Source organism: Cinclus cinclus, chromosome 9 (genome assembly GCF_963662255.1).
Source record: "Cinclus cinclus chromosome 9, bCinCin1.1, whole genome shotgun sequence".
Taxonomy (NCBI): domain Eukaryota; kingdom Metazoa; phylum Chordata; class Aves; order Passeriformes; family Cinclidae; genus Cinclus; species Cinclus cinclus.
In genome coordinates this window covers 4575077-4696972 of record NC_085054.1, presented here as the reverse complement: position 1 = coordinate 4696972, position 121896 = coordinate 4575077, and the positions used below count along the sequence as shown (strand labels likewise).

The following is a 121896-nucleotide window of genomic DNA, read 5'->3' as shown; positions in this document are numbered from 1 at the left end:
CATTACTGCCCGTGGTTGTAGCAGGAAGCCTCCTCTGCTACACTGCCAGAGGTATTACTGCTTCTTCTGTTTGTAGCAGGAAGCACATCTTCCTGGGTGCCTGAAATTCAGCCCCTACATTTTATGATTTAATAAATATTATGGTGCAATTATGAGATGACTGCACATGGGGGCAATAACTTACTTGCAAAATAAGGTGTAAACATTTACTGTCACAAAACCAGTAACTACTGGAAAAGCAAACCTGAAAAGGCAACCAGGTTGTCTGAACTGGTTGTCTGAACTGGACTCTAGCCAGATTTCCATGCTCAGTTGAGAGAAAGCAAGCAGCAGCCACTCACTGGATCACTACTGCCTCAGGAAGGAAACTGTAACTAGAAGAAATACAGGGTGCCACCTTTGCTGACATTCATTCTTTTCGCTGCAGACTTAGGAGCTACACAGCTGTCTCCCAGCAGTAGTAAGCATGGATTAATTGCCTGGGGAGAGATACTGGGGAAGTGAATGTGGGCACAGGAAAATGAGAACAAAGCTCAAATGCCTCTGAAGAAATTGCACTCAAAACATTGCTGTGCCGAGTCCAAAGCCCAGAGGTACCCGCACTGAATGAACTGAAGTAGAAGGGCTGGAACTGACACACACCAGTGAGGCTGTCTTGGGGAAGGGAAAAGCAGGTGGGGCAAGCAGAGTTCCCAGAGTGCTCTCACCTGGGAGCACACTCTGCATCAGCCCAGGTGCATCTTGCCAGGAGTAGGAGAATGTGCCCACTTACCTGTCATGGCCAAGGGCCCAGCAGTTAGGGCTGCAGCGAGCACCTTCTGCCCACTGGTGTGTCTGAGCCCCAGGAGCTGCACACAGGACAAAGCAGCAAGAGGGCCAATGGTGAAAATTACGGCACCCGTGAACTGCAGTATAGCTTAGCAACCCTCCTGTGAAGTTAGCCACCAGCTACACTGAGCATGCTTAAAATCAACAATGCAAATGCTTTTAAGGACACTTTGTAAGCACAAAAATAGTAAAAACAAAACTTGGTGAACAGTTGAAAGATACAAAAAAGTGCCTTTCCATAGCAGTGCTTTAAAAATGCACACAATGGTATATACTCTTATTGCTCAAAAAATCTAGTCTGAAATATTAAAACAATTTCCAGAGGTGCTGAAACAGATTTTTAAAAAAATCATATGAAACAGGTCGGCAGAGACAGCACCACTATTTTTTCTCTTTTTATGATGCACCTATTTAAAACTATATAGTTTGAGATGTGTAATTTTCCACCTCAAATTAGCAAAACTTTTTTCCTATTCATAAAATATTCACAAATACATTTATTTCATTATTTGGATTTAAAAAAAAAAAAACTTTACAAAAAAAGGAATGGGGGACACTGTCGCAATATTTCTTAAATCTATAATCCTGAATTACTCTAATGAGTGATTAATCTATATTGTTTTTACACATGTGAGGATACTGCCAGGTCAAGCTGCTGTCTTTGTTTCATTCTTTTGGAAAAAGAAAGCATCTAAAGATTGCTTCTGGAGAAAAAGTATGCAAACAGTGAAATTATTTGCCCTGTGAGCCTATTGACAGTATCCCCATGGTGACAAGGAAAGCTGTAACAGCTGAAGATGGGGAAGTTACAGTCCAAGTATTTGAGTTGTTTTACAAAGGTGGTGGTGGTGGTGTGTCCCACCACCCTGCAAGGAACGTGCAATGATACGCAAGACCACTTACACTACCTTATCAAAAGTCTGAATAGGTGGGTAAGACTGTACAATCAAGCTACTGAAGTAGCTGCTGAAGAAAAAGGACTGTCATACTTGATGTGGTGACCAATTGTAAATCAGTGACTAACAAAAAAACCCAAGGAAATCAATATTTACTACTCGTATGGGCCCTTAGATGAAATTTCTAGCAAATGTTATTGCCTCCTTAAGGTTGTTTTATTTCCAGTCTTCTTCCTTGACTGCTAGAAGTGCAGTAATAAACAGGTTAATGCACTGGTCACAGTCTCTGGCAGGTCAAGGAAAAGAAGAGAGAATTCCTACTCTGCTTGTCCTGAAATTGCTGCTCCCTTCTCTCTTTCCAGAAGGGAATGTTTCCTGACAATTTCTAATGAATTACAAACAACACTTTCCTTACACATTTCCAGAGGCTTGTGTCTGTGAAGATGCTACATCTTAGCAGCTCAGACCAGGTGAGACTGGACGCTGTGCACACCTGTGTGAGCACACAGTGCTTTCTGCAGAAACCTACCTGCTCCTTCAGGGTAAGAGTTACACGGACAGCTCATGGTCAGCGTGGGTCAGCCTTGGGGGTTGGCATGATTTTCGACTTCAGGAGTCCTGGCAGCTTTCAGAAGGGGTTAACACAAATATATTCATCTTGAGCCACAGAAACAAATGATTGAGCCTACTATCAGTTAGAATGCATAATGGTTTGGAATACTATATATTTATCCTACTTAACTGCATGGACAAATAAGTTTGAAATAATTTGAATCAGTGTATATTTTTAAACTATTTGAAAGGAGGGGGAGGCTCTTTATAGTATAAATATATTTCACTCCAGCCCACTATATATAAAATCTATTTCTTTCCTCTGAACATACTCATTTTCAGTAGTATTATGACCAGAATGTTTTGGTATGTTGTATCTGTACTTTTCAATCAATGGACAATGTACAGTTACCAGCCGAACACCTCAGCTTTGCAGAATTTACCCACCACAAACTGCTGAGAAGTTTGTGGGTTTGGGTTTTTTATTTCCTTTCTTTAAAGTGCCCCCTACATCTCCATCTTTATGGTAAGATTCGACCAGTTAGAGTCTGATTCCAGATAATATACTTACTGAAACAATAAATACGGTTCTACAAAAACATTCTGGTTATCTTCTATAATTGCGATGAAATATATCACAATATATTATATACCTACACTTATAATACATGCACAAACATGTCTCACGTGGACAGACACTACGAAAAAATTATCTCCCTCCCCCTCCCCTAAATGCAGAAAAAGTAAGAAAATGGGGGTTTGGTCCAATCCATAAGAAGGGTAAAAGAAACTGAAAGAATGAAGCCAACACCTCTCTACCCACTTTTCCCAATAAAGTATCAACACCCCTAAGCCCCCAACATTTTTAACCTAGCCATGAAAGGGGGATGTCTTTACGTTTAGCCACAGCTGCAGTTTGAGATCACCTCTTAACGGGGCTATCATCCACATCCCCACATCCTCTCCACGTGCACAAGATCGCGGGCTGGCCGATCACAGAGCAGCCCACAAGTCACGGAGAGCGCTGGCCCCGGAGACCGACTACCAGTCCCGTGACAGCTTGGTGTTCTGATCCCTTTTGGGGGGCGCGGGGGGCGGCCCCCTCCGTAACGTTGCATAGCCAGATATGTGACTGCCCCCAAAGCTGCTGGTCTTCTGCTGGTCAGCCAGCAGCTCCGGCGGGGGCGGAGGCAGGGCCATGTCGTCCATGGTGGCCGTGGGCTCCGTTCTGGACATCCGCGCGGAGGACAGGGAGCCGTGCCGCGTGATGGATTTCCGCTGCAGCGTCCGGTTGAGGTCTGCCAGGAATCCCGGCTGAACGCTAAGGCTGGACTTGGGTGACGTGGGCACTTGCGGGCCAGCTGACCCTGGGGGCTCTGCGACCTCCGCCTGTGTCAGTCGGGTGCTGTCGTTCCGCTTCGGGCGAGTGGGCGGTGGCGCTTTTTTCACAGGCGGTTTTGACCACGTCTGTGGCTGGGGATTTACGACAGCAACTTTTGGGGATGTGCTGCCTGAAAACACAGATGGAATTTCTACTGGAGGGGGAGGAAGATCTATTTCAGGTGGCGGTGGTGGGAAGTCTGAATCGGATGGCGGTGAAGGGAATTCAACCACGGGTTCCTTTCCTGACACACTCGGAACAGAAGCCTTGGCTGGGATCCCACCTTGTGGAAGGACAATGGGCAGGCTCACACCAGAAAGGTTGAGCTTTCCCGGCTTTGGAGGGGCTGGAGGAGGTGACGACTCCTTGGAAGGAGATCCTGACGGCTCTGGTGAGTGTGCAAATTTGCTGACAAGGCGGTCCACCGAAGGCCTCTTGGACTCATGGTACTCAGCGGAGCTCGTGGACTTGATGCTGGAGTTGCGCTGAGGCGTCGGAGGCGGTTTCTTCCCTCCGGGGCTTGAAGTCTTGCCGGCCTTTTTGACTGGAGACCCTGATTTGTCAGGCGGGGGAGAACCTGCAGAGGAAGCTGGGGAAGGAGGTGGAGGAGGAAACACTAAACTGCTCTCTGGTGGAGGAGGGGGGAAATCTGGTGAAGGAACAGCAGCAGGCTGCCATTTGGGCTTTGCTTTCACTGCTGGAGGTGACTGTGGAGCCACACTCAGTGGAAGGGGTTTCAGAGGCTGGGGCTCAGCGGCAGGTGGCGTGGGAGGAGGGGGGAACTGGCTGACTATCTGCTTCACCACCGAGGGCACTGGGGACTGAGGGGATGGAGGAGGCTTTGCCGAGAAACTCTGCTGCTTTGGGAACGTTGCAGGGGGAGCGGGGCCGGGAGGGGCTGAGGGTAGAGGAGGCACCAGGGGAGAAGTGACGCTTGGTTGTTTCTTTATTGCGGGAGGCAAGGGTGCAGTGACAGGGGGAGCGACGTGCGTGACCCCCGGGGACGCCGCCTTCCCACTAGGCTGAGGGGGCAGAGCCGCCACGACAGGCTTCGGGGGCGCCTGGGGTGGCGGCGGGGCGGGCACGGGAGGAGGCGGTGGCGGCAACGAGGAGGCAGCAGCGGCCTGGCTTATATTCGGTTGAACCTGATGTATCTTGGGGGGCGGCGGGGGCGGCGTGAACTGCGGCACCGAGGGGGCACAAGGTGCCGGCTTCAGCTGCGCCATGGCCGAGCCCGGCGTGGGGGGCGGCGGCGGGGGCGGGGGAGGCGGCATGACCCCGTTGGGGGGCACCGGCATCTGAGGCTTGGCCGAGGGCGGCGGCGGCGGCGGCGGCGTCGCCTGCTGTGCGGCGGGGGCTTTGGAGAAAGGGCCGCCGTGCTGCGCCGCGTTCTGCAGCCGGGTGATGGTGCTGTACTTGACGAACATGGCGGGCGAGCCCGCGGACGGGGCGGCCTGGCTGGGCAGGGGCGGCGGCGGCGGGGGCGGCGGCGGCGGGGGCGGAGGGGGCGGCGGCGGGGGCGGCGGCAGCGGCGGGGACGGCTGCGATGCTGCGTAGGGGGTGACCGCTTTCGTCTGCGGGGACACGGGAGCTGCCGCGGACGCGAAGGGCCGACCTGCAGGCTCCGCTCGGGCCTATGGGGAAGGGATTTTTAGTGCGAGTGGAAAGGGAGAGAAAGAAGAGAGAGGGAAAGAGAAAAAGAGGTTATAAAGTCAAGGTCTAAATGTGCCCAACAATAAAAACTAAGTGACAGATCACAGCATGCTTGAATTATTAGCAAAACACTGGAGAGAGAGAGAGAGAGAGAGAGAGAGAGAGAGACCATTCCGCAGGCTGGCGAGCCCGGACCATGCAAGGGGATGGGGCAGGCCGGGAGGAGAGCCGGCCGAAGTTCTGCTCCGAGAGGGGCTGCCCGGCACAGGAAAACACGGTAGCCTTTCACTTCTCTGGGCACCCAGCGGCAATTGCTGGCCTCCTGTGGGCAAGCACAGTGACCCAAACAGAGCCGCCCCGAGCACCCAGGCCGTGACAGAGGACGGAGACAGACCCTGTGAACACCTCAGCTCAGTGTGACTGGAATCGCACCACACGCGGCCTCCCAGACCGTGTCAAATCCTTACGTCTGCTAGTTCAGGCCTCACACTGTTCGGTGTTACAAAATGTAGAAACTCTGAACTGCTCTAAACCACGCCGAGAGCAAGCTCTGCACAGAAATAGTGCTCAGATATTTTTCCTTCTTCACATGCTCTGCTATCCACGACTGGCAAGGAAAAAACAGGGGGAAAGAAGGGGAACTAAGTTTTCCTAGCAAAACTTTCCCAGAAGGCAATGTTTAGACATCTGCAAAACGAAGTAAACTCGGGAAAGGAAAGTTACACATGCAACGCGTATGTTAAGCAGAAAAAATAAGAAAAACCAGAGAAAAGCCGACTAATGGAAAGATCAATGGGAAAGGAGCAGGCAGTATTTTAGTTCTACTCATTGGGTTGCGCTCAAGTTAAGTGGTTTCTCAAAAACTGTAAGGCTATATTTCTCTTAAAAATTAAAACAGTAATTGCATTACTCAAATTTATAAACATCCTCCTAATACAAAGTGTTTTGGCTAGAAGCCAAGTTGTGAATTTCACGGTGCACAGCATAGAAACATGCATTAGAAATACACCACCACCATGGCAAATGACCACTCTGGGTACCTATACCTTATTAGTAGACACTTTACAGTAGGTTAGCCCAGTTATGCTCATCTGCTCATGGGAAGAGCACGTTTGCATATTGCTTTGTTCTAAACACAGGTGCACAGTGTCTGTATGTGCAGAACTCCACCCAAAAAGATTAGAGTCAGAAGCAATAAACAGTGATTTTACAACAAACATGGGGTGTGCCTCTACCTGTCATATTAGGTCTGGAAGACAAGAATATTAACAGGTCTGGAACTAAATCGAGGTGTTCACATTACAAAACAGAAATCTTGATCTCTTGCAAGTGTTAGTCTGTAAATTACCATTCTCCCAATCACCCAGGTTAATGAATTTTCAGTTAGCACCACCTGACCTTAATTGTGCCCTGTATAAGGCACCATGGGTGTGCTGCCCTTAGTTGTGCTGAGCTTCACTTTTGACACCTGAGACAGCAAAAGGTAACAGGAAAAATAAAGGCAGCATAGAACAGACAGAGAGGGAGATGAAGGCATATCAGAATAGCTATCCCTGAATGGCGAGACCTTGGGGAATCTTGAATTCTAAAAAATGCTCTGAAAACAATAGTATCTCTACAGTTAATGACATCAAGGCTGTTCAGGAACCTGGAGATTCCTTCAAACCTGACAACAAACCAGCTTCAGCTGAATTTCTCCTGTGCATGGAAATCTTCCCCAGGAACTACAACCGTTTACCACATGTGGAAAGAACAGAAAACTAAGCAAACCCTTAAAGCAGATACAGTGAGCATGCACTTGGGTATTTGTTGCAACATACCGTTTGAAATAATGTGCTCAAAATCTAACAAGCAAAACGAGACTTAATGAGCTCTTCACTGCCCAACTGGGAACAAATGAATACAGTATTCTTTGGGCAAAGAGCAATCTTTCAAGATAAGAAGCAGATAGATTATCTGCATTTTGAGAAAAGTTTTTCTTAATATATTCTTACATATATTATTCTTAAATATTCTTAATTTTCTTTTCTTAAGATATATTTGAAACAGGGAGGTGTTTTCCTTATACCCACTGAAGACAGTCATCTTCACAAATTAACAAGTGAACAAATTAAACACTCAGCACAGACAAAAGAGCATTGGGCATCTCAGGAGGGGGTGCCCCTCCCATCTCCACATAATCAAATCAAATTTCAACATCTAGAAACATATTCTGTGATATTTTGTTTACAGAAGAACCTTGAGAGATTCATTTGTCCTTTCTTTGCCCTTATAATTATGTGGTGTCCTTCTGTGTACCTTGAGAAATTACTTATTGCATACTAGCAATTCCTATTTGTAACATGCATCTTCATGACTATCTGGAATTCTAAAAAATGCTGTGAAAACAATAGTATCTCTTTTTATATTAACTGTGCCTTTTTAAAAGCTGTTTTTTTCCTAAGAAAACAAACTTTTGCAACTGAACTGTTTGCCATCTCTTCTCCCCTACTTTTCAACTAGGTAGCAAATTTAGGTCAAATAGGACAGATCTCTAGAAATCTCAGTATGTTTTCGACTTCAAGAAATTGTTGCAAAGTTACTGGTAAATGAGGGGAAAGTGGGCAGAACTCACCCATTATTAATTTGAGGCACTTAGTAGAACACCCTGGCTGGAAAGAGCACCAGTGTCATCTCCCTGCTGAGACACAGCACGCTCTGCTCTGCCCTGCTGGCCCAGGGACTGAGCCCAGGCTGACAAGGGGGGAGAGCTGTTGCACAAGGGGAAGGGACATGCAGGAAACTTCTGCCACTTGGCAGCAACCCGTCCACATGAACTTCTTAAGCCAGCTTTGACACCAAGGCACTGTAGCAAAGCTGCCTCTGAGGTAAATGGAGACTAATCTGACTAAAGCACAGTCTCACTATCACTGGTAGCACCTTCTCACGTAAATTACAATTCTTCAACACTGCAATTCATTTACCTGTGTTAAGCATGAGGTGAAGAAATACACCTTTTCTTGGATTTGCAGAAAGGAATTCAAATTGATGAAATCTTGATACGTGGATGGCCCTGAATGTTTTATTTTTAACATGGCTTTAATCAGGTAGCATGAAAATTCTTGGGGTTTATTTAGACGAGCAATTGCCAGCAGACTTGATAAAGAATAACAGCAACCCCAAAGTAGTAAACCACAAACTTTTGCTTAAAATCTCACAGGGAGTGTATGTACTGAACCCAAAACTTGAGGAAATGGTAACAGTTTCATTCTCACAGCAGTACTCTCACCTCTGCTGGATACCTGCTAGCAAATGCTCCATCTGGTGCAGCTCACTCCTGCAGAAATGATGCATCCTATACCCACACAGAAGCCATCTGCTGATGGACATGCACCACGTGTTGCACTCACGCAGTAGAAAAACTTGGACCACAATTTAGCAAGCTACATTCCTGGACTGAGTACTACATTACTATTAGAATTGGACAACTCCCAAGCCAGCAGGCATTGCAGAAAAGTTGTGACTCCCAAAGGATGCAGCCATGTCAGCTTTCACACTGTCATCTGCTTTCTCATTTGAAAAAGTGGTGTGTTGTCTCATTTTTAGTTATTTATCTGAAGCACCAGTGCCAGGTGTATTGACCTGGGGTTTTAGTTTTAAAAAGCTTGCTTCTCTAGCTTGAACCTGGGCTCTGGGGAAGATTCAGAACTGACAGAAGTAATGACAGCTTCTCATAGTGCACTTCCACACATAGCTGCTACAGTCAATGACATCAAGGCTGTTCAGGAACCTGGAGATTCCTTCAAAACTGACAACAAACCAGCTTCAGCAGAATTTCTCCTGTGCATGGAAATCTTCCCCAGGAACTACAACCGTTTACCACAGAAAGAACAGAAAATTAACCAAACCACAACAGAGCTCCAGCCTCAATGGGTTAAAATCTTGTCACTTTCTATCAGCAACAGGAGATGCCACATCTGCCTTAACCACAACTGCTCACAATGTCAGGCCTTTTGTTCTGACAATATCTGAGGTTACTGGTTCAATTTCCACCTAATATAACAGAAAGCTTTTGAGTAAAAACTACCAAAGTACTTCAAAATATATATACCTGCTTTCAGGCCCCAGTTACTCACATCTTTACAAAAGAAAGACGTGGCTACTTAACTGGAGAAAGACCTTAGTGAAAGAATTTCATTCAAATTGTTAACAGCTTATCTTTTTATTTTGTCTTCGTTCAACAGTAGTAAGTAGGTCTGTGAGAGGGGCTGTATAATGCCTTCAAAGAACAAAAGCTTCTATGCACACAACTAAAGGAAAGAACAGAAAGTTGCAGAGCTGAATTACCTGAAAAAGTGAATCCTAAAAAACAATTATATAGCAGTGTAAATCAACCATGTAAAACAGAGAAGAAATGCCACTCAAGACAGAGGTGGAAGGGATACAACACCCTGTCTCATACATTTTGTCGGGTGCTGGTTCCCAAATTAAAGTCTTCTTGTTACCTTGCTGGATTCCTCCAGTTGAGTGCCTCGTTTCCAGGCCTCAGAGAACATGGAGCTGACAATGCTTTGGGAACGGACATGTCCAGCTGTCTGGGTGTCAGAAACTCCACTGTCAGACTGATTAGAATGATTTGATTGAGATTCTGTTCAGAAAAAAAGTTAAGGAACTAAGTTAGCATGTATTTCTGAATGTAAGAGTAACATCAGTATCCTTATAATGCAACTCTGTGTGGCTTGTTAAACATGTCCCCAGAGGACACCGCTCCCACTAAAAACTGCATGAGCTCTAGATCACATCCAGGCCATGACCTCCTGGAAAATAAAACAGTGCAACAGATGCCTGGTATTAACCAAACCTGAAGCTGCACAAGGGTGAGAGCACATCAGATACATTTTGAAGTAAAATCCCACTGCAGCTGTATGGGTTCTGAACCATGCCACATCCCTACATTTTGGGAAAAGCCCCATTTCATGCAGTGCATGCAGCCTGCTCTCTCCAACACTCCCTCTCAGTACAACCTTAAAAATGGACCCTGGGCACAGGCCGTGGACAGGCAAACTGCACCAGCCGAGGTAGGACACTGCTTCCAATGACCCATTCCTCAACACAAGAGAGGAACTGGTGTGCATCCTGCAAGCAGCCAACAGAGATGGTGCTCTGGTCCACAGGGTGTCCTGACAAGACAGCAGCAGGCACTGCCAGAGCAATTTGTTCAGCCTGGCACTTGCTTTCTGTGTAATCCCAAACTGTCCTGGCACAAGTTGGGATGCCACTTTGGCAGAACATTCACAGCTGGTGGGCTGTGGCTCAGCTCCCTACAAGAATTGACACTTTATCAGAAAGATAAACACCCAGCCTGGATGGAGAAATTGTCAGTAATCAAGAATTTACTGCCATGCCACACAGTTGAAACAACAAGGTACCTTCCCAGTTAGACTGCATTTGCTTAGCTTGTTCTTGCAGGCTACTTTCTGAACCTGTCCAATTCAGGTTCCAATTCCCAGCCCGTATGTGTGGCAGACAAAACACCTTCACACAACGTTTCCAATAGAGAACCTAGCCCCTGAAGGTTCTGAATAACCCACCAAAGCACCAGTCAGCTCTGAACAGTGAAATTACACTGTATAAACCATTTATCAATTTTTGAACTGTTACATACAACAAGAAACCAGCCCTAGTTCTGCTCAGAGATAAACAGGAGCACATTAATGCAGGCATGCACAAGGGAACAGAAACAATATTTTCAAAGCTTTTCCCTAAAAAGATTGTTTGGATCTTTGCATTTGGGCAAAGGCTATTTCTCATTTTCCAGTTTCAAATATTTCAGTCAACAAAGCAGTTTAAGGACTACGTATATATGTTCTATGCATCACTACAATATAAATTTGATTTTTCAAACAGGGGAACATAGAGGCATGAGGAACTTGAAATGATGATTCCTCCTCTCCGTATAAGAAATACATTGGTTTTTGGAGGTGAACAAGAAAGTGCTGCATATTTCAAATGCATACATCACTGCAAGTAATATAGCAAAGTAGTCTTTTATCTGGATGTGTATATATACAGATGAATGTTATAGATGAAGTCTGTGTTTTAGACTAAACATAGCATAAAGGATTTTGGAGAAACAGTCCATTTCCTGCAACAGTCTCTCTTGAGGCATCCAAACAGCAGATGATAACAAAGGCAATGGAATCTTTGTCTTATGAGATAGATCACATTGTTACCTGGCAAACTAGATGAGCTGGATCCTGACTTGATACTGGAGCTAGACAAGGAGGTCCAGTCATATGCTGATTCTGTTCTCTTCAAGGCTTCCTGGTAGTTCATGTATAGCTGCTTCCCGTACTAAGCAAAACGACAAACAATTTAACAACTCTATATAGGCTGTGCACTCTTTTCAGATTGCTGAGCTCCACCTCTGGCTTCTCTACTACATCTTTCCTCCTGCCAGTCCCCCAAAGCAACACAGGCTCTATGTTAAGGAGTTCAGGCAATATTAATAGTATTAGTGAATTGCTGAAAGAAAGAAAAACTATTTATGCTAGAAGAGACAGTGTCAAGCAAGAAGTGGCCCAATGAATAAACTAAGACAAGGTGAGGATCTTGGAAATCAACTCTATTTTCTAAGTTCTCTTTTCCCATAAGCCTTCTTTTTTAAAATCTGAAAGGAACTGGCTAAAATCTATCCATGATGCAAATCAGAACTGTGTCATGTGACAGGGGGTGCAGCAGAAACAAGAAAAGGCCCAAATACTGAATTATGATTACAAAGCCTAATAATTTTGCTAAGGAATAAAAAATATAAGACGATTTTACAGTTCACATTCAGAATAGTTAATCAGAAGAAAGTTACATTTACCATGTATTTTGCTAAGTCACTGTAAATGGTTTTAAGCAGGTGATGACAACAGTGTGACACTGCCCGGGGTTACCTTAGCAATGCGGATGCCATTGATCCACTGGTGTAGAGTTCTTACATCATCACAGCAAAGATACTTGATATACTGTGACTTCTTCTGGATCTGAGGATGCTGCAAAAAAGTGTGCACTCTCATCAATGTTTTCATAGCTAGGAATGCAAGGAAAGCATTTATTTGTTGAGGTCTATACAGATAAACCTAATGCTGGAAGTTCTTCAATGGTAATCTGTATTTAAGCCCACTTAAAAATGTTCCAGAATATTTCAGGAGGTGAGTTTCAAGTCTTTCACTATTTTAGGGGTGTAGTACTTTCTACCCACCAAGAGTCTTCAGTACCTATGGACTGACTCACCATTTGACAGAGACAACTGATATTTCACCTTCCTCTCACATAAAGATACCCCAAACTAGAGGAAAACACACTGGTGGTCTTCTCTGCCTTCGCAGGCTTAAGTGAGACACTCCCCAGGTGACATGCTATTAAGCACAAGTCCATATTCAGCTTGTGGAGCCTTCAAGGCTCCCACCCTACTGATACAGGGCTATCCTCTAAAAAGACTTGCTGCTCCCACATGCATGTATAAAAAATAAAGGCAATTCAGCAGTCAAGAAACGAACACATGTTTTTCAAAAATCAGACACTGGAAATCATTCTGGATGGACTATTGAGTAGTTTCAGCTCCACACAAAATACAGCTTCACTTGGTGTATGCTACCCAACTAAATCTATGTCATTAATTTACTTAGGGACAATTTCTACATATTTTGGTGTCTTCTTAATGGTACCATTAAATTTCATTATCAGAATGGCAATAATTTTTTTTTAAAAAAAACCTATTTTGTGTGGTCCAAAAGTCTGAAAAAATAATACACTATTAACCTGTCCAAATTATATAGACGGAAGTGACATGTAAGTAGAAAAAAAATCTATTTGCTTCAAGGAATTTATATATACCTATGAATACTGACATTTTTGTTTGCATTCAATGACCTATAAGAACATGGAAAATACTTCTAGTTTCAGCTGTGTACATTCTCCACTAATACCATGTCCCATATTTAATATTCAGTGTCTCCTCAGTGGGCTCAAAGACATGTTGTCCTGTCCACTGGAAAATGAAATCCTTTCTCAGGGAGTGGACAGGCAGTCACACACTCCAGGCACAGTAAATGGTCTCATGTACTGACACATAACTCCAGAGCAGACAGGGGAAAAGTGCAACCAGAACCATCACTTGTTGCTGGCACCATCTGAAATCCATGAGGACATGTTACTTGCTGTGAACACAGTGTGAAAGCCTGTTTTAAAATAGCTTGGTACCCAGCTATCTTGCAGGAACTGACACCATTCTGAACACTATGTGGGAGTCAAGAGAAACTAGGAGATGTGTTGATGCAATTAAAATAACTTGGTGCATTCAAGTCATTAGACCTGTTTAACATCAGGTCACTGGTTTTATAACAGGTTTTGCTACTTGTTTTTTCTACCTGTCCTTTATACTCAGAAGATGCCTCCTTTACAGCATTCCTTTTCCCTCAGGTTGGTCTATGAAGGCTAGACTTGAATCTTTACTATAAATTTCTGCGCTGTGCACCTATGCTGAGAAGATAACTCCCTGGATTTAGCACTTCAAGGGGTATTATCTCTTTGAATCTAAGCAGCTGTAGAATATAGAGTTGCCAAATGGAAAAGAAGACTTTGCTGTATGTTTAAGAGTATAATGAACAATTAAACAGACTGGCACTCTTCAGTCTGGAAATAAAACAATTCAGGGCGATATGTAAAGGTTTATGAAGTCATGACCAGCACAGAGAACAGGCAACAACTGTTCACTAACTGTTCACACTGTACACAAGAACTAGAGGAAAATTAAATTAAAAGCAGCTGATGGTTCAGAACAAGTAAGAGTGCATTCATGGTGCAGCCAACTGCTGCAGGGTTACCTTCAGCACTAGACAATAGTCTGTGGGTGCCTTGTATTTGTTCCTGTAGTCCTGCCCGTAGTAAACACTGACATGGTCTAGCTGCAGAAAGCACACAAGATCCCGTGAGACCTGGGAAATACAAAAACGGTCATTTACAAAGTATCTTTATAAAAATCTACACACATTGACACAAACAGTCTAATGCTGTGATCCAATACTAATATAAGGTCTAGTTAAGGTCAAATATTGGTTTCAATTTGATTCAAAAACTACCAAAACAAGGAAGAGATACAGCTATGCATAAACTCTTTCATCACACCTTCATTTTTAATTGAATTCTGTCTGGTTTTTGTGTTTTGTCTGCATTTTGCCTTTTGACAACATTTTACACTGAACTACTAATGTTTACTCAGAGCAGGTATCAAGAGAAAGTAAGTATTATTAGTTGATGAAGAAGTTATCAGCTGCTGGTTACTTTCACCTTGGTAATAATCAAGGTGTCCAAATTCCAGCGTGACTGTGAGTAGAATTCTAAAGATGTTTGGCACTGAATGTAGGGCAAAGAATTTCATCAGGCTGCTCGCATACAGATTGTTTTAATGAAGCAAAACATTATGGAAAGAACATCTGACATGCATTCAGCTCTAAAAGGAGCTGTTGTGCTGACAGAGATTTCCTCTTTGTTCCCAGATGTGTGGGAGATGGACTTCCTGTACTGGGCATCATCCGATGCTGTCAAGACTGATGATGGATGACTTGAATTCACAGTAGTTCAGCCTTGAAGCTGTATTGTATTTGTAGTGGCTTTCTACTTATTTTACATTACTGATACAGAGAACAGCAGTAAGTAATCCTGAATAAATGGAATTACATTTACGAGTTTCAAAAAATGTGGCACCAATCGGTCCAAAAAGAATCCCATTTATATGAACTAACTAAACATAATGAAATGATGCAGACTGATTGTGGAGCTGGTCTGATAATTCATAACTGACATTTACAGAGCGAATTTGGTCCTCCATCTGAATTCTGCTTGAGCAAAGACCAGCTTCTTAGCTCTACCAAAAGCTTTTCCTCAAGTATTTCTGAACACCTAACCCTAACGTAAGCTAACTCAAGAAGCAGACCCCTGTATTCTGGCATTTTTAAACTGGGGTTACACCCTTCATGTCAAGTGCTGCAACAAAAATTCAAACAATATTTCCATGATAAAGCTAGTCTTTTAATTAAGGGATGTGGCACTTGGAAAGGCACAGCTAAGCCAAAACTTCAAACCAACTCCTGTGTGCACTGTTTACCAGCAATAAACAATTCAGAGCAATTGCTTTAAGTGGCATACCTTTGCCTTCCCTTTAGGGACATAGTAGATTCCAGAAGCTCGAAGAAGGAAGTAACGTTTCTTCCAAGATTTCTTACCATCCTCTTTTAGCCACAAAACTCCCTCAATCTCTGGCACAGTTACAGAACTTCCACAGAAGCATTCCTGCCAATAAACACAGTGGTTTGGGAAACAGACAGAACAGAGAGCATGCAGTGGTTTGTTTTGAATGACTGAAATTCTTTATCCAAGGAATGCACTCACAGCAGGGACGGCTCTTTCTATACACGAGATATGAACTGCAGATTCATCACAGAAGCAATAAGGTAATTCAGACAAACACGATGGGGTGTCTGAGCATTTGCTCAGTGCAACAATGACCAAAGAAAAATCATTAGCAGCAACTGTCAAAATTTTCTAACCACTGCTTGTCAGTAAGAGATCCCCCAATGGCTTTACTGGCTTTAAGGTCACAAGGTCACCCTATACAGCCTCATATGTATAAGCACAGACAAACCTAACTGTGCATCCATCAGATTCATTCCAGAGGTATTTCACTGCTACTAACTGCCCACAACACTGCAACTTCTGCTAAGGCTCTATTTATAAAGAACTAGCAGAGAAAACCAAATGCTTTAAATACACTCCAGATTAATGTGCAGCACTGAGACTTATGAATAATCCTAGAAGACAGAAAGAGTTAAGCTGAATTACAAGTCTCTGCATGTTGTGGCTTCAATTTTTTCATCCAGAGTATACATACAAACATTAAAACCCATATTAACAATATACTAATAACGTGCATATGCTACTTGTAAATGAAACTGTTTCAATTTTAATCCAAAATCAAATACCCCAAATATTTACCTTTGGGTGACTATGTAAATCATAATCATTATTCTGGAAATCGAGTGTAACCTATAGCACTTCAGCCATGTCACAAAAAGAACTTGTTTTCAGCTTATGAAGGCTATAATTTACTGTTTGCTTTATTTGTGCTACACTTTTATGCCCTTATCTGGGCATAGCTGGTTAATGTGTTTGATAATAATCAGTTTTCTGTCATGCATTCTTAAAATTCAATATTTGGGGTTTTTTTATTTTGAAATGTAATTGAAAAAAAAAAATTTACTACTTTGATGATTATCAAAATTTGAAATATTAACTTAGACCAGTCTCCAGACCCTTGTTCTAGAATTCTGTAGAAATAAAAATTTGGAAAGTGCTAATAAAAATTCTCTACCACCACAGGTCAAAAAAACCAGGTGACAGTTCTGTAAATCTCAACTTGAAATTAATGGTTTTAGCCACAGCTATAGGCCTCAATTTGATTATCACCATGTATGATATTTTAGATACTAAGCTAAATACAAAAACTGGTTGTTTTTTTTTTAACTGATCACACCTGAAAGAAAGATACATTAAACCAGCCATTTATCTCAAATATAACATATTCCATTCACAGTCTCCCAGAATTATATTCAGGTCTGTCCATCAATTTTAATCACCACAACACTTTGCAGTTTGTCTTCAAGCTCCAAAATGACCATTTTATCCTTTTTTTGGTTTGACATTCTTACCTCTAGCAGCACCTCCTTATTTCTGTCTGCCATCTCAGAGGTTTCTTTCTTCCCCAGAAGATAGTTCTGTAACAAAATAAAGTGAAATATTTCTATTTCATTCTGAAATCAAGCCAAATGTTATTTCTCATTTACCTTTCTTTGCAGTAAGAACAAAACTTTGTAGACTAACTGAAACTGTCAGATTGCTAAATAATACACAGAAGTAACTTATAATCACCTTTACCAGAAGTATCAATCAGCCCATACTCTTGCCTAACAGCCTCATAACATCATCTTGTCTTTCCAGGGATCAAACAGCTCTCTGTTACAATGCATCCAGAAACAAAAATACTATGAACTTGTAAATGCCACAATAAAAATATAAAACCCCCCAGAGATCTGTTACATACTGTCATTATTTCTGTGTTCAAAGAAGCACACATAGAAGCAATGTACTTCTTTCCACCTTTCCACCTGAGTTTTGCTGAACAGAAATATTTTTCACAAAGACTTACTAAATAAAATGCTTGTCGACTTCATAAAAGGAACTTAATTATGCACAGCAACATATCTTATTTAATACATTTTTTACTCTTCTTCAGTTTGGAAAAGACTGGAACAATGAAAAACATTTTCTTAACCTCTACCTCTAATACTGGAAAAATCCCAAATATTCACAAAGTTTTGCCAGTTCAATATTTTAAATCAAGGAGAAATATTTGGTTTATACTGGTACATCACTCCTATGACAGTGCCTAGTATATGTACTGATGGTAAACCTATAATCTAGAAACTTTTACAAAGAATGTAGAGTTTTGGTGCTTCAGTGCAAAGCACTTGCATAAGACTTGGTTTTTATACCTAGCTTAAAAATAAATAAAATCAAGTAAACTGATGTCCCATAGGACGAACATGAAAAACTGATATCCAGTTTAAATCCAATAAGTTAGCAATAGATGCCATACAAAAATAATCTATCAGCTCAAAAGGGAATAAATTAGTTAAGAGTTAAGACAAAGATCAAGTGAATTTTCAATGCAAATTCTTCCAAGAGCCACCTTCTGCTTTTCTGTTTCTTTTCCCCCACTCCTCTAGAATACTGAAGTGCAGCCAGATACCAGGTCTGTATCTGCCATTTGAGAGAAGAGATGTCTTTGAGGCCATTTGAGAGGAAGAGGGGTCTTTGGTTTCTCAGCCAGGGAGCAGGCAATGCAGGTGAATACAGGCAGGTCCAAACTTCCACAGGAAGGAACACACTCTCTTCTCTTCATTGCCATCTGACTGTGGAGTAGCTATTCTCTTTGATTTTGTCTTCCCCTTCTTGCCAGCAATGTAAGAATGCACAGTGGAGAGACATTACTATCAGCAATATCTGTCAACACCTTTCTTGTGTATTTACATAACTGAGCAGCACAAAGCACGGGTGTAAATCCCTGGAAACTGCCTGCCTTCGTGTGCATTAAAACTACTTACAAACACGTTAGCAAACAGATTGCTTGAGCTCATGGCTGTCTCTTAGGGGTTGACTTTGTGCCAACAACACTGTGGATGTACGTAAAGTTACCTGGCATTTTAGCACATACATCAGCACCAAAATGAAAGTATGGAAATTAATGCTACCAAGTAAGCAAGACATTGCAGTCAGCCACACACGCACTCAGCACAAATCCCAGGCTTACCTGTGGGTTCTTGAAAAGTGCATATTTCTCTATACGTTCCACAAACATTAGCTTGTTTTGACTATCTCTCGTCCAGTTCAGGAGATTTTCAACTAAATTTTCATGATCTTCAAAGATCCTTTCTGCAGCAATAACAAGTGAGCAAATACATTGGAATCTGTCGCATTTTGTGACAGAAACTAATCTTTAGTCATTTCTAAGAGACAAGGCATATGTGCAGAGAAAGTAAGAGTTCAAGATCTACTACAGTGGGGAGGAAGTTTATGCTAAGAGACTAAAAGAACTTAGTCCACTTCCAGACATGCCTGGTTGAATTCTTTTATGTCCAGTCACTCAACATGGAATTCACATATCTACAAGCTTACAGTTCTATCAAAATATGAAATGGTTTTTATTTATTTTATCTGAGAAGGCCTACCATCCCACAGGAACACTGCAGACTCAAATGATAACATTTCAAAGTTTATGAGCACAAACAAGAAGGTTATCACATTTATGTGCTTTCTGGTCTACACAATTCCCAGAGGAATGGATCAGGCATCATTTTTAGCACAAAATTTGTTTCATCATCCCCAATGACTGTCACACTCATAAAGTATCAAAAAGTAGTGGGCAAGGATCATAAGGAAAACAAAATGTTTCTGAAACGCAGAATACCCATGGCTAGTAGGGGTCTTGTAAAGAAGTCTGAAAACTGACACTGTCTACTTCCTATGATCTCTGTTGCTCAATAAATGATGTATCAACAACAGCTTCTGAGAACTTCAGTCAAAGCTCAGTCAGAACTTTGGTTCTCAGTCAAAGCTCTGAGCTTTGACTCTCCATTGAAAAAGTTACCACTAGTGCACTAGTGTAACACTTCAGAATACTGAAAATAGACAAAAGAGAATAAAGAGGAAAAATTATTGAAATGGTAGAAAATAGCTGAAAAGCCTCATTGCAAAATAAATAAGAAGAAATCTTTGGGAAACCACTAGACCAACTTTCTCATCCTTTTAAACACACTGAAGTAGAATCTAGCTGTTTACAATCTGTTCCTTCTTCATATAGGCCACACAGTGGCAGTTCAAGAAATTAGTTTTTTCAGAATCCTCTGAGACCTGCTTGACCTTTCAATTGCACTTGAAAGGAGAACATGATTTCTCCTCATGAAATCAATTCCCCCTCATTCTTACAGTGTGTATATGGCTGATGACAACCTAGAAGCTATTGCTAAGGAGGACAAAGGTGACAGATGTCATATCAACATCTTAGTGCCAACACAACAAAATGTCATCTGCAGGGAGTGTCAAATGGCAACACATTACTGTGGTCTCTGAGTTCTTTCTAAGAAGCTTGGAGTTACAATTCATGAATTCCATCAAGCTCTATAACAACACAGCAACACTGTCTTCCAGTAAAGTAAAAAAGTCATTACACAACAAAGAATAAAACAAAAAAGCTTCAGATGACCATGATACAGAAGTTTATATCTCACTACGGCTTCATTAGTGAACCTGGATAGCTTTCAAAACATATCAACTCTCATTAAAAGAACACAGTTTATTAAACTTTAAGTTTTTGAGCCTAGTAAAAAGCCCAGTAAGATACCAGTTTTCATGTGATAGGTAGAAGATTCAAAGAACACCCTGGCAGCCCACAACAACCGTTTGGCATGCTACACTACCTACAACAGACAACATTTCACCAAAAGACAGAGGAAACAGTAACCTCCCCTGTGACTTGACATACAAGCCTTTGCCTTCAGTTCTGTGCATTTCTTTAATCAAAGTCAATAGATAAGAGGCACCTTACCCATTCCCCCTGTTTTCCATTGGGATGCTGTATCTTTTGGCTAAATAAACAACGTGGTATGTGCAATGAAGTGCAAAGGAGCTTTAACTGCTTTTAGAGGAATACTGATAATTACATTAAAATATTTAACAGGAAAAAATGTAGATAGCTTTATGCAATAGGAGTTATTAGGATCAGTTCAAAATACTATTTACAAGGAGGAAGAAGCACAGTAAGTGTTTTATCCCTTACTTCTTTCTTCTGTGAAGAACACATCAAAACCAAGAGGCTCAGTGACCACACTAGTAAGATTTCTGTATCACACCACAGAATTTAGCCATGCTTTTAACATAAAAGAAGAAATAATTTTCAGATCATTCTGAAACAAGGTTAATCATGAGCTTTATCACATGAATTAGCATTTAATACGTTAATGAACGGGATGATGAACATTATGAAGACAAGTATTTAAACCACTCTGAGGACATAGACTACTGCTATCAATGAATAAGAATTAGAAATGCTTATAATCATTACTTACCCATTTGCAATTCAGAGATGGTTTCCACCAATGACCAGTCTAAACTGTAGCCACAGTGTGATTTGTCCATCAGATTGTCTAGTACTTGTCTCACTGTTTGCCTCTCATCCACCATCATTGTTTTTGAGCTGTCATCAGACATATGGACTCTAATCACCAACTGTTAAGCAGAAAAGTAAGAAAACAAAAAGGATTAATCTACCACATTTCAAATAAAAGTAAGGTTTCTAAGATCTTGTTTATCATTCTAAGGTTTTCTCACAGTAGCATAAAATTCAATCAAAATGCTCCCTCAAAATATAAGAAGTCATAAATGATGCCTAGATATTTGTATCACAGACACTTAAAAAGATACTGCTGTCCTTCAGCACAAGAAAGTAAATATAAAGGTTTTCCAACACAATGAGAAAGTCAGTTATGTGTTAAGAAGGAAAAGAATCCTTCCTGTGAAAGTGTTCCTGTTCTGATAATAAAGTTTCTTTCAGACAATATCTAGGTGGAACAAATGTAGATACACAGCTCTGCACAAGCTTACAAAGAATCAGAATTTTTCAGATGTGCAGTTTAAGCTTTCTGCCCACTTCCTATGGTATTTTCTAAAAATGGTTATTATGTAAACAATATAGCAATAGTAAACCTTACTTTTCTGGGGAATATGAAGCAGTAGTGTGAAAAAAACTGCTTTTAGAACATAATGGCTTTTCATAGACATTTTAAAGAGATCACTGTCCAGAGATAAAAATCCAGCTATTTTTTTTTAAACCAATCAAAATACTTAGGACAACAGATTCATTTTGCCAATCATTACTATTATTATTATTATTATTATCATTATTATTTCCATCTTTACATCTTGTTCAGCTGGAAAAGATAAAACCTACTAGCTGTAATACACTGGTTGACTTGTTGATTCCCATCTTCCAGCCAAGACAGTTTTTCAGCTTTTGATCTACAAGCAATTAATGCAAAAGGCATTTTAAGCAATTGAAAAACTACAGCCATAAAATAAAAATGCTAAATTTTAAGGGCACTCTATATTCTTTGAGTAGATCAAGTAATGAGACTTGCAGACTTTCTCCATTTGGTAATCTCTGTCTTTAGTCTGGAATACTTCTCTTCCATTTAGCACTGGCAAATCCTGCTATGCATAATGGGAAAAGGCTTGTGAAGAAGAAGCTGTGAAGAAAACAGGCACAAATTTTAAACATGTGACTGCAGAATATACAAGAACAACCTCAGAAGGTTTAACCTTCATTTCATTTCTGGGTAAAATCTTCCCTATGAGCACTAGCTGAAAAACAAACTATTCCTTAAGAAAAACAATGTTATTCCATATCCTGGGATTTTCCTGATTGGGTCCAGCCTAGATGGGAAACCACATTACCACTGAAGATTAGAACACTACAGTGTTCCTGTTTTATAAAGGGCAACTAAAGGTAATGTCCACAAATGAAGTTTGCCTGCATTTTCCAAGTGAAAAAAAAGACAATAAGGATCTTATAAATTGGTATAATTAACTTACCTTTTTCACTTGTGCTTCTTTAATCTTCTCTAATGCAACCCTAATCTTCTCAGCTTTCAGTTTAGCAGCCTGCTCCTCCTAGGGGGACACAACACACAATTCCAGTTAGCACAAACTTCAGTCAGGGTTTCAGTGGGTTTAAGTTTGAGGCTACCATGCTTTAAAACATGAACTGAAATGCTGATTTGCTCACATATAAATCTCCAACTATTTCTCAGTGATGATGAAAACTATTTTTTAATATAAAAAGTGTTCCTATCTAATAATTATTTTAAAATCTCTAGCACAAAGAAGTCTATTAAAACCCACACAAATCACTTCCAAATTATTCAGTATCCATAAAAAGAATAATTAATTTTTTTTCCCAGAACCAAAGTACCACATCCCATCACAACATTCAGCATTTAGATTGCTACTGCTTTCTTCTGTGAATGTAATTCATACTTTTCTTTACCATGTGTTTAGATGGTTGCTTTTCTTGTGAAAGTCAAGATTCAGCTATTCTGAAATCCACAGAGTTTTTGACTTCTCAATAAATCACTAATATTCATACCAACTGCTAAAGAACATTCCCTTGTTATTTACTGCACTCTTAGTAGCTCTTGGTCCTTCACATCTGTGGCCATCCTGTGCACCAGAAAAAACATCAGCTGGACAGAGCAGTATGCTCTGTGAGCATATGCCTTGTGAGAAACAATTCTTTTCAATAAAATGAACCAGTAAGTAGACATGAGCAGAAATAATGTGAGCCTGAAACCTTATCTGGGCACTGAATTACCCAGGAACATTGCTTTTACTAGTCTACAGGGAACTGTGGCTTTTTATTCACAACAGCAATGGTGTCCTATAGCTTAAAAAGGTTAAACCAGATTAGCATTCTATGAAAAAGAAACCAAGCCAGGACAGCAAGAATCTTTTATTTTTCCTATTCATTAACATTAACCATTTCAATGTGTAGAAATAAATCGTTACTAAAAAATGAGGCTTCACAGCACCAAGCCTGACAGAGGCCAAGAAGCATTTGGACAGTGCTCTCAGGCACATGGGGTGACTCTTGGGGATGTCCTGTGCAGGGCCAGCAGCAGGACTCAGTGATCCTTGTGGGTTCCTTCCAACTCAGCTTATTCAGTGATTCTGTGAAAGACTCGGAAATCTCTAGAAATGATGCTATGCACCTGTTCATCATGAAATCAGCAAAAGACTTATTTTATCATCTATTTGGAGAAACTGTATTTTCCAGATTAAAAAAAGCTGCTCATCAACCCAATCAGCACAATTTTCCAGCCCATTTCACTGTACACCAGTGCAAAGCACCAGGAGCACCTGCCTGCCACAGCACACAGGCAGCAACACCAGGGCAAGCAACGAGCACCTGTGCCAATACAGCTAAAATGTCTTTGGTGACCTCAAAGTTTATAATCCATCATTCCCTAAAATGCTTTTGAGAACAGATCAATATGTAGACCAAAGAAGATTTTAAGGATGTACTATTTTAATGTGAACCAATTACTTTTCATTTCCTACTCAACGTTGAGTCCAGAGATTAGGATTCCTTATACTTTATTAGAATTTAACAGAATCAGTTTAAATTTAAAAACCCCAAAACTCAACAAAACAGAATTACAATTATCAAAGTAAGAACTGGTTTCAATCAGCAAAAAATTATAAAAAGAGGTCTGAATTTACTAAGCCAAAAACACAGTGAGGAAAAGAAAGCAAGAATTCAAAATTTCTGAAAACATATAGTAGTCAAAGATTTTAAGCTATTTTGAGCAGTAATAAACTAAGCTCAGGCCACTGCTGTATCACTGCTGATGTGGCAAGCAATGTCTCATGGGAGAAGGAGGAATAACTATGTATTTTGATTTCTTAATAAAATAATTTAACAACTCCCCAAAACTCACAACCATGGAATCTGTTTCCTCCTAATGGCTCAAGAAAACAGTCCCCTGCCCATCAAAGCCACCCAAGAACAGCACCTGAACAGACACAAGAACAGGTCTCTCCTCCCCCTGTACATGAAAACAACACAGCTTCTCTCCAGGAGGCAGCAGGGGTAGTCCAGCAGCTGGTGCTAAAAAGCTAACAAGCCTTTGCACTGCACAGGGACACAGGCTACAGATGGCAAAACCACCCAGCTGTAGCTGCACACCACTTCAACTGCTCAGTGCCACCAACTAACAAGGCCAGCACATCCAGCCCAGCCACATCTACCTCACAGATTTGTTTCCCTTTTGCTAGCACGTATCAGCAACAGCGATGGAGCTGCTAAAGGATGACAAAGACACAGGTAACTGGCAGGACTGTCCCAGCTGCCCAGGCAGTAGGGACAATGGCAGTCCCTGCTGTGGCCGTGCACCTGCCTGCCCTGCACGGAGTCACTGCTCACAGGGTCCCTGCACACAGGGTCACTGCTCACAGGGTCACTGCTCACAGGGTCCCTGCTCACAGGGTCACTGCTCACAGGGTCACTGCTCACAGGGTCACTGCTCACAGGGTCACTGCTCACAGGGTCACTGTACACAGGGTCCCTGCTCACAGGGTCCCTGCACACAGGGTCCCTGCACACAGGGTCACTGCTCACAGGGTCCCTGCTCACAGGGTCACTGCTCACAGGGTCTCTGCACACAGGGTCACTGCACACAGGGTCTCTGCTCACAGGGTCCCTGCTCACAGGGTCCCTGCTCACAGGGTCACTGCTCACAGGGTCACTGCTCACAGGGTCACTGTACACAGGGTCTCTGCTCACAGGGTCCCTGCTCACAGGGTCCCTGCTCACAGGGTCCCTGCTCACAGGGTCCCTGCTCACAGGGTCACTGCACACAGGGTCACTGTACACAGGGTCCCTGCACACAGGGTCACTGTACACAGGGTCACTGTACACAGGGTCTCTGCTCACAGGGTCCCTGCTCACAGGGTCACTGCTCACAGGGTCCCTGCTCACAGGGTCACTGCACACAGGGTCCCTGCACACAGGGTCCCTGCACACAGGGTCACTGCTCACAGGGTCACTGCTCACAGGGTCACTGTACACAGGGTCACTGCTCACAGGGTCCCTGCACACAGGGTCCCTGCACACAGGGTCACTGCTCACAGGGTCTCTGCTCACAGGGTCCCTGCTCACAGGGTCACTGCTCACAGGGTCCCTGCTCACAGGGTCCCTGCTCACAGGGTCCCTGCTCACAGGGTCTCTGCTCACAGGGTCCCTGCACACAGGGTCCCTGCTCACAGGGTCCCTGCTCACAGGGTCCCTGCACACAGGGTCACTGCACACAGGGTCACTGCTCACAGGGTCACTGTACACAGGGTCACTGCTCACAGGGTCACTGCTCACAGGGTCACTGTACACAGGGTCCCTGCACACAGGGTCCCTGCTCACAGGGTCCCTGCACACAGGGTCCCTGCACACAGGGTCACTGCACACAGGGTCCCTGCACACAGGGTCCCTGCACACAGGGTCACTGTACACAGGGTCCCTGCTCACAGGGTCCCTGCACACAGGGTCTCTGCTCACAGGGTCCCTGCTCACAGGGTCACTGCTCACAGGGTCACTGCACACAGGGTCACTGCTCACAGGGTCCCTGCTCACAGGGTCCCTGCTCACAGGGTCCCTGCTCACAGGGTCCCTGCTCACAGGGTCCCTGCTCACAGCACCAATGCTCACAGGGTCCCTGCTCACAGGGCCTTAATCAGCAGAGACGTGCTGTTTGCCTGAAAGACTACTCAGACTAGATTTGACAAAGCTGGTGGAGATGAAATAAAAAATCCAAGGGAATTTCACTGGCACTTTATGCCTTGAAGCAACTATGTGCACTACATTATCATCCACCTGCCTCTGAACAGGACCTGCCTAGTAACAGCTCTAGGCCAGGCTTCTCACCAGGGCAAACAGTTATACAAGAAACAGTACTGGGATCTGGGACCAGGAGAAAAACAGTGAAGGGCAGGGGAAGAAACCTGAACAAACCAGGTGGAAGAACAGGCCCTAGAAACCACAGTAAGGAAGTCTTGAGATGGAAAGGTGACTACAGTGGAGACATTGCAGCTAACTGGCAAGGAATTTCAGTTGGACAAAAAGCTCAAGAGATATGCAAAACAGAGCTGGAAGATTTCAGAACATTGTCTGATTATCTAACAATGCAACTACAATAGATTAAATGTTACATAAACTATGTTTCATTATAATGACAAAGTACATAATATTGTTACTGTAATAAAAAAGAAAAAAGGTGACATTAAAGTTACATAGGACATCACAACTTCCTCAGAAAGCTTTTAGCTTGTCCTTACATTCTTCGTAGATTAGAAATCAATTGCAGTATCTCTACATTAAAAAAAATCTCAAACAGGTGCTTAATTCAAGAATGAGTACATCTGAATCAGAGTGGCGTAAGATGCATGAAGCCAACATCACAACTGATTTAATCAAAAGACTGATGGAATTACAGTGTGCAGGAACCAAAATCTAAAAAGCAAGGGAATAAACATCCATAAGAAGAATTTTTGTCTTTCAAGTCAAGAAGAAAAATGACATACTTGCTATTTGGGAAGAAAAGGTATAACGTGGTTCCTCCCCTCCAGATGCTGACATACTATCTGAATCACTACTTCATTAAATCACTATCATCTGTCTTCCTCAATGTAGTTTCACATGCATCAGAACAGTAGGAGAAATGCTCACTTCAAAATCCAGCATGTTACATTACAGTTTTCACAGCCAAAATGGAGATGTATTTGAGCCCTGAATATTCTCTCAAAACTATTTGCATGTACTCAAATTTCACAGTACTTAGCTTAGTTTTCAATATTCATTATAGTTAGTTTTTCAATGTTCATTATAGGGAAACAAGTTTGCAGGCTTGACAGTAAAGCTACATTGCTTTATTGTCAATATTCAATAACGTGCTTTCACTTCTTTCTTTTTTCAAACATAGTTTTGAATGCTGTGTGAACAGTAACACGTGGAATTGTATCTAAAAATGAAGGGTTCACCAAAACAAATACATGATTTTCTGTGCTGAGGTCTGCCCTATGCTGTGACAAGAATGGTGTTTGTGCATGGTTGTGAAGCAGAAGGGATCTAGTCCACGGCTAGAGTTTTTACAATTAATTATATTAGCAGAGGACAAAAATGGTTCTAGTCTCAATATAAGATGCAGACATACCAGAGAAAGGGAAGAAACAGTTGACACACCAGGGACGCCAGCACAGACCCACAATATGATCCTACAGTCAACTAATTTAACACCTGGGTAGAAGGAAATGCTCCATTTCTTGGGACTGCCTCACTCATAGAGAGGTTTATCCAGCGTCACAGCAAGCTGCAGAGATCTAAGCAGCAAAGTGAACTTGCATTTCATCACTTTGCTAAAGGTATTTCTGCTTGCAGGAGGTCAGAAGAGAACCAGTAAGTCCCATACCAGGCCTCTGTGCTCAGGAGACAGAAGTGGAAGGCTCAGCTCTACTGAAACAGTCACAAGCTGACCCTCAGGAAATCAGAAGGCTCACCAAAAGCACCTCAATCAAAGAGCTATGAAGCCTAATTAGCCAACACAAAGATTTAAAAATACAAACATTTAACTTCGGAGCGTATTAGAATGCCTGACAGAAGCTACTCCATGGTCATATGACACAAAGGAATCATTTAAAGCCTTAAAATTAAGTTCCTGTATGGTAACCACCACTCATCCCACATATAAACAACCAGAAGGGAGGATCTGAAGACACAGAGATGAAAGAAAACTGTGGTTTCTGTTTGTGCCACAGCTGTTGTTATTTTGCAATCAAGCCAATTGCTGTTTTGGTGGCTGTTTGCTTTGTTGGGCAGTGCAGAGGGGCCAAGAGCTATTGGGGGTGGGTCAAGGCAGAGGTATAGACTTAAAATTTAAGCAAAACAATCACAAGAGCAGAAGATTACTTGCTTTTTGGCTGATTTTACTCTGGAAGACAGCCTGAAAATCTGTTGTCAAAATACATGCTGAGCATTTTGAGAAGACTATTAAGGTATTTAAGAAAAAGTAGTAAAGTAGTTCTAAACTTTTACTTCTAAATGCAGACTACTTACACCCAGTGAACATTATCCTTATTGTTTTGAGGTCACCAAACTGCATTTTGTTACTTCAGACCTGCCTGAGGTCTCTCCACTAGAATGTCCATGAATTAAAAAAAAAAAAAAACCCAAAAAACACAGAAATGGTTTTGCAGTATGTATTAGCATCTGACATCTCAGCTACCAAATATTCAAAGTTCGGAGCTACACAAAGCTGTTTGTCCTTCATCCCAGTCTATATTTTCATCAGAGATTTATAGCTTGCTCCATCCCTTGTCCTCTAGTTTCAAAAGAAAATACATATAGAAGATAAATGACAATTTTTGATCTCCTAGTACATTACTGACCTCTTTCCTGTAAAGAAACTGAATTTATAATCAAGATTTGTACATACCTGGCTCATTAGACCACTGTCTTATTAGGATATTCTCCCCACATTACATTCAGTCAACATTCAAAGTGTTATGAAAAAAATCCCATTATTTACTAGTCTGTCTTTGATAGAGCAAGAGAACTTATTTTAAGGCTACTAATGGCTTTTTAAACTACTAAACTACATATTTTTCACAGCTAGGATCTTTTTTCAAACTAGTGAATGACAATAGGAACAAATGAACCTCTAGCTCAGCACATTTCCTTTTCAACTAATGCATTTTACCTGACAATATGACTATTATTTGTCAGGAACTTGAACGTTTTGACAAATCTGCAGAAACAAACAATACAAATCAGCCTTTAAAAGCACCTTGGACAATCAGTAAGTAAATCAGTAATCATGTAAGTAAATGCAGAAGTTCCTGTAACAGGCAGGGGTGGAGAAGCATAGCACACACCAAAAGCATTCTTTCTACATAGAAATAGTCACATACAGTAGAAAGAAGCATCATCACCTTGGTCAGCAAATGAGAAGGCTTTCCTGCAATGTTTCTCAGAAGAAGGGAGGTTTCCCTGTCCAAATAGGAGTGCTTGTGCAGAAAGAAAGAGAAAGAACATAAGTCAAAGGAAGTCAGTATAGTAATTTTATGGTGTCTTGATTACAGAAGACAAAGCAGAGTTTAAAAGAAAAAACCCCTACATCATCACATTTTTCCACTCCCATAAAAACATGAACATTCCCAAATAACTGTGAGCCTGATACACTGATGTAAAAGCTAATATTATACTAATAATATTTGTGCTAATAAAAGATACTATTTTAATCTTCTCCTGTACAAAATGTCACACAATAGAATTAAGAAAACTTTTGCTTACCTGCCACTGGTTTCTTTTCTGCAAGAGAAAGCTTTTTGTAAAGACATTTAAAGCCATAAAAGTAAGAAAATATGCTCTTACAATGTTTTTCAAAATCCTGTCCAGTTTTCTAAAACTAAACATTCTACTTCCACACAAACATAGAGCCACTATAAACTGGTCATCTGGGAGACATCCTAGTTTTATGCTTTCTACATGGGTTGCTGCTTCATTCTTAAAGAAGAAAGATATTACCACAACAATAAACTAACCTGACTTTAAATTCATGAAATTCATGTCCTTTTTTTCAAAAGGACTTAAGTCTCTTTTCTCTTGTATAATCCAAATTATAAAATTACAAATCCCTGTGCTTCTCTTGGGAAGATAAATTTGCAGAAAAGATATTTTCACCTGTTTTCAAAATGGAAAGCGAAATCAATAGAGGAGAAGCAATCAGTAGAGAAAGACAGAAATCAGTTAATGACAGATCCCAGAGTGATTATGTTCTACAGCACCTGCTACAGGCAACAAAACTATCATCATGCAGAGATTTGCAGAACCACAGTCTGCTAAGGAAATTGGACTAGTACTGTGGCACTTAAAGAGATCATTTAAACAACTAAAAGAGCATTAAGTAAATCTCCTGTGTACCACCACCATACTGCAAGTTTTGTCCCATGTGGTTACAACTGTCTCAGCCTTATTTGTTTCAATGCTATACAGAACAAGGCATGACAACTGTACATGACTACTATTAGCAACACAGAGTGCCACCTCTTCTCCAGTGCCACCATAGGGGATAGCCTGAAAAAAATGAACAGCCCACGTCTGCAACTTCCTGCAAGTCAGTATCAAATAGTTTGGCAAACACAGTTCCTGCAGGGAGAGTTTGCTTGATGTGACTGCCACATGCTGGGAGGAGCAATTAAAGATCTCAAGGAGGTTTTAAAAGTTACACCTCAGGGAAGACTCTATGCAGCATTTGAAACTAAACCAGGCTCCAGCCAAAGCTCCACTGGGGTATTCAGCCACTAATACAGACACGGGTTATGTTACAGAGTAAATTATTTTTCTGCTTGCATATTAATCACTGTCTGTATTTATATCACATGTTTTAGACACACAGCAGTGCTGCCAGCTCAAGCCACACTACTGAGGGTTTATAAAAAACATAATTATTTACAGTCACACTGAATTGTATCCTTTCTTACACAGAGACTTTAACTTCCCAGAGAGTCACTTTACGATGGTCTCATAACAACATATTGCTACACAACTTGCAGAATAAAATGATTGGCTCAATCCAAACCCCAAAAGTATACATAAAAATCCAGTGACAAGTTCAAGGAAATTCTTTTAAGAGTTTCTTCATAGAGTTCTTGTCAATTATCATGGACTAATTAATATGGATCACTTTCTTGGTGAATGGAGCACTGCAGTAGAAGGAACATTACAATTGGAGCCTCTTCCTTAGAGTTTAGTCACCTTCTGCCTGAGCCTGTAAGTCAACAACAATGTCAGGATAAATACAGGATACTGAATCCCTCCTTAAAGGAAATACTATTTGCTGGAGAATATTTCTTCTACAGGGAAGGTCAAGGTAGGCAAATTAACCTTCTTTCTATCTTGGTCATCTTGGCTGCTTCTATCTTGCATTAATTACATTATCTCTACTACTAAGATACCTGCTTTATCTGTGCTACTAAGGAACTTCTACCCAAGAATGGAAATGCCATATCCTTCTTACAACATAACAGCCACTTGAAACTTCGATAATGATCTTTTAGGGGAATAGGGGTTGGCCAGTAAAACGTGGAACACCAGTGTGATGACAACTACACAGGTGAATTGGAGCTGCAGAGCTAACATGCCTAGAAGCAGGAAGGTAACAGCTCTTTTCCAGACATTTTTTGTGCACGGCTTCCTCCTACCCTATAAAAAATTTGCGGTACTGCACACACCCAAAAGTTAGAGTGAGAAAAAGCAAAGCAACAGGAGAGCCCACGTTCCAGAAATTATAGCTCAGCTAAACTGTAACTACGCGCACATAAAATTTTAAAAATATTTGGCATGCATAAACCAGCATATAACAAATTAAATTTCATTTTAGAACAACGTATTATTTTCACAATCCAATTTTAAAGCATTTCATCTATTTCAAAGAACGACTTCAGCTCAAACATCAAGCTTTGAGGTAAACAGAGGCTGCTCTTAGAATATGCCATTGTTCAGAGGAGGATAAACATTTTATTATTTTTTTCTGGATAGTACAATCACAATGGTTCACAGAGAGGATCTAAATAGCCCACTCTTCCTCTCCACTTAAGGACTTGAAATATGCATCAAAGCTCTGACAATATAAATGCCTGATCTTGCCAAACAAATTAATCTACTTTTCTTCCCCAAGTACTTCACTAGACTAAAAAGAACAGCAATGACATCCAGGAAAACCAAAACATTAATTACTCCTAGGGAGACATTTCTAGTCTCTTCCACCATGAAAAGCATCTGTTCTTCCACCTGCTCCCATCACAACAATGAGAACTCAAGCTCTAGCAACAAAGTCATCTCTCCCCAAGTGCCTCACCTTAGATTCATCTAGTATATAAAACCAATTCCCATTCCATAAACTGGTATGTGTCCCTCCCACTCCTGCAATGCCATGCATTTTTCTATCCTGCTGCAGTAAGCTGACTGTTTCCTCAGTCCAAGGCCATCATTTCTCATAAGGGCTATTTTCAGTTTAAAGTTTTTTTTCAAATTGCCACAGAACCTGAATTAAATGTGGTTGGAAGGTAAAAGTAGTCTGAAACACAACAGAAGCATCAAAATTGATAACAGCTTCAGAGAAGACAAAACCATGCAGTCCTTTATACTAAGCATGAAATTGTAGAAGCAGATTGTTACAGTGGTGGAAGAGTATTTAATTCCTGCATCTTATTCAACATGAATGACACCAAATCAAAAGAATTGATGCCTTATTTATCAAATTCTTTGAAAGATTACAGATCTCTAGGTCAGCACTCAGGGGGCACACACAAAGAGTATACAACATGTACACAGCCTAAAGCTACCTACAATTCTTTACTTCTACTAGATGCTGGGTTTTTCTAAGTTGTGTTTTTTATGTGTAGTATAGTTTTCTTGAAATCCAGTCATTAGTAACAGCCACGCCTTGTTATAAGTTTTTGTATAAAATTATTATGCAAATGCAGTAAAAATCAAAGAGCTTGTTAAAGTTATTTCCATTATATGTATTAAAAAAACATTCATTTAACAGACACTAGCAGGTGTTAAAATCTTCTACTGAAAGGGGATCTATCTGTCACTAGAAAAAATTTAAAACCAAAAGTTACACTTTGATATTTTAAGTGATTATTAGAGAGCCAGACTCCACTCAGGATTCCCAGTTAATCCAGCATCACTACTACTCAGGCAGAACTCAAAATACCATAGGCCCAGTGAGCATCCAGGAAGGAAAAAGTGACAGGGCTTTGAGAGGACTCTTAAGAGGCAACACGAGGTTTGCTTTTGTCACATGGAATCTGTCAATAGAAATCCTGCTACAAGACTTCACACCAGGAAGCTGGGACAGGCAGCAACACTGTGGCCCAAAACTCACTCAGTTTGTTTCTTTATACAATTTTCAAAAAGTATTCTTCTTTCCCCAAAACAAGCAAAGACGAGGCCTACCATCAGATACCAAATACGTTTACAACTTTTCTGAGCCAGAATCACTTCTTTTGGAGACAACTTTAACACAATACATAGGAAGCTATTCACTTCTGGTTTAGTCCTTCCTCATAATATGGAACAGACTTCAAACTAAGTTGCAGGAACTCGACCTAGTTTAAAAACTTGAACAGTGAAAAAAAAAAGAAAGAAAACTTATCAGAGCCAGGAAAACCATTTTCTACCATGTAGAAGCAGCAGTGATGACTGTTTTGAACTCCTAGCAGCAATTATTTCAAGTCACGCTGAAAACCACGGATGTTTAACACTAAAAACATCCTCAAAACACTAAAAACTATGTGCTGACTGGAAAACTAACTTTCTATAAAATTAAATGTATACCTTTCTCAAGGGATGTCAACACAGCCGTGCACAAAAATATTTTGTGCAAAAACAATTTTACTGACAAAAATTCAGACATGATGATTAAAATATTTCAAGTAACAAAACCAAATTAAAAAGGCTACTAATGTCTCTGTAACAAGCTAACTGCTGAGGATAATCAAAAACATAGAAAACTAGATTTGAGTAATATCAGCATTAATGCTTAAGAGTTCTAGACACTTAAGTCAAAAAGATTAATAGTGTTCATGTGCAGTTCATTCAGCAAAGACAGCTAGCCTTGATGTTTATAAGAACATGGACCAAAGCCTTGTTCCAAATTGTGTTTTGAACATCAAAGATTTCCTATATCCTTTCTTTGAAGACAGAAAAGTAACATCCACTACGTTCAGATCTAAATACCAGACGTTCATGGACCAGCTGTTGAAAATTGCTTTTCAGTGTTTTCAGGAAACTCAGCACAGTACTTAAATACACAGCAGCTGCTTATGCCAGATAGTTTTCTCAATACTGAAATATTTACACCCATCACCAAACCTATAACTATAAAGCATGTTTGCTAAACATGATAGAACAGAACGGCTACCAGGAAAACGAAAATACCTTTCAGATTCTCAGAATATCATTTATTGCACTAAATTATATGACCAGTAATGGCCAAAACCTCAAGATTTTCTCACCTACTATCCTTGTCAGTTCCATTATGTAATATTCATGGGTTGTTTTAAATCTGGAGATTAAGAGGCCTTGAGCTGAAAGTCCGTTTCAAAAAAGCCCTGAAACTGAAATAATTTCTAAACTATCACTGAATTACCAAGCTATATTAGATTTATTTTTTACAGACAGTAACTGATGGCTGGATTTCAAGAAAAGTGTTTCAGAAGAGGTGATACACTGAGCTGTCTAGCTAGGGTCTGTAGTGGTTAACAAGTAAGATGCTCTATTACACATGGCCTCCTTTCTTCAATTCTACTGGCATATTTTTGCAATATCTGAACACCGATCTATTGTCTTGTTATGTCTGATGATCACTTAGTTGAGAAAAGTGGGATCAATTTAGAAAGCCTCAGCCTCATTGCTAAGAGAGTGCATTGTACCTAATTCCTCTGATTCTAAGGTAAGGGCTGAGAATATAGGTATACAGAGCTTAAAAACAGTCCAATACAGTCTGAAAGGTGTCACCTATGTTCTTTACACTGACAGTTTACAAATAATGATCAAAAACTAGCGTGGGAATAGTAAGAAAAAGATGACCTGGTGGTCTTCTGAAGTATTATACCTTGCTGTAGTAATGCCTTGAACATGTTAAATATAAAACTTTCTTGTTAAATACTGTCTGTACATTCAAAGACATCATTCACTCAAGGTATGTACAGCAGTACCTTAGTACAGAAAATAGGCAGTAAGAGCACACTGAGGATTTGTGCATGTAACTTTCTTGCCATGTTTCTTGCAAAACTCTTTTTAACAGTTTAATAAATAAACATTTAATTAAACCAGCTGGTGGCACTCTTGTGCCACTATTTTGGATTTAATATCACAGTTGAGAAACACTGCAAAAGCCTTTTTAAAATGCATTCCCTGTCTCTAAGAAACAAATTAAAAATCAGGGAAACTCAGTGTTCAACAGAGATATATTATATATATTATAATTACAGATAAGATAGATTATATAGATATAATTATAAGTAAGATTATTATAGATAAATGATTTATTAGTTATATATATATAACTAATAAATCAGTAATATATATAACTCAAAAGAGTGTTCTATATGCTTGCAAAACTTAGTTGAAAAGATTACTATAGCTTCCATTTCAACTATATCCCCACACTGAATTCTTTAGACTCCAGCTTCAAAAATTAGAATCCACTATTTCCAAAAGAAAACTCAAGAATCAAAGATTAAAAATTATTTCCGTAATTTTGACCCAAAGATGGGGAAGAACAACTGAATATTTTTTTCCTATCTCTTTGAGATTATGTATTCATATGGAACTTATTCTTATGGACATAACATGACAAACACCTAACTAAAAATATCAATTTTCTGCTTTCCTTTGCAAAGGTTGTTGTTTAACCTAGTAAAAAAAGAGGCTTGAGGGACACCTTATCACTCTCTGTAACCCCCTAAAAGGAGGTGTAGAGAGGTGGGTGACAGTCTCTTCTAGCAAGTAACAAGAGACAGGACAAGATAAAAGGCCTCAAATTGCACCAGAGGGGGTTTAGATCAGATATTAGGAAAAAAAAAATTGTTGCAAAAGGAGTTAGTTTATTCTTATTAAGACCTTAGAAAAGGAAAACAGGCATTGAGAAACTGAAGCAGCAGCACTGGGTAACAGAGCTGCCCGACCCTTTGCACACAACATGTGTTTTCACAAAATCAGAGTGGGTAAGGCTGGGAAGGGACCACACATGGTCATCTACTTCAACCTTCCTTGCTTTAGCAGGGTCATCCTACAGCTGCTTGTGAAAATTTTGTCAAATGAGACTACTAAAAGAGATTTTCCATGACTGGACACTGGGTGATCACTGGTCACTGACATTAGACAAACTATTCCCATGAAAGAAAAGGAAGGTGTGTGTCATTTAAAATACAGATGTTTTTAAAGACCTCTGCACATCTGACCATGAAACAGATGATGCTCCTGCCAATAATGGCAGTCTTGCTTTGTGCTTTCCCATGAGAAGATAGCTAAATTATTCTGAGACTAAGCCTTCAAAATTAAAATTGTAATCTGTAAGTCTCAGTGAGGCCTGGAGCATCACAACTAAAAAGACCTCGAAGCTGCAACCTCTCACAGAGCACTGGCCAGCCCTTCAGCTGGATTGCACACTCTTACTCTTGAATCAAAGACAGGCCTGGGTCCATGGTGGGACAGTGCAGCAGTCTTCTTCAAGCTGCAGTGCCTGCCTGCTGCAAAACATGTTGGAGCCAGACAAGGGAAGGGAGAACCTAGTGCAATTACTCTGTGCTCAGGAGTAGCCTACTCTCCCTTCCTAGGATTCCTGTGACTCCATTTCACTGCAGGCAACTGGAATAAAAAATTATTTCAAATCTTAACTTACAGCAAGTATTTATTAAAAACTACAGATGTTTATAACTTCATGCCAGTCCTGACAGACTAACCCTGTTGAAATGCAGTGTAATTTAAGTAACATGTCTGTGGACAGCTCAAATGAACAAACTGCTGCTCTGTATGCATGAGGTGCATGCACTCAGGGTTAGTCCATCACCTCCCAGGTCAGGCTGGGATGCTCCCCTGCTGAACACAAGTTACTTAAGACAGAGGAGGACAGAAAGGATTCCAAAAGCCAGTGAACATTCAGTTCAAGCTTCATTTCACTACTGCTTTTTAGAAATTTAAGACTAAACTGCTGCAAGAAAGAGGCCCTCCTGCCATTCCCCCAACCACGTGCTCTCACATCTCTTGTGTGGACAGCAATAATTTTGCCCATGTGGTCCAGTGGATCAATGAACAGCTAGCTAATTCACAAGGATTATTTTTCAGGGAAAGCTGCTCTAAATCACTAGGCAGCTGCATAAACAACAGCTCCAATACAAGATAGGGCAAGGCTGCTCAATTCATCAGTAACATGGATCTAAACAGCATAAACCAAACATGAAATCCCAAATACAGATTGTCTGCAGGGAGGAAGTGCCAAGAAAACCCCAAGGAAAAAATAAGATGTAGTATAATTAAACAGAAAATCGTGTCTGATCAGTCTAAAAAAAGGCACACTAAGTGGAAGATCTGAATAAGAATGGGTAAAACCCCCAAACTATGACTAATTGATTCCTAACTGCATTGCCTACAGAATGACAGAGATTTAATCCTGTGAAGGGTTCTACCTGTAGGACAGTAAACAAGACATCAAAGCAGCTAGGAAGCCAAAGGAATAAGAGCATATATAGCTTCAAATGAAGCTATAATTTAGTTTGAATCTACTGCCTTATGCTCTAACAAGTAACTGTATTAAGGAAAATTTGATTTTAGTACTTCTAAACTATAAATTCTGCCCAAAATGACTGTAGACATAAAATTGTCCAAAGATCAACCACTATAAAAGAATGGGTATGCATAGCTGGGGAGTTAAAAGTCACAAATCTACCCTATTTGTTAAAAGCAGGTAGGTCACATTATTGAAATAAAACCTGCATTCATAAAGGAAGGCATTGATGTGGCTGGTTTAACATATTGAAGAACTTGCAAAAATAAGACTAGTAAGTGTTCAACACAAGAAACTAACCAAAGCTGTACATCTGGTTAACTAAAAAGGAAAGCTTTTCTCTGTATTTACAGACTTTTATTATAATATAACAAACTAAATACTAAATGCTATATTACAGTACGACAAACTAAAGCAGCATGCTCAAAACTGACACAACTAAAAGGCCAGGTCTCAATTGTTTCTCCAGAACATAAATCTTATTTTTGGGGGGGTTCAAACTCCTTTAAAAACCTCACAACCCCTAGTTTTCATGCTATAGTTTAGGACTATACATAACTGAGGAAAACAACAAATTCTTTTCTCCTCTTCAGTGTTTAATGTTTCACAACTGGTGGCTGCGTTCTCAATTTTTGTCATCTGTCCCAAATTTCAGACAACAACAAATAAGTAATCTGTTTCTAACTTCCTACAGATTTAGTATTTCACATCTCTAATCGAAACAAATGTTGCAGAAAAAGTAAGAAATTTTTTGTAAGCAGAATGGTGTTTCCACAAAGAAATTGGCTGTTTTAAAAGCTGCACAATTAATCATCACTAGTACTGGAAACTTCAACCAATGCATACAACTCCCCTGCAGCACACTTTCAGCAAAGTTTGGTAGCATCATAAGGCAAGACTTCTGCTTTCTCCACTCAGGTCTAGCAGGTAGTTCTAAGAGTGTGCTGCCAAGATGTATTTGGTCATTCACTTATGGTATTTTTTCTCTTGCAGATGAATCTGGTTAGAGAAAGAACCTCAGCACAACCATTTTCTTGGCTTGTATTAATGATTCAATTTTTTCCTCAAGGAAGCCTTCATAAACACAAGTATTTTTCAGTGCAGTGGAACAGGCATAAAAACAAAGATTAATTTTAACATGTGCTTATATACCCAGCATTTGAGTTAGCAGAGTGAGTCATTCAGTTGCTTGTTCACAGAAGAGTCCAACCTCTCAGAAAAGCCTAAAGAAAAGTGTATTTAGGTAGAGATAATGCCTTTGCTGTTCACATCTGCACGAACAAAGCACACCCTAACTGTAATTTCTGAGTGGATACCAGCCTTGCCAGCCAGAGGTGTCAAGCAAGAATTATATTTTACTGTTCGGGGAGGGGACTTTAAAGTTTATTCATCAGTACGAGGCAAAGCTGGCAGAAGAGAAACTATTCTTACATGTTCTATGGTTTCTGCTACACTTCAATTAGTTATCTACTGTGTGGAAAAGTTACAGGATAAATTTTAAGTCCATAGCTATAAAATAAGTCATGTACACTGAGTGGAGTATCAAGATTTACCAATGCAAGGATAATATTTAAATTCTTGTTTCCCTTTCATGCTTTTTAAATTTATTTACCCCAATTTTTGAAACCTACCATTCCATGCATGTGCAGGAAAATAAAACTGTTAGAATTCTATCTTTGGATCTCAATTTAAAATCCTTTTAAAAAATTAAAATTATCCTTTCCAATCATTTGGTTTGCAGATTCCATAAGTATAATGTGGAAAGAAGTTTATGTGCTATTTTGCACGCATTAGGAAGAATGCATTCGCAGTCCTCGGGTTCTAGTGCATCATGTGATGATTATGCATAGCCAAGCACATTTGATTATTTATTTGAAATACATAAATATTGTTTATGTTTTATAAAATCATATGTTTATCTCAGAGAATGCTTTGAAAGCTTCCAAAAATCTAGCAAATGAGGAGTCATTTCACATGTATTTCAAGAACATTTGAAAAATGGGTGGTTCACACTTCTTATGCCAACAAAACTGGAAGCCAAAGTAATGTCTCAGGATGACAGATATGCACAATTTTCCCTTACTGTTGACTTATTAAAGAACACTTTGTGACTAATAATTGGGGAAAAAAGAAAGAGGAAGAAATGGTCTAATTGTGTTTCAAATTAAGTCTTTCCATTGACTATTTTCAGCTTAGGAAAAGCGGAACTGGAAATGCTCCAGAACAGACTTTGTGTTCTAAACTAAGGACATAAGACAACTGGCAAAAAATGATTTATTTTTTTTTAAGTCTTTAGAAGAAACACAAAGTAAACCTCTGTCATGCCTTGTTTGTTGCTTATCTGTGACTACTCTCACAAATTGGAGTCTAACATCCTTCAGATCTGCTAACCACACAACACATGGACCATAAGGCAAAGTACTCAAATTTTAAGCTCCCAAAATACAAAAGCCAATAATGCTGTATTCCTGCAAGAGCTAAAACAGACCACAACTCTTCTTTAAACCACCTACAAATAACAGATTAGATTCAGCAGTCCAACTCTATTTTAAGACACCATTGCCTAACAAAGACCATATATATCATCAGTTTACATGTCTGCATACATTAACAGTCAATTGCCTTTTCATACAATGCAACATACAACAGTCCCACATAAAACATGACCCTTAAGAATTTTAAATGGGTACCAAAGCTTCTGTGTTCTACCACTGCACAGGCAAATGAAATGCTAATGTGTCCATGTAAGAACTATAGCAAAATTGCTATGAAACAAACTTTACTATCCCTTATGTCCATTTCAAGTTTTCCATTTTATCCCACAGGATCTTTTATCCAGTACAGATTTATTTATGTGTGCTGAGCTTACATGACAATTGCTACTAACTGTCATGCCTCCAAAGCTCCCTTTTTGACCCTGAAAGAAACATTAACGTTTACTCTACACTGCCTTCTCTGTCAAGTGAAGCAAAAGCCATGTGGCTTTACTGCACTGGCACTCTCTTCTCCTCATGATTTTTACCCCTCATGCATCAAGTATAAATCTACAATGAGTTTAAGCTAAAAAATAAAATGCTATTAAATCATGTAGTGTTACAGCTAAAGTTTGCATTATCTTTGCACGTGCAGAATCTCTCAGCTGTGCAAACTGGGTTACAGACATAGAGAGGGTGGGGGGTGATGCTGAACTGTGCCAGACCAGATGGCAGACTTCAAACTTATCTGCAACCTCTTCACTGAGTGTGTGCAGGACAGTAACAATGCCTGCCCATGAATGGAGCCTTTCACCCGCCAGACACAAACCGCTACACGAGCATCATCAACACAGCTCTCTATTCTCTCCCCTCTGCTCTCCTCTCCTTCTACTCCAGCACAGCTCCCTGAAAACAGAGACAACTTCTTGCTGGCAGAGGGACCAAAGGAAGAAGAAAAAGATAATGTGGGGAGAAGCAACAAGTTAGTCATAGTGACATCATTTATCATTTCCCCTACCTTCAACTCATGCTATTACTTCAATAATTTGGTCAACATACAAGTAAAGTAACTCCCTACAGAAACAACATTTTAAGGTGCATGCCACTCATTACACAACTAAAAGCACAGAAAATGAAATGCAACCTACCAATTTAAGAAAGAGTACTGTTCAAGCAAGGATCTGTGAAGTCATTTTGCCAAAGACAAATTTCAATTTAGCAAAAAATTATGGGGGTTAGGGTGGGGTGGAGACAACTTTTCTTTTTATTCAACAATACTTAAGGGGAGACTGAAGACAAGAACATAAGTGCAGTCAGTAAACACTTAATACCACCAAGACAAGGTCTCAAGACTACAAAGTGATAGTCTTTGAAAACATCAACATTCACAAAGTCTAAAGAGACAGTACTAAGAAAGGCACGGAAGAAAGGCAGCAAATTAAACCGTGATGACAACTAATAAACCCACAACAACACACAACCAAGGGAACTCCAGTCAACTCCCCTGAAAGTGGCCTAAAGACAAATTCAGGATGAGTGCAAAGATGGTCCTGGCCAATATGACCACTGGGAGTGATCATCTGTCATCATGCTGATTTCTCTTCAGCCCCAGGAACTTCCTACAGCACGGGCTGCTAGGAGGAAGAGGAAGACAAGACACTAAGGTGCCTGTTCAAATGCTCAGACAAGAAGTTCTGAATAACCAGTTACCATCAATGAGTTCCTGCTCTCCCTTCCAGTCTCCAGTCCTTGGCTACAACCCTGCTAACGTCCATCAGTCCTCCAAGCCTCTGCAGTTTACCTAAATAACACAGAATGAGACCCAGAATACAAGCACAAAGTGTTGGTGCACTAAGCACCAGCTAAGTGCCAGAGCCGGGACAAGGGAGGAGATGAGAGTGTAAGAAATAACTGTGAGGAAGGAAGGAAGGATGAGAGGAAAGGGAAGTCATATCCTCCCATTTCTGGTGGTTGTGGAATTGCAGCCTTTTTCTATAATATTGGTCCCTATTACCAGCCAGAGAGAATACCAGCCAACACCTACCTTCACTGCATGACTGCTCTTTTACAGGATTTTCCTGCATTTCCAGCAGAATAGAATAGATAGAATACTAAAGTTTGTAACTGCAAAGCCTAATTTTCCTTTTCAGACAAGCATTTCCTCCCATCAAAACTGTCTTCCATTTTTCTCAGGAAGAGCATAACATGAAGTTGCAGCAGAAAGGATGACTTTTTAAAGTACCTACACTGCCTGGAGAAGACAGAAAGTATCGGTCAAAAGGGCAGAGCTGCCAAGACACTGCCCTCTTTCAGAAGAGCCACAGCAGTAAAGAAAAATTTTAAAAGGTCAGCTCACCTACAGGCAGTCTCATGGAAGACAGACAAAATAAAAGAGCTAACTTGAAGCACTACTTCAGAACAACAAATCTCAAAACAGATCTGCTGTGACCATGAATAAATAGCCTCTCCCATTTTCTGCATAAAAACTGTTGGGTTTTTTCCCTATATGGACATTAGGATGTCTTCAAAGGCTATTTCCTCAGAGGGATGTTTTCTATTAGAAACAGCACCGCTGAGTCAACTGTGTGGGTGGGAGGGTACAATTCAGCCCTACTAGTAAAAGGTGATTTTGGTTCACAACCTAGCCAAGAGGATTAATAAACCCTTAAACTAATTTTGGGCACTAAATGAATGACATAGGAAATAAACAGCTTTGTTGATACCAAATGATTCTTCCAAAGAATCCATTTAAACGCTAAATTAATTTAAAAAACACCACCACAGAATCTGTCACAAACTCAAGAAAATAAAAGTGATTTCCCTTTCTCTGTTCAGTAGTGATGAGAAAAGAAACTTCTCAGTAAGAAGTCCCATCCCACCACATAACAACTTTAATACTGAGTAGCTGAATACCAATTCTGTAAACCTGGGGACAATTTCTCAAAATTGAACACCTTCCTCAGGCTACTGAAATTAAAAAGAATTGACAGACCCAAAGCAAACAGCATGGTTAATGAGTGCAGAGGTTTCTGTTCTCAAGAGGAGAGCAGAATCTGGATCTCAAATTACTGACACCTTCTGATTACCTCCTACAAAGGAATCGGAATCAATCATTCTTATCAACTTATCTGGACAGAGAAACAATAGGTACATTCTTATATGAGAAGCAATCACTGGGTTTGTACAAAGGCAGCCCTCACATGTCTTGGAGAAAAACTTTTGGGGATGAGTTTGAGCCTTGCAAGCAGTGGCCAAGAGCTCAGAAAGCAACTGAAACTGCAACTGCAACACTTGCAGCACTACAGATCAGCTTCCTGTGAAGACAAAGCAACTTCTTGACCTCTGTCCCTTGATTCACCAACATCAAGGTAATTAAGGGCAGCAGGTGGTTTGTTGATTACTCAGGACACAAAGGATTGAAAAAAATCTGGGAAACAAGGGCAATTTTACTGATGCCTCAAGCACGTAATTCCCAAAGTAAAAGAGAGAATCTAGAGGGAGACCTGCAAGATCAACTGCAGAAAACACCTTGCATTAAAAATCAAAAAATGAAACATTCATGCTTTTCTTATGATATGCAAGCTAGAGCAACTAATTCACAAAAGTCATCTTTTTGCCTGAGAAGAGACCAAAATGCAAAGCTGCCTAACTTTCTACATCATAAGGACAGACATATAATCATGATTAATAGCTGGAGAGGCAAAAAACAACACCACCACCAAAAAACAACAACAACAAAAAAGCAAAAATAAGGCTTATCATACAATAAAAAGAAAATTATTCTCAAACAAGCAATATAATCAGTGACTCACAGGCTGGGCTTGAACACTTAGGCCTACAGCAATAATGCAAAGGTTTGCATTTTAACTTCTCAAAGAGCAAAGGGAATATTTGTATCTGTTTTGCTTCACTCAATAGGAGATCTCCAATAAAAGCATACTGGACACAAACTTTTTATACAAAAAGAAAGTTGACCTAAACTGCCATTCATTTATCACCATTTCAAATAAAGATTTAAATCAAAGAGTGACCTCAATGAATTGATCATAAGACTGACAAGCCTGCATGGTTCACTTTACATCAGATGAACTTTTGTTGCAGATGTTTAGAAGCATGCTTCCAGTACAGCCCATTCAGATTGGTTTTAATTGATTAGAATAAACTCAGCTTGTTCCAGTTTTCTCTTATGAAAGAGAACATGCATATTAGCACAATAACATTTTAACAGGTCAACTTTCTGTTTCAGAGAGTAGCTCTACAAGAGAACTTCTAAGTTTAAGTTCTCAAAATTCACTGGAACATTTTGTACATTTTCTCTCACAGGTCACCAGCACTTGCAATATTCGCTGAACTGGCTGTTCTTACTGAAGTTTCCTCTCTGATTAATCAATGTCAAAGCATCAAAATCCCAAATGAATATCTGCAGCCCAGTTATTTTTCTGTGTTGTGTACTTCTTAAAAGAGCTCCTCCTGTCATACATTAAACAAGAATATTAAGTAGCAGCAAATTACTGGCATAGTACAGCTCCAGATAGACACCCATAGATTGCTCCATTTGTTTCAGGTATTAACTGTACTGTAACAGGAATGGAGTTTTGTAAAGTATGCTTTCTTTTATCCACAGCTATGCACTCCTCAGATTTAAATTAAAGGCAATATGTGATATTTACTTTGAAAAAAATATTAACTTTAAAAACATTAAAATGCATGACTGGCTTCAGAAGAGGAGAAGGAGGAAGAGGAGGAAAAGGAGATGGGGAAAGCTCTGAAAAAAACCCCAAACCGAACACATTCTTTATACGAAGTTTCCTTGCAGACAGAACCAAAACCAGAGAAAGAAGTAGCTACAACAAGAGCAGTTTACTTGCTGTAAAAGCAAGTCTTCAATCAACCCCACTGCACTGCAGATGTTTAGCTACAAGCGTTAGCCCAGGAAATGAGGCGTACGTTTGAAGAGGAAGACCCAAACCCAACAAAACCCTTGAATTAGTTGTACCTACCTCAGTGATTGGTTGCCCTTGTGATGTCAAGTCCAGCTCCTGAGGTCTCGTCACCTTATCGATATCCAAGGAGTCCATGCTGGAAGCTGCCGAGGTCACGCTGGAACGCGAGGAGTTACTGATGGAGCGCACCTCAGCATCGCTCACTGTGCCAGCCGACGCCGTCCTCCTGTGCTGGGCAGCGACCACCGGCTTGGTGTCTTCTGCAACAGACTGCTGGGCTGCTTCATCCATGCTCAGAGAGGCCTTCTCCAGCTGCGCAGTGATGTCATCCAGAGACACGTTGCCATGAGGTGCTTTAGTCCCCTTAGCAGAGGAGGAGGAGGACAATCCTTTCACGCCGCTGTGCTTAGTGGAAGGTCGACTAGCAGGCGGTTTCTGACTTTTGGGCTCTGGGACGAGGCGTTTCACTGCAGCATTGTTTGCTGAATGAGAGCCGAAGCTGCTGAGCTCCTGCTCTATGGAACAGAGATCAGCCATCAGGGCATCCAGATCCACAGTCTCCCCCTGATTCAGGGCTTCTGCAACAAACAAGAGCAGTCAGAGTAGTAGTTAGCATGTGCAGAGTTATTTCATTTACAACACCTCACTTTGTGTTAATGAATCTAATGGTTAAGAGAGCAATGGAAGTAGTATTTTCTCTTCCCATCTGGATTGCAAAATATCTGTACACTGCTGAACAGAAATTCATTTGCACTACTATCCTTGACCAGTGCAACTTTCACACTACTTAGGTTAAACTCATTTGTCAGCAAAACAAGTCCATGAAAGCTCAGATTACACCTGAAAAGTTTAAACTGCTTTCCTGCGAACGGAATGTAAAAGGGCATTTGCACAGCATGCCTCACTTTTTGAAAAAATGCAGGTGTTTTGCTAAGCATTTTCTGCTAAACTAATGTAACTGCTTTAATAAAAAACAAAACCAAAACAAAAATACTATATACATACTCAAACCTTTAAATTAAGGTTTCCTTCTGCTTATCCTGAAAGCTTTCTGTAGCTCTATTTCCACATCCCGTTCCGTAAAACGGGATGCTCTTTCTTCCCATTTAACAGATACACATTAATTCATTCTTTCATGACACCAGATCCCAGAACAAGCTTTTTAATACAAACACTACTCTACAGTTCTCAGATACCAGGTGCTGTAAAAGATACTACATTAGGAAACTCAAATACTTGAAAAAAAAGGACACCAGAAAGCAATGCCTTCAGCAAATATGCTCTCACCCCAGGTACAAGTGTATTCAAATGCTCTTATATTTTACAATATTTTAATTTTTGGCTGGAAGAAGTTTTTTTCTGAAAGCAGTATTGTAATTAAACTACATCTGGTAAATAATTCAACAAACCATTCAAATTGTACATGGAGAAGCGATATGAGAAGTTGGCAAGATTGGTTTCCTGGCGGAGAGGTGACCTCTTCACTGGTGCCACAGGCTTGTCTGCATCCAAACTCTGCAGAAGATCAAAAAAAGGGCAAAATAAAATTTGACAAGGAACTGGACAAGAAAATGTTTAAGATTAATGAGAATTATTTTCTCTAAGATTAATTTTTCAAAAGTTACTGGTATATATAAAAGCATCCCTGTTTTACAGGCTTTAGAGTGAAAACAAACATTGTCATCTACAGAGATTTAACTTCAGACAAGCAGTGAAGAAAAGTTGTTTAAAGTATTTTGCTTTTTTCAGAATAAAAAAAGGAGAGAAGCATTTTCCAAATGCTTCTTTCAGTGGTGTTAGACACTGGCTCATTTTGAAGCTGACTTACCTGTAACTATTCCTCTGTAGAAAACTGCACAACATTCAAACTGGGATAAGAATCTAAGATATGGTCTAAGATATCCACCATTAGCTTCTGAGTATAATCATAGCATAAGTGTTAGCAAACATTCAATGACGAATCTTATTTTATTAACAGGGATTTAAATTCACTAAATTCAGAAAATTTATTTTCAATATTATTTCCTGTGAATAACATGAAGTTATGAAAACCAACAGCAGCCAGTTTATGTAGGACACAATTTTTAAGGAAAACTAGTATAGGTTAAAAAAAGAAACTCTTCCTAACCAATACACTGAGTTGTTATGTTATGATGGCTAATATGGGTACAGTACTATAATAAATACAAGGATTTTTGTAGGTAGCAAGCAGAAGGGCACTGTGACACAGCTGTTGACCCAAGACACACAGGGTCAGGAGCTGCTGGCCCTGGAGTGGAATGTGTTACATGGGGAATCCAGCTCTTGCTGTCACTGAAGCTCAACAGGCCTGCAGATCATCTGAAATTAGGGAATGCTTGTACTGATAGAGTTCCTGACCTGAAGGAAAAGCATCTTCCAGGTCCAACAGAATAAAGTTTCTCACCTTAACTTTTTATGTTCATTTTCTACATCTTTAATCAAGCCTTTGTTAAAAAGATCAAATGCACTACTTTTTCCCCTAATATTTATTCTTCCTGAGCTGTCTTCTCTCCTCAGCCTGGCCTGAACTTCAAAACAAAAAACCAAAAACAAAAACAAAACCACTATAACCCTAGAGACATCAGTGAAACCGAAGACAGAAGAGGCAAGTTAGACCCCATTCCTTCAGACTGAATCCACAGACTGTTTCAAAAGGTTTCTTGTGAAACAAATATATTCTGCTTAAAAGCAGCTCAGCAGTGTTTACTGGCTTTAATAAAGTTATTGCAGATCATTGGACACACATGTGATATGCCCTCACTATTAACTGAGCACATTCTCCATAACTGCTAAAAAAGCAGTTTGGAGAACTGCTAAAAACTGCAACAGCACCAAAAGCTTAATTCTAAATAATCACAAGAAGCAAGGTAATTTCTGTTTTTATTTCACCTGCACCACACAGCAGGATAACTTAAGCAGAATAAATATTAAGACGCCCTTCATCAACACCAAATACTGCTCACACACGCTACAGATTCTGTGACTTTGTTTTATAATGCTTTGGTTAGACCAAGAGTTAAAGAGGGAAAGTGAATTCAAATGATTCCCATGGGCATTTAAACAATTTCAGGTCTTTTAAAAAGCACCTACATCTGGGTCTTACTTTAAATCTCCTCAAAATAAACATTTAGGAAACCTAAAAAAAGTTAAAGATCAAGGATCTCAGGGACAAAAACCCTTCCTCTACTGCTCTTGAAGTCCAGCTGATAGATAGCAACAAATGCTGAAACTACAGCAGAATGCACTTTGGATCTCACTAACTCTAATCACCTCCCTCAAGATTTGATGATTGTCCAAATAAATTAACTGAGACACAACCAACTCCATTCATTTGTGTATACAAAACAATATGAGGTCATTCAAAATTTTGGGGGAAATGTCATTTCTCAGTAGTTGTGAAAGATAGAAGGGCAACTGTCAGGCTATGTTGCAGACTGTCTTGAACAGCAATATGAAGGTAAGAAACAAATAATATGGGTCCTACCATTAAGTACCTCTTAGTAGGTATTTTAAGAAATTTGCATAGACCAACAACAAACTGAGACATCACCCTGAAGTCTGCATGCCAATAGTGTAGCTATAAGCCCCAAGTACACCTATATTTTTAGGCTGCTCTTATCTTTAAAAAAATGGGGCAGAGAACAAAGGGTATAAGACCCATTGAATTGTTATGTTATGGTGGCTAATATGATGGCTACAATAAATACAAGGATTTTTATAAGTAGCAAGCAGCAAGGCAACTGTGATCCAGCTGCTGACCCAAGAAGTACATGACAGGGTCAGAAGCTGCTGTTCCTGAGTGGAATGTGTTGCATGGGGAATTTTGCTGTCACTGAAGCTCAACAGGTCTGCAGAACATCTGAAATTAAGTAATGCTTAATGGGTCTAAGACCCATTGTTTTCTGCTGTGAATGTCATCACTCAAGGCAATTTACAACACCCATGCCCTCAAAATGGTTCACACCATTAAAAACCCTTCAAAGTAAGAGTTAAAAACCCTTTAAAACCCATTTAAAACTAGGAAGAATGAGTATATACAGATTCACATCACACTCTTCCACTCAGCTCAGAAGGCAGGATTCTTTATTGCCCCGCATGTGTGAGCTCAGGGAAAAAAAAAATCATTTTCCCCAGTAGTGCTATATACATTTAGAACTTGCTGGCAAAGACAGTAACAGAGATGAGCTTGAATTTGAAATCCTGTTACATGATTAGCTCAATTCTTCTTAAGTCTTCAGGTAGGATGAAGATGAGAAAAACTGCCTCGTCTCTAGCTTAATGAACCTTCAGTTATCACACCTCTGCTTAATTCTACTTGACAAACAGGGAGAAGATTAAATGTGTTATTCAGGAAGGCCAGTTCACCCAGCTGAAACACTCCTGCAGGCAGTCACAGAGAAATGGCTGATCACCCCAGGAATGCAGCATAGCATGCAAAATGCAGCATCTGCTTGTGAAGCAAAGGAAAAGCACTAGAAAGAAGGACTGAAAGATGTCCTATCAGCTGCTTCACTGATGCAGGAGGAGTACTCTGGAACAATGGTGAGTCCTTGAGGGTGTATCAGGGTATTTTATTATGTCATTGGTGGCAACATTCACAATTTTTTCTTATTGCTGTTCAGGTGCAACAAATAAATGCTGTCACAGCTGCACAATGTCAAACCACGTGTTCTGAGACACAGCCTATCTCTTGTCAGCTCCAGTCTGTGTTGCTCTACATACATAAGGACAAAATACCAATTCTATAATTCTCAGAAGGAACTATACCCTTTTTTTGACACGTCAACCTAGCAGGTTGTGCAAAATTAATTTAACAACCACAGGATGGGGAAAATGAGCCAATTTATAAACTTTTAAAGACTACTGAACTAGTCACAGGCTATGGTCTGCCTTGCTGCAAGTGACAGTGTCAAGCACTTGGCATCCAGCTGAAAAAAAACACAATACTAACAAAAAATTATTCTGTGAGATAATTGAAACCTCCCTCACCTGTGTGAGTTTGTCCAGTTCACCCAGCCAGGCCCCAAACATCTTGTCGAGATCCTGATCTTCCTTATCACTATCTTCTTCTGCACCATGGTCAAGCTCTTCATCTGACAATTGCTCCATCTGGGGAAAAAATAAAGTTTGATACTCAAACTTTCTTGTCAGTGTCTGAGAAAACTGGTGTCAGCTACCACGTTTCTGAAAGTGGTCCTAAGTCAAAGCAAATGTCCATCCATAAACTTCATAAAAACTCCTGCTTGCTAGTAAAGACTTAGTATGGAAGTTGTAATAGATACTTGCAAAGCCATTTTTGCAGCTCACCTTTGTCAGAATGATGCAGAAAATTAAGAACAGAGTTCACAGTATCTAACACAAGATCAGAAATTCATGCTAGCCTTGCATGTGCCTTCATTGCCAGCTATTGTTGGCAAAACCTATTGACATTGCATTAGAAAAATCCAACTCTTGTCCAAGGAATTCAGCTGACCACAGTTAAGCAACACCGTTCAACCACAGGAAGTGCAGTCTCACTGTACTGCAAATAGATCACTCTACAAATCTGCAAACAAAAATGCTTAAACAGGCCATAGAGATGTCAGCAATACATCCCCTGAGACAGCTCAGACCTTGGACACTGACCAGATCACTTCAGTGATACTGCACTATTTTTATTCAACAAAGGAACTTCTCTCTGGAAGCAAAGAGTCGCCAGAACATCTCTCAGATCCTCCTTCATTTAACAGATTTGTGACCAAAATAAAGACAATGTGCTCCAAAGTTTCTCTGTTATTATCTCAAAGAAAAATAACCTTTTGTTTAAATCTCTTTTCCAATCATGTCCTCCAGCCCCTTTTATGGAGCTAAGACACCTCTATATACACTCATACTGGCAAAGACAGGATCTGGTTCAACAAGAGAATTCACATACTTGGCGGGGGGTGGACAACAACAACCTAGGTAATAATTTGGAAGCAATCAGGCAGTACAGAATGTCCAGAGACACATGAGAACAGATCCCCAGCAAGAGCTACGCAAAAAATCAATGGCGAGTTGAACAGCTTGATTTAGTCAAGTCATGGGCTACACAGTTCCTTGCTACACAGCTTTCAGAAAGCACCAGTTTACATTTTGTAGATGTAAAAATTAACTAAGAGCTATTCTTCAGGAAAAGACAAATCTTGGTCTGAAATACATCAATGTCCAACATCACACAGTCAAACTGATATGGCATGTCAGGAAAATTATTAAGGTGATCTCAGAGAAAAAACTGGTCAATCCACTTGTTATTTTATATGACGGTTTGCATGCAAAAAAACCCTCCAAGATTCAAAAGTAGTCTTTCCTTATTATTATATATTGCTTTTATTTAATTTTAACGTGATAAAACAAGTGAGAGGGGACTTCAGAGGTGATCTGTAATTCTGAGGCCAGCAGAAGCCAATGTCTCCCATGGACACGAGATACTGCCACCATCCAGCTGCTCTAGGCAAAGCTGCTCCAGTCTACTGTGTGAACTTCTACTTTTGTGGGAGAGCACAATGCATGTGACTACCTCAAAAGAGGCAATAACATTAAAGCTAACTTGTCATGGCACACTGCACTGCACAAACACTCAACAGACTAAATCCACCGTCTGAATCTCCTTTCTTCTACACTTGCTTTGAGTGCTGCACTCTAAGGAATGAAAGGAAGCACTTCCTAAAATCCAAGGGTGATGATGAAATTAAAACAAAACCAATATGCTTATGTAATATTGCTGCTTCCTTCCACCAAGACTGCAGCAGTTTTTATATTCTGTAAGCCTGGCATGCCTTCCCCAACAAGATTCCTCCCCCTGATGCCTCCTGCAAGTCCTCCCACATACAAAACTGGAGACAGCATGGGAGCAGCAACTCATACTCTGCCTGAACTTCTGCAAAGCAAACCTAAGCTGTATTCCACTTTTATCCCCCTTCAAAGCTTTGCCTTACTACTTCTTAGGCTCTTACATGGACCAAAAATACTGTAAAATCAAGACAAAACACATTATTCTTAAGGTGACATGGTCAAACTGCTGTAGGAGTGCTCACACAGCATTTCTCAGTGTCTAGATACATTTGAAGAAAAGAATTTTTATTTGAAAGCTAAAGGAAGCTACTTAAAGGGTGCTTTATGAAATATGACTATGAACTGGCAAATAAAATAAACGGAAACTGTGACATAAACCACTCAGACCACAGTATTTACAGATACTTTACAATGCTAGCCTTTCTCTCTTTGAGCTGTTTTTGACACTCATTCCAGTTAGATGGACTTGTTTTGCAGTGCATTCATTATATGGCACTGCTCATAACTCACCCTTTCATTAAGAAGGAAGCTTGCTCTTTTTACTAATATTTCTGAGGATTTAAGCCATGGAAAGCATTCTCAATTTCCAATAAACTGTTACTTTAGCTATTTTAACTTGGCATCAGAGACACTGCTTTGGTTCCAGTTACTCTGAAGACAGAATTAGCAGCCTAAAGAAAACTTTTACAAGTGAAGTACTGTTGTGTCAGCATGTCTGGCACTGAACCCTGTAGTATTTGCCAGCTCCTTGTAGTCCCCACCCAAGCTTCCTAACGTCAGCTGCATTTCCTATGAGCCTGTCAACATTTACTTGCAAAAGGCACACAGAGGTTAGTGTCTCCCTTCAGAAACAGCTAATATTAAGTTGCTAGTTCTGTAAAAGGAAATCTTAGTACAAGTTCCACAGCTGGAAGATATCCCAAAGGACATTAATTAAAGAATTCATTCAATAAATGAGGGCAGAGACAAAATGCTCAGAAAGCAGTATGTGAACTTCTTGGCATAATAACTCAAAACATTAACCAGTTCAAAAGAGTTGAACGTTCCAATTAAAAACTTCAAATTTTCCCTTTTATAGCCATTTTCTTTCTCACTGTTGTTGATCACATCTAACATGCACTGCACTTTAGCACATTATGATCTAAGTGGGAGTTATCACACCTTTCTAAGGATACAACATCTTTATTTATAACAAGAAATAAAACCAGCATAAGGGGTAAGAGGTTGTGTGTGTTGTGCTTAGTTGGGTTGGGGTTTTTTTTGTTAAAGGAATAATTTAGAATTGAATCAGATGCAAAAAATGGAGAAAGGATCATGGTTCTGATGTGATGCCATAAAGTAAGCCACTTACATTCCTAAAACATTTGCAGGCGAGCAGATGAAATAGTTTTTGTTTCTGCCTAGCTCACAACCAGAAGGCATGCCAAAGTAACTCAGGATTCAAGTTATTTTTCAACACTTCACCTCCTATTCTGTTCAAGTGCATGACAAAGTGTAACGAAGAAAATGAGCAGCATCATTCTGGGACACCTAGATAAAATACAGTATCAACAGTGTAGTCTTTCATATGGAATTGAGGCTTCCTGCACTCAAGCATGGTCTGTGTATCATTTCATTATCCACTATGGACTGTCACAGTCTATTCTCTGTCTGAAATGCTGTTTAAACATGTACATTCATAATCACTCTAAGTCAATGGTCTAGTTTCCAAAACAGTTCATTAGATTTTACCTTTAAATGCATGAAACACAGTATTCTAATACTAGATTAAGAAAAGTGACTAAGGCTTTCATTAGAAGTTACCAGTTGTAATATTTAATCATAACCTACTATTTTAAATTATAGTGTAAAGAAACAAAACTCACCAATACTTTATGGGAAAAAAAACCAGAAATATTTACTCTTTCATGAGGATTTTTACATACTTAGTATGCCAGGACAAGCTATTAAAACACATGAGAAAACATGGAAAGCCCAAGAGCAACACTTCAGATATACAATTTCAACATTTTAAAGAAAACACACCACCACTGAATTCTGAAACTAAGGAACAGTTTGCTTTATATCAAAAGCTTTGGGACAGTTATCAAAAGTGTATCTTAAGTGTCTTTCACTAAAACCCTGGCATGAGGGAAGTGTCTTGCACTGAGACTCTATCCTGCACACTTGCATGCAGAGAGAGTAGTTCCCACCTTAAATCAACCAAGTTGACTGAGACAAATTATTTTTTTTTATATTAACCATATCTCCTTATAAAGAAAACTCTGCACTGAAAAAAAAGTAGTTGCAAAATAATTAAGTTGAAGGTTTTCTCAATACCACAATTCACTGATGATGCAAAGACTAAGAGAAAGAAAGACAGAATTCTGAGTTCAAATGGAAACCCTAATGTTCATTAAGGCTCAACAACAAGAATGTGTTTATTCACTATAATTTCAGAAGCAATGTAGTAAGAATTTTGAACTAGAGATGCTTAAGTATGTTCAAAACCAACTGACAGCATGAAACCCCAAAATGGAAACATACCATCTTTCAGGAAACTGATGTTTCTACCTCCAACCTTTCTTATAATTTAAATACAAGCTTGAACAAGGTCCTGCTTGTTCCTGAAAAAAAAAAAAAAAGCCTTCTAAAAACAACTACTGAATTTGCTACAAAGCTATTTTAGAGATGCAGTAGACAAGACACAAATGTTTGGAACACCATCTCAAGAAATAACTATTTTCTGCATTTTAAAATTTAGCCTCAAGAACTATATAGCATAGCCTAGATGGGGAAACATACTCTCTCTAGACCTCATCTGGACACCCAAGGTCCTTCACTTGTGGTCATTCCTGTGTTATTATGCCAATCTCCATTTCTGCTAAAACATTGTATATGATAGAACACTACACTAATATACCATATGAGTACATGAGCACTGAGTGCATACATAAATATTACAGTAAAATTCAAGCAGGTTTTCCAATATTCATTCACCTGACTGCTTAAAGAAACAAGGCTACATGAACAGAAAAAAACCCCTAAGATGCTGTCACAAAACTGGCAGGCAAAGCTCACATGGCTGCTCCATGTTTCTAGACATTTCCATAATTAAAAGTCATGGCAGATAAGGATGGGTACTTTGAGCACATACATTTATTTGTATCACATTGATACTCTGCCCATGTGACAGGGACCAATCAGATCTGGCACACTTCTCAGCCAGAGATTCTTATGCTATAACTGACACTAACAGTCCTCCTTTGAATTTAATACCACAGCACACGGAGCCAATGACAGTGCAGATCACTTGCTTTAGCATTTCTGTGTTTCTTCTTAATAAGCATAAAGTATTCTGAAAATAATTACTCCTGAAAGAGGTATTTGGAGGGGGATTAGAAAGTTATAGGAAGCCCTTTGTGCATTATCCAATGTTCTATAACCCAGTTTATGTTAAAAGTAATCCAGATGAAAACCTGAACAAAAGAGCATTTGTTTTCTTTAAGCTTCAAATAGCATAGTAATAGCTGAATACATCCCAAGGCTTCTGCAGCACAGACATTCCAATGCCTCTCAAATTCAAAAACTGAGATACAAATCTGTCAGCCCAAAAATTCAAATTCAGAACATTCCTAATGAAAAAAATCTTATGCCAAGTGAAAGTCTGTTTCAATATGCTATTTTTAGCCAACTTTGAGTTTCAGTTTTCTTTTTTTTAAAGCATGCTTCAGGCAACAGTTTTTCAGACTTGGCACTAACGAAACACACAAGGTGAAAAAACACTGAATGTCTGATAAAAGATAAATCTTCAGACACTTCATTAAAAGCAAAGAGACCTTTCATAACCAATATTCTGAAATACTGTGGGTGACCTCTTGAAATCCTGAACATCAATATAAGTTTCACAAAAACTAGTCTGCATGTCAATAGACTGCAGATATAACTAAGGTGTAAGTATGAAGCATTCATTATTACTGTGACAACCTTGGATTTAAGTCTACTATCTATTTCCTGCCTTTCTTCCCTTACTTCCCAGCTGATGAAGGTGGTTTTCTTCACATCAATACATTATCTGCCACAGTTCAACTGACCTGTCCTGTCCAACTCAACTACATTCCAACTATTAAGGAAAGAAGGGGGCCAGCATTGCTCTGAAAAGTTGTTTTTATTTAATTCCACACTTATTTTTTAAAAAACTAATTAGTAGCAATTTGAAAATAGCATTGCCAAAAAAAAATACAAAAAGACACAAAAAAACTCCAAAAACAAAAACACACACAAAAAAACCTCAAAACAAACAAACAAAAAAACAAACAAACAAAAAAAACCCCAAATGTTTACACACATGGGGTCTTTAAGCTGTTCTTCAAAATTAGGTCATTGTACTTTAGCAATAACTACTATTCTTCAAACAGAGGAAGTCAAGGCCAGAATATGCAATGTACAAGACTTATTCAGAGCAAGTGGGAGAAGAAAGACAATTCCAGAATACACTGAAAGAGTTTAAAAGTTTGAGCATATCTCTTTTCAAGTCTTTTACTCTCTATCAGGCAGTTGGTCTAGACTGCAGAACTCCAGCAAGTCTGAAAACCAGGCATCCTTACTTTACGGTCTTGTTTTCAGGTTTAATTGGGAGATGCAAAACTGGACAGCACACAATATTCCCTGCTTTGCCCACTCATCTGTGCAGCATTCAAGAATGTATCTTTGAAACCACAGAAAAGACATCTCCTGTTTGAAAATGCATGTTCTGAACTGCATACAGGCTACAGTTTTAATAAAAGATCATCTAAGGCTGCTGAAAGCAACAGTTATTCAAACATCCACAGCATGACTTCTAATGCTCCTCCTAAAATTAGGCACATGCCTGTACAAGAACTTGCCTTTGCCTCTAGCTGTTTGTATTTCAAGCCCAGTCAAACAACAACCTTTTTCACTAAGCTCATAAAAATATTTTCTTTACATTATTTATAAGTTTGTTACATAAATATTTATAGCACACAAGTGAACACATAACTTACATTTTAACAACTGCTCACGAAACAATTGTTTGAAAAAGCAACTGTAAGAAGAAGAAAAAAAAAATCTTCATCAGATGCTGGATTGTAACATCAAAGCAAATTGTCTCACTGCTTTTGGAATCCCCCAAAACACATCAGTGCTGTATACAGCAAATACAGGGTTTCTGAAACTAGCTCTGTTCATGAAAGCACTCTTATCCCTTTCAGATTCTAACAGATTGTTCAACAACCACCCCCAGAGTTTCTAACCAGAAAGTAAAACATATCACAGTTGCTCCCTGGTCTTTCACAGATTTAATACCAAACCTTTAGAACAAAGCAGACAGAGATATGACAACTCAGTATTCTTCACAGACAACATGAAACAGTCAAACTCTTTTTGGCTAGCAGCATGAAGAAACAGAAAAACATAATTTTCCATATTCACATCCTTTGCAGATCCCTTTGCATTTAGGTAGAATTTGTACATTCCCCCTCTAACTTTAGTTGACATGAGCACACACAATTTCCTGGAATAAACACACAGAAGATAGCAGAATGTTTACTTCATCATCTTGATTCCTAGCAGTAGGAAACCATTCTGCTGTGCTACAGCAAAACCACCCACAAAATACCCACCCATCCACCCCTTCTTTGCTTGAAAGCTTTGAGACGTAAAATGAAAAGTGCATCAAGTAGAATATCCTATATTTCATGGGGTTGGTTTCTGGTTTTAAGCTTTCTTTGTATTACTATTACTTTATACTGACTCTACCTTTCCATAATTGCATCCCGAAATTTTAAATTAGTCCCCAAAGTGTGCCTCCTCATATACTGAAATACATTTGTAAGATCTTCTTTCCTGTATGATAAGGGAAGAACCAAAATTAGAGAAATGTCATGACAAGAATCCAACTACATTTGAAATTTGCACTTTTGGGAAGGCACACAGTAAAACCTTTATTCTCTCCAATATATTTCAGTGCCTGACTCACATCTAGCCAAACAGATGCTGCCTTGAAAAGAAGGGGCTTTATCAATCATGGTATCCCATTTCCTGAACTGAGATTCCAGCCAGAGTACCCAAGTGGACATTAAATAAACTCCCATAAAAAGAGCATCCTAGATTACATCATGTCTCACTGAACAGTCTTTATGAAGACAACCTGAAGAAAACTCTAAAAAAACCTTAGATCATAAAAATAAAGCTTGCCTTAGCTGAAGTATTTTTCAAGTAGAGAGAAAATAACACTGTAAAGTAACACTCATTAGTTGCAGAAGCCAACATTTTAGATTTACCAGCTGAGACTAGAGAATTTTCAGTGTATAGCCTGTCTTCAGTAGGCAGATATATACTCAGAAACTACATTAGTGCCAATTTTCCAGAATCTTCATCACATGGTTATTGTAACGCAAATACTGCTGCAGCATCTCTTCGCATTCAGTTTTACCTTTGGAATGATGCCCAAAAAAGAATAATAAATATGAACAAGAAGACCATGAATAGTTATGAATTTTTGTTCTAATATTTGGCCTTATTCACAAATCTCAGGGAATACCCAAATATTCCTCCAGCTGTGGCCCAATAATAACAAAAATCACCAGGCTAACAGCAGCACTTTCAGGATCACCCTGCACTTGAGAAGAAGCATTAGCCAACCAACCACTCAAAAATTCACATCCTTTTACAGACTGGTCTGTTGTGTCTGTAAAGGGTCTTTTTTCCACCTGGAATAAATATTCAAAGAAACTAATTTTTACACATAAACTAAATTTTCCTTCAACTATAAGAAAGCAAAATAAAGCGAGCAACTGTCAACTACCCATAAAAGTTGAACATCTCAACAGTGCTTACTGTTATTAATGGTATAAATGAATGATCAAACCAACCAGGAAAAGGGAAATGTAAGATAATAACTTAGGTCATAGGTCAAATTACAATGCAGGTGAGAGTACTTCCTCATAAGACTGAGCTACTCTCTGCTTTAGGACAGTTAAAAACTAGTTTTTGTTCAAGGGACTCTCTCAAAGGTTAAAAATAAGCATTATGCCAGTGCTCACTTAAGATACCACAGCAGGCACTGGCAATCTCTATGATGTGGGCAATATCTAGACACAGAAGTAGTTGCCAAATCCCTTTCCACAAGGACCTAGTGACAGTCTATGAACCATGGCTCAAAAAACAGATGAGTAATGCTTTAGCTATGATAAACAAACAACATTCTTCACAGGTTGCTTTTATGTCAGGGTATATATTTCTAACACTAACCTCAGCTGGAACAGGCTGGAAGGCAACTTAGGTTTCCTAGTAAGAATTAAGACTACGTTGTGAAGAGGTGCATTTCACCATATCTGGAACTACCATCTTCAGAAAAAAAGGTGAAAAATAAAATCAAAGCCACAATTGCGTATTTTTAAAAGACTCCCAAAATGAATATTTGATACCTCTAAAGAACATAGGTATTTCATTCTCAGCATTTATGAGTCAATACATTTTGTTGTTTACAACTAGCCATGACAAAACAGCATGACCTTAAGAGACACCACACAGAAAAATATTTACAGGACAAATAGAGAAATAATCTTTTAGCTGAAGCATTTCTTTAAGAAGGAGAAAGTATATTTAATTTAGAAGACATCTGATTTACTTTAAACCCACCTCTAACAAACTGAGCAGAACACTGCCTTAAACCAAAAATAAACACATCTAAACAGGCCACCCCAGCTCAACTAATTCTATATTTTAAGCCACTAATAAGACCAGATTAAGTACTGCAATTGGCAGTCAACTTTCATCCTCCAACTTCACAGCAAAGTGTAAGGAGAGACATAAAACCCCTCCCTATTCCTGTCACTCCTTTGCATGACCAACCTCTACACAGAAGGAGATGTGTTTCATCAAGTGTGAGACGCAGATGAGGGGGGAGAAAAGAGAGGAAGTACATACTGCACCATGAGGTTACCATGAGAAATGGAATTACTAGGTAAGGAGAGGTTTTTCCTTGAAAGACCTGTGCCTTGTGGGAGGCTTGGAAGGACTGCATTGAGGGAGCAGAGCTGAGAGAGAAGGGCTTGAGAGAACCTTGTGTATCTAGAAGATGTGAGGCTCTGGACAGAGATGAGTGCCAGCAGTCAAAACTGGAAGGAAAGGGGCAGTTTTCTATGGAAGGAAAGGAAGGATCATCTGGCAGTAAATCAGCACTGCTTGCTAGGCAGTGATGGGAGGCACGTAGGCTGAAGGGGTCCCTCCCACACAATGGAATTTGGCAACAACTATGTGGCATAAAAAGGAGAAACTACAGACAAGTTCTTCATGGTACGTATATATGTGGAAAAATATGTTTGTGAATGTCAAAACTTCAGGAAAATCACTGCTGAGAGAGTATTTTATCAGCATCTTCCCTTGGGTCTCACAGGTGACTAAGGAAAATTTCAGACACCCATAAGCCTCACGTGCAATAATAAGACAGAAAGCCAACATCCTGCTGCGTGAACTTCAATTCACCATTTTCCTTGGTGATACTGTAGGAATCCAAGTTGTATTTTGAGAATTCCACCAGGTGAGCAGAAAAAAAAAAAAAATCACCTGAAGGAAGTCCTACACAACTCTTCTTTTTTCCTCCTCAGAAAGTAAGAGAGAAGCCATTCCAGAAGTGAAATCGATCCACAAAGCAATTTTTGAGTGACATCTGGTTGAGCAAGATGCCAAAGCTGGATGCCACCACCACTTTTCTCTAGCAAAGCCTGCACAAATTCCTGAAGAGGAAAAAGACTTGAGCAGGTTTAGAAAGACATGCTCATCCCTGATAGAAGCTGAAAATATAACTTAATGCTTATTTGTCATTTTAGCAGAAAGTCACTGAAGAACTCTCTCCAAAACTCCTGACCCCACCCCCCAAAAACAACCCCAGCAAAAGAAAACAAAACAAACAATACCCCACCCCCAAGAATTAAACCAAACAAAAAAATCCAGAGAAAACTGACAATAGTTCTCCTGGTATTTTTTCTTTTTAATACTTTCTTCTCGTGGGGTTTTTCTTCTGCTGTTAATTCAACATCCTTTTTCTCAAGGATGGTTTAATGATCTTAAAGCAAGAAGTCTACATAATAGCTCAAACCAGTATTAGCAATTAGAGGTACAAAGCTATGAAATTTGTCACAGACTGCCAACAGGAATCTAAACATTGCCTACTGAGCACTGACCTTGATCTCTGGCTTATAAGCCTTCTGAAACCATTTAAAATTTTTTAAATTAATTTTGTCTACTTAAGATATTCTCTAAAGATGTATGTTCTTACTGAAAAGCAGCAATTGCTTCCATTTCTAAATAAATCTTCGCACCAGAAAGTGACATAGGGAAGCAGGGAGAACCACTACTACTGGGTACCACTCCCTGGAAAAAAAAGCATTTAAAGCAAGAAAGCAGTCTCAACACAAAAAAGTTTTGCTATGTCAAAGGTTAGAGAAGTCTAAAAGCCAGTTAACACCAACTGATGCATACCAAAAGACTTTATCTAGAATTTAATTGCCTCAAGATTAAGACCAAATGTAAATATTTAACACAGAATCAATATTTTAAGGCACACATTCCTGAAAGAATAAGGAAATTACCTTCCATAGCAAAAAGGAAAAGAAATACACTGTAAGCTATGTCACTGTGGAAGCAAACATGAAATTTCTACATAGTAAAAGAATCATGGAAGATGGGGCTGACAGCTGGGTTTTGTTAAAGGAGTACTTTAAGCAGAAGTATTTAAACTCATGGGATTAGGCCAGCATTCCTAAGAAATGCTGTTCAGCTCTTAAGCTGCAGAGACCTTGTCTAAGCAGCTCAGCAACTGAGTCACATAAACAACTACTGTAAAGTCTGCTGCCACCACACTTGGTAGCTTTGTGAATGAAGCCTTTCTCAAATATGAAAACTAAAGACAGTGTGTTTTGCTGCTGGAACGGGGGGCAGGGGAGAAGGAGGAAATAATCAGGTAAATCAGCAGACTCTGTACCCCCACATAAAATCCTACGTTTCAAATTTTCTTCCCAAGAAATTATCTTTCCTCAAACATTTAAACTAATGAGATTTTTAGTTCAGTGAAGAATAATCCTAAACAGGTGGCTCAGAGCAGCTATTATACACACAGATAGATATATTATGTGCATTATGTTTCACTTTATGTTTTGCTTACAATCATGTTTGGAAATTCTGGCACTTAATATTTGATTATTCATATCTCCTACCCAAGTCTGATGCTGTGGTAAAGGTAGGGCAGATTTAGATGAAAAGAAAAAAAGAACTGCATAGGCTGACTAAAATAATATATATAAAAAAAAAGTGTTTAAAAGTAACATTTCTTAGATCAGATTGATACAAAGCCATCCTAAAGTAACACTTGAACTTGTTTTATGTGCAACTTTCTTTCCTTTTTTAAATACAACAAAAATAAATGAGGGCTGTTCAACATCAGCACTTCTAAGCAAGGGTCACACTGACTGAAAAATGCTATGTACTATTCTCATTTCCATGCTGAGAGACACAAATTCAGAGGGACAGGAATGAGATCCTTCATGGCAGTCATCAGTCTGGGGATGGATAATCTCCTGTCACTGCTGAACTATGAACCTAAAAGGGTCCAGCAACTACCAGGCAGTTAACAATGGTACTCGGCAGGGCAGCTCATGGGCTTTAGCACAGAGCACCTTCCCACAGAATGCTCAGCAGCAAAAGGCAGGATTATTTCTTTTGATGGCTGCTACTGTTTTGACTGCCATCCTGGCAGCCAGAGAGGCTCTCCTCCATCACGCTGGATTTCGAACGCGCTACTCATTGAGAAGCCACAGGTGAATACAACTATCTGTTTCTCAAGACAGGTAAGGGAATAACTTTCAAAATAATTTCCATGGCCCACATTCAAGTTTCCTATGAAAAGCAAAGCTGGGAGCAGGCTCTGTGACATGCTAAAGGTAGCAGGTCATTTGTGCTTGCCCCTCCAGAAACAAATTCACCTGGAAACACACACTGGGCTGTGCATACCCAAGAGTTACAGTCACATAGGAAAGGAGGGGCTGCAGCACATTCTTCCTCCTTCTTCCTTCCTGTCCTTCCCTTGGATAAATACACCATCTGTTCAGATGAAGCAGCTGAGCACCAACGTTACAGCACTTCCAGTAGCAAATCCTTGCATTTGCCTTATTCTCAGAAACGTGCCAATGGCAAAGGGGCAGCCTAACCCCCCACCTGCACTGCTCTGCAGCATCAATGCATTCATCAAATACACCCCATTATCAGCTGACTGTATCTACACACACTTCTTAGCAATGCATTTGTGAAATTCAGTCAATTTCTTATTATGATCAGCATTTAAGTGCTGCAGAATATTTTTTGAAAGTAACAAACAAACCGAAACACATTTTGGAAGGAGGTTTTCTTTGCATTTAGAAAACATTAACACAACTGGCTCAGAAGCAATAAAAATATGAAGTTAATCTTTCTCTCTATTCCAGAGTAAACATTCTACAGTAGTTTCCAAATGAGATTCTGGAAAAATGTCTCTACAAACTTTCCTGATACCTTATTTTTTTCTTTTTAAGTTCCCATTCCTCCAGTTCAAAATAACAACTTACACATAAAAGCTTGAGCCAGGCTAACATCTCGTTGCTCCAGAACATCACTGAGCCTGCTCAAGCTTCTAAACCACCAGAAAACCCACTCAACACTCCAAACACCAAAACAGTTTTTCTGCTAAGGCTGCAAGCAGCCATAGATTGCCCTGTGACTGAACAAATATTAGAACCAACACATTCCTTTGGGTTCTTACCAGACAGCTGGGAGAAGAGATGGGGAAAGAAACAAGTGAGACTTTCTCTTTTTGAATGCAGCAGGTTCACCTGTAACAGGCTCACCTGCAACCTGTAACTCCACCTCTAGCTCAGAATGTATTGTGAGATTCAAGCAATTTTTTATGTTCTTAAGCTCACAACAAACAGAAAAGCCTACCTTTGCCATTAGTACAGGGAAATTTTCAAATGCTACCTGCCATAGAGCACATGGAATCACATAGGTGTGATAATGAAAAAAAACAGTATAATTTTGATGAATTTGCATTTATGTTAAAATGGGATCAATTTTTATCAAATTAGTAAAATGACAAGTCTTAATGAATTATGTTCTCTACAGACATGTTTAAAGCTTGTACTTTTTATTACAAGCACTTCAGGTTTCAGTAATTTTCAGATATCAAGTTAATCCCCAGAGACGATGACATTTAAACAGAAGTAGGAACAAGGGAAAAAAACCCACAAAGCATTACCATCCATAAATACATTTATAATTCTGAATTCAGAAAACTTCCAGTTTAAACTGTTTCACTGAGGCACAAGATATGAAAACATAGCACGCCCATGTCATTAGCTTTCAAATTAGTGGCAAAACACAAAAACAGCATCTTACCTTTTGCACTTTTTCATTAAATGCTTACAAGCAGAGGTCAGACATTTCTGCAAACTAAAAATTTATTCCATAAGCACAGAACCTTTCATGTATCTGGAATTATCTCAGAACCAACCCAAAGGCAACATGTCTGCTGGAAAATATGTCTGCATAGATATATGTTACTTTAAAATATATATTATTTATCTAAAAGTTTTGTCAATGTAAGCTAATCACTAGAGTAGTCTGCAGGTATTCATAAAACATTTGAATGTTTGTGCAAGAGCAAAGGCACACAGAAAAAAGCACTACAGAACTGATGACAAAGGTACAATTGGATAGCTGTTGCAACATAAATTCCACTAAACGGTGCAATTGGAAGGGGCTTACAGTTTAACAGGCCTGCATTTGTAGCACTGTTTTCCCAAGTTATCTGGAACAAAGGAGACATCCTTCCCTTGAATGCAAATGTTCCTTTGCCACACGAAAAGGTATGAAGTGGCATGAAGCTAGCTGCACCAGGGGAAGTTCAGATTGAACATCAGGAAAAGGTTCTTCACAGAAAGCGTAGCTGGGCACTGGAACAGGCTCCCCAGGGGCATGGTCACAGCACCAAGCCTGCCAGAGTTTAAGGAGCATCTGGATGATGCTCTTAAGTCATGTCATATGGTTCTGGTTTAGGTAGTCCTATGAGGAACAGGGAGTTGGACTCAATGATCCTTGCTGGGTCCCTTCCAACTTGAAATAAACTGTAATTCTATGAATATCTCCTCTGGATGCAGCTACAACTGTGCAGTTTACTACTAAGTGCATGAAGTTAAAGCCACTTCAATTTCTTGTAGTCTGAACCATACACATTAACTAGCTGATGGAAGCTGCTTCTCCTGGCAGCATAAGAAATATTTTGCAGCCTTCATACAAAAATGATTGTGCCATAATCCTTGAGTTCACATTTGTTTTAATGTTTGTATGTGGCTTCATTCAGATGAGCATTCACAATCAGCTGGCACCACCAGAACCCAGCTAAGTGCCTCTGAGTGCAGTAAGCCACGAGAAATGGAGTGACCAGCTTCAGGCAGAAGCAACAGAGCACCCTTCCTCCTACACTTCACAGCCCTCCAGACAACACCATGCAAGTTTGAAACCCTTACATGCCAGTAAAACTCCATCTGGTTTGGGAGGGGGGAGAGGGGAAGCGAGCGAGGGGGAGCATGAAAGGTTAATGCTATACTGTAATGTTGTGAAAAAAGAGCAAAATTCAAATTCTTTCATAAGAATACTGGGATTGCTCATAATTCCAGGCATGAGGAATAGTAAGGGCTCACAAAATTCTGTGCAATGACCAGAAAGTAAAAGTACCAAAGTAAGCCTGTAGTAACTCAGGAAAAGCAAAAATTTTTTAATCTTTCCACCACATTGCCAAAGGCAAGACTGCAAAATTCCTTTGGAATGACACTTTTAAAGTATCTTCTGCTATACTTTCACTTGGCATAAAAAGTACTCACAAGAACTCTGCTACTTTGCTGTACATCCCTAATACCTTAATTCTAAGTTTTTAAAGAGAACTTCAATTGCAACTACACCCAATTTTTGTTTTTCAGTGTTTGCAATTATTTTTCTCTTACAGAGAGATGAAGAAGGATCCTTATATTCTGCTTTGTGGAAAAGGGAGAATGACTATTTTCCATTGTCCTTTTCCAGCAGAGACATCTCTCTTCAGGACGCTCTTAAGGCTTTCCTAATGCAAATGGTATCTTAGAAATTTTTGGTTTCAAGAGGTGTACAGAGCTCAGTAATCAAACAAAGCTACCAGCCAACTGTACTCTTGGCTATGGCTGGAGTTCCTCATGATACTCTGCATAAACATCTTGTTGCTGTTGAAATCACCTGGCTCTAAAGAGCATCACAAAATATATACACTGTATTTATTGTTATTCTGTTATACAATTCACAGTCCAACACAAATTTCAGAAAACTTCAAGTAAGCAACAGTTTATCAAGAAAGAAATGTTCCTACTTTTTTTACCATCACATCTTAATATCAGATGCCATCAAGGCTGAATCTTTCCTGAACTCAATGGGAAAATGGAAAGTTCACAGGAACTCTAAATAGATGATTTCTTAACTAGCCAGACATTTTATTCATCTTTCCCTAATAGAAATATAATGATATTACCAAGATATTGCTTAAACAACCAAAACCAACAAAACATAATACCTTTTACAGACACTGATACTGTTTAAAAAACTCAAAACTTTTGTAGATGTGTTATATTATTAACACACATTATTTCGTTTTTTTCTACAGAACATAAAAATTCATGTCTTCGTATGAAAACAATTAGATAAAATTTCAAGCATTAAAATTTAGTTAGAAAACCAGGGCTAAAAATGAGCTTAACACCATATGGCATACTGAGTTTGCATCATGCACCAAAAGCCATGCCCCTTTATAAGGCAAACACAGCCTCTGTTCACATCATCAGTGCAGCCAGGCCCAGCTCCTTTCCAAAATACTTAAGCGTGTGTCCACAAGGCTGATGGCCAGTGCTGTCATTTCCTTCAGTGTAATTCAGAAAGCAGAAGGAAACACGGCTCGCAACAAACGCAGGAACACCGGACACACACAAACACAACAGAACCCACCGTCCACTCTGAGCCTGTTTTTGAACTCTGACCAAATCCACAACTTAACCACAGTGAGCACCTCTCAGGATTAAGGCTATTCTGGTCATCAATTCTCACAGCTGAAGAGTTTTCTCCTCTATAAAGCCAGGAGAAATTCTTATTCTAGACATACATTCTTCTGGCAGGACTATGGGAGGAGGTTATATCTAGCTCACAGAAAATTAGGTCATCCATTTCATAAGCAAATATAAACTGCATGTTGAAGTCTGTAAGCATTTCATAGATACTCTCCCTCAACAGAAATTTGGAAGAGATTTATCACAAATTCTGCACAGAGCTAGAATAATTATAAATGCAGGAGGAAGGAAGTTCATATTTACAATCTTAGTCAAACAACAACAAAAAAAACCCATTATATCATCTTAGCAGCTGTGTAAGAATTTGGCAAGCCTCTGAGTAAAGTTTTTTTCCGAACATCCCAAAAGAAAAATTATTTTTGTTTCCTGGAACATATCTTCTTTGGTATAAAGACCTCTCTAAGGACTGAGCCAGATGAATAAACTACAGAATACAACACTGAAAGTGGAATGTGTACCACAATGACTATTTTTACTGCTAAAGCAGCTGAGTTGACCACAGTGTATCAGGAATGTAATTTGTGACACTAGAAATGCTAATTATTTGGACCATGTTCACATCTTCAAAAGGACAAGGGCTGGCAAGAAAGAACTGATCTGGCATTAATTTGCTGTAGCCAAAATGAGGCACAAAGCAGCAAGAGTAGCCATTTAAAATGTTGGTGACAGTGATCAGTTGAAAAGCCATGTAACAATGAATCTCTTAATTCAGTATCACCCCAATATTTGAAATGAAAATAATTTCCTCGTTGTGTTTGTCTACTGCTCTATGAAAAAGTTTATGCAGATGCAGGAGTTTGTCACACATTCCATTAGCCTACAGTCTCACTTTCTTGGATTGCTAATAGTTCAGGGTGAAGTGCATGGTAGATTTTTATAGTTTTGCTTTTTGTAGAAAAGATTTTTATGCTCTAATCTTAGGTCTCTATCTCACACTGAATCAAATCAAAGCAGTAGCACCATGAAAAGATTCACAATTAAGCTTAAAAAAGAAGAATTATTTCATGGCTTTTATAAATTTTCTATCTTCCTTAGACCTTTAAATGTCCATTCAGGTCTAAACCCTGCTGGCCTCTTCTTCCTATTACTTTTCCAAAGAATTTATAAAGTTTTGCTGATAGCAGCTACAGCCTACCATACTCTAAAGGGCCAGCCTGCAACAAATCAGAACACGTTTAAAAGACAAAAAAACAAAATCAAAAATCATTTTTGCAGAGTTATAAATTCCATTTCACAGGGAGCTTTCTGCACAGTCTCTCTTCAACCCAACACATCTGTGCAGTAAAAGTAGCTTATAACTAATTACACATATAGCTGAATTCCCTGTGCATATTTATTTATGAGTAACTTATGCCAGGATCCAGGTCCAGACTGTAAAGGAATGTTGCATTTTGACAGTGCCACACATTGGTTTCCACCAGCAGAAGGGGAACATCTGAAAATATAGGTGATCTATCTTCACCCTTCAGAACTGGACATGGTACTCCAGCACAAAAATGAGGTGTTACAGCTCTTCCTATTAAATCATCACCTTCTTCTGCTAAAAGTGTATTCATACAGTTCAGGGTATCTAGTTTTGTTCATTTACACCTCAGCAAGCAGCTCCCTTTCCAACTCTAGAACATGCAAGAGGGATGGGTAGAAAACATGATCCAGCCACCAGAAATGAAGCTCTTTTGTCATAAATGTTACGACATTAATCTCCCCTCTCCTTCTATTCAGTAGTAGAAACAAAATTAAAACTAACAAAACCTTTTGGTTCCTGACCGTAAAAACAAACAAGGATCTTTCTAAAAAGCTGGAAAAATTAGGGCAAGGTAGAACAGCTCTTCAACTGGTATGACACATCAGTAAAGCCAACAAACAATGAAATCTAATTTAAGATGAGTAGTCTAACTTCAGTAAAACATGATCAATGCTTTCTGATTCCAAGTCTAGCATCCAAGAACACTTTCATCAATGCTTTTCAGGAAAACTTCTAGTAAAGTGACAGGAATTGTGCCACATTAGACTTCAGATGTAAATCTTTAATGAGAAAAGATTTTTCCAGACCACAGCCTGATAAGACAATTTGGCTGTTTCCAGCATAAAGAAGTTATGTTTGGGCCTTAAAAATAAATTAATAGATGACCATAAGAGAGTCCACCAGAAACAGACAAAACATTTGAATTTTCATAGCACATAGGTGCTTTAGGAAACAAGAGACTGAATTATGTTATTTGTGACTCAGGGGCAGAAAAGATTTGGCATAAGTCAAAGCAACAGTTTTTTTAAACAGGTGACATGCTCACAAGCCATTTTATAAAAACATAAAAACAGCCACACTATCTGAGTTAGGATCAACAATCAGAGTGCATGTAGCCTCTACAGAATATATACATTTGTACAGAATGGATGATCAAGAAGTTAATTGCCACATTGATTTTGCAGGCTGGGATGGGACAAAAATCAAACTTAAAATCAGATCAAGGACAACCCAAACATTTAATAAAGTACAAAGGAAAAGGTGGGTTTTTCTTAGAAAAAAAAAACCTATGCCTTTTGACACTCCTACGCAAAATATTTCAGATGCTGTACCCAAAATAACTTCAGGGTACAAATAAAAAAAACAACCAAACAAAAAAAAGCTATCAATGTTATGAACAACACATAAATATCCAGAAGTTCAGTTCACAGCTCATGCTATATTAAAATAAGACAAAAGATTAATAAAACGGTTTAAAAAGTGACTAATTCCAATCTCTTCATTATAGTACTGGAGATTTCTTGATGCAAAGTTCCTTTAAGTACAAATACATCACTCCCCTCTCATAATCAAGTACTGAGTGAAGCTGGAAGACCTCTCCTTCCCTGCATAAGAAAAAGGTTAAAACTAAACTATTTGTAGGGCACAGCAGACAATCCAAGCAACTTGTATATAGAAAGTCAGAATGTCCAAGTTTCTCTAAATAAATCTTCTGATTCATCTTAAGAAAGTAAGATTTCTTTTTTTGCAAGAGGAGGTGATAGCAGAAAGAAGAAGTCAAGAAAGAAGTGTTAAGAAGTCAAGAAAGGCTAGTGTACTTGGGACTGGACAATGTTACACACATACAAAAGCCAGCAGACACCGTTTAAATAGTAATTTTACAAATCAAAGACTGGAAGGAAGACCTCAACAGCTTTGTCTTAAAAAAGCCAAGAGACCACAAACAAACACCAAAAAAAAACCCCAACCACGAGACTCTCCATCCCTTTGAAAGTAAAGGAAAGCAAATAAGTCCACTTTCTGTAGGAAAAAGAAAACCACGCCCAAAAAGCAGTGGAATAAAGTTGGGAATGATTTCCACACACTGCTGTTGTTTCAATGCTAAATACTGCTGGTAGCATGGACTAAGAATGCATTCCTAGTACTCACTGCTATAATTTTTTAGCTGCAAATGTATTAAGAAGTTCAGAAAGTCAGAAAAGAAAAAACCCTTTCATTTACACCAATATATTTTCTGCACACTTGCTCATAAACTGCACTAGTAAAGAGGCACATAGTACTACCAACATATTTCATTCCCAGATACTTAAGTCCCACTAAAGTCTTAGTTGGATTTTAGGGTTGGTTTGGGCTCTTTTTTTTACAAAACTATTTGTACACAAGGTAGATTTTATTGTGAAGCTGAAACAACTATTTTCATACAGCTGGATTTGACACTCAACTGAAAATGCTCCTTTGCATTTAACAGAAATCTTGCAACACACTTTGAAGGATAACACATAGAAATAGAATAGATGATGAAGCAATTTCCTGGGCAATTTTCCCTTAATATTGAAGGAAGTCTTAAAACCAATAATATTTTACTAAACTTAGAAAAAGCCAAAGGTATGGATCATGTTGTTTTGCTGTCCTTTCATTGCTCAACAAAATTCCAAAACCTTAACCTCTCGTTCTGATACTGTCTGATAACACAGCAGTGTAGCAAAAGCCTGCCGTAACTGTGACCAGTTAAAAGTTAGTGCAACAACCACTCTTTGAAAGCCTGGCCATGAACAAACATGAACGTGGCAATTTTAGTCAAGCAACTAGCCAGAATCATTATTTAACAGACAGCAGCTAGAACAATCAGCAGCAAATGACTCCAGTGAGGTGCCAGCATGCCGTGAGTAGCATTTGCTCTGTCAGAGCTGCCAGTGGACCTTCATGCTTCTGAAGGGAACTGCCTGCCTGTGGTCCCATGGCAATACCACTGACAATGCCTACCAGGAAGCCATGCCTGAATGCCAGCACTGTTTCAATGGCACTGTCTCTTTCTGTTCAGCGCAACCACTTAAGAGCTCTGGAAATGAAACAGCTCAACCACAAGCCAGAGCGTGCCCCGCAACATCATTCAAGAAGCAATACCTGTAAAAATCAAATGGGATGCATCCCAAGACCTGGTTTGTTCCTGGTCTCAACTTGCCATCTGATGTCACAACCTTCTCTCAGAAGAAAACAAGTAAAAGAGAACTACATCTGCGGAATCATTCACAGCCTTTGTGATAAGTAGTAAGGTGAATGCTAACAGGACCTCATTCCAGCTCTATTTTTCCTAACAGTTAAAAAACCCTATTTTAGGAAACTCAATGAAGTCACAGACTCCAAGTTCTCAGCCCCTTCCCCCAATTCCTCCGCATCATCTAAGAACTCATCCCAGCTGAGGAGAATATGCACAAAGCACAGGACTAACACAGTTCATAAACACTATCCATTCTCCCACCATGTGCATTTTGAGATGGGGAACACCAAGAACAATATCCTGCCCAGTTCTCAGTGGACAGAATAACTCCTGCGGGACAGTTCCAGACAGCATCATCTAAGAGCATGCACACAAACATAAACCTGAGTGCAGGAAGGAACTGAGCACAGAAAAAAGTGGGTTTTTACCTATCCAATTTCAAATCAAGAAGCATTTCAGAAGCAAACATTCCAAAATCAATTCCCAAAAAGAGGACAAGAGAGCTACACAGACAATTTTCAAACCTACTCCTCGTTTGCAACTCCACTAAAGAACTGGAAGACTGTAGGAAGAAAAAAATGATGAATGTAACAAGTGAGCAGAAAAAGTGTGTTTTAAAGATGGCAAGGACAACATTTAATCCATAATGTAATGCTTCTTCTGTGGCAGACCTAACTTCCTATTTTAAAATAATGTTCTGTTCCTCAAGAAACTATAAAAGTTCAGCAATACAGAGGACACAAATCAATTTTTTACAAAATACAAACTCATGCCTATTATTTCAGTGCCTATTTTGATTATCTCTGAAATGTACGAGATCAGAGTAACTTACAAATATATTTGCTAAATACAATCTATAAAACATATTGGCAGTACAGTGGCAAGAAATATATGAAAACTACATAGTTGTCTATCTGTATGCCATTAAATACTGGGCTTCTGCATGCACACTTAATGACAGAAAGAACATCACTATTTGCTGCTGTTGAAATATAAGCCTCAAACCATACATTCAAACTAGCTCCACGTAGCTACACAGATGATTCTTGATGCACACAAAGCCAGACTGCTGCTACCCTCCCCAGGGAAATGTTACCCGTGACATTATGGACGCAAGCAGAAGTTCAGAAATTATGGCAGAAATATTATGTAAACTAAGAGTGTCTTTTACTGGACCTTCAATTATCTCACATAGTTGTGTTCTTCAGTTTAATGGACAACTATTACAGTTGTCATAGTATTACATCTCCCCACAATGAGTCATGTCAGGCAAAATTTACAGTTTTCTTTTCAAAAAGTGAACTAGTAATATAGTATTTTAAATAGTTAACCATCTACATATTCCAAATTCAACTAAAAAAACCAAAACAACTTCATATTCTCCTTATCACCATTTTGAACACTGGCTATTACCATACTCCAGAAATTTAGATACTTCACTATGAGTGACTTGGAATAAACAGACATAATAAAAGGCAATGATTTATAATGCACAGTATCCAAATATTAAATATTTAGTCATACTGCAAAAATAAGAAAAGCCCTACGTTTGAATAAACCTTAGTTCAATATTCCTGACAATACTGCCTGAATGATGCTAAAATACCAACAGCTCATTGCAATCCAGCAGAAGTCATTTTAGGAATGAAGCAGCAGCTGCTGAATCTATCAGCAGGCTGTGCCCTCTCAACTCTTAGGGTACTTCTCAATATACTGAAGGCATGCGCAGTTGTAAACTCAAATACTTAAATCCACACTGGAAGGCAAAAAGAATGCAGACAACATAAGACCAGCTGCAATTTCTACACTTTCATAAGGGAACAACTGATCTTTTATCTTGCTTTTCAACTCACTCTAAAATAGAAAAAAAAAATTAGGCAGTTTTAACTAGAATAATGTATTACACAAGACACATCAATTTCTTGTAGCATTTTATCATGTTTCATCAGATCATGTGAATAGAAATGTTTTTCTCAAATGCTCACAGCCTGTCAAGTTGTATTAAAGAGCATGCCAGATTACCTCAGAAAGTTAATAATGACCATCAAAAAAAAAAAAAAGAAAAATTCTGGTCTCCTAGTTTCAGGTGATGTACATTCTAAACAACTTCAGGATTAGAAAAATAATATAGGTGAAATTCAGGCTCAGAAGGGATTACAAAACCTGTACAAAATAAAGAAACTAGATAAAGTGTTAGGAAGACATTGCTTTAAAGCACATTCTCCTGTTTTGCAAATACAATCCTATTTTTTTACTGGTTAATGCATCTTTTACATTAAAGTGTAAAAAGACATGAGGTTGGCCCACAGTCACATTATACAGGACAAAATTTGCATTGCCATCTTCAAAATTAGAAAGTATGTATTTCACAAGAATTACTGGAAAACATTAATCACCAAAAGTACTAAATAATGAGGAATAATTTAAAAAGTGAAAGATAATACCATAACTTGCCTTATGTAGTGCACTCAGATCAGTCTTTAGGCCATAAAACAGGCAACAACAGGTTCAATTTAAATTCTTCCCATGACAAGGATAGCAAGACAGCATGTACATTAATTCACAGTAATCTGCATCAGGTGAGTGTTTTTCCCTACACTATGTGTATTTTAAATCTAAAGGCCATGCAAAGCCAACATACTTGTAGATTATCTAGAAAAATAATAAACATATACAATCACTCCCTAAGCTTTCAGGCTGCACAATCTATGCAAGCTAACTTCCTACATGATACCTGTAAATTTATTAACTATCTGATCCTTCAGGAGATTGAAGTTCGATACCTCTTTGCAAAAAGAGAGGCACCTAAATCATCACAGTTCAAAAATGAAATACCACTGATGCTGAAAGTGCATAGTCTGAAAATACTTTGTTTACTCTGTGCTGGACTTTCAACCTCAGAACACACGCCAGTCATTCCAGAAATATTCCATTCTGGTTGATAAAAGATAATTTAAGATTCATTATACAGTAGAAATAACTAATCCCAAGGGCTTTTTTTTTTTTACTTGTTGGTTTTGAGAACGTTCTGAAGTTTTTGCACATACTGGAGCTGAACAGATATAAACAGTATCAAAACAGAAAGTTTCAGTCAAGCGAATTACAAGGTGCTTTTGGGGGCTTGCTTTCTCTTATTTTTAACTAGAACATCTCTGTTTTTCATTAACTGGGACAGGAAGCACAGAAGGTTAAGCTGAATGGTGCACTATCAACTGGACAGCAGTTCACAGAGCATTCTTCATAAAGACACTGTATGTTTCCCTTTAACAACTGTGATATGGATATGTGGCTCCTCTTGAAAATTTCACTTATTTCCCTGCTCCCATTTTCTGTTCTGCAAGCTGCCAGAAAGGGAAAAACACTCCCACTTTTCTATGGGACCCTTCTCCTTCTATGTAACTGCTGAAAATGAGACTTCTCTCTTTCTCTGTGCTTCTTAGCAAGTATCTCAGAGGTCTCTAATCCAGAACAACTGAACATTTCTTCATGAAAATAATTATTTCCATTTACCCTAGGCAGAAATTTATTTGTGGCACTCACATCAATCTGACAAACAGCCTTTCAGTTCCACAGAACTGATCATATCACTAAGTTATTTATTAACAGACACAGCAGAGTAGAGGTGAAAGAAAAAGTGATCTTCTCTCTAGCCAGGTTCAGTAGAGCTGCTCTCCTGACCTGTGACATGCTCAAACACAGATTAAGTTTCACCCAGTATTATTGCTTTGCAAGGTTACTAGTGACTGAAAACTACTGACTTCCTTCCTCCACCCCTAAATCAAATGCCACCATTTAACAGATAGAAGAACTATCTATTAGAAGACACAACTAACTGTTGACTCAACTCCAGAGTACCAGAAATGTGCACTGATACACACAACTTGCAGAATGCTTTTCCAGGAACAGCATGCAACCACCCATGTTTCTGTCAAAGTCAATCAGGCCTACATGTTCAAGTAAAAGGTCATGCTCTTGAGTCATGCATTAAGGATCTAAGTGACAACTTCCTTCAAGAACAGAGATTTGTATGGCATTTTTATTTAAAGGCTTAGAAGAACCTAATGAGATTTTTCATGATGGGGAGCATTTTTAAAATGCACTATAAACCACATTTGTGCTAAGTCTTTAGTCATCTGTGAAGAATGTTTACTGACACCTTGGAAGTCCAAGCTTGCATTGGTGTATTAAAACAAATTCTAACAATGATTAACTAAATTTCAAGTGGTGAAACAAGCTCAGAGTGATCCTTCTAACAAGGAGCAGAGCAAGAGGCAAAATTAGTAAGGTAAGGGTAAGTAGGTGCTCAGCATGTTTGGGGATTTTGTACATGTTTTTCTTACACCTAGTCTCCAGTGACCTTTACATATACAAAATCAATTCAAGCATGGCTTAGCAGTGGACTTGGCACTACTAAGTTACTGGTTGGACTCAATCTTAAAGATCTTTTCCAACCTAAACGATTCTATAAATAAAGACAGCTTGGAATGCTTGGCTTCTGGCATAGAATCAAAAATCCTATGCAAGATGCCTCATCACTATACAGGCATGAACCAGGCAAGTCAGGATGAAATTAAGAACAACCATACATGAGTGAGAAACTGCTGAGGAACAGCCAACAGTGCAATGCCAAAGACTGAGGCTTTAAGTCCAGACAGAATCCATAAGTACTGTACCTCCCACAGAACAACTGTGAGAAATCTCCCTGGGCAGTGAATACTGCCACTGCTTCTGCAGGATTCTAGAGTAGATACAGCATTTATTTTACATAGGGTGTCTTGTTCTTATAGACAGAGTCTCAGAGTTAACGCAGTTTAAGAACTACAGATCTTATCTTCATGTACTCCCTGGCAACAATATGGGAAAACCTGAGGGAACATCGTCATAGTCATAATGAAATGATTTCACATTTGTTAGAGTAATTCTCTTCTTAACTAATTCAATACTTCTTGTTCTAAATTGTAACAGAGTAACAAGCAGTGGGCTCGGACAAAAGTAGAAAAAAATCCCACGGGATTAAAATTAAGGCAATTAGTATGCAAGCAGAGTATTTCTGCAAAGCTAATAAGCTTCCCATGCCAGTTTCACCTCTGGAAGATCATCATCAGGCTGCAAAAATCAGTCTTGTTCCTAAGATGTTCAAAAGCTGAGAACTTACTCTTCAATACTGAGCTAGAATCCATCCCAGTTTTGTAAAGCAGCTTGTCTAAGTAAGCATAGATAACATTAATCATCTAGATATGAAATTATTTACAAAACCATGGGGCAAAGTATTTCCTACAACAAATTCTGAAAGCCTTGACAGATGCATTTTCATACTGGTAAGATGCAAAGAGCAACCTGGAAAGGAGTTTGTCCTTATTTTTTGAAACGTCTTTACATCCCAGAAGTAAAAGAACCTTGAATTCTGCAAAACAATATGTAATCATGGTCCAGGAAGACAGATAGAAGGATGGAGCTTCTCTTCTTTCAGCAGCTCTCAACACATCACTTCTACAATTTTATCATTTTGGCACACTGTGGATTATGCCATTAACTGAACCACAGAATTTACATGGATTTAATATTGCCTGTCTCTGGGTTTTTAATGCACAATACTTTAGTGATCTCTAAAGCTACCTAAGGATAATTCTGTCAAGACAAATTTAAGGGGGGAAAAGTTCTCTAGGCTCCACTGCTTCTCTTCTGCTTTTACTAGTACCATCTCTTTAAGGGACCTAGAAGGAAAGGAAAGGAAAAAGGAAAAAGGAAAAAGGAAAAAGGAAAAAGGAAAAAGGAAAAAGGAAAAAGGAAAAAGGAAAAAGGAAAAAGGAAAAAGGAAAAAGGAAAAAGGAAAAAGGAAAAAGGAAAAAGGAAAAAGGAAAGCCCACAGAGTGAAACATAAGTTCTTGAGGTTGGGTCAGCACTATCAGAGATGCAAAGAGGGACTACTCCAGGCTTAGCAAATGTACCTCTACCGAGATTAATGACTGGAACATGTATATAAACAACACATGGGGAACTTCACTTCTTTCAAAGAACCTGCACGTTTGTTTTGCTACTGCTACCTTCTACAGCAACTCCAAGCCTGTAGTGACATCACATCTTTCAATACTTGTGTACCACAAGGATCACAAGGATTCAGCAACTTCACAGTCACCCGTAAGAGTTCCTCTCCAAATCTACAGGATCTCTGACAGAGAGAAAAATCTATCAAACATAGTTTCAATATACTTTCCCAGTGGTTAAACCAATCAAGTCAGCAATTTAGACAGAATATTTTACCATAATAATCAATGGAACTATTTAAAAGAAATCCACAGACAACAAAAAACACTTTTTTCATCACTAATTGAAACAATACAGTTGAGCAAAACTGTCTTAGCAGGTCTAAACTGCAAGAAGAATAAAATTCTACATACACAAAAAAGTCACAATATGAATTCTATGCTGTAAAGTTAGCATTTTTAACAAGCAGTAACGTACTCAACATTTACTGTTGTACTTAGCAGCCAACTTAACTACATATATTGAAAGGATTTAACTGTAAAGGTGATATCAGAGTAAGAATTCAACCATTTGAGATGGTACTATTTTATCATCAATGCTTGAAACATACTCATTATTTGCACTTTATTCAATGATATTACCTTTAAAATACAATTTAACAAGCAGACAATGCAAATTTGCCAATTACAATTTAAGTAAGGCTCACAGTTAAGTGTTTCGGACACTTCTGAAAACACTTTTGCCTTTACCATGACCAACTGGATTTCAGAAAATGAACTGTAAGTTTGCACAGAGTAAGCCCTGACGAGTTTACGGTACTTCCTCGAAGAACCAGCAGAATTTTTCACGAGTCACCGGTACACAACTGCTCAGCAGCAGAAGCAGACACTACTAGCTCAATAGTTTTAGTTTGGGGGAGCAATTTTACCAGGTGTCTGTAACCAAGTTCAAACATTAAGACCATGATGACATAAACTACCTTTTCTGTGCTTCAGATGGCTGTTCTAGCCATGTATCACACAACGAGCCCTACCTGGAGCTTTTCTTTGGGGAGCAAACTGTTCCTTCCTGCTGGAAGAGCCAAGAAGGCAACAATTAAACTAACTACAAGAACTAACTTACTGCACATCTTGACTGTAAGCACAGCACAGTTCCACTTTATTTTAATGTACTTTAACCAGGACAAAAAGACACCAGGAATACCACAGGTCCTACCAACTCAGCAATCTGCTAAGTCTCTGGGAAAAGGGAAGGACAATGAGACCATCACAGCATGGCAGCAGCAAAGAACCCTATGCCAGCAGTAGGCAGTGGACTTCAGCTCTCACTGTCATATGAACAGAAGTTTCTGCCAGGCCCCCTACAACTGCTCCCAAAGCTTTCTGAAGGGTGAAGTTATCAGAGAGGATGAACGATGCCAATGAACTTCCCTCCAGACCCTTTCTGTATGTGTGTTTTAGACACCATATTTTTTCACTTCAGATCTACATTTGAGAAAAATGATCAGGTTCTATATTTAGCTGCTCCAAGACTTTTTTACACGAAAGTCCAATACTAATACAAGTACTAAAACGTAGCAGCCACAAAACTGGAGAGAGATGTCACTTCTTGCTCCTGTTTCTTTCTAATTCTGATCTGCTAGAAATGAGCTGTTTTGTCGTAATAAACTAAGAAACAGTAAGGTGTTTGTCTATGAACACAGGCATTCTAAACACTTGACAGAGTACTGACACCCTCACACTGTACATTTCATACACTGTCTGATTTCAGCAGACATCAAACACAATAATTAGAACACCACAATGTTAATGTTGCAATACGGGATGATAATTCAGTTAATTTTCACAGAGGATGAGAACAATCTATATTCAGTTTACCATTTATGCTATGCAACATTAGAGCATTTCTACCAGCAACCCAAGTTCTTGAACACTGTGATATTTACTTAATAAATATGACAGTTTTTCTACTGTGGATAGTAATTCCCTCACCAGACTCCCTACAATGTTTTTGTACAAGAACTTTCACCTTACACACTGCTGTCTTGAAAAGACCAGAGGCAACAAAGATTCAATCCCCTTTGAAATATTTGTTTAAATTATTTTGAAGAATTTTGGACACTAGAAATTCAGGAACAGGTAAAATTATGTTCTCTGACTATTTTTACATCAGCCCTGGAATTCTTTTCCCCATCCCCAGGCTTCCCTCCCCCCACACCCCCTAAAATCCAACTAACTCATTATGATATAAGATGGCAACAAATTATTTTCCTAATAATTAACATCAGGATAGTTTCAAATTCTCATGTACATCATCTTCCTCTGTACAATATAAGTACAGTGACAGCTCACAGACCAAGACATTTCAAGAGCTTTCCAATAACAGATGGATTTTAAAAAACAACAAACTATTTAACACATTACACAAAACACTTCCACTAAAGCTAGACATAGCAAATAAAACTACTTGGAACAAAATAGAGAAGTGACTTTAATTCATTAAAATGTCAGAAAGTATCAGTCAATATATCTTAGTCTTTATACAATTTTCTGATATGAAGGATTATAAGCAACCTTTATCATTATTGAATATTAGTTCTTTCTCACAGGGACTCATTCAATTGGGTAGTTATTACTAATTTCTAGTATTAACATATAAAAACTAATATGATGTTTTCAATGGACACTTTTTAATAGTGATGATAACACTTGCAGATTAACAAGAGAAACTTAAATCCCTTGCTAATTTGAAGAAAAACTATAAAGGGCAATTACAGTGCAAGTTTCTTTACTGGCATTACCCAACCTTGTAGACATTCCAAAAGGTAGAAAACATTCCATCTGTGTACTCACTCAAAATCTGTGACTGCCAATTATCAAAGGTATTATTTGAATTCTTAAGAGGACTTACTCAATATTTCAACTATTCTTTCATAATTTACGTTTTCTGAAACAAAATTAACACTCCACATAGAAATGGGTTAAACTTGACTACCCAGTAGTCTGCTGTCATTTCAATGTATTAGTAACCCTTAGCAATAAAACAGATCTAGATTGCACCTTTTTATAAGGCTTGTTTATCTGACATTGCTTGATTCAGCTGTAAACCAGCACATTTTCTTCTAGCAATTGCAGAGAAAAAGTGTGAAAAATGATAAAATGGCTTATTGTTGGGGCCAGAAACAGAAATTGGACATTTCTGGCTTTGGTAAGTGTTTGTAACAAGTTCTAGATTTAATCAGCAGGATCCTCAGTATGAACAGATGTTAATGGGAAGTTGTGAAGTATATTATGGCAGTTCTATTTGAAAATTCCATAATAAAACTATTGTTTAATATAAAAGAAAAGGCAGAGTGTGATTATTTTGCATCCTTTGGCTTCATTTGTAACACAAGTGATTTGGATTCTTCTATTAAGAAGGTGATGGAAATTACTTAATGGCTGAGATCTTCACTACTATTCTTCCTACTATTTACCTAATTGGCTTAGTCATTCAGATTTAACTCTGCCCCAGTTTGATAGGTTTTTACTTCCCCCTTCAGTGACTGAAGAACATTTGAAGAAGGAAGGCAAGTATGACAAGTAAAGATGAGACTAACACAGATAAAGATCTACAATTTAAAGCACAAAGAATTAACTATTTCTAGGTAGAAAACCCAGTTGATTCTATAGAAAACCTTAATGCTGAAGGAATAGACAAAGGACCAAATTCAAATAAAGAAGCGATAGCTTAAGAAGAGTAGTGGTTTGGGAGAAACAAGGCAATTCCCATATATTCTGACAGCCAGAACACAGACATCCTTTTGAAAAACAAAGCCTATTAAAATCAGCCCCAGTGAACCATTACCTACGAAGGGCATTGCAGCAGTTTCATACAATACTTTAAACCAACAGGTGTTCTCTGTACCCAGGTTTACTTTACTAGGAAAGGAACAGGCTTAACACACGGGAAGCTGAAAACAGTTCATGTCAATACACTACTCCACTGTAAAAAAACACTTTAAATTCAAACCTGAAGGCAGGAGTCTCGAGATACTATGCAAGAAAGGCATAGATTATATAAAATTTGTCAGTGTTCTCTTTCACATTATTTTTCATACTCTTTCATGAAATTAACAGCCAGCACACTGTATTGCTTTCCTTAGCTGTGGTTTATCTCTTACTAATACTTTTCTCACTGTCACTACATGCTGAGTCAGAGAAGCAGTTGTAGAAGGATGCTTCATTGCATATAATTTGAGCATAAAAATGAGGCCATTTTAAGGAAATATCTATCTGAAAATGAAAACTGTACAAGGACAATAAATAAATAAATTCCTTATTTATGCCACTTACCTTTCTGTTGCATGAAAGCAAAAAGCTCCAGTACCATGGATTTCTGTAGGGCAATTTGATTATCACCCAGTGATATGAAAAATCACATACCAACTTAGGTGCAGAAAAACAGCTGTGTGTTCCACTATCCACCACACCCACCCAAGAATGATATCAGTGTATTAAATATTGATATGTCCAGATCTTTATAGAACTTACGTGGAAAGTATTCCCCTAGATTATGACCTATGATGACTTGATGATTTATCAAGTAGTTTTCCCATTCCTCTATTTTAACAGGGAACTTCTCAGCAGAGAAAAGCTGACTGAAGACAAAAAAATTTGGAAGGATTTTTTGTTCTAGACATACTGTTTCAATAAACATCTAGAATTAATCAATTCATTCTTCTGCTCTAAGGTGTTTAACAAGCTAATGTATCCATGTCTGGAGGGCACTAGGCAGAACCGACAAAAAGAGGCAATTCCTTCAAAATGGAGTGGGTGTGATTCTACAGTCTCACAAAACATTCATCCACCACATGAATGGTAATGTAAAGATATTAGCCATATGAAATAGTTTACATTTGCCAAATGGAGGGTACCTGTAATCCACCAGTAAAAAATAAATGGTACTACACCGGCTGCTGTTCATCCCTTTCTAAACACCATAGCCCAGTAAAAATATAAAATACTAGCAAAAATGATAAAATGCACAGACAGTGTTCAAATACGCAGATGATTGTTTTCTGCCCCACAAGACAACAAATTCAAAAGAAATTAAATCTTCCAAAATGAACAGGTTAAGTCACTGGCTTCTTAAGAAATCCAGCATGAGTGCAGGAGAAAAATAAGTATAGCCATATGAATTTTACAAGGTCATGTGACACTCGTGTATACAGACACTCCTCTTTTCTCTTCCTCCATCAATAATTTTCCCCATGTAGAAAAAATAAAATATCACTCAGCCAGTTTCATGAAAACCAACGCAGGCATCAAGCTTGCTTGGGAAGCTCTTCGCAAACCGGTCTGGCTTCAGTAAGTCGCGTGGCTAAAGAGCGTAGCAGATTTCAGGGCTGGTGCTCGGTTTTTAACCCACCATTCCCTCTTGCACCAGGAGCGAGGATCTGCGCGTTTTGTTCCGCGGGTGGCAGCCCGCGCCCGGGACCCGACCGCCTGCGGCTGCACAGGGTGGAGACTCGCCCAAGCTGACATTGTCTGCACGCCACACGCTACATCCCTGCGCATCCCCGGCTCACTTCCCAGCCATGCCTCATTCGGGGAAAACCCGGGGGGCACGCACATACGAGAAGCCTCTACCAGACACCAGAGCCTCTCCGGAAAAAAAACCCACCCGACGGTGTCCGGGGCGCTGCGGGGCGCGGGGCACAAGCGCGGGCCGGTAAACGCGCGCCCCTCCCGCACCCCTTCGCTCCGGCGCTCCCGCCCAGCCCCGGCGGTGGCTCGGGGGCCGAGGGGACGCGGCAGGAAGGACCGCCCGCCGCCCCCCAGAAACGAGCGACACCAAGGCGGCTCCGCCACTCACCTCGCCCCGGCTCCGGGGGAGCCCCCGGCGGGCAGCGGCGACACCCCGCAGAACAGAGGAGCGAGGCGCCGGGTTCGCTCCCGCTCGCTGCCGGCGGCGGCACCCGGTCTGCTCCGCCCGCAGACCCCCGCGGCGGCGGCGGCTGCTGCTGCGGCTGCTGCTCCTACTGCCGCCACTAATGGTGGCCGCCGATACCGGTTCCTTTCGCCGCTCCCTTCCTTTCCCGTTCCTTGTTTCCGCCGAGCGCGGAACCGCCTCCGCCCGGCGGCCGAGGCGCGTCCCTGCCCAGCAGCGGAGACGCCGCTCCCCACACGCCGCTGCCGCCCCAGCGCCGCCGCCGCTCCGGGCTCCCCCCGCCGCTCACTTCCGGCGCGCGGGCCGCGCCTCGCCCCGCCCTGCCGGGACCGGCGCCAGCCACGGGGGGCGGCGGCGGCTCCGCAGCGCCGATGGCTCCCAGCAGCGCCCACCGATCCCCGCGGCGCCGATGGCTCCCAGCAGCGCCCACCGATCCCCGCGGCGCCCACCGATCCCCGCAGCGCCCACCGATCCCCGCGGCGCCGACCGATCCCCGCAGCGCCCACCGATCCCCGCGGCGCCGACCGATCCCCGCGGGGACCCATCCGGGACCCATCCGGACCGATCCGGCCGTGCCGATGGGTCCCCGCGGTGCCGTTGCCCGCTGAGCGCTCCGCCCGCTCCGGGCGGTGGCCGGCGCGCTCTCGGCGGGCGCTGCCCGCGCTCCAGGCAACCTGGGGCTGCGGTTCCGTCCGCAGGTAACGGCGCTGTGGGACGTTCCCTGTTCCCAGACCGAAGGTTTCTGTTACCAGCAAATTACCAAATCTTACCGAAATCCCCGGTCGTGTCTCCCGTGTGTCCCAGCCGCGGACCGCGCCGCCTCGGCTGCGCTCTGTCCCGGCGGAGAGTTTACCCCGTTCCTCATCCTACCGCAGCTTCAGGGCCGGGATCACCATTTCTAAAGTTTTTTACAAAATGGGATAAACGCGTTGCTTGCTACTGTGGGTAGTGCTATAGGAAAGAAGATTCGCTTAACTCCAGTTTATTGCCTGGGGGCTCCAAGCTACAGCGCAGGGGAGGTGGCATCCACGCTGCCCTCCGCCGGGAACGTGCTTCTCTGTGCTACAACCCCTGTCTATTGTGACAGAGCGCAGTCGTGTTTTACATCAGCGTTTATCTGTCACTGTTTGACTGGCAGAGAACTTGAGTCAGTTGAAGTACAGTATTTTCCATAAATGTGAACAATTATGCAAATGATGCTCGTTGTTTTGCTGCTGTAAATACTAATTTAACAATATGATTACAAGCTAGGTCAACAGCAACATGAAGATCTGTTTAAAATATAAGGTGGTACATGGAGAAAATTATTTTCATGTGTATGTACAACTAAGTAATTTGAAAAACAAAGTTCGCCCATATAATTCTAACATCTAAAACCTTTGCTATATAGATTTGCCTTAACATGTAATCACAAATTCTGGACAACGTAATAAAATTGTTGTTGCCAATTAACAACATCCCAGAGAAGTTAAGATCAACGTTATGGATGCAGAAATATATAAATTATCAATATGGAATAAAAATACACACATTCATCACTAAGAGACTACAGTAGTCTTCTGTAGTTGCAAATTAAATATTTTTAATCCAACCATTCCAAATTCTAGATTGCTGCTGCTAAGTTGCTTCATAGTTTGTGAAGTTCAGCAATAAAAAGGTGTCCGGGCTCATATTATTTAATATAAGTGATAAATACTTCAGTTTTCAGGGCTGTTCTGCACTTGCTGCACATCAGCAGTGAGAGTGAGCTGGTAGAGACGATGAATCTGATGTTATCAGCAGGTTTAGACTCGGTCTGCAGGTTGTATTAATCCTACCACACTTTCCTACTGATCCTCCATGACCCTGCAGGGATTAGAATGACAACACCTCCCCCAGAAGCAGACTTGAGATGCCTGGAGGAAGCACAGGGAGTGCACGGGCAATGCAAGGAGAAACTTGGGTGTGCCATGGCCAGGCTCCTTATGGCATCTCCAAGGCAGCTGACCCAGAACAGAAGCGCTGCCAAGTCTCACATTCTGCACCACTGCAGCTCAGGAACTGCACGGCCAAGAAGTGTGCAAAGCTTCATACCCTCAGCTATGAAATTCTCTCAAAAGGAAAAAGAGGCTGCAGCTGGCTACTGCAAACTCTGCTTTTGGCATGTGGAAATATTGTTTCCTTATATCAAACCTGCTGAGTTGTCCCTGAGCTGGAGCAGACAATAGATAACAGAGTTAATTTAATGTAGGGTAGAGATCCGAGCTGGACCATTTTAAGACTGAGGTCCAGATTGGATCTGTGTGCATCCTACAGAACCACTATCCAATTATAGACATAAGTTAGTTATGTAAAATCATCCCCCAGGCCAAGGTAATAGTACATACCTGCAGTAGACATTGGGTACGTTTTTCAAGGTAGTACAGGAAATTTAGTCATAAATCTTCCAATGAAATTAACAGCTAATGAATTAAAATAAGTGAAGCCTTTTGAGCAGGTTAAAAGGATGGCTTAAATGTATATCTGCATTGAAATAAAAAAGGATAAAATGGATCTTTTTTTTAATCAGGGCAATAATTCCATGGCTTTCTTCTCCCCAAATGCTGTCTTTCAATCTCAATTTTATATATAGCTAAGCACTGCTGGCAGCTGAGCTTAATTTTGAATCCTTCAAAAGTTTTATTTTCTGTATTTCAATAAGGGCTGGAAATATGAGAATTAAAATTAACAAAAACCTCTCATCCTGATTGCTTTGTTGGACCTAAGAAAGCTCAATGACTTGTGCATCAGAAATTTCACATTTTGGTGAAGATCTGCTGAGTCTGACCCAGACTGTCAATCAAAACTGTGTTTTTATAAATAGGTACATCTATATACGCATGCAACTATGCCACCATGGAACCTCCAGCACCTATGATGCCCACCAGCTCTAGCAAGGAGAAGAGCAGCCTGACTTTTGTCACTTGCTTCTTTATGAATATCTTTTGCCAGCTACAGGGTTCAAGGCACAAAATCATTAAAAAGCTTTTCCTGTTCATCAATAGCTTGCTCAGCCATACTGTATCTATCACTGCTCACCTAGCTATAATGGCATTTCCAAATGGGAATTCTGACAAAGTATTGCAGTATTTCTTAGCAACAGGTATAGCACCCATAGCCATTAACATCAATAATTCAGCCCATCCAGACTTACATTAAAAATGCCTTCTCTCAGATCTTATCTGCTGTTCATAAACAAGGATGTCTTGCAGGGGTTCTGACCTGGCAGCAGCAGGTATGATGACAGCAGTAGCCCGTAATAGGAATGCAGACTTGGACAGGAGCTTCTGGGGTTTCAAGGCAGCCAGCATGATACATAATCCATTGCAGAAACTCTTCATGTTCTAGGTTAAGGCCACTAAGCTTTCTCAGGACTACTCTTCGGTGGGAAGACTGCTGCTATTGGCATGGGGGAACAAGTTCAGAGGAGCACCAGAACAAACACTGGAATGAAAACACCGTTTTCTGGACTCATTTCACCAGTACAAATGAGAAAAGTCTTGGCTAATTCCAGCTGAAGTATTCCTGAATTACAGTGGAATGACAGCTCTGAATCCAAAGCAAAGAATGTCTGTGGATGAAAATATAACCACTCTTTTCTCTATGCACTTTACCTTCATTCCACCTCTAAGAACTAGAGAAACATTCATTGTCTTTCTCATGATGAGAGAATAAGCTACTTCCTTAGAGCAAGAAAAGAAACCTTGTTCATAGCCAAGGTCTGAATTCTACTCTCATCAATGCCAAATCAGTCCCTTGCTTGAGAGGGGACTCCATTACAGATTTTACTATTGATATGCTTTTTATGGAAATATCAGCACTGCAGACTAGCAAATAATCTATCTATAGCATACATTATCATTATCGGTCCTTTTAATGAAGACTCAAACCATGCCATCACACATCTCAATAAATCAGGATGGCTACCACAAGCCAAAAAAACATTTCTTTTTGGCCCTCAAAGCAAACAGCCTATGCTGCTGAAGCAGGAATCTTGTTTGTCCCCTGCATTGTTGTAATCTGGTGCATACAGCTGCAAATGTTGTCTTTGCTCACAAAGCTTCTTAAATCCCTTTTTTAATTCTACTAAACTCTTTGCCTTGGTGACTGCCCATGACAATTGGATTCCATAGACAGAAAATACATTGTGTGAAATCATATTGAAAACATGTTCTGAAAGGTTTAGCTCTATGAATTGGGGCGTAGAGGCTACAATTAGCTAACTTCACTACACACTTGATGAAATTTCATCTTATGTGAAGTTCCCCTTGCTTCCATGATCTCTGCTGCCCTCCATTATTTTTTATTCTGCACAGTTAACTTTCTGGCTCCTTTTAAAGTCCTCTGAGGTAAACTCTGGCCCTCATGAATGTATTGGAGCACCTGTGCAGCCATGCACATAAAAATAGGGAAGGAACAACACAACACAGATTAGGATCTTCCAGCATACAGAGCACCACAGGGACTCTCTGGACTCTCCTCCCAGGCTGAAGTCAGTAATTGATTTTAATGGGAGCAGGGCTGAGCTAATGCTGGCACTTTGGAAAATCCCACCCAAGGGATTCAGTGATATTGAAAGTGCTTGAGGCAGGTTAGCTGCAGGCATTTCCACTAATGGGGAATGGCACAGTTGTCTTTATTAATTTTCCTTCTCCAAAGTGCAACTAGAATGTATGTATTTTCATATCCTTAGGAACAAAATAATGTAAAATGCTTCTATTTCTAGAGACTCTTACTAAAAGGCAAATAAACTAGTGATTTTCTGCAGGACAGTTACAGGCCTTGAGATCTATCACACCCCCAAGAATCTGTTAATACTCTTTTGGGCCCTTCTCTTTCCTTCAGCTGACCTAATATGATTACAAGGGGAAAAAAATGTCAATGGAGGTCCCGATCACAGCAGATGCACTGGCTATTGTAAAGCAATTTTCATCATCTTCCTGGAGACAGGAGAACCAATACTTTTCTATATGACTGTACCTTTAAAACCAAGAGAAAGAAATTTCAGTGGTGAAGATGAATTGGAAAACAGCCATTAACATGGGGAAGAAAAAGTGTCATGAACCAGAATGAGGTGTAAACAATAGGAAGGGGGATGATGTAAACACATGCCAAAGTAGAGGACATTGTCTCTGTTATGGTCAGTTTTTGGAGAGGTCACTACAGGGTAAATGTGGTCTAAAAAAAGGAACCAAAGCTATGGCAACAAGTTAGCAAACAACTCTACAAATAAATACAGTCTTTAGCTGTCTCTGAAAACTATGAGATTACTCATTCATAAAAATGCTGAGGTTCTGGCACATTATTCACTTAAAATACAAATAGCGATTCTTTTCCATACATTTATTCAAACAGTAGAATTTCAAGCATTAGTGGCAAACATCACCACTTCAAAAGTTCCCATTGCTATAGTGTAATGGCAGAGGTTTGGTCATTAACATCACAGTGAAATGACAGCAGAATACCAGAAGTTCTGCAGTCTTGAGAACCACTGCTTTACACAAAATAACCAAGTCCACAATATGTTTAAAATACTAAGGGAGGTCAGTGGCAGAGTGGGGTGGGAAAAGAAACTGTTTGTTTCTACTTGCTACTTCTACTCCCTAATTCAAATTTTTCCTGAAAAGTTCTTCTCTTCTTGCAAGGACCTTCTTGATATGATTCTACTGACTCTTTAGGTATAAAGGCTGTGCTTGATACCAAACTGGAAGAGCTGCAGGATAACCCAGGGGCCTGCATTAGGCATTTCTCTGGGTCAGGCTGGAAAACACTTCTCAGAAGATCTTTGGAGTTCATGTTACCTATGCTGCCATTACAGAGTAAAGCATAAAAAAAGCAACAAGTAGTCATTTACTTTTCAGATTACTGTCAACCTATTTTTACTTCCTCCATGACAACATTTCTCATTCTACACTGAAAATTCAGCTCACTTCAGAAGTGACATTTTTTGTTTATTGAGGTAGAAAAAAAGCACTTTAATGTAAATGTTGAAAATGTTGAAATGTCCTTCCACACCAAATACTTTATATGCAGTTAATGCTCATTACAGGATAATTACCTGCTAGATCTGATTTAATAATTCTTAAAGTGTAAATTATTTTTTTCAATGTGCAATAAAATAGAGTTATCAGTTACATTGCTGCCTGAGAGAGAACCGAACTTTGGATCTCCAAAAAAGATCACTGTGAAAATCCAAAAGACTACATTTAGTTTCCTTTCTTTACAGAGGGAAATTCAGTCAAACCCATTTATGCACTGGCCATAATTACAGGGGAAGCTTTGTGTGGATGCACTGCAGCAATGTGACACAGTTTCTGGAGCTGCAGGGATAGATTGACACAGCTCTGGTATAGGCAGTACTGGCAGTGGTTTGGTTTTCCAGTTACTATTAACTGCTCTACCCCGAATACCTTCAGCCACGTCTTGTCCTCAGATCTCATTCTGGAAAGTGACCTGCTTAAACAGACTTTTCATTTCAGGAGACAGCTGGCATTAATTAAGTTGCAGTGCCAGGTAGCTGGCACTAATTAGGTTGCAAGACTTTCTCCAGAAGTTCTGTTATTTAACTGTTCCAAATGTTTACAGAGCAGAACTATATTTTCCTGTCATTTTTATGCATATATGAAATATTTGACATAAATCTTGTAAATCATACATCTACTGGAATTTCTGTCTTGACCGCTCAAGTGACATTGGCTGGACTGTTAACATTTTTTGAAAGAAGTAGCTTAAACTGGTGCAGTTGTTCTTTCAGTGAGTGACTGAAAATAGTTGTGGGAAGTTTCAGATTCTTTTTTTGAACAGCTGTAGATAACTGGATGGTAGATTTTGAATAGTAAATTTCACCATTTTTAACACTGTATTTTGAAACTTCTACAATTTATTTTTAAACTCCCATTCTGAATTGAAAAGTGGAAAATAAACATTTTGGCATCTTTAATGCGGTCTGTGAAATATTTCTGGACTTATCAGAGACAGCTACCATGATTTTTTGAATCATTTTAGTGATGAGGTAGGAAAAATTAAATGGCACTTCAGAATAACTTTGAAGATTTTTATTCAAGATTTGATGAGCAAAAATCCAAGCAATCCTCATTAGTAATTCCTTCAGAGAATATTTCCTTCTTGAATCTTAATGTGTACTTTTGAGGTAGATGACTTGGGAGCACCTGATAGAAAACTCAACTGCCCCAGCTATCAGTGAGATTTCTCTTAGTCTAAGACACATGTGCAGAGTTATACACAGATCACCCATACACACAATGTACGTTTGCATGCAGTTTGTTCTCAAGTACTCAGGGATTACCTTTAACTAAATGAAGAGTGGGATTAAGTGAACATATGGTGTTAAGAAAGCTGAAAATAAAATCCCCCTCCATCTTACTCTACCACACTTTAATTGCTTATTAGGGGATTACTTCTAAGTCTGTGTGGACAAGCTTTCTGAGGAAGGAACTGAAAGGCATAAAGTTTCACAGGTTATGAGACAAATCCTGTAAAATTATACTATCTAAGTGAAAGGTACTTTGTCTTTTATTCAAATCTTGAAACTCATTTTTCACTTGTACTGTATCAATGTGTACATGCAGAGAAAGAGAAGACCCAGTGGATTCTTTTGACTCATGTTATCTCAGGTAGGTTTTCTCTAAGTCACACTACAGTCATCACTGGATGTACCTTCTTATTAAACATATTTTTATAAATGTGACTGGAAAGCTCATAAGTCTATACTGAAGTGACAGATTTTCAATCAGAAAAATCTATACATTTATTTTTAAAAGTTATTTGTGAAATTGGATTTAAAACCCTATGATTTTCCTGATTATTTACCTGACAGCCAAGCTTAAAACAAGTATGGAAAAACTTGCAAAATCTATTGTATATGCCAGCTAGTAACAAACTGGGCAACACAGGGTGAAAATAACATCAAAGAACAGAGCCCATGGTCCCCCAGCAACTCTGCAGTTTTGTATTTAGCTAGTGTAGCCCAGTTCATGCTTACCAACTGAGTTCTGGTCACCTTGGAAGCATCTTACTGGCACTTCTCTTCCTTGAGCTGTGTATGCTAGGCAATTCTGCTGTCCTGTTACTCCCTCCAGGCCTTCAGATCCTCCCAGAGGTCCATTAATGTTAACCAATTTGCCTAGGCCAGTACACCCCCTTCACATAAGCTTCAAATTCTTGTAAAACTCATCAAAATCTAACCACATCTTTACACTTCTACTGATTAGTTTTCCTCCTATAACTACAAGCTATCTTCTCCTTTGCGTTCTCAAATAAGGTCTCTGGACCAATCTATGAAGCCACTGCATGGTCCCTTATAAACCTTTTCCATATGCACTCCATTTTGACATCTGTAAAGTTGGTAGCACCACCAAACCTACCAAAGTAGGAATACAACTGTCTCAGAGTAGCAATCTGTCAATGCTTACAGTGAACAAAATCTGTGTGTGCAACTGCCTGTTTTTGTTTTTGCTACTCTTGTCCTTCCTTTCCCATTTCCTCCACAGGATATTTTTCCATTTTTTCATTGTGTCAAAACTCATTTCAGCTCCTTAGTAAAACATATGTCCCCTGTCACAAACGTGTGAGTATCTGGCATAAACAAGCACTGAGAGCAGAGGCAGGACCTGGGTTACCACACCCCTACTGCTGCCTGCGCTGTCAGTACTGACTCAGGCAGCAGGCAGCAAATCCCACAGATCCAGGCTGCATCAGCTGTACAACAGACTGGCTGCCCTAACAGCCAGCATGCAAGAAGTACACCTGGTGTCCCCCGACACAGTGGGCAGCTGGTCTGGATAAAATAGCCAGCCTGGAGACCCTCAGCTACTGAGCTACCTGGCCAGAGCGACAGCTCCTGCAGGGCTGCTTCAGTAGCTCCAGACAAATAGCTCCATCCATCCTATCCCAAAAGGACATAGTTTTTGCACAGAAGCATGAGTTCTGTTACAGTACAATCATAAACGGTACCAAAGAAGCCTGGTCTTTTAGGGTCTTACCCCTGCTGATTTACAAATACATTGGAGAACATTCAAGGTGACAGGCTGGGCTCAAGTCTCCCCAGAAGTGGGATCTGGGCTGCAGCTGCAGGCGTGTCCCCAAGGCAGGTTGTGTTGTGGTGGCAGTGGGGGTCACAGCTCTGTAAGCTGGGCTGCATGTCTGCTGTAGCAGGCAGGCATCCTGCACTGCCCGCTCCTCTGCAGGGACTGCAGAGCATGGGATTGAGGGGAGGTGCCAGGCCCCTTGCAGCTGCAGGAGGATGTGGAAGGCTCTTGATGCACTGGATGTGGCAAGGCTCTTAATGCCCTGGCTGCTTCCTGAGAAACTCTCCTCTACCACAACTGAAAAACGGTGGTGAGTAGGGTCTCTGCAGCTGGGCCAGGCTGGGGAAATGAGGATTCAAACTGCAGCTGCATCTTCTTTAAATAGTTTATGAGTAGTGCTCATTTTGGGTTTTGTTTTACAACCAGGCAGAAACCAGCCCCAGCAGCACCCCATATGTTCCTTGTCTTTTGTTTGCTTGGGCATGTTTATTGTACAGGTTTACTTAGGATCTAGCTATGACTGTGTCATGGGTTCATTGTGTACATTGTCAAAGACATGAGACCGAGCCCAACACCTGTGTTTAAAACATTATGGCTGTGTCTGAAAAGTCAGAAAAATGGGCATTCTGAGCTATTCTTACACCACTGTAAACAATTTTAGCTAGCTAAATAGAAATCCTGCCACTAAATACAAGTGTCAGATCGCAAACAGATTCTCAGCATGCCAAGCCCACATCACTGTTGTTCTAGATTTCCCTTTCACTGAGTAACCTGGCAGTGCCTTGTGTTGAGCAGCCAGTAGCAGAACTGCTGTTACCTACTCCCTCCTCATCTGACTGCTCCTGCGCAGTTCCACCTTTCAGTGGGTGACAATGGACTCGCAAGAATCCCATCTCAGGGCAACTGAAGGAAAAAGCATAACTTCTCTTCCAGATGAGAATGTGCCCAGAGCCTGAATTACTGCTGCTCAGAAAGCTGTGTGCAGAACAGTGCATGTGTTGAAGCTCAGACTTATCCCTTGGAAACAAATGTCCTCCTTTCAAAAAAGATACTCTCCTTCTAGTACAACCTTTGGTCTCTGAAACATCCCTAACCCACCTGCTCTGTCCCCATCTTACCCTTGCTCCCTGTAAGGTATGTCTAATCAATTTGCTGTTTCTATTGGCCCGTATTTGGACAGCTTAATATACATCATTCACTCCAGTGTGAAGGTTCAGCCTATTTGCAACCTTCTATAAGTGATTCCCACTTCAGGATTTCAAGATCCAACTGGCTCCCTAAGTGTTGATGTATTTGCTGTCTCCTTTGAACCTAAAGAATCCACAGGTGGCAATGAGATGTATGCAAGCAGCACATGCTGCTATTTCTCTCTGAAAGTTTAAGGCTAGGTCCATTGAAAGCCTGTGCCATTGTATGAGTATCAGCCAGAGAAAGGAAATTTTGACAGCATTTATAAGTGAGTGTCCTTGGAGGAAAGTACTTTAGTCACTGTGGCTAATACTGAGCTGGTGCAAGCTACACAGGTTAAAGCATATTTATGTTCCTTTGCAGTGTTGTCTCTTAGCTGTTGCTGCAGAAGGACTGTGTTTGAACAGTTGGTAGATTCAATCTAGCACAGACCTGGCACATAGTTTCCTGTTACATCCCTTCCTGTTCCTTTCTGATCTAGTGTCATGTGGGATTAGCACAATAAATCTAGTCTACAGCAGAGAAGCAGTGCTCATTTCAATTTTTCTAGTATTATTTAGTTTGTGATACAGTGCAAATACAGCTGGATCCCAGTGTTTGTATGCAACTTTACTATGCATTTAACTTAGCCTTTCCCACTGAAATGTGTCATCTGTACTAAAGAGAATACTTCAGCAGCACAAATTCCCTTCTGTCTCAGTATTTATTGTTATATAAAACCAAGGTCACTTAAGTAGTGTTTTAAAAGTATGTGGTGGGGTTGTTTTCTTCTGCAAAATCAGCCTTAAGTGAATACTTATCACAGAATGGAAGATAGGGCTGGAAGGGGGTAAGCCAAAGGTGCTTAAGGGTTCACTTCATGAAACTGAGTTTCTGCTGTAGCTGAAGCAGAACCACGTGAAGCTATAAAGGGTCTCAAACCTGGCTGCTTAAAGTTAGGAATGTATGTGACTAAATGCAATGGCCTGGTTTTCCAAAATGGTTGACAGGAATCCACATACTCATTGAAATCAATAGGCATTGCATATGCTTAACACCCTGGAAAACCAGGCCACTTATATTTAGGAGTTTAAATACTTGGAGCTTAAATTTCAACCACTAGAGTTAAAAGTCAGAGTTTCTAATGTCTGTTTTAAAGTAGGATGTCTGATCCAGTGCTAGAGGTTACAGTTAACTAACATAAGTTATTCCTATGCTGACACTCCCCCCCCCCCCCCCCCCCACCTCCAAAAACATTACCCTTAGACTGAGATACCTTAGCTGTAGCCTAGGTCTCTAACTGAGAAACTTTCTTTGAGAACTCTTCTTGGAAACCCTTTCTACAACAATGTTCTTCATGGATATTAACCTTAACAGCCAGCATTTCCATTCAGTTTGAATGCAATTGTTATTAAGTGCTGTTTGGTCCATTTGGTTTAAAAGAAAGAGTCAGAAGAAGCAGAAAAAGTGGCTGTGCAGTTTCCATCCTGGCAGAAGTACCTCTCTGAAGCCCTGCTGTCTGGACTTCCAAGTGGGGGAAGGCTGAGGGTTTGGGGGAAATCACCCTGAACAGCTGCTCACAGGCAGAGCTCAACTGGCACAGTCATTCAATCACATTGCCCAAGTCCTTTGCCAGTAAAGGCCTAGCCAAAAGCAAACACAGATAAAGGAGTTTCCCTGCTCCTGATGCTTGAAATAGAAACCTTATTTGCTTCTCACTGCTTGGCCTGGGAGGCTAAACAGGTGATCTGCTTTTTTGGTTAATCATACTATAGCAACTGGCTCCCCTTGAGGAGAAGCAGTGGTTCGTATTTCCCACTTAGCTATGAAAAAGTGTCAAGGACCACTTCCCTTCAGGCACTGAGATCTGTGAGCCTGCATTTGCACCAGGAAAAGTCATTATGCCACAGGGTGGAAGTTGGCTTCATCTTTCTGTTTGTCATCTGGGGCATTAGAAGACAGTTCTAGTAGCTGCAGCACTACTTCGCAGTCACTACCATAGAGTTCATTCTCTCACCATTATGGAAGAATATTGGATTAGTACTTCAAACACTCATCAGAGCATCACACACAGTTCTGCTCATGGCTACCAGTTTCATGGATGCAGAAACCAATCTTCGGTTGATATTTTGGTCTGTGTTTAATAAGGTACTGTAGGTACCAGCAGTCTCAGGCAAGTCTCTTTGGTGCTGTGTAGCTAGCTCAGGGCCCAGCAGAAGCAGGAGCACAGCCACAGGAATGTAGAGATTGTCATTTGGTGCTAGTTTAAGTTAAAAATGTGGTCACAGTGCTTCTAGAGTCTCAGTGATACTCTTGTTGTGTACTCTTATGCACAACTATCTTTAGTATGAACTTCTAGCATGTAGCCCATTATTTTGCATGCTAGAATAGAAAAGGTCCCTTAAATACAAGCTCTTCCAAAGAATTTACCTCATCACCAGTCCTTATTTTGAAATGTCCTTTTAAACATGAGATTCCTCATACTTACATATGAGCGTGTACACAACACATGCTTACAAATAAGCAAACACACAACATTTTCTGTATCCATTTATTTCTGCCCCAACACCAAGACCTGGTGGTCACAGCCAGCTCTCCCTGTTTTGTCTGGTGGAAGGAAATCAAGGAAAATCACTACAATGCAGGGTCTATTTCAGCAGGCTTTGAAAAAGGATTTAAACAGCAAGTACTGCCAAGAGATTGCAGGGGTCTGAATCCTGTTTTTTTAATACTGTTTGGACAGTGCCTATGATATGGTCCTTTATGTTCTAGAGGCCAAGACTTCCCCAGTTGTTTTAAAAAAAGGTCTCAGAAAACAGCTGTGTGTTAGGTCAGCACTGTGCTGTTCAGAAGTGGGGAAGACTGGTGTTCATGCATCCTGCAAAGCTCTGACTCCAACCTACCTAACATAGGAAAGACTCTGATTTTAACAGCTTTTGGATCAGGTCTTACCCATGAGTAGTAGCGAAGGTTGGTATGACCCAGATTCAAGAATGAGGTCTGCTGGGTACATTTTACAGGTAAATACTGAGTACTAGTGAGGACCATGATAACAATGAAGGCTCCCTAGAGCAACCTCAGAGCACTCTGCATGACTGAATCTGCCTCAAGCCATGACCTGCATCTTCAGAAATCTTTCTGACATTGGATAATTAATTCTTTCAATACATCTGCAGGGAAAACTCTATGACTAGGTTATAGGAAAAGAAGTAGCAAGAGAAGCAGGGATGCATTTGTGCTGAAGAGCTGGAACTTTTGATGAGTATGAAAAAAGATGAGGGTGTACCTTCTCTGTCAAAAAAAAAAAAAAAACCACAGAAAAAAACCCCAACCAAAACAGGCTTCTACTTTTATCCACAAGGAGATTTTGTCTGAAGGCCAGAATTAAAACGCGAAGGCTCCTGGCTTAGACCAAAACCCCACAGTGGGATAGTGTTTCATTACAGAAGTTACTTATCTACCGAAACTATTTAAAGACAGGAAGTGTTATCTGTGGTTAGGATTAATGTTCTCTGTCACATAGCCTATCTCCCGAGTGAGAGATTAATGCAGAGTGTAGCTTCCCGACAGGCAAGAAGCATCCTATGGATTTTGTTAATTTCTGTGGGAAGAAGCAAAGCCAAGTAAATCATGCCATGCAATTGCACGTTGGAACCCTGTCAGCCAAAAATATCTCAGCTCAGACTGCTCATTGTGCCAGACCTGAGAGACAGAAATGGGCAAAGAATCCTCTAGCACACCCAAACTCCATGTCTACCTTGCCAAAAAGAGAGAGTGACCAAAATACTGGACATGCAGCAGAAAGTAGGCAGCTTCCACTTGTCCTGAAAAACTTCAGTCCTTTAAGAAAAAATGAGAGTGCAAGAAAAGCAGGGCACAACAGGGAGGTAGAGCAAACACAGGGAATGTCAATGTGGAATGGCAACATCAAAGATGCTGGTTGAGGAGCAGAGGCAGATTGGAAGAAAATGTGACGGCTTGAACTGGCATTTGCTGCTTTGTGTCCTCAGTCAGCCATTGGCACCTTGACCACACACACAGAGCAGGCACTCAGACAGGGCACGGTGAGAGCCGACTGCAAAACATCCTCTCTGGGCTCTTGTCATGCTGCCAAGTTGCAGATACAGTCACTGCCATTTGTGCACACTCGCAGAGGAGAGGAACTTGTGACAATAACCCAGGATAAGATTTTACTTGTTTAACTTGAAGGAAGCAGGTCATCACACACATCTTTTGTCTTCCCAGATGGGGCTGCCTTGTCTGCTTTGCTATTTGTATAGCCGTCTACACAGCTGAAATATTTGCATTTTTTTCCTGTGCCCTGCAGCCAGTGCAGCACTATTTGAGCTGGTAAAATGCCAGACTCTTACTCAGTTGTAAGACTGAGCTGGTGATCTAGTCGGCTTTGTTATGTTATTGTCGGCCACAGCAGCAAGATAGCAGACATCACCACCAACATCTTCCAAGAGAACATTCACTCTTAAAGAAAAAAAATTCAACAAAACTGGATCATAAATTACAGCATAAATCTATTTCTAGCCTAAAATAACATCTATTATTATCAAAACATTCATCCTTGAAAAAGGTCAGGGCTTGACCTGCTTGTTTTGGATGATATGATGTGCTGCTGTTGGTAATGATATGATTGGAACCATATGGGTTCTCCAGAAAATTATGTGCTAATTGTGCATTAATGTGATCAGTTCATGTGTGCCTAATGCCTGGCTTTCCAGTGCTGATGTGCAGATCAACTACATGCAAGAACTTCAGGGGTAAACACAGGAAGCTGTTACTTGAAGACAAAGGAATCTGTGGTGTGACTCATTTTTCTTTTTTCACCTTAAAATGATGATGGGGTTGTTAATTTCAAATTAAGATTATTCCTGTTTTTGTGGAGGAGAACATGGTTTTTGAAGTATAAGACAATATAACACTGTCTTGTGTGCTACAGTGTGAGTGTAACACAACAGGTTCAGCCTAGTGCAAACATCCCCCATTTATCTTATCAGGACACATAAAGATTATTTGTAATTCTTTGTGTGCTTTGTATCTTTAAGATGGTATTTCTGAAACCATGAAAGGCTCATTGTGACCTTAAGTATTGATTACTTACAACACAACTCACACCATGCTTTTGTGGTATGCTACTGAATAAACACAGTTTGTATTTTCACTCTTCTTTAAAGATCTCAAGTTTCAATGATCCGATGTGCAGCTTAGAGCTCTGACACACTTCTTGTCCTCAGTTGTCCATATATACTGCTTGGAAGGGCTGGGCAGTGGCCAACATCCCTTCCAGTCCCCAGTGGCACAGGCTCAGACAGGGGAGCTGCATCAGAGCTGTCCATGAAGCCACAGGGTAATCACAGGGCACACTGTGAATGGCTGCACCATTCAAATAGAGCTGTTTCATGCATTGATTACGTGTTGTGTTTGGAGACTGCACTCAGGATCTAAAGGCATTGCCTAGCAGCTCAACTTCATTTCATCCTAATGAAAATAAGGTGTATCTATACTACACAGGATATGTATTCTATACTACAGTAGACATGACAAACGAAACCATGCCTCAAGACACAGCTGGCCTTCTCTGTGTTACTTTTCCCCTCTGTGCTGCTTTAGTCTTTTCAGGTAGCTCCTTATGGGCAGCAGGCTGTGGGTATGTGTTTTTCTGCAGATAGCACTGTTCCCTGCCTTTGAAGTGCCCCCATGTTGTAGTTTGCTCTTTATTCTTTCCCATGTAAATAGAGAGGTGGATGCTTTACAGATAAGGGCTGGGAAATGGCTGAATGTGTGTGTCTATGAAACATAATCAAACAAAATGAAGGCTGGAACTGACCCTTGAAATTTCACTGCAAATGTTTTCATGCATACAAGTGGCTTAGTTGACTTCAGAGGGGCTGCTAGTTTCATAAAGGCTATCTGTGTGAAAGAGACAGCAAGATGGACACTGTTTATTGATATGATAATGTAGCTACCTTGAGGCTGCTACTTTGAGATTGTGATAAAGGATGTCTAAGAAAGATAGCAAGTTCATAAAGTGTTTCGTTTTAAAGCATGCAGAGCATTCTTAGCAGAGCAGCTGTAGCTTTTTATACCATTTCGTAATGCATGTGAAGTGGCATTTTGAAATTAAAACCCTTTTTACGGCTGTCTTTTGTCACGTACATCTTTGCCAAGAGTTCTCCTTTTCTAGGGCATTCTCTGAGTGTGCACTAAGACTCAGACACCTTTGAAGGGTAAGGACCTTTAAAGTACAAAACCATTTTCCAAGAAGAAAATTAGGTGAGTTTGTGTCACCCCAAGACAGTTTGGCAGACTGAACTAACTAGCTCTAAGGAAGAGACAGCCCGTGTTTTTGCATCCCTGCAGAGGAAGAGCTGAGACATTCCCAGGCGTGGCCCTGGCAAAGTCCAGTGCCCACGTATTTCTGGAATGAATGCCAGCTGCCTCCACTTCTTCTCACTCACACATTGAAACACTGAACAGTCAAAGCCATCAGGGCTTGCAGAGAACCCTGCAAATGATCTCAGGGGAAAGTAATCTAGGACCTTTTTCTCTGAATAAAATACCCCTGAAACTGGACTCACATTGCTAGAGGACAAGAGAGCCTTTTGAATGAAGAACAGAACCTGACAATTCTTTATGCTTTCACTCCTGAAGGAGCTCCAGGGCATTTCACCTCAGTCATTAATTCTTCCAAACAAAAGCAACGCAAATTTAGAACTCATCCTGATTGCTTTAAACAAAAAGATGGGCTCATGGAAGTACCCAGCTGTAATATAGCTCCTAAGTCACAGAAAGTGTAAAGGACTCCTGCCACTATGTTCAGCCACAAAACCTGCTATCTTCCACCAGAGACATGGAGTAGGTTCCAGATTATTCTGTGAAGTTGAGAACATCACTGAATCATTTCTTGGTTTAGTTTCCTTATCTCTGAATAAGGAAATCTTTTTGCAGAGAGGGATTTAGCTTAGAGATTCGTGGAAAGCTCTTTCTACTCTGAAGGAAAATATGACAACTATATGACAATGTTGTGACACACACAAAAAAAGCAGCACTAAACTCAGCTTCCCTGTAAGAGTCTTGTGAACAATCAGCACCTTCCAGTGGATATGTTAAAATCAGTGACACCTTCACATATACAGGACCTTTTAAGGCTCAGCTGCCAAACATGACCTTGCGAAAACATTATATTCCAATGAAAAACAAGTCTGGACACTGATAAGCAGAAAAATTACTGGAAAATTACTCCTAATCTGGCAGATCAAGAAGTATTAGATTGTTAATCTCTTATCCCTTCAAAGATCTTGTCCACTTAGAAATGAAAACCCACTGTTACCAAGGCAAGGAAGCACCTTTTCACTGGATTAACTGCTGACTACTTAATATCTTTTGTTCATACACTAAAACCTGTACTGCATTGTGCCCTCTCTTCTCCCTCCCAAAATCCTACTGAAGATAAAGTGAGCAACTGCTCCCTGCAAGCTGCTACTGCCTGCAGGCCATCCTCTCAGAGCCACCTGTGAAACCAGTCCTTTTACCTTCTCTTATACTTCCTGCAGCAGAAGGCAGGTTCATACAGGCTCCCCCAGTCCAGCCCTGCATATCTCTCTCTCCCCCTCCAGCTGCAGTAATAGCTTTGCCTGCTGTGTTTGTTTGGGTGGGTTACAAACCAGCACAACCCTGCCCCAGATGGCAGGGCAGGGGTCCAGGCATCACCCTGCATCGGTCCCTATTCCACTGCTTGCCTGCGTAGTTCAGGGACACCACCTGTCCCTTCCCTCACCTCTCCTAGGCTCATTCCAATCCCCACCCACCCACACCTTAAACTAGTATCTGGCATTTAGATTTCATTGACTTTCAAAGTATAAATGGGTCAGGTCATTTAGCATAGGCTGATAGGTTGAGATTTCGGTTCTCCACGTGCTGAGTCACCCTGGCAGCAGATGTCATCTGCTTCTCGTTTGAGGGAGAGGCACACAGTAAATTAAAAATGCAATATGCACTGCTAAAATCTTATACAGATGTATTCAGCAGAGATGAGTGGGAGTTCAAGACAGTAAAATTACAGGGGGTTCTACTACGAAGGCAAAAATTCAGGGGAAGAGCTTTTGTATAAGCACTTAGTTCAGTTACCCACGTGGGCTTCAGTAACTGGCTAAAAATAGAACACCCAAACTATTAGAAAAGCAAAGAAAATGGAGACTCAGGAAAAGTAAGCCATTGATGGTGATGCAGGAAATACTTCTGAATGAAACCATTCCGCTGCAGCCTTTGTAATGTTCTCAGAAGACCACAGTTGTAAAAAATGAGTCATTCCTGGTCTTGAGTGTAACATTGGCTTGACATTATTGATGAGGGATTGCAAGGGATCTGTGTGGTAGTAGTATAAGCTGTGTTTGTTTTTACAGACATGTATAAAAATACACATCACTAGAAAATCAAAGCAACAACCACAACATACCAAATACTTTCCATAGGAGACAGAGAGCCAAATTCTCTGAGAGCCAGTGACCCCAGCTGCTCTCAGAGCTGAGAACGTCACTCGCTGTCAAGACCTGACCCAGAAGAAAGGAAACCAGGGCTGCATTTAATTATTTTGGCACAACAGATTTCAACAGCTGCAACTAGGGTTAATGAACTGCAAGTCAACTTCCAGAGGTACAAACCACATCAGCCTTCCCTCAGAATCAGGCACATTTGCTTCCCTGAAAATCTATCAAAATCATTGCAAAAACAAGGTCCTTTGTACGTGGCTCAAGCTGCTGGAGTGGAAAGACACCCAGAGTAAGCATAGGTCAAATGGGGTTAAGCTTGCTTTCTTCCAAGAGTTATCTGGAAAGGATTAGAATCCAGCACCACTGGCAACCAAATGTGCTCAGACATCTCAGCTGAACTGTTCGTATCTTCCAGCAAAAAGATTATTTTTTGTTCTCATATATGTTCATAGTATTTGCTGGCAGTTGACATTGGAAAAAAAAACCCCATACTTCTAGATATGTATTTGTTGAAAAGAGGGAAAATTTTACTGAAATAATTGCTTCTTTTTCACAGGAAATAAATCAGTAGTTTTTTTACTGGACTGAATCTTCTGTAAGTGCAGCCTGTTGGCTGACTAGCTGGGTTCATGGTTACAACCCTGTTGCATTCTTCCTACACTGCAAAGTCTCAAATCAGAAGTTTTTAATCTTTAAACAGTTATGATTGTAACTGTAAATGTCCTGTCTTCTTCCTTTCCCTTTAAATCACCTCCAGCCTGGTATCTCACTCCAATTTCAACAGGATTTCGGGAGAGAGCGGCTGAGAACTGTTTTGTCTTTCACAGCCTTTAAGACAAATATTTTAAAAGTTTTTAGAAGATTAAAGATTTGTAGGGCTAAGTAGGGGATTTGAAATACCTAGTTCCAATGAACAAGATTTGAGGCAGTAATTTCCCAGAAGGTGGCTTGGAAATGCCCTCCATGTGACAAAGAATCCCCCCCAAAAGCTGGGAGACTCACATGGATGAGGTTTGCAGAGCTTCCTGCAGCTTCACCTTACCCCAGCCCACCTCTGCACTGCTCCTGCAGGAGTTAAGCTCGCAGAGCTTCTCACATACTGTTGGGAGGCAAATTTCACATGCTAGAAATGGAAAGCACTTCAGATCATACCATGAAATTGAGATAATTTTAATTTTGTGGGTTTTTTTTTTTTTTTTTCTACTGAGATCTATTAATTAGCACATTTGACTAGACTGGAGAAAAAAATATCTTAAAAAATTGGATTCCAGGAAAATGTCTCAAATTAGCTCATGGATTACTTCTGTCTTCTTTTCCAATGATATTTACTCTTTGAAGGCTTAGGAGTCTATTTCATGTTCACCAAAGTGAAAGCTATTTTATTATTGAAATCAAGATCCTTGTAAGTAATTTAAGAAGGTGAGCAATAGTCTTCTTCAAATGATCATGGATTGCATGGTCCTACCTGTGAAATTTCTCTGGAGAGAATGGCACAGCCTGCAAACTTGCCCTAAATTTCCACCATTTTATTCTGCCAAGGGCAGAACAAAGTTGGCCACAGAGCCCTCTCCTGCCACAGGGCTGTAGTTGCTGTCACCCCTGCAGCCTGGGCACAGCACTTGAATACTGAGTCCTTTGCTCCAAAGTGGTCCTAAATCAAGCTTCGTACAGCAGAGAGGAGGCATTCACATCCAACATTTTGGTTTGAGGCCCATCCTGAATACAAAGATTTTTCTTTAAAATACAGTATTTAAATTTAGTAATGAACACAGCATGTTAAAAATTACTATGCCTGTTTGCAACAGACTCCCTGTACCTGCATTATCAGGGAAGAAATGCCCAGGAAACAAAACCCTGAGCTGTATTCAGTCCTGGTGTTAGCCCTTGCAAGCTCATTTTATCTGATTATTTATTTTGCAGCCCAGAGTACAAGCCTAATCAGAACTCCCTACCCTCACTGCTTATGTAAGAACTTTCCCTTCTCCCCCTCTCCTTCTGTAAGCTTTACTCTGAAAAAAAAAAAAAAAGAAAAGAAAATACAAATATTGTCCTAAAATGCAAGTTGCCTGATCCTTGCTACCTTTTAGAGGATATGGGGCAGTGGGAGACCACACTTCAAGCAATAGGGGCAAGTAAATAGGAGTTATGGGCACCTAATTCTGTCTGATTGCACTTAATCTGTGTTTTGGCTTGGTTAAATCAACATAAAATGTGTTTGGCACAGTATTTGTTGTGATTTTCTCTCCTTTTCCTTGCTATTTACACTCGATGCCTCTATGCATCTGACTGTTTTTAAAGAGCCAATGGGTGATTTTTCCACATTTTTTCAGCTCTGAAAGTTAGATCACTGAAGCTGTTTTCCTTGGATGGGTTTCATGCATATGGTCAGTTGACTACCTTCTTGATCTGGTCTCCTGCCAGTGTGAATATTTTTGTCAAGGGATCTCCCTTCTGTTGTGGTTCAGGCATTGCAGGTGGGTGCTGGGTGGTGTCTAGCTGTCTTTTGTGAAGTAACCAGAGGTGTTAAAAAAGAGAAATTCAGGCTACTCTGAAAACAGCCTGCACTCTTAGTAGCAAATACAAGGTTAATTGTCTGCTTTCTTGTGAAAGGTCGTAATAAGAATAAAGAAATTCAGTCAGTGAAGAGTCAAGAGAGCTCCTGGTGTCAGCAAACTGAGGAGGTTTATATAACGTGTCTCAGTCACTCGATTTCTCATGTTAGATAGAGAGCTTACAGTTTTGCAAGAGTCCTAGGAGATTATGTGGTTCTCAACAAACGAAAACATCCAGTAAATTAGCCCTAACTACTACTTTCAGAGACTACTTCCCTCTCCCTCTTGTCTCCCTCTGACAAAACCAACGTGGTCAAATTCCTGCTTTGTAGTCGGAGACTGTATTTTAAATTTAGAGCCATAGGAAGCCATTTAAACCTTTAACACAAGAAAAACTCGCTGACAGAGTCATGGGTTTATAGGGCAGCACCAGAGCTAGCAGACAAAGCATCCAGCATTTCAAACAGCTCATTCACAAAAATCTGTGTACTGCATTCTGGAGGGAGTCAAATCCTATTTGCCTTTGGGGAGTTGTCACATTGAAGCCAATTGGATTACTCATTTGTTTGAGGCAAGCATGATTTAACCCTGCAAGAAACAAAATGGATTTGCTAAATGAAAGGGATTAGGTTTTTCCATGTAATATTCTGATAACAAAACAAAAAACAACAAAAAGAAAACAAAAGACATCTCTCCTCATTCTTTTTTTTTTTATGCAATATGAAGTAAGAAGTAGAAGAGGCTCTTCTGTGCCCTATGCATCTTAATTTTAGTTAATCAGCATCTTGATTTCATTTAAATCAGCATGCAAGTGCCAGCAGATGCTTTTCAGTATGTAGGTCATAACAGGCTGCATTGTTTTTTGGAGGGTGGAGCTCCTCTCTTGTGTTTGAGACAGGGTATATTGTTTGGTCTTAGGCTCAGAGTAATTTGTAGTGAACTTAAAGTTGGACATAGTTTCTGATCTGTCAGTGCTAGAGGCTGGTAAACCAATTGCAGGTATTTGCCATTCTTGGGATGTACTGATACTGGAAAATAGGCTGCTTATGATGATGACTTACAACATAACAGATCCAGGCTTTGACCCTTTCTTGAAAGTGAAATAAAGTTTGCATTCAAGGTATTAGTCTGAGTTATCACTGCATTTGGATTCATTCAGCACAGAAGGAAAAAGTAAATAGGCAACAGATCCTTTTGTACTAGTAGAAATTGCATCTCCTGAATTGGCACACATGAGAGAGGAATGGTGCTGTTCTATAAATGAACAGCCTCTGTATGGCTGGAGTTAAAGAAATTGCAGCCACACTGCACAACAACTCTCACCTTTTGCCCTCCTTCCTTAACACCAAAGACTGAAGTCACTGAGCATTCCTAGATTTCCATGGTCTTCCTGGAAGATGCATATGCTTCCAGATGCATCCTGTATAATGGTTTGTGCATACTGGGCACCCACTCATGAGCTCTGCTGCAGTGCCAGCAGCCCCAGATTTGATAAGCTGGTCTCTGACAGGCAGCAGGAGACAAATCCAGTCCTTCCCCTCTCTGCTTTTACAGAAGCAAGGAGTGGCAGCTCCTCCAGAGCAAGCCTCGTGGGCAGGGTGATACCATCCAGGCTGAAAGTAACCATCAGATTCAGACAGTGGCCAGCCTGGTGGTCTCTGCATTTTTACCCTGATGTGGCTCAATTATTCTTTTTTTGCTAGACCTGTGTTCTATCATGGAGTTGTTTCTCTTAGCATTTACAGTCTGTTCTGAAACCTCTAAGCCTCAAGTATAAATGTGGAACAGCATCTGTATCACTTGTAATGAATATTCTCTACAGGATAAGAATAAGCCTTTACAGCAAATTGAAATTTATGCTTCTTCTCAAGACAAGGGGCAATATTCAAATAAGTGAGACGAGAACCTGGCAGAATTGTAAGGACCTCTATTTGGAAGATCCCATATAGATAAAAAGTACTTATCCTCCATCAATTTATGTAACAACAGAGAGACAATCTGCAGCCTTTCAATATGAATGTTTCTGAATCTGATCAGTATGAATCTAATACTGATTGCAATGCTATATTTGAATTCGTTTTTATTCCTCCCCCAGTTAAGGGAGACCCAAAAGAGGAGCGGCTTCACAGTGGACAGTGACTTCAATCAATGCAAAAAGTTGAGTGTTGTATCGGTTCATACCAAGTCCAAGGTTCAGCACAGGAGGAGGCAGCATATGTGGAAAAGTGATTTACACGTACATTAGTTCTCTACATAAGTCTGTCTCCCTCCTGAAAAACAGCTGTGAGCTCCACAGACTCAGGATAACTGTAAGACACAGAGGGTGGAAGATTTATGATTTATATTATAACTTGAGCAATGATGCTATTCATCTACCAAATGACAGATCTCCTGGTGGCAGTGATTTCACATTCAACCAGACCACTATTTGAAGTAGCCTGAAAAGTTTGCAGTCTGCTATGCAAATAACAGAAGCGGAGAAAAGTTTGCTCAGTAGCAGCTGTAACCCATGGAAAGAAAAACAAATTCCACTCTGGCAAGGGAATGCCCCTCTAAGTCCAGCTACTACAGTCTGCACAGCAGATTAAGGACCCCTGTTTTCCCCTCCAGAAGGCTTCTGTTTTACTCATGCTGGTACAAAGGAGGCGCAGAAGGCATTAAATGAGAAGCAAGTGAGGTCAAAGATGGGTGCTTTCAATCAGTTGAATGATCAAATTGTGCAAGATGAATTCAGACCAGTGTAATAGATCCCTCAAGCTATCTCACTTTTCCTGTTGCTGCTCAGGTAACCAAAGCCTAAGGCCTCTGTTGCTGAGACAATGCAGGATTGCTTATACCTCTGCTGTACTAATTATTTTTCCCCAGCTGCTGCAGAAAACATCTGTCCTGTGATGATAGTCCAGGTTGTCACATCATCAGACAAGGTATCAGGAAAAGGCAGTTCTCTTCCCATCTCTGAACGCCTCAGAGAAGTATAAAGAAGTTCAGACAGGAGAAAAGTTCCCATCCTACCACGACAAGTGTTACAATGTTGGCTTATGGATTTTCCACCATTAGTGGGAGGAGAAGGACAAGCTTGTCCTTGCTTCAGAGGAACAAGGAAAGCACTGTGTGTGAGAGGATGCAGCAGCTGGTGGGAAGCAAGAACAAAGGCTCCATAAAACATGAGAGATGCTCAGCTCTGCTGGATGCTGCACCCAATCCTCAGACTGTTATATGAGGAGAGAGCTTTGCCCACCCACAGCCAGCATACCCAGGGTATCCTGGGTCAGGCTCTTGCCAGAGGAGCACTGTCCCTCAGGCATTTACTTCTGCAGTGTTACCCTTCTCTGCTCTGTTGCCCTGAGGCACAGAGGCACCAGCCACTGTACTGGCAAAGCCTTCTTTAAGATTGGCTTCATTGACATTCTAAGCCAGATGTGAGTGTTGGTGCCTGGGAACTGCATTAAAACTGCTTATTTTTTCTTCTAATCTGTCAGAAGGCTTTGTTGAGATATCTTCAAATGCAGCAGAAATGCCCATTATTCTTGGGCTTTTCTGGTGTCCTTAGGTCCTATAAACTACAGGAAGGGTGAGCAACACAGAATGTGCACTACCTTCTAAAGGAGGCTTTCTATTATTGCAGTGCTAAACTAGGAGAGAGCATGAAGTGAGCAAAGCAGGCAGTGACTATGGCAATGACTACTATTTGAGTTGCTGTGCTCATCAAGGCTTGAAAAGGTTTGCTCTGAGTTATTGTCAAATAACCCTTGCTTTTGGTGCAACTGGGTGGCTATTCCCTAGTACAGGGGTGCTGGGCTGAATCCAGCCCTAAGCCTTTGAGAACAGCGCTGCTGCAAAGAGTGACACATGGCTTTTTTCTACATGGGAATATCAAGACAGGAGTAGTGTTAAAAAAAATAGGTCAGAGTACTTCTATTTAAAGTATTTGTCAAGAAATGAAAAGGTGCAGCTTGGTTTTTCTGGTTCGCATTTCAACATTTGTGAGGACTGTGATTGTGCAGAGCTGAACTGGCAGCCTCAAGTCCAGGTCACTCTTGATGGAGCGAGGCTGCCCAAGGCCACCCTGTGGTTCTGCCCCAGCCCAACCACTTGCAGGCTCCTGTGCCTGAGGCTCCTGCTTCCTGGGGAGTAACAGGAGCAGGACAATGTTCGCAATAGGTAAAACAATGCTCTTACAGTCTTGGCTTTGTTGGGGCTAAATATCTGCCAGGCTGATCTGTAATAAAATAAAGCACAGTATCAGATCAAATTCACTAATAGCAAAATCTGATTAACTGTGCATTTTCTCACATACAGAGGCTAGTCATGGGGTCCTCAGTAACAGTGGTCTCCTTCTGCACAGCAGATCTTATTTTATGTTCTTGGGGCCAGACACACAGTTGATGTAAGTAACTATATCTCCAAGCTGTAGCCACCCTGAATTATGCCAGCTACAATGTTTTCCCACTGTTAATTGCACACATTACAATTCTCTGGAATTTCTCTTGCCACAGACTGCAGGACAAAAGCATTTTCTGGTGGTGAAAGATCAGTAAACATATCTGAGATGAAACAATTTTTTTGTGATTATGGCTATACTTAAAGAATGATTTTGTCCTTCCACAAACGTAACATACATGGTCTGCCTAGAAGTTTTGAGCAAAAATGCTTGTGCACAATGACTACAAATAAAACAACGAATAATTGCCACTTATAAACACAATTGCTATTTCTGAGTTGAAACCTATCTGCATGTGATTCACCCTCCTAGGCTTTGCTGATGATTGCTTGCCAGTTCCCTATGGGTTGTAAGACCATCCCCAGGGCAATGCCTGTTAATTTCTAATTTAGCCTGGTTTAACTAGCCCCTTTATTCAGCAACCCTTATACAGACAGAACTAGATTTCTGAGCTTGCTTTTCCTCGAGTCAGCTGCAATCAGGCTGAAGGTGAAGAGCCTGTAATCACTTCAGTGTGTTATCAATTTAAAGGCCTGTGCCTGTGTCCTCCCTGGAGCTGGATGGTTTGGTAGGGAAGACCAGACCCTGGTGCCAGGGCAGGGGCTAACAGCCACTCCAGTTTGTATGGAAGAGCTCATCTCTCCAGCCTGAATTGCTCTGGTTTTTCAAAAAGTAATTGTTCCAACCTCATTTGCTGTTCTTGGGAGAAACGCTGAACCAGCAGTCTAGACTAGAGCATAGACTTGTGTCTCCCCTCAAGGGGCAGGAGCAGGACGAGCACCCTTGGCCCACCTGGCCTGGCTGATTTGTCCTGCAGCCAGACAGTGTGGTCACCCTCCAGCCTGTTTGCTGTGAACAGCTACACAGCAGCATGTGGCAGTGGCAGGCAGACCAGGAGGAGACTGCATGAGCTGCCCTGAGCCATTAGGATACTGTGTGCCTTTGGTGTCCCCTCCTTGCCTGCCAGGAAGGTCCCTTCCATTTATGCTCCGTTGTCCCAGAGACATGTGGGAGAGGCTCAGACACAGACCCTGTGTATGCCAGGCACCATCCCATCTAAACCTTCATCTGCCCTGCTGAGTAAACATTATAATGCTATTAATATCCTGTCTTCCTTCCACCCTTCATGCCCACCCTGTTAAAGAACTAGTGCCTTTTTACACAGCCCAGAGCCTGCTCCAGACCCATGGAAGCCATGCATAAAAGTGCCTGTCAGACAGTGTGCTGTGCAAAGATCTCAGGCTTTGAAGCAGGGCCTGTCATTTTACTTGACTTGAGACTGTTTCCCTTACTCTGACCTTACCAGTGAGCACGTTCAAGAACCACCAAAGACCTCCTGCATCACCTCCAAGAGGGTGGCAGAAGCATAAGGCACACACACACACATTAGTCTTCATTTAGAAAAGAGTGATAAAATCAGCAGTATATTTTACTGCTTAATATTTCCACCCTGGATTTCTAACTTAGTGGCAAGTAATGAAAAGAGATTTTGTAAAAGAGAAGAAAAATAATTAGATCCCTTCCATTTTTGCATCTAAATTGATGCAGACACTATAAACAAGTATTAGTCTAAGTGCTCCATAGGCATCTTCAATTTCAGAGACACTTTATATTTTATGAATCACAGAATCTAGTCTAGATTTTCATCAGAAGTATTAGCATTGATTTCTTACTGACCCTCAATCTAGTTGCATAATAGAACAAATTTAATACTCTCTTTCCCTGGTTTGGATTTTAGCCCTTCCATCATGCTTCAAGGAGGTATGATTTATTTGTCCTTGTAAGAACCCATAATTAAAGTACACATTGATTACACAATGTCTGACATAGCTACAGACTCTGTGCATTGCAAGTGGGTTTTGAATCTAGGGAATGTGACACAACTGAGACTGCATAGGATTTGATGTTACATGGGAGGAATTTATGGGAGATACTTGGAAGCAGAAATCAGATTAAAGGAGAGAATTATCATTTTTTGCTCTCCTAAATATGGACATAAGTTTGTACACGGATTTTCCACATTAGTCAAGGAAAAGGATTATGAATGCTTCCTCTAAGCAAAGGCATTATTAAATGCTCATTTGACATGTGAGAAGCTTTATTCTGTGATTTAAAAAACAATGACATAGTTATTAGGCCAAACAGACCGGTTTTACTTGAAATGTTAGAGCACAATTGAATTTAGATCACTCATTGACAGATGAATAGTTCTGAATTCCTTCTTTGAATAAAGTTTCAAACAATAACAAAGAACGTAATCAATTTAACACCAGGAATAACCCATCAATAAAACAGACAGTATTCAACCAGGGACTGTAAACACTTTGAATATAGAAATGTATTTCAGCCTCAAACTTCCATGAATTCCTTACATAGGATGGGGAAAAAATGGCCATAAAATTTCAGCTATCTTGATGGTCTTTTTATTAGGCAATGAAGTAACTCGAATCTGGTTTCCATTTGGATCTGGATTTACCTGTGTCGTAAGAAATGATGGAAAGCCTTTGCTGTGAGTCATTAAAAACTGTAGAGGCTGAATTCACTCCTTTCTCTGTCCAGCACTTGCTGAGCCTTTGTTAGCCAGCGTTGCTCACATCTGCTTGCAGGGAGCAGACCGAGGAGCATGTGATCCAGCTGTTGCTATGGTATCTAGAGGGATTTTAAGAGAATAACAGAAGAAACCATGGCAAGAAAAGAACCCTTCCAACTGACACCTGAGTTAAAGGTACATTGCCAAAAATTATGAGTTAAATATACTTAACTTTTATTTGTTACAGTTTTTATTCCCCTTTTTTTTTCTGAAAGAGTTGAGTATTTAGCACTCCAGTGAAAATTAAGAGCACCTGGAGCCTCTGGGGGCTAAGGATACCAATACCAATAATAGTAATGTCATTTATTTTTAAATGTCCCATTGATTTAGCAGAACATCTGCTTTGAACTGAGCTCTTAAAACACTGAGTAAGCCCAGCTTATCATCAGTGCAAGGGCACAGATACCCAGTTTCTTATAGAAATCAACGTGTAGATGAGGATACAACAGCCAGCACCTTGAACCAACCTCTCCCTGCCTCCCTCTCATTCCTGCCAGACTACAGACAATATAAAGACATCACAGCATTGTTCCCCAGACACTTTCCAAAGCAATATCTCTTACACTGATTGCACCTGCTGCTGCATTACACCTACAGCCCATCAGGAAAACTGACATACAGAATGAGGTATTGGTTTTCCATCTCCTTCTTCAGACAGGTTTTCCAAGAGCTGTCCAATTAGCAGTGAAATTCCAAGGGTTTTTGGCTGAGTTTGGTGTTTCACCTACTTGTGCATGAAGGTTCAAGTAAGGCTGATTTTTTCCTGAGGCTTCCTCCATTTCTATCATTAGCCTAATGATGATAACCTGTGGCCCCTGTGTAGCTGCAGAACTTCTGTGTGTTCCTTGCAAAGACAGAGGACCAGACATGATGCTAATGATAGAACAATGCACGCTGTCTTGAATGAAAATGATTAAATAATCTGCTTTCCTGACTTGAACACAGTTAGTTTGCTCTGCCAAAGCTAGGAGAGGGTTTAAAATCTAATTTCTGCTCCCTAGTTCTTTTTGATTATAGACTTCATGAATTAATCAGGAGAATACTTGGTGTAGTAGGTGGAAATATGAGAGGCTGTTTATGTTCAGTAGGAACACAAAATGCTTTGTAGAACTAATCTATAAAACAAAGACTTGGAAGAATCGTATGCAGCTTAATAGCTCACTTATACAACTTGATGATAAAATATGCATAATCCAATATTATATGGCTTTTTTTCCCCTGACAGGATATGAATAATTTAATTTTTTTTTCAACCACAAACCTCTCGTCATGACCCAGTCAAATATTATCATCTTAGAATGCTTTACCCTGCGAACCAAACAAGGAGACACTGCATGAGTAATCCTGCCATGCACACATGACAGAGCAGCAGGGCTGGGATAAGGGCTGGGATGAGAAGTGACTCTCATGGGCTTCCAAGATATTTCTTATAATTTCCCTTTGAAAGTCCATAAACTAATTCCACAGCAAAGGAAGGCTGTAACTTACAGAAACACAGAAAGAGGCGCTACATGGAAACACTCCTCTGTTCAGGACTGCCAACAAGCTATCCTACCAAAATGCTGACAAAGAAGCAGCAGAAAAGATGTTTGGGAACTTCTGCTAAGGGGCTGTTCAGCACACTGCTGAGAGGAGGGAGCTGCAGGCAGGAAGCTGCAGTTTGGGAGGTTGCTGCCTACACCACGTCCACCCCTCGCTCCGTCCCTGACCACTCAACCTCTCTCCCGCTGAGCCTGCCACTAAACACCTTCTTCCTGTGCAGTCCAAATCATTAATACTGATGCCTTGTAACTGTCCTTGTTTTGATTAATTTTGGTCATCTAGGACAAAATCACGGCCTTTCTTCAGAAAAGGAGATCTTTGAGAGGAGCACCGCTGGATGGAGGAATTTGTACCTGAAATCCACGTATCTTTCCTTCTTATACGCAAGCTACTTGGTACCACTGTATACTGGAATCACAAATGACTATTCCCACTCCATTTCTTCTCTTTTTCTATGTATTTTTGCATCTTGGCCTTGGCTTTCTTAACTTTCAACCAGAAGAAGCGCTTTTCAATAAAAAAAGCTATTTAAGCCAAAAGAATATTCTCTGCCTTCTACTTCTGCACATCCTATGGGCTTCTCCTTATCTTCCCACATCCTCTCCACCTTTGATTTGCCTTTCTGTGCTTCTACTGCTCAGCCTGTGTACTGGTGTGATCTCACCTCTGCTACAGTTCTTAGTCATTTCCTCTTGGCCCTTGAAATCCTGTTTCCCTTCATTCCCTAGCTGCCAGCTCTCTATTTCCCTGCATATGCAGTAGACTCCTATTGCTATTTCTACATATACAGTGGGAGGAGAGTTTACAAATACACATATATTGATTCAATCAGCTCTTGAGTGGCTCTTCAGCTGCACAGATCTCAGTACCTTGTATTTCGATGGGCATGTGGAATAGAAATCCATTGACATGGGAGGATATAAAGGTGCAGATTGGCATGAGCAAACTAGTCACAGGTGACAGCGCGCACGCCCTGCATATTCCCAAATGTATTCTTGTCTTTTTAAATTCCAACTCATTTGGAGACCCAGGATATTACTCTCAAGAAACAATTTGCTTGGAAAACATAATTTATATTCTTGGTGATTTAGTGAATATTGCTCAGTTATCCTAAATTATTCCCTTTGCTAAATTTGTATTAAAATGCTCAGTGTCTTAAATATGAGGTAAGCTCCCAGGAATTAAAGATTAACACCATCAACGTTTCTCTGGAGATTTCAGAACATGAAAGGGCAAATTGCTGGTGTACAGAAGGCAAGCTCGTGTTGTGGCAATGTGTTCACAGCTGTTATAAAGGGAGGCAAAGCCTTGCAAAGTGAGGTCAATAAACCAGACAGTAAATCAAGTTTACAAAAGTCATGGCCAGTGGGACTACAGTAAAATGTTATCTGTGAAATGCATGTCAGCCATAGATGAAATAACTTTTGTCTCAGGAAGGCAGGTGGGAGCAGATCAATTCAATCTGTTGAGAAGCAAGGAAGAAACACTGAACACTGATACTTTGGGAACTGTCTATGGGCTAAGTGACAGTGAGAATCTGGGGCACAAAAAGTGTAGTGGCAAAGCATACAAGGTTGTGTTTAAAATTCAAACATGACAAATGGAAATTAAGTTTTCCAAAGAGAAGTTCTCCTGGAGAATCCAAATCTCTTTTGTCTTCCCTGTGTTTTACACTTTGTAGAGCTAATAATGTGTTTCTTTTGCCAAATGTACCCATCTGTTGCCCAGTGAAGAAGCATTTTTTTTTTTCCTGTCAATACAGAGGGCAGGTGATACTAAGAAATGATCCAGAGCATGATGGCAGGGAAGTTAACTTTGTTGGATCTTTGTATGAATTTTACATATGGTTTCCATAATGAGCTCTACTGAACACATAATTTTATTAAGAACATAAATTTCAATTGGTTCAATTTACATTAACAGTTAAATAGACAAATTGTAAAGTTAGTAAGTCAAATTATTTTCTTCACAAATACTCTTAAACAGGCCTGAAATCTGGTAATTGACTGCAGTGATTTACTTGAAAAGCAAGTGGGCAGCTGGCTGGTGTATAAAAGTAAATGTGCCTTCCCAGTAATTAGTAACCTCCCTGGAAAGCTGTAACTGTTTCACAGGGAAATACTCTGAATACAAAGAAGAAAGTGTTAAATGGCTTTGCTCCAAGCACACCTGGTAGTGGCTTTATTATGACCTAGCTATAGTTTACGTGAGGCAGTGTTTTTAAGGAGCAGTAATGACATTTATTAGACCAATATAATTGGAAAATCAAGCATGTTTTCTTGAAGTCTAGAATAAAAGTGGCTGTCCTTAACACTAAAAACAGGTTGAGAACAATTGCTGTGATTTTAACTTCTAAATCCCTGCAGGATTCTTCATTTGATGTTCCCTTAATATTCACAGCTCCCAAAGAGAGAAATAACTTAAGCTTCAAATTTGAGCGTCTGCCTGATTTTTCTGCATGCAATAGTTTTACTTCCTGGCAGCTGTTTTAATCTGCAGGCATTAATAGTGCACATGATATGCTGCTTTATAAAGGACACACATTGTACAGCGCTTATGGTATAACCTCAACTGACAAACAGTGCTGTGGCTCCAAGCCCAAAGAACACAGGCACCTTTAAAACTTACAGCCTGTGGCTAGGAGTGAACTGCTCACTGGGCCCGGGTTCAGGCTTGCTCCCCACGCTGCATGCTATGGGAAACTACAGGCATCCACAGAAACAAGACTGAACTGGAAGAGGCACAGATTAGAGAAGGAAAAGGAGGGATGTGCCAGCGAGCTCTCTAACCTGCTTTTTCCCCAGAGGGGATTGAAATGCACTACCATGGAGAGTTCACTGCTCTGGAAATACTGAAATTCCAAAGATGTGTCGCCCTAGGTTACTGGAAACTCGTTCTAAAGCAAAGAAGTCATCCATCCTAAAAGCATTAACACTGGCAGATCCAGTCCCAGCCCTTTGATCAAATAGTGACAACCCAAAATATTACATTGAGTGGTGTCAGTTCTATCCTGTCCTTCGAGGGAATAGTGAAACACCATTATTAGAATTACACATTTAGTCCTCAGGCTGCACTAAGTCCTTAGAAAAGACACTCAAACTTCATATCTCTTGAAGTAGTGGATGATAAAAAGAGAAACATGAAGAAAAGGGAAAAGTAAAGAGCTCTACCAAATGAGAAGAGACATATTAGACTTTGTGTCTCCTGAGAATGCTGTCTGCTAGGTTGGTATAAATGCTGGTGGTCAAACACAGATTTGCTCATTTAGAGTTCAGGCTGTAGGAGAGCACTTAGCTAACAGATGTTTCTGCATGTAAAAGGACACTATTGTCTGTAGGACTTGCATGCTTCAATGGTATCTAGCCATTAAAATCAAATTATAGAATCAGGGAGAACCAAACCTCATGTAGTAACATCTGTTGGATCCAGAAGTGAGGCAAGAGCCATTTATAATCACCCTGCTTGTCCTAAGTGCTGTATCATATTACACCAAGATTTTCTGTAGATGCTTCAAGCACCACAAGGAAACAATGGAAACAAAGGAGAAGTGTGTTCAGCAACGTCTGGTCTTTTAGAGTCAGTATTATATACACAGGCTCACTTGTCTTCCTTGTCTCTCTGGAGTCAAAGACTAAAGCAGATTCAGCCAGAAGGTGGCCTAATTAGATTGCTTTTATATTTAAGGTGGCACCACCTGGAGTCATTAAAACTCTAAATTATAGTAGTTCTCTCATGACAGAGCACTACAGTGCTTGGTAAATAGGAGGAGACAGAGAGACAGAGATGAATGGCTTTAGAAATCAGGAGAGAAGAAATCAGGAGAACATGAGACTTCTGGGGCTCTGTTGTAGGGGATTTTGTGAAACACTATTACTTATTAAGAATAAGAGGGTGGCTTAAACAACACAAAACATCTATATTGACAGTGTTTCTCATTTATGTACTCAGCATGAAGCTCTAAATGTGTCTTCATTTTCATAACAGAGGGGGAAATGAAGGGAAAGGTTTATCAGGTAGATTATATTTTTAATACAAACAACTCTGCTATTATGCATATCTTATCAAAATGCCTGTGCCACATGTAATTTCTGGCTCCTCATTTTTCTGAGAAAGTTCCAGTATGATACATGCACAGGCCAGCAACAGAGTCTTTGTCCATTATTGCTGCTTTTCAGAGGTATGAGAGTGCTTCAGAGGTATGCTCTTCAGAGGTATGAGAGACAGAAGGTCCCTCAGCATGGACTGGGAATACAGCATAGCCAACTCGAAGCACTTTTGTGAGGTCTGACTTATAAAGACCCTGGCATTTAACATCATGTGAAAATAAGGCCTTGTTTTGATGCATCTCCAGGTGCACCCACAAGATGAGCCACTATTCAAATACATCCCTGCTAAGAGCTTCATTCAGTGTCAGAAGTCTGGCATCTGGCAGGTGTGCAGGCTACCCTGCGCACGTGAACCAGACACAAACTAGAAAACTGAGGCAAATACAGAACAGTATCAGGTAGAAAAGGAAAGGTACAAATGTAGCATAGTGTCTGAGAATTGAGTAGAAAAAAAACCTAGCCAAATTACTCTAAGAGGTACTTTATTATTAGAATCCCAATAGGGCAATAGATCACAGAACTGAAATTCTACACACAGGATATAATTTGCATATCTGAATTTCCAAATGATTGAAGTATGGGATCTTTTTTGAGATTCATGAGAACTGTGTGACCCTGCCACACCTTCCATGATGTGGCAGATCCATCATCTGAGGCAGGAACAGACTTCTATTTTTTTGCAGTGTGGGAGCATTTGAGTTGGATGCCTATGAAAAAAGTATTATATAATGCTTGGGAAGCACTTTCAACAGGAAGTTAACTTTCTTTCACAGAACACTAATGGTCATGGAGATGGCACAGAAGGCAGATTCTGCAGCCTGTCTGTATCTGGACACAATGGAGAAAAAAGAACAGGCACAGAAGTGGGTTTTGAGAAAAAAAAATGGCATTTTTAACATGACCAAGCTTTCCATACACTAAATGATGTGGCCATTTTGAAAATTACTTTCAAAGGAAATTGTGTGAATTAGCCCTTTGGGTATTTTGGGTTTTATTCCATTTTCCTTTGTGTCTTCACTGCTAAACATTACATAGCTTGAAATAAATAATAGTCAGTTCCTCTGTGTTCACCAAAGGTATTACAAAGCATAAAGGAGTTGTCATGGAGACAGAAATTCATAAGTGAAGCAACTGAATCCCTAAAATATTTAAGCAACACTTACTCTGCAGTACAAACATGAAGCAGAAGATTTGTGACAAGAAGCTAGTTTGGAATTTCTCATGTTGGAATTGAAAAATGAAATAAACCTAAATCCATCTTGGAAAATAAAACCAGGTGGCCTCTAGATATGTTTAAATGAGCAAAAAAAAATGCTTACAGCCACCTACACATCTATACAAAGATACATAACTCATCACAGAAAAATAAGCATAGCTACATCTCTGACTTTCACCTGCTTCCTGGCAGAAGTGCTGCAAGGTGTCTCTTCTGATGAGGAAAACAAGTGTCTCTGGTGGTTCAAATCATGGAGAGGAATTAACTGTATTTTCATTTTGCCTGCCACTTCTTTCTTTTTAATCTCCTGAGTTGATGCAGTGAGTTGGCAATGTACAAAAGCATAGGAACCTTCTGAGAGGACATTAAAAAGGTCGCTCAGACATGTAGAAATCCAGTTCTTCCCTAGTGCTGCTTTGAGACCAAACCTTCCCAGACCTGAAATAATGCAAGGGGCAGCTGCCTGTTCAACAGATTGCCTTTTTCATCACATTTAATTAAGCTAGTTTTGACCTGGTTATTACATCTACAAGCCAAAAGGATGTGTTTAGTGGGACAAGAATTGGGTAGCCAAACTCAAAGTGTATACACCAAACCATCTGTGTCCAGCATTACTGAGAGGTATTAGGAAATTAATTTTCCTGGTTTCTAGTCTTTGCCATTACTCTGAGTCCTTTCTGTCAGGTTTCTGTCAGGTTTCTTTGTCTCTTTTTGTATCATCTCATCATTTCTTCTCCTCACTTTGCACTAAGCAACAAGGGGAGAATAACAAAGAGTCAGAGGAAAGGAGTAAAATATTGGCTGAAAAGAAAAAGGAAGAAATAGAAATCTGAACAGATGTCTCAAGCAAAACTCCCATGGCCCTTCACTGGGATATCTGCCCAAGTAAGGGAGCATGGGGAGGGCAGGAAACAGCCCAGAGATATCTAAAATATTGCAGAGCTAGTAGTTAATTCAGATCAAGTGTTCCTGAGGACAGTTTGTGGTAATGAGAAGAATGTACTGAAGGTGTAGGAGGGGCACATATTTTTTGCAATATCACTGCTTTCCCAGGCTCTCCCAAGTCTGTCACTTTGAGAGCTGTATGTTTTAATCCTCAGGAGAACACTGAGTGGAAAATGAAAATGCTTGGTGTGAGACAATTTATGGCAGGCCAAATACCATAAATGCATCCATTTAGCCTTTTAATAAATTTCCCACTGATCATTGCAACTTCCTAAAGTTACTAAAAAGTTACTGTGTTTCCTGACAGCTCTGAATGGTTTGAGTGCTGCAGCTCTCACAGCTAATATCCACAACATACATAAAACCACTCCTCCAACATCTCCCCTTCCTAATTGATAGAGCAACGGAGAAATGGGCAGAAAGCAAAGGCTCTTCATCTGATAACCACACATAAACCATTGACAGCTGGTGATACTTGGCATGGGAATATGGGACACTGAACTTGTCACACCCTGGCACCCCCTAGTAATTGTGTGTCCTCTCTTAATCCTGGCTTCCTGCTTGCTCTGCCTCCTGCTTCCTCTCCCTTTTGCAGCAAGCTCCAAATTCCTCTCCTTGTTTTCATGTCTCTCAATGTTTCAAACCTTGCTCCTCTGTTTTTCTTTTCTTATTTCTGATGAAGGCTTCTTCAGGTCTTTCAAACATCAAGTCTTTTGTAGCACCAGCATTTATACCTACTGGTAGCAACTTGCTCTTCCTTTCTTCTTTACATGCCAAATTTCATGCCACACTCTTATGCTTATTCTGTTTGACAGTCTCCCTCTGACAAAGCATTTACAACAATGATGCTCCCCCAAAATACACTGAGTGTCTCAGTAGCCATTCTGTTATATGCAGAAGGATCTCACAAATCTGAAAATCACTGGTTATCTCACACAGCTCAGTGAACTGACTGGGGCACTCTCTGAGGCACTGACAACTGTATACGTGCAGATTAAATGCAAGGACCCCCTTCCTGAGCAGTGCACAGTGAGACTTTCAGGAGAACAAGTGAGCAACTATAGTGATTTCATCAGTGCATCACTGCTCTGTGTCCTCTAGGCTACTCAGTCCAGAGCAATCAGGGTGCAGTTGTGTTCTGGGTGCACAGGCCTTCCTCTCCCATGTACTCCTGGTGCTATTTTTGCATCCTGGGAACCAGCAGGATCACCCTGATCACCACCATCCTTTACTCCCTCAGGTCACCCTGAGCAGGTGCTGTGAGGGTGCCATACCTCTGCCTCTGGGACATCCAGCATGCTCAGAATCAGGGCCTGGATCTCACAAGTCACATGAGAATTTGCAGTCCTTGCCCAGCCTTAAAACTGATGGAGCCTTTGTGCAGGGCCACACTTGGCCCAGCCAGAACAGAAATGACACTAATTAAACAGTTATACCAATAATAAAAGCTGCTGATTTGTTTATCAGGCCTAGACAACATATCCAGCTCCCACCAAGCCCTCTCCTCTCCTCTCCTCTCCTCTCCTCTCCTCTCCTCTCCTCTCCTCTCCTCTCCTCTCCTCTCCTCTCCTCTCCTCTCCTCTCCTCTCCTCTCCTCTCCTCTCCTCTCCTCTCCTCTCCTCTCCTCTCCTCTCCTCTCCTCTCCTCTCCTCTCCTCTCCTCTCCTCTCCTCTCCTCTCCTCTCCTCTCCTCTCCTCTCCTCATGCAAACACTGTAAATTTTGTGTTAAGCTGTTTCAGTAATGGATCATTCAGTAATCGGTCACTAACTGAAACATTCATGGCCAAGAGCATTGTAGTATCTTGTCTCTGCATGTTCAGAAACCCACAACAGATGATTAAAATTCCCCAAGTCCACAGAAATGTCCGGGAAACCCTTTGTTTTAAACTCAACTAAAGACTAACCATTTCCCTGAAATGCTCAGCTTGTTCTGAATGCCTGTTTAAATCAAATGCAGATATGCTCTATTCTTTCAGCAGAGCTGTTTGCCTGCTCAGAGACAGAGAAAAGAAAGTTGCAATGCAAGTGAATGGACATCTTCACATAAAACAAACCCCATGCCCAGGTTTCTGATCAGCTGGGTTTCCCAGAGGATGAAGAGGTATTTTAAGAATGCTGCAGCTTGCT

The 121896-nt window shown here is 40.2% G+C and overlaps 1 protein-coding gene across 1 annotated transcript; it reads right to left on the bottom strand.

Annotated features, from left to right (window-relative positions):
- Positions 1-3317: 3317 nt before the first annotated feature.
- RAPH1 (Ras association (RalGDS/AF-6) and pleckstrin homology domains 1) lies at positions 3318-50391 on the bottom strand. Its single transcript, XM_062498527.1, has 13 exons — positions 50272-50391; positions 46671-46776; positions 45319-45839; positions 22540-22617; positions 21018-21177; positions 18704-18825; positions 17043-17108; positions 15484-15627; positions 14163-14273; positions 12231-12329; positions 11523-11643; positions 9795-9937; positions 3318-5291 (listed from the first exon to the last, which is right to left on the bottom strand). Exons 1-13 carry the CDS (start codon positions 50389-50391, stop codon positions 3318-3320), a joined length of 3765 nt encoding a protein of 1254 aa, XP_062354511.1.
- Between the last annotated feature and the right edge of the window lie 71505 nt (positions 50392-121896).

Bases quoted from the DNA above. Each gene is read 5' to 3' on its own strand.
- RAPH1 (XM_062498527.1), bottom strand. From the start codon at position 50,391: ATGGAGCAATTGTCAGATGAAGAGCTTGACCATGGTGCAGAAGAAGAT. The intron at 22,618-45,318 runs GTAGGTACAACT...GTGTCCCCCTAG, and splicing joins AAGGGCAACCAATCACTGAG to GAGGAGCAGGCTGCTAAACT. The intron at 21,178-22,539 runs GTAAGTTAATTA...TCTGCTTAACAG, and splicing joins AAGAAGCACAAGTGAAAAAG to TTGGTGATTAGAGTCCATAT.